Consider the following 144179-nt stretch of genomic DNA (forward strand, 5'->3'; position numbering starts at 1 on the left):
ATATATAAATTATATAGCATATAATTAAATTTATTATTCTAAATAATTTTTTGCAATTATCTGAAAGGGAAAGGAATTGCAATAGCAGGGAATCAAATCCTCCTAACCTTTGCTTATCCGGAATTTCCTTCTTTACCTGTTTTCTGAGAAGGAGGTTACCTCGTTCATGAAGTTTTGGTTTTCAGATTTTAGAATGGACTTCACTCTCTTTTTTGCTTCTATTGCTATTTGTAAGGTCAGCTACTACAGTCTCATAGCACTTTACTATATTTATCTATGTAAAATGTTGTCTTCCCCAGCCAGACCCAGATCTTCTCTAAGAAAGGACTGAGTCCATTTATCTTTTCCTTCTCAATGCCTAAGAGTGCCTGGTACATAATGGAGGTTTGTAAATAAACCTCCATGTTAAATGAAAAAATGAATGACTAAGTGAAAATGAATGAATAAATAAACACATTCCTAGACTCTGACTCTCTGTAGGCATCACTAAATTATGTTGCCTATCTGGCTCCTGGTGGCATTTGTGTTCTAGCCCCTGCTGTAGGTGATAATTAATTAAAATTAGGATCAGCTGGAGTGTTACGAAATCCTGAAATAGCAGTGGCTTAATAAGAATCAAAGTTTCTTTCTTTCTCATCGAAAGTCTGAAAGAAACAGCCAGGGTTTGCATGGTGTTCCATGGTTTGTTTCTATCTTGCTGTGCATGACCTCCACTGCTAAGGTCTTTTATGGTCCAAGATGATTACTCCAGCTCCAGCCATCACATCTGTATTCCATCCTGCAGAAAGGAAGAAAGAAGGTAAAGAGCACATTATCACTCTTTAAGGACACTGTTTAAAGTTGCACATTCCATTTCTATGTAAATCCCATTGATTGTAACAGGATGAAGTCACATGGTCACACCTTGCTCAGAAGAGGTTGGAAGATACAGTTTTTGTTGTTAATAGCCACCGAAAATGTGGGAGTTTTATTACTATTGAAGAATGGTGATTGAAGAACAATACACAATGTCTGCTATAGTAAGCACTTGTGGTTTTTTTCTCTGTTTTTTGGCAAGAGAGTGGACGGATGAAATCAATAGTATAGAAAGATCAATATGGTGGCTGGAAGGAATAAGACATTAGAGAAAGAAGATACTGGAGTCAAGCAGACCAGTAGGAGGCAGTTTCACAAAAGTCTAGATAGATGAGATGAAATAGGACAGTAGCAGATAGGATGGGAGGGTAGATGCAGATTGGTAAAGCAGTTTGGTAGTGAACTAGTCAATGCCATGTGAATATCACTGGGGTGAGGAAAAAGGAGGAGTCTAGAATTAGGCTCCCTTTGTGATTGGTGCCCTCTGAAATGGAGCTGTCACTGATTGATTTGGGGAATTATAGGAAGACCTCAGCAGGTGAGGTAGAGATGAGTACTGAGAGCAATGACTTTGATTTGGGAAGCTTAAAGAGCTGAGCACTGACTGATTCAGGTAATCCCTAGAGATCTAGGTAACTCCCTAGAGTTTCCCAGAGTACACCCCCAGAAGGAAACTCTAGGGGTTATTTGGATCAGTCAGTAAGAATGAACAGTTAGTCCAGTTGAAATGAGTATAGTGGAGTAGGGAACACAGTTGGAGGGTGAGGGTAGGGTCATCTTCCTGTCTTCTCTCTGGTACTCGTGGTCATTGCCCTGTTAGAAGGGCCCCCATTGTCGTAGGCGCTACCGACCAATTCTCAGAAGAGTTTGAAGACAGAAGTGATTTCAAATTCTCGCTAATTAAAATGGAGGCTATCAGCATGTGCCTGAAGTCCTGCTGCTGCTGCAGAGGAAGTAGGGAGGGGTTCTCAAATCCACAGCCAAGCCTCTAGGCATCATGCTGACTCCAGGAGGAGGTGCTGGGAAGCTGGGGAGGGGCAGCCACGTGCCAGCTAGCTGTGCCAAGTGAGGGAGCCACACGCCTGGGGTTCTGCCATGTGTTTGTTTATTTGGTTTGGCTGATATAAAACATACACACACAGACTCACAGCCTTAGGGCCTGTGTGCAGAGCCCATGTTTAATCCTCAACTAAAATCAGGAACAGTGCAGGAAAAAAGAAGGAAGCCAAAATAGCAGAATACAACCAGGTAGCAGAGTTTGTTCATTCATTCATTCATTTATTCATTCACTCATTTAGCAAACGGATACCAGGCAGTATGCAAGGCACTGGGGCAATAACATGAATACAACATTTCCCCAAGGAGCTCCAAGACAGGGTCTGGGAACAGAGACAAGGGAGGAGGTCATTTTAGTACAAAGTGAAAGGTGCATGATACAGATTTATAGCACAGCTCTAATCTGGTCATTTCCTGGCTCAAAATCCGACAGGGCTCCCCTCATATCTAAGAGGCTTTCATAGGCACGATAATGACACCCTTAAGCCTTCACCTATGCTCCAAGTTCAGGGGAATTCAAGCAGCTCCAGGATCATGCTGCCTCTCACATCTCCTGACCTGCTCACGCTCTGTTTCTCCTGCTTGTTAGGGCCTTCTTTCTTCTGATCTTTGTTGCTTCCCACTCAGCCTTGAAGGTCAAGTGTCATCATCTCCTAGTGACCATCCTCTGAGTCCTCACTACATGCCCTGCGGCCTTTATTGCTGGCACTGCTCAACTGCTACTTTTACCTGCCCATCTCCCCTGTGGCCTGTGAGCAGCTCCAGCAGAGATGGATCTTGTCCACGTGTGTATCCTGGCAGCTAATCGATGCCTGGCACAGAAACACTCTTAATAAATGCCTGTCCAAATGAACGGACATAATTTAGTGCCACTATGGATAGCCTCAATGTGCCATAATTAAAATACACTTGGATTCTGGAGTCAAACCCTGAGCTCTGTCACCTCCACCTTATCGTTCCTTTCTCTGAGCCTCAGTTTTCTTATTCTTCAGCTTAAGCTGATAATATTTCTGAGTATGTCTTATATGAAAATGCTTTCTTCGGTGTGTGTTCACCTTTCTTTCTTTAATGGGATAAACATGGAGCATTTATTTATTACTTTTATGATTATCCTCCTAAGAAAAAGACAAGGCCCTGCTCTGAGGAGTGAAGACACAATCCAGCAGGCAGGAGGGATGGCTAAGTTCAGTCTTGAGAATTGCCCCTCATGTACACCCCAGGGTGCCCATCTCCAGGTTACCACCAGGTAATATGGCCTTTCAGGTCATTACAAAGATGCATTTGATAATATGAAAGAGTGAAAACATTCTATTCATCAAGTTTGCTTTCTTGACATGTAACATTTAAATATTTAGATGTATGGTGCTTGAGTCTCTAGTTAGCTTGGGCTGCGTTTTAGTAAGTTTTGGCTGCCACAACAAAATATCATAGATGGAGTAATTTATAAACAATATAAATTTATTCCTCATGGTTCTGGAGACTATGAAAAAGTTTAAGATCAAGGTGCTGGCTAATTTGGTTTTTGGCGAGAGCTCTCCTTGCTGTGGCCACACTTTTGCAGTGTCCTCACATGGCAGGGGGCAAGAGGGGAGTCTCTTTTTACAAGGATGCTAATCCCAACATGAGGGATGCATCCTCATAACCTAATTACCTCTCAAAAGCCCTGCTTCCAAATACCATCACATTAGGGGTTAAGGACTAAACATATGACTTCTGGGGAACACAGCTTAGTCTGCAGCAGCCTTCCTTGGTATCCTTGCTCTAGGTGCCATAAACGTTAGGGATGGGCCTTGGATGATGGAAGTGCAGGGGAGTTAGCTTCCCATGGGGGGGATTCCTCGGACCAGTGAGAAAAGGGAAAGGGAAAAAGAAGGAGCCAAATGCATAAATACCCAGTTAAAAGAAAAAACTTTAGACAAATTAAACTTTACACAGTTTAATTGGGCAAAGAACGATTTGCGAATCGGCCAGCCCCCAGAACCAGAATAGGTTCAGAGCTACTCCACATGGTCGAATATTTATGGACAGAAAAAGGAAAGTGACCTAGCAAAACCAGAAGTGAGGTACAGAAACAGCTGGATTGGTTACAGCTGGGCCTTTGCCTTATTTGAACCTGCTTTGAACAGTCAGCTGCCTGCGGTTGGCTGAGACTCTGGTACTTGTTACAAGAGTAGGTTACAGTCTGTTTACACATTAAGTTAGTTTATGGTTCACTGTGTATGGAGAAACCTTTAGGCCAAACTTATAATATGTATGGAGGCAGCTGTAAGCAAACTTAGTTCAGCAACTCCTTCCCTTCTCTCTCCTTCCCTTCTCCATTACCCTTAGAGGTGGTTTCTCCTTGAAAATGATCTAGAGGAATTCCAAGTGCTGCAACTTACCTACCCAGCAAGCTGCTGTATCTCAGAGAGGATCATGGGGAGGTGGTGGCCAGCTGCTGTGCATCACATTGCATCTTTTCTTGCCTCATTTCCCTTTTCAACTCATTCTCACCCTGGGCCTTACCCTCAAGGCCCTGGTTTTGCTTCTCCTAAATGTCAACACCTTAACCTTGGACTTTGCTTTCTAGAGGACTGAGAGTGAAGAAACTGCCTCTGTCACTCACTTGCTAGTTATGACTTTAAAGCAGGTTACTTGACCTCTTGTGCCTCAGTTTTCCCCTCTGTAAAACAGTGATAAATGATAATATCTCCCATAGAGAGTTTCTGTGAAGAGAAGACTAAATGAGTTATTAATATGTCAATTTACTGCCCCATAACTGTCAGGTTTTGTAATTCTTCTTTCTTCAAGGATATTGTATTAGTTTGCTCAAGGCTGCCATAACAAACTACAGACTGGGTGGCTTAAACAATAGGAATTTATTTTCGCATAATTTTGGAGACTGGAAGTCCAAGGTCAAGGTGTTGACAGGGTTTGTTTCTTCTGAGGCCTCGCTCCTTGGCTTGCAGCTGGCTGTCTTCTCGCCATGTCTTCACATGGTCTTTTCTCAGTGTGTCCCCATTCCTGGTCCCTCTTTTCCTCTTCAAATTTCCTCTTCCTGTAAGGACACCAGTCAGATTGGAATAGAGCCCACCCTGAGGGCCTCCTTTTAACTTAATCACCTCTTTCAAAGCCCCATCTTTGAATACAGTCACATTCTAAAGTACTGGGGCTTCAACATATGAGTTTTGGAGGGATACCATTATAGCCCAGGACAGACACTCGTTAAGTGCTACCTCTGTGTAGGGTGACCAACTCAACCTCAACCAGGTTTGCCTTGGATTTTCTTGGTTTTAGTACAGAAATTCCGGCATCCCAAGGAATCCCTCACTCCTGGGTAAGCCAGGAAGATTGGTCAGTCTAACCTCTTCCAGAAGCTTTACCCGAGTCTTTTGCAATATGTAAGGACTAGAGGAACTCAATATGTATCTAGAACTCCATCCTTCCCAGTGGACTTTGACAGCCATAACTTGCTTAATCCTCACTTCAGCCTCGTGAGGTAGGTGGGGAAAGAAACAATATTCCAGTTACATAAAGGAAGAAATAGGCTCAGAAAGATTCATCTTGGCTCCCTTGGTCCTGTTTATCTTTCTCTGGGTTCTTTCATTACTAGGTGCTTCCAAGACCAAGATAACCAGGCAATCATAGTAGATGCATCAGTACATCTTTGCCCAAGGGCCTAGACAAGAGGTAAGTAACCATGATGTATCAGTGAGTGAGTCCTGAAATTTCTCTTGTGCAATTTGAATTAAACAAATTACACAGATAATCAAACCTGTACTACTTGGGTAGCGGTGATAGGTGGGCCACAGCCTGGGCCTTAGAGCAAATGCCTCTGGCTGGAAAACTGAAGAGTGGGAGGGAAGCAGGGAGAGATGCAGGCTATGTTTGAGGATCTGCTCTGAAAGGCAGGGAGGGAAGCCATTGATTAGTGAGCTTTGTTTGATCTGCTCAAGGATCAAAGGGACAAATACCATGTGGGAAGATAAAAGTTGACCTGGAAACCCTGTGTCCCAGCCTGCTGGGATCCAGTCTGCCTTAGGCCCATGGCTCAGGCTGGAAGACTCTCATAGGAACCACGGGCAAGACTGCAAGCTCACTTTTTCCTCAATCTGACCCCTGACCCCACCCTTACCCATTGCCTTTAAGAAGAGCTTTCTCCTATCTCTTGGGCACTCTCTGGGGTAAGGGGTGCTCAAGGGTAAAAGGGGGCCCAGAGATCAAGCATTATTTCTGGCCTTTGAAGAATATGGAGAAGTCACCAGATGATATGTGATGAATGCTGTGATTAAGCTGGGCTTGGAATACTGAAGGTATACCACTGAGAAATCCCTAAACCTACCCTGTGGGGCACAGAGGAAGGCAGCCCAGCATATGTCTCAGGGAATAAATTGATAGAGGAGATGGTTTCTGGTTTTCCTTTGGGAGGAGGGAGAGGAGGAGCACATACACAAAGCTAAGGAGGTGATTAACAACATGATACAGTAAGGACCAGCCAATATTAACTGAATTTCTAATCTGTGCCAGGACCTCCATCATCTCATGGAATCCCAATGGCATTAAATGAAGCAGCCTTGGGATTCTTCCATTTCATAATGGAATGAGAGAAATGAGGCTCACAGAGGTTTGATAACTTGCCTGAGGTCATACAATTGACATACAGCAGAGCCAGAATGTGAACACAGATCTGCCTACTTGAAAACCTGGCTTCTCACCCATAAAGGTGTGGTTATATCCATGTTTTCGAAAGTTCCCTCTGGTTGCTGGGGGTAGACTGCAGGAGCTAGAAGTAGTGTCTGAGGAACCAGTTAGGACTGTATTGCAATAGTTTCAGATAGCTGGTATAGTTTCCTAACCCACAAGATCAGGTGTGCAAAGCTGAAGTGAATTTTATATAAACTTGAACCCAAGTCCAGTGTTGACAGATATTTAATCTTAGTTCAGGGATTTCTCCATCTCTTCCTTCTCCTTGTAGTAGCATCTAAGGTCCACATGAGGAAGGGATTGTATAGCATCAAGCCATGGAATGAGGATGAATGAGAGTTACAGTTGGGGGTTGGCAAGGGCTATCATCTATTCACACTTTGACATCCAGGGCATTCCTGGTCACTTTTTCACTAAGATCATCATGTGACCTTTTCATTTTCTAGACAGGGAGATCTAGACACTACTTTTTTGAGGACTCTCCAGCTATGCTTTGTGGGGAATACAATGGGTCTGAATTAGATCCTAAACCTAGATGTCTGAAGCAACTACACCTAACCTTACTGTTCTGTTCCCTGATAGCTAACAGTAGAATTCTGGAGGTTGCCATCTTTCCAGGCAGAAGATGGGCAGGGGAGCACAGGCTCTCTTTGTCCTCAGATCCTTGAAATAAAAGGGAGAACTATTTTCTGCTTCCCACCCTTGGGCTCAGATTAGGCATGCAGGACACAGAGACCCCTCTCAGGGGTCCAAACAGGTATTCACTTGATTAATCTTCTGACTATCTGCCAATTCTACCAGCTCTTTAAACGTTATGCTTTCTGTAAGTATTCTTTCTAGTCTATTGTTCAGGCTAGGATTTTGGCTGCTGCATCCGTAATTAATTTGTTCTTTGTATTTCTGTTATAGCTACCTTTCTCTGAGGCAATGGATGCTCAGGCTTTATGTTCTAGTTTTAATGGAGGAAAGACCATGGATGTGTAGAAATAATAATGGGAACAAAAGCACTGGAGTTAATGTTTCAAATTACTATTCTGTTATACATACAGGATATCTGAAGGTCTGGATCATGGCAGTGGCAGTAGGGGAGGCAATGAGGGAGTAGATTAGAGAGAGCTTTGAGGATCAGAATTCAAATGTTTTGGTGATTGGTGAAGTCTGGAGGATAAAGAAGAGAGATGTTTTCTGTATCTCTTTCAGGTGTTGTTTAGCTTCACATGAATTTTATCACCTTGCCTAGAATCAGCCACCATCTAACAAGGTAGGCTGTGGCTGGGCCATATCATGTAGAACCGAATCAAGGGTACCAAATTATTGTGGACTTACCCGATATCTGGCCTCCTTTTGTTATTTACTTAGGCCCCTGACTTTTTCTGAAATTACTAGACACTAAAGCCTGCTGGGGAATTTCATGTAAATCAAGATGACTCAACCCAGAGTCCATTTCAAGGCTAGGATGCTAGAGGACCCCAACAATGGAGTAGGGAAGTGAAACACATCAGCTCACATCCAAGTCCTTGCATGATCAATCCTGTAGTAGGACTGCTGCTCAATTGGAACTCGTGACAGCCTGGAAGAGGAAAAGACAGCTCTAAGTATAGCAAGGAAACTGTTATGGAAAAGACCCAAATGTTAAAATGGTGGACATAGTAAAGTGTTTGTTCTACTTAGGGGAATCTAGATCCCCACATTTGGACCTCCACTGGAATCTCAGAAGAACAAGTGCCTGGGGGGCTTGTCACAGAGGCCAAGGTGGTGAATATCAGGCATATCACAGTCCCCAAGATGGGGAGAAGACTGAGACGCAGAGTAACAACTGAAATCCATTCACGGGAGCCATGTTTATCTTAAATCATTGACAGTGAGATGAGGATCATGTCATCCTTCATACCTTTGATGATGATCCCAGGCTGCAACAGTGACACATAGAACTGGATTCAGTAACTAACTACAAATTCCATCAACCAGGGCTAGTAAAGTGAAAGGCAGAAATTGGGAGGAGGGGCTTCTTTCTTGCTTATAAAACTTTATTTGGTTGTGTTGAGTATGTGCATATATGTATGAAATTCCATAAAGCAGTCTTCTTAGGAACAAGCCAGCATGCCACAAAGTAGGAGATCTTTGGAGCACTGGCCTAAATGGGCAGAGAGCTCAAGGTACTCTGCTTTGTACATGGCATGATTTGTACCACCACCACTATCTCTACTTCAGAGCACTGTTGAATTGTTCCAAGCCTGGATTTCTATGTCAGTTACTTGTCTATAGGGCTTGACTAATAAAAGCTAGTTTCCGAAATCTGCTTTGGTTCTGGAATTTATTAGAGGGCTTTTTCTTCTCATTTTATTACTTGTTTTTATTGTCATTGGTATATTCTCTCTTATAGTGAAAACATTCACAGGCTGATTGAAGAGAAGATCTGAAATTATTAGGCAGCAAGCATACAAAGCCGTTGCTTTATAAAGATAGTATCTTAAAGGCCTAATGTCTATAGTTCAACGTAGCCTGGAGATGTTGGCTAAATCTTCCATCATGGAGTCCTCATGGGATCTGGAAGTCCTGTTTGAATTACTGATTTATCTTCCTTCAGGCCCAGTAAGTTGGTTTTCCACAGCTATAGGTTCCACAACCAACCCTGGATCTAAAACATTTGAAAAAATAATAATATAACAATAAATAATAATACACATAAAAAGACAATACAATTATTTACATAGCATTTACATTGTATTAGGTATTATAAGTAATCTAGAAGTGATTTAAAGTATATGAGAGAATGTGTGGGAGTTATATGCAAATACTATACCATTTTATATAAGGAACTTGAGTATGAACAAATTTCAGTGTCTGCAAGGGGGCCTGGAACCAATTTGCCATGGATGCCATTACACAAAGACTAATTAGGAACTTTTGCATGGATATGGCACCCTTGGCTATTTAGAAGTGCCTTTGAGGTTGGTAGAGTACATTATTAACTTTTAACAAAAACCTCTTGAGGTAGATAGGGTGTATGGTAGTATCATTTTTATTTAACATAGAACAGTGAGGTCAAAGAGGACCAATGTTGCTTGCTGCAGGCCACGTCATTAGTCTCATCCATTTGTTCATTCATTTATCTCAAATATTATTGCTTGCCTAGCCTACCATGTTCTAGGCTCTGGGCTTGGTACTTACTATGATGAAAGAAACAAGATCCAGTACTGAGCTCAGCTGCTCACAGTCCAGTGAAGGATACAGACACACAAAAGAACATTATAAACCAATTAATTTATTCAACAAATATTTATTGAGATCTTACTCGATGTCTGGTACTGGGAACATAGCAACAAGTAGGTCAAAGTCCGTGCTCTCCTTTTTGGGAGACACAGATAATAAATGATTATGTAATATGTTAGGTGGTGGTAAGTCCTATGAAGAAATGTCAGGTAGGAAAGGGGACAGAGTGTGGCAGGTGTGGAACTGTGGCATTTTAGATAAGCCAGAGAAGGCCTCTCAGATAAGGTGGCATTTGGGAGAGAATCAAGTGCAAAGATCCTGAGGCAGGAGCGGGCCTTGTGTGTTGAAGGAACAGCAGGAAAGGCAGAGGGCCTGGAGGGGAACGAATGAAGGAGGACAAAGGAGCAGATGAAGGCATAGAAGGAGAAGAGGGCCAGGTCATGGAGAGTGGAGGTCCAGCAGGCATGGTAAGGACTTTGGATATTTTTCAAAAAAGATAGGAAGCCACAAAAAGATTTTGAGCAAAGAATTGACATGACTAAATGATGTTTTGACAGGGTTACCCTGTAACTGTGCTGTGAATAGACTGTGAAGGTCAGGAGCAGAAGTAGAGCAGCCAGTTTGGAGATTGTTGCAAATGGGCCAGGGGAGAGGTCATGGTGCCTGGTACCAGAGCGGTAGCCAAGGAGGCAATGAGAGATGAGATTAGGGATATTTCTGTGACACATTTACTGACGTTTGGGTATTGGCTGTGAGAAAAGGAGAGGAATACACAAAACCATGGGCACACTGAGGAAAGACGCTGCTGTTGGTCAAGTTAGGTAGGAGACAGTTTCTAAGTCTTTTAAGCTTTGGGTGCAGGAGGTTTATTGGGGTACATTCTCAGAAACAACACCTTTGAAGGAGCGAATGCAGTCCAGAGAGGAAGAAGTTGTGCTGTGATGCAGTCACAACAGAGGCTGCGGCTGATCCTACAGGAAGCTTGGGAACTGGGACAACCCTTTCTTATTGTCTCATTTAAGCAAAAGGGCCAGAACTTTGTAGCCCCACATCAACCAGTCACTATTAACGGCACACTGCCCCAGGGATGGGGCATAACCATGGGTGAGGTGGCTTCTTTTTGCTGAGAGCGAGTGCTGGAGAGAGATTCTCCTGTGACTTCTTAGCACCCAATCCTATCAGCAGCCCAGGGAGTGAGAGCCTATGTCCTGAAAGGTGCCTGGGTGCCACAGCTGACACACACACTGTCAACTGCAAATGCCCACTCCAGTCTAGGCAGGGAAGAGTCAGGGAGGACTTCCTGGAGGAGATGATACCTAGGCTGGTTTCAAAGCACCCCATGCTACTTTTCTTAGTTATGTGATTTTATTATGAGCAAGAAGGTGCTTAAACACTATCCTAACTCAAATACCCTAATTATGCTCATTTGTTAAATCTTCAATGAAACTGAACTCTGATGTTAATTGCCTTTTAAACTAAAGCATTTTCAGCTCCCCAAATTATAATAAATCCCTCTGATTTACAGCTAGGCCATTATATTTTTTTAAAAATGTATTGATTCAAAACATATAACTATTTTTAAAATCTATTAATTCAGAGCATACAACTGAGGCAAAATTGATATTCCAATTGTTCAAATTTCTGGCAACCAAATATTCCTCAATAAACAGAATTCTAACATGCTGATATTTTTATTAGCTCTTATTGGCAGGAAATCCCTTCCAAGAGCTAACATAAATCCTGTTTGGTACAATTTGGGACATTTCCTCTAGATTTTTCTGCAGAGGAGTTGGAGAATGGCTAGCAGCCGGATCTATGCGATACGCTATTCCTGCACTTAAAGTCTTTTTATTTGGATGATTCTCATCGTTTTGAGAGAAAAATGTTAGAGTTAGACCCTGGCAACTGGCAGAATATATTATAAAATATATGCCCCATGAATGAGCAGGCATGTATATGTGTGTGGCTACATATTTGCATCTGTAAGTATGTATAGTGCTGTGTGTATATATGCATACACGTGTATGTAGGCAAGTATGATGAGTATTAGGAGAATGTGTATATGAATATTTTTGCTTGTGTTTGTGTGAGAATCTTCATGGGTAGGGATACGTTTATAATGTATGTATGTCTGGGCAAGTGATTCAGGTGTGTGTATATATTGAGGTTTGTGCATGTGTGTGCATGAGAATAAAAACATGTGGGCATGTCAACAGTTCTTCCCAGACACATGAAGTAATCAGATCTCATGGTTCCATGGCAAGAATGTAAATGCCACAGTCAGGTTTCTTGCCTGTATCAACTTTACTCTAGTGATCTCGTTCCAAACATTTTCCTTAGGGGCCTCTCTAGTTCCTCCCTCTCTTCCCACCAGGGGTGCAGGCCCAGAGGGTCTCAGACAGCTTCCCAGCCTTTGGAGTTGTGCTCTGATGTCTGCCCCAGGAGCCTTCGCTGTGGCAGTCTTGTCATGTTGGACTCTGCTGTCACTGCCAAAGTGACAATTGATGATCAGAACTGGAGCTGCCCAGAAACCCAACTTCTGTGTGGGGCCCTTTGATCTGCCCAGGCTTGGAATGGAGCAGAGTCTGGCACAGGTGCCTTTGATGAGGCCAGGCCAATGAGGGGGCTGTAGGCTGATCCCACCCAGTCCCCACAGCCTTTGATGCCCACCTGCCCTGCAAGGATCAGGCTACAGAAGCAGGCTAGTTGGAGTAGGAGCCAGCCGCACTACACTCTGCTCCTCAGCTTCGTGGAAAATCACCATCTGGGTGTTTGGCCTGGAGATGCTTGGATCTTGGGGCTGCAGAAGCCAATTCTTAGAAATATTGTTCTTGCAACCACCCATCTATCAATTCAGCTAGTATTTATGGAAAACTTACAGAGTCAGCAGAGCTGACAAGTTATTACATACACAGCCTTTCGAGTCAGAATGCTTGGATTAAATTTGGCCACTTATTAGTTGTTCCAACTTGGGCGAGTTAAATAACTTGCATGTGCCCCTCTGTGTCTCCATTTTCTCATCTGTTATGAGGTTGTTATGAAGACCAAATTAGATAGTGCAAATAAGGCGCCTGATACCTATTAAGACTTCACAAATGTTATCTATTATTATTTCAGGGGGCCTGCATATTTGAGTGGAGAAGTCTTATCAGTTCTGAAGCCCTGACTTGGGTTCAAATCCCAGCTCCAGGTCCTGGCCCAATCGTTTTCCAGTTAACTTATCTCATGGGGTTATTATGAGGAGTAAATGAGCAAATATATAGAAAGTACTTAGAATAGTGTCTGGCACTGAGTAAGTGCTTCATCAAAGTTAGTTTTTAATAATGATAATGACTTGATACGAGGCCAACCTGGGCCAGAAGGTATGAAGTTCTTCGACTATCTCCGGAATAAATCTTCAATCTTTGACTGATTGATTTATTTATCTGAAAGATCAGATCTACTCCTATAATTTTGACTGCTATTCTCTGATTCCCAAATCCCAAATTCAATCACGCCACTTTCCTGCTTAAATTCCTCTAGTGGATTCCACTTTCCAGAGAATATTCCAAACCACTTAACGTAGCATTTGAGACTCTCTGCCATCTGTCCTCTGCTGATCTCCTCAGTGTTGTAACTCATAACCCTTCCTGTTCCTACCTCCCATATCCACTGCCAAGCATACTGAGAATGCAGGCTCCATGCACCTTTATGTGCTTGTGCCCTCTACCTAGAATGCCCTTTCCTCCATTGTCTGGCTGTGAACTCCTTCTGTTCCTTCAAGACTCAGATCTCATGTCCTTCCCACATAACGCCTAAAGCCTTCTTTTTTCTTTTATCTTTTTTTTTTTTTTAACGATTCCCTGCACAGTAGAGTTAGGTATTACTTATTTTATGCTTCTGTCTTAGACCCAGGACATGCCTTGGCTTCTATGACATGGCAGGACACTTGCTGGTCCACTTTCCTTATAGATTATGAGCTCCCAGAGTGGGATCTTGAACCATCCCACTCTAAATCAACAGCATTAAGCACAGGACTTGGCACCTAGTAAACGCTCCATGATCATCTGCTGAGCAGATTAACTCAAGCTATCTCTCCCGCTTCTCAGATCCGCTGATCTCCCAGACAGCTTCCCCTTGGAATGTCATGGCTCCTCAAGTTCAACTGATACATGCCATTCCAATATCACTCTCCCTCATGCTGTTCCTTCTTAATTCAAGAATGCCACCATCCATCCATCCAATCTCCAGATATGGAGACTGGAGGGTCACTGGTAAAGTCCTTGCTCATAGTCATTACACACCCATCCCAAGCCATTTTGATGTCTTGGGACACCAAAAGCCCCAAGATATTTTTATTTGACCCCTTAAATGTTTCTTCTGTTTTTCCTTCTTCTCCATTTGCATCCCCATTTCCACTCTGGATGATGCCTATTGAAATCTTCTCACATTCCTCCAGGACTTGAAAAGTTTCCCATCATTTCCAGGATACCATCCAAGCTCCCTGGAGTCACTTGTATGGTCCTCCAGGATCTTACCCCGGCTTTATTCTCCACAGTTACATCTCCTCATTGCATCCAGTGCTCTTGTTATGCCAAACTCATCCTTCCAGAATATGCCAACTTTTACCCGCCACTAGCTCACTGGACAGTTGTTCCCTGGACTCCTTGGAATGCTGTTCTCCCACTTCCTCCCCTAGAATATGCTTCCTCTCCCTAGAAACTCAGCAAAAATGCCTCCCCTGGACACCTTTCCAGACTCTTCTATATCCTCCTGCCATCTCCTGCTATGGCCACGCTGAGACCATTGTTTCCTCCTGGGTGCTCTCACAGCTCTTAATGATCAGCTGACCATGCTGTACTGTATCTACTTATTTTAAAGAATGTGTTTATCCCCTGTCTAGACTATGAGCCCTTTGAGAACAATTGTGTGAACTTAAGTTAATAATTCTGTCTGACTCTCAGGTTCTTAATCTATCAAATGGGGATAATGTTAGCCATACCTTCTTGACAGGACATTGTAAGGGTAAAATGACACAATGTGTGACAAGGGTCTGGGCTCATAAGAGGCACTCAGTAAACAAGCATATCTGTATGATCTTGCTGGCAGGAACAATACCTGTCATGAGAGAGTTCCAGAGATGAGAGCCCAGAGAGTACCCAATCGCCCCAGCTGAGTTTTCAGCAGCTTAATGGTGCTTTCAAGTAGACTTAGTGAAATGGCTCCATCAATTTCTTCAACTCTCTACAACTGAGTGACTTTGCACTTATTATCTTGCCTCTTTGTATCTCAGCTTCCTTGTTTGAAATACGGAGATAGTAATACTATATTTACCTCACAAGGAAGTTTGTCATGAGAATTTAATAAGATGCATGTAGATATTTGTGTTAGCTATTGTTATTATTATTAATGAGTGAACATCGTGGAGCAGATGGATCTATGCTTGAATAATGCTTCATAAATAAATTATTAGCATCTTAAAGGGGCTACTTAAAGATACAGGTATTTGAAGAGATGGAAACTGAGAGATTCAAAGCCAGTGGCAGCAATGGTTGCAAGGAGTTTTAAAGGTGAACCATGAAATCCCAGTTCACAATGGAGAATTCCTACCCTGCTTGCAGGCTTGAAAACAGAGGGGTGAAATATGTAGCCATCAAGTAGCTCAAACCTAGAGAAGGTTAGGAAGACTTTTTTTAGTAATGCTAAAATGATGCTACCCTCCTCCCTAATCCTGAAATTAGGGGTCAGACCTCACTTCTACTTCCTATTCTTAACCCCTCCCCTACCACAACAGCCTGTGATGAACAAGGGCCTCTGGGTGTTGGACCGTGCTCAAAATTCTGGCTGATGCTAGTCTTGCCTAGCCCTCACCTCACCTAGCCAGCATCATGGTTAAATTCTGGGCATGGACGTGTCAGTCTGCATGGATCACATTAACAGCTATAAGGCTAAGACCTGGGGTAAGTGGGGGGAGTTACTTGGCCTTTTTCAATCTCTGTTTCCTTGCCTGTAAAATAGAGATATTATAAGGATCAACCTCATAAGGTTGCTATGAGGATTACATTATATAATGCATATAAAGATCACTGTTTGATATATAATAACTGTTCAATAAATGCTAGCTCTTTTGATTAGTTGCCTGCCAGCTGCCACACACTTTCTCCTGGAACCAACGAAAAACCTGCTGGTTCATATGTCAAAATACTTTCCCCCACTTCCTGTTAAGTGGGCCATAGTGTATCCTGAAGGCTATATCACTTCTAGCACCTTAATAGACCATGTCTCAAAGAAGAACAATGCCCAGGATCCACTTTCTGGCACCCAAGAGTTCCCAACACAGTCCTCACCTCCAGCTGTATCTTCAGTGACCTTCATTGCCACACCTGACGCCTCATCCCAACTGGGCTTTTCCCAGTGATCCTAGCCAGCCCTGCCCTTTCTTGTCCCTGGGCTCTCCTCACCTCACTTCGCTTTTCTCAAATCCACCTCTTCTATGAAGCCCCTGTTGATTTTTCTTTTTCACTTTCTTTCTTTTCTTTCTTTCTTTTTTTTTTTTTTGACAGAGACTCGCTCTGTCACCCAGGCTGGAGGACAATGGTGCGACCTTGGCTCACTGCAACCTCCACCTCCCAGTTCAAGCAATTCTCCTGCCTCAGCCTCCCAACTAGCTGGCACTACAGGCACCCACCACCACACCCAGCTAATTTTTGTATTTTTAGTGGAGACAGGGTTTCACCATGTTGGCCAGGCTGGTCTTAAACTCCTGACCTCAGATGATCCACCCACCTCGGCCTCCCAGAGTGCTGGGATTACAGGTGTGAGTTACCATGCCTGGCTCCCCCGTTGATTTTTCTAATGAGAGGGAACCATTCTTTCCTTGGTCTCTTCCCACTTCACCTTTCAATGTGTATCTGATTCCTACTTCTTTTTTTTTTTTTTTTTTTTTTTTGAGAGGGAGTCTCGCTCTGTCGCCCAGGCTGGAGTGCAGTGGCCGGATCTCAGCTCACTGCAAGCTCCGCCTCCCGAGTTTACGCCATTCTCCTGCCTCAGCCTCCCGAGTAGCTGGGACTACAGGCGCCCGCCACCTAGCCTGGCTAGTTTTTTTTTTGTATTTTTTAGTAGAGATGGGGTTTCACCGTGTTAGCCAGGATGGTCTCGATCTCCTGACCTCATGATCTGCCCGTCTCGGCCTCCCAAAGTGCTGGGATTACAGGCTTGAGCCACCGCGCCCGGCCTGATTCCTACTTCTTACCCTGGCCATCCACACTTACTGAATGCAAGCTTCCTCTGGGAAAAGATTTCAGCTTACTCATTGCTGTATCCCTGACATAGGTTCTAGCACACAGTAGGTTTTGACATATGACATTTTCCTTTTCATTATGTACCCATCAAAGAGAATTTGTGAACTGCCCACTTCCCCCAAAGTTCTCTGCTTTGAGAAAGATAAAGCTGTAGGGGACAGCAACAGCCACCTAGCTAATGTGGTACCTGGATATCTGGTCTCTCCCCAAGCAGAGCCTGAGAGAAGAACTTAGTTATAAGGAGATAATCCCAGTAAGCAGAGATTGGGGAGGAAAAGTCAATATAAAGGTATATTATTGAAGTTGCTGCTTTGGGCCTCAGGGGCTATATTCTGCTGCAGGCTTCTGAGTGGTGTCTAGACCACATCCCAGGATGACTCATCTGAGGGACAGGAAGCTGGATGATTTACCTCTCAGTTCCCATACCCCCTCAGTTTAGGTTTGCTCACTTGAGGTCAATAGTTCATCTGCATTTCCAGGCTTTGCATATGTAAAGACCAAGTGGCTTCTCACGGAGCAGATGAGGGCCCTAGATCCTCATGAAAGTGAATAGATATGCAGCCCATGGTTGAGGTGGGGTCTGGTCAGTGTGAGGTAAGTCTGAGCTTGCATGGTGGTATTTGCTGAAGCTGTCCCTAAACTCAAAGGTGAGCTCAGAGGAGGTGATGTGGAGCCCTGTTTTAGGTCAAGGTTCCTGGAAACGGACTGTAGGTGATATTGGACAGCGTTGTGAAGAATAACTCAGAGGATAAGGGAAGCAGAGTTGGACAGAGGCAGAAATTAAATGGTAATGCACTTGCAACAGGGGATCTGCCAATTCCAGAAGGATCCCTGGAGCTGGGATGGTCTTTCAGAGATGTTCCAAGTCAAGACAGGGTACCTTCACTTTGGTACCCTCACACCAACCAGTCATTGAATGTGTCTTGCTGTAGGGAGGGGGCATAAATTAGATTTTCCCTTCTACAAAAAGCAATTCCAAGGAAAGAAGCTCAGCAGAAACCATCAGCATGTGACACTCTCAGCAGCTGGAGAAATAAGAGCTTTAGTCATGAAGCAGGGACCCAGTTGGTGCCCACAGAATCCACTGCAGACACCAAAGGCATCTCCAGACTCAATACAGGAGGCTTGGTTGAATAAACTCCTTGGGGATTTTTAAATAACTGTGATCATCTCTCTCTTCTTCCACCCATTTTAGATTTTCCTCACCTTTGGTAAACACTTCAGGTTGTTTGCCCTGAGTGATCTAGACAGTGATTTTGGTGATCTAGACTTTCATCTCAGAGGAGTCTGAGTCTTAGTGGTCTTGCTCTGGTTAGGCCTTGAATGCTGCCATTGCTGATTCACGATTTCCCCTAGTTGTAGAAGAACCAAAAGACTCCCTTTGAACTTTCTGAGTTCTGGTCACATTCATCCTTGCCCTCACTTTATAGCAGTAACCTGAGTGCCTCCAGCAGGTCCCATTCCTTTACTTCCTGTTCTACCTGATGAGGAGCCCAAAGTGACCTGGTAGGAATCACAGTTTCAACTTTAGTGGAATACTTATTGTGTCCCCTGGTGAAAATGCTCTTTCCCTGGGAAACAGAGCTATTAATCCAGCAGAAATTAAGGTTAGGGGAATGGGAAACACAAATACTGCAGGTGGGTCATGAGAGTGAGAGAGGATAATTCTACTTTCACATTTGGTTCCTGGACTACAGGAACCAATAGTGGGCTCAGTCATGGCCCTAAAAGATATCAAGTTTTCATCTCTGGAATCAGAAAATGTAATCTTATATGGAAAAAGTGTCTTTGTAGATGTGGATTAAATTAAGGATTTTGAGATGGAGAGATTACCCTGGATTATCTGAATGGATTCTAAATGTAATCAAACCATCCTTAGAGAGGCAGAGATGCAGACAGAAGAGAAGGCAATGAGAAGCTCATGGCAAATGTGCAGGAACCAGGAAGATGAGAGAGGCAGGAAATGGATTTGCTTCTAGAGCTTCTAGGAGAGGCGTGGTCTTGCCAACACCTTGACTTTGACTCAGTGATACTGATTTCAGACTTCTGGCCTCCAGAACTGTGAGAGAATAAATTTCTAAGTCACCAAGTTTATGGCAAGTTTTTACAGCAGCTGCGGGAAACTAATACAGAAACACAGCACAATATATTGCTGTTTGATTTATGCTGATACCACATACTAGAAAACAACAACCTTGCCCTTCAAGGTTTTACTCCAAACTGGTGCCTAGTTGAGTGTTTAATGGGCTCTTCCATTATTCCAGTAGACCTGTATTCACTGATTCATCACCAATATTTGTGAGAAAATACATCTTTATAGACATTTTGGCAACAACATTTCTGAGCCCACCAGATCTGAGGCTATGAGGACTAATATGAACTTATATAAGATGCCTCTCCCCCAAGGTTCAGAATGACCTTGCTAGGCTACAGGTAGACAAAGGGCAAATGAGACCTTGGGCCAGAATCTGTCTTCTACTTGGTTCACTTTCTCTGTAGAATGCTCAGATCAAGTGGGTTTCTGATTTTTTAGCTATAGAAACATGCCTGATGATAGCTGTTTCAGTTTTAGAAGTTTACACTTTGCATATGTTCTATTTTAAACTCAGATACCATGCTGAATTAAGAAGTAAAACATCTGAACCTCAGCAAGACCCTTTGTTTTCTCTTTTCCTTTCTTCCCTGCTACCCATCCCCCCCACCTCCCCACCATGTGGAAGGATCTTTATAGCTTAAACTTTCCTCTGCAAAGCAAAATGAGTCCATTTATTCTACCAGCCGACAAAGCCTGGGCCTGCCTTCCTCTGTAGCACAGAGTGCATGTCCTCCTTGGCAAGGAGAGAAAGAAAGGATATTGAATACTTTTATTCCCCGTCTGTTTGATAAAAAAGCATGTTTGTTTTTGTTCATAGATTTAAAGCCCAAAATGGGCCAGTACTGTAAATAAAACATGCAATCTCATTTGAAAAATTTATTATAAGGAATTTTGTTTATGATTTCATGTTCTCCAGTAATAATTAATTGGAGGTCTTCTGTGGTCCCCGCAGACCAACAATCATTCAGCCTTTTCGTACAGAAAGGCGAGGATCCAACACAGCCTCTCTCCTGTCTCTAATCCATGGCCAAAGGAACCATCTCTGGTTTTGCTACCACTTTAGCCTACATCAAGGAAGTTAAATCCATAATATGACTTGCCTATTACAGTTTTTGGGGCATGTTCACTGTCTGTGTGTGATGCTGATGTCAGAACACCCTCATAGAAATCCCTCAGGTCAGGAAACTCTACCTTTAAACTGTACTAAGAGTTTGGATTATGGCTCACCTGACTTCTCAAGTGGTGAGAATGGAAGGTTGTTGAAACAGTTTGATCTAACAAAGGAAACACTCTTATATACACACATCCCTACCCACACAAATACAGCTGCCTCTCAAACAGTGAAGGAGTTGGGAGTGCTGACCCCCATACAGTCAAAAAATCTGTGTATAACTTTTGATTCCCCAGAACCTTAATACTAATAATCTACTGTTGACTGGAAGCCTTACTGATAAGATAAATATTTGATTAAGACGTATTTTGTATGTTAAATTGTGTTCTTACAATAAGGCAAGCTAAAGAAAGAGAAACGTCATTAAGAAGATCATAAGGAAGAGAAAATCTGTTTACTATTAATTAACTGGAAGTAGGTCTTCATAAAAATCTTAATCCTTGTCATCTTCATGTTGAATAGGCTGAGGAGGAGAAGGACGAGAAGAAATTGGTCTTGCTGTCTCAGGGTGGCAGAGGTGGAAGAAAATCCACCTATGAGAGGACCTGGGCAGTTCAAACCCATGTTGTTCAAGGGTGAACTATAATGATAAAAATAGTCCCAGTCATACAAATGATAATAACTAATGTTTATTGAGTATTTTTGATGGATTGGATAATGTACTAAGAGCTTTTCATATGAATTATCTCAGTCCTTACAACAGTTGTTTTAGTCAGTACAGGCTGGGTTAGGCTGTGTTAACAAACAATTTCAACATATGGTTTACCATGACAAGACTAATTTCTCTCTTTGTTCCCTGTTCATGGTGGATTGGTGAGGTCTGTGTTCCAAAGTTCTCAATCTGGGACTCAGGCAGCCAGTATCTGGAACATGGATGGCCTTAGTGGCAGAAGAAAGGAAAGTTCTAGAGGACCTCACATCAGCAGGTAAGTGGCACAGATGACTTCTGCTCACAACTTATTGGCCAGAAATAATCGCATGACCCTTCCTGCTCACAAAGGGGTCACCCCCTCCTTAACATAGTAGGTATAATCCTACTATGTTATAAACCTTATAAGGTAGGTACTTTTAAAAACATTGCTAATAGATTTACAGATGAGGAAACTGAGGAACAGAGAGGATATGTAACTTGTCCTAAACCATGCATCTAGTAAGTGCTGGAGCCAAGATTGAGACTCAGGCAGTTTGATATTTTCCTGCCATGTGCACTCACACATGTGCATTCATATATACACACATTTAAACACATGCACTCACATGCACACTCATATCCCAGGGTACTGTGTAAGCGGCCAGATGCTGTTGGGTCAATGCATTCTGTATATGCATCCAGGAGTGAAAATAGAGTGGTGAATGTGAGCCAAAGTCCCTAGAGAGAATTGAAGGTCAAACAGGGAAACTATGTTTAGCCACTAAATCCAAAAGGAAGGATCAAGGCCAAGAAGGAAAAAAACAAAAAACAAAAAAACAACTAAAAAGCAAGGGTCAAGAATAGGACAAACTGAAAGCGGAACATGGTTGGCAGCAAAGAGGAGCTGGTCAATGCTGGACACTGACCACAAAGAAGCCTTTGGGTTGCTGTAGCGTGGGTGGGCTTGGCTGAAAGGTCCAAGGAGGAAGCAGCGCATGACACATTCTCCCAAGGCTGCCTCTGCCAATCCGCATTTTCACTGGGGTTTGCATCCTTCCCAACATGCAGGAGGTGGGAAAGACCTCAAAGATGGAGTTGGAATCTTCTTTGGGAATCGGACTTGGCAGTGTTGTTACTCAAAGAGGTTCTCTGGCCCTGCCCCTTCATGTGAAACTGGCCTGACCCCTTTTCATAATGGATTTAGAGGCAGAAGCATCACTATGCCACGATTTCTTTTCTTTCTGGCTCTAATTCCTTGATCTCTTATTATTGATGCTAGTCCAATAATTTTTTGAGCTGTGTCTGGCAGGGTTTTTCCTGTCTAAGAATGATTGAAAGAATTTAACGAAGGGACTATTTACAGTGGAGTGAGCAGGGTTGAGGCAACTCACAAGAGATGATAAGCACCCTGAGGCTGGCAGCTGTGGGATCCTGCCACTACCCGTAGGTCTGAAGGGGTAAAGGACAGGTGCACTTACCAGTCCTGGGCTGAGCTATGGCTGTAGGAGAGCATTTACTGATAGGGGTGAGGGCATCAGTAAAGAAACATGGCAAGGAGGGAGCTGGAAGAGTAAGTATTCAAACTTCTCCCTTTCCACCTCTGATCTGCTGATGAAGCACCCCACTGGCTGAACTCAACCAGAAGCCAAAGGAAAAAGTAATCTGAATAACGCCTCTATAAAGCCCATCTTTTCAGAATGTAGAGCAGGGTAGAAAAGGGTGGAGAGGGGCAAAACTACCCGTGATATATGCTGTTCTTGAATCTTATGGTGCTTGGTTTCTAGTCTTGATGCTTCTGAGGAACCTTCTCCCATCAACTCACACTATTACCAGAATCTCCTGGGGTTACCCACTTCTTTAACAGTAGCTGTGGTTCTTTGGCTGCTACTTTAGGGATTGTTGCTTACTCATCCATTTAGTCATTTGTTCAAAAAAATTTAGCGCCAAGTGAGCCAGGCCCTATTTTAGATTCTTGGGATCCAGCAGTGAATAGAACCAAGTGCCTGCTCTCATGGTGCTTACGTTCTGGTGAGGAAAACTGACGATGAACAAATTTACAAAGAGTGACATTAGAGAATGCCAGCTAGGAAAATGGGGCAGGACAAGAAGGCAAAGAGTAACGGAAGCTGCTATGTTAGATGGGATTATCAGGAAAGTCCTCTCTGAAGAGGTGGCATGCTGAGTCACCACATACATGCACATAGGACTGCAGTAGCATGTGGTGCATACACTGTCTCTGTCATTTGGAAATTTCAATACTTTTGGGAACAAGGTATTACATTTTTAAAAAATGAAAAGACAAAGGATAATTAACAATTCAAGACCCAGTGCAGTGGCTCATGCCTGTAATCTGAATACTTCAGGAGGCTGAGGCGGGTGGATCATGAGGTGAGGAGTTCGAAACTAGCCTGCCCAGCAGGGTGAAACCCCATCTCTACTAAACATACAAAAATAAGCCAGGCATGGTGGTGCATGTCTGTAGTCCCAGCTACTCGGTAGGCTGAGGCAGGAGACTCGCTTGACCCTGGAAGGTTGCAGTGAGCCAAGATCATGCCACTGGACTCCAGCCTGGGCAACAGAGCAAGACTACGTCTCAAAAAAAAAAAAAAAAAAAAAAAAATCAATTTAAAGGGGATTTTCCACAAGTTGAGAGAATGAGTCAGGCATTCTTTAAGAACTTAGAGCTCAAAGGAGAAGTAATTACCTTAGACAGATCAGGGAAAGCTTCCTGGAGGAGACAATGCTTTGTAGTTCAGTGGATGGACAAGGTCATTGATGAGACAGAAAGGAGTAGGATAGTTTGGATGTTTGTCCCCTCCAGATCTCATGTTGAAATGTGATCCCCAGTGTTGGAGGTGGAACCTAGTGGGAGGTGTTTTGGTCATGGGGACAAATCCCTCATAAATAGCGTATTAACCTGCTTGTGGTAATGCGAGTGTTCTCACTCTATTAGTTACCTTGAGATCCGATTGTTTAAAAGGGCCTGGCCTCTCTTTTGCCTCCTCTCTCACTGTTTGACACATCTGCTCCCCTTTCCTTTAGTCATGAATAGAAGCTTCCTGAGGCCTCATTAAAAGCCTCAGATGCTGGTGCCATGCTTGTATAACCTGCAGAACTGTGAGCCAAATAACTTCTTTATAAATTACCCAGTCTCGGGTATTTCTCTGTAGCAATGCAAAACAGGCTAACAAAAATAGGGGGGACATTGGTGGTAGTAGGAGGAGCATGGCAGAGGGAGGCAGTTTGGTGGTTGGGAAGCCAGTGTGAGCAAAGTTGTAGAGATGACAGGGAGTTAGTGACAATGGGGTAGCATGTGGGAGAAAGTTAATGAATTTTGCAGGTTGCAGGCAAGAATTCTACAGATGCTTTGAATTACTCTTCAGCCAACTGGCAGCAAAATATTCTAGGATAACAGCTGATTTGGTAGCAGGACCAGGCCTAGGTTGAAATTTTCTTGCTGCCTGAAACTTTCATGTAAGTTTCTCAACTTCCTTGAACTTCAGTTTATTGATCACTAAAGTTAGAAGAAAAACCTAATTGAGATGATACTGCCATGATTAGATGTGGAATATTTGGCACACTACTTAGCACACACTAAGCACTAAATGAATATTCTTCTTCTGCTTGGCCTAATCAATGAACATTAAAAGACAAGTTGCTTATCTGGAAAAAAAAAGAGCAATTAATTTTCAGGTAGGAAGCTGACTTTCATGGCAGTTATAAAACACAGGCAATCTGCATTCAAAACTGGGTTTCTCCATTTTCCAGAGTGAACTGGGGTAAAATGGTAAGTAACCTCTTGGGGCTCCAGCCTTTTTTTAATTCATAAAATATGATGTTTGTAGGAGTTATTATAGCTTGTGAGGAGTCAATAAAACACTGAAGAGATAAGCAAGGTCCCCAGTACAGAGTAAATGTAGTTGGAGTGTCTTCATTGGATTAACTGTCACTTTTCACTCAGAATCATCTTAGTAGTGCTCTGATTCCCATCTGCACAGGGAGAGGGCTTGTATGCTGAGGCTGGGAAATGGTGGTTGGGGAGAGGATGTCAGATTGTCTAGCTGTCATTCCTAAGATGTGAAAGGGAGATGTGTAGGTGTATTAGTCTGTTCTCACACTGCTGTAAAGAACTGCCTGAGACTGGGTGATTTATAAAGGAAAGAGGTTTAATTGACTTACAGTTCTTCAGGGGTGGAGAGGCCTCAGGAAACTTATAATCATGGTGGAAAGGGAAGCCAACATGTCCTTCTTCACATGGCAGCAGGAGAGAGAAACGAGTGCCCAGCATAGGGGGAAGCCCCTTTTGAAACCATCAGATCTCATGAGAACTAACTCACTATCACAAGAACAGGATGAGGGAAACCACCCCTATGATTCAATTATCTCCACCTGGTCCCTCCCACAACATGCGGGTGTTATGGGAACTACAATTCAAGATGAGATTTGGGTAGGGACACAGCCAAACCATATCAGTAGGAGAGAAGAGTGTATGTGTGCAAGGGTGTGTAAGCATAGCCCCATCCACTGCCTGAGCATTCCCATTCCTACCTCAGCCCTTACCCAGCCAACAAATTGCAGAGTTGGAAGCACCCTTGGGAAACCACTTGCTCACATTACAAAAATAGGATTCAGCAGAATTCCAGTGCACTGAGTTTGAGTACGTAGAGGCATACAAGGTAAACACACCAATGTGCATTGGGGGTGTGTGTGTGTGTGTGTGTGTTCACTTTAAAACACTACATGCTCCTTCACCCCAGGGTGCTTCTGCAGCCTGGCATGAGAATCTGACAGATCAAGAAAAGGGCAGTCTTGTCCAACTCAAAAATAGTATGTTTGCTGGACACAGCCCTACCCAGTAGCAACATTGCTTGGGTGAAGATCAATCACATTCCATTTTCAGAATGTATAAGCTTTAATTATTCAGGGAAGTTGCAAAAGCAAGAATAGTTCAAGCATTTCACATTAGTTTTGAAGCACAGTCAGAAATAGATTTATCTCTAAGTACATATATATTTATCTCAGAATCTATGCCTCATCAGCATTTTTTAAATTAAAAAAGTATTTTATGAGGTGTAATTTATGTAATAAATTATAAATTATTTACAATAAAATATACAGGTCTAAGTATTGAGTTTGACAAGTTTTGGCAATTGTGTACTCGTTAGTAACCACTACCCAAAGCAAAATGTAGAACATTAGATCATCTCAGTAAGTTTCTTCATGGTTCTTTCCAGGCAATTCTTGCCTCCACTAGAGACAACTGCTGCTTTGACTTCTATCACTATAGATTAGTTTTGTTTATTCTTAGATGTCTTATCAGGGGAATACTACAATATGTATTTTTAACATTTGGCTTATTTCACACAACATATTTTTGAGAGTCATTTATGTTGTGCATATCAGTAGAGACTGTAAAACAATGATCCAATGTGGTACCATGTTATACTCCAACAAAGTATGAGAACTCCAGATGCTCCACACCCTCAGCAGGGCTTGGCATATTCAGTCTTTTAAATTTTATTCATTCTAATGAGTATGTAGTGAAATCACATTATGGTTTGCCTTGTCAATTTTATTTGTTGAGTATCTTTTTGTATGTTTATTTGCCATCCATATTGATCTTTTGTAAAGGTATGTTCAAATATTTTGCCATATTTTTACTGGTTTATTTATTTTTTATTATTTGCATTGTAGGAGTTCTTTATACATCCTGGATATCTATTCCTTTGTTAGATATATGTATTAGAAATGTTTTCTCCTAGTCTCTGGCTTGCCTTTTCATTTTCTTCATAGTGTTTTTTAAATAACAGACATTTAATATTGATGAAGTCTGGGTTATATTTTCCTTCTGAAGTTCATACACTTTGTGTCTCATCTAAGAAATGTTGTTACCCCCAAGGTTTTAAATATTTTTCTCCTAAATTTTCTTCTAAAATGTTTATAATTTTCACTTTTAAATTTAGGTTACTGATTAATTTAGAGTTAGTCTTTGTGTATGGATTGAAGTGGGAGTTGAGATTCATTTTTTTCAATATTGATATCTAGTTGTTCCAGCATCATTTGTAAACAGACAAAAAGACACTTTTCTTTCCGCCATTGAATTTACTTGGTAGTTCAGTTGAAAATTGATTGACAATATAAATATGGGTTTATTTCTTAACTATATATTTTGTTTCATTGGCCTATTTGCTGAAATAAATTATTATTTTGCCCAGGCCATACTGTCTTAACTACTGTAGGGTTACCATAAGTCTAAAAATCAGCTACTCTAAGTCCCCCAATTTTGTTTTTCCTTTTAAAAGCTTTTTTTGGCTATTTTAGAGCCTTTGAATTTCCATATGAATGCTAAGTCTCCTCGTTAATTCCTTTAAAAAGACTGCTCATACTTCAAATGAGATTACATTGAATCGAAAGATCAATATGAGGACTTTAAGCTTCTTAACAATATTGTGTCTTTCAATCTATGAACATGGTATACATCTGTATTTATTCAGATTTTTATGATTTTATTGCCAAATATCTGTCCAAAATAATTTGTGGTTTTTAGTGTCGAGGTCTTGTATGCCTTTTGTTGAATTTTTTCTATAAGTTTGATGTCTTGCCATGCTACAGTAAACCTCAAAAATTATATTTCATTTTGTTTACTTCTTATACATAGAAATAAAATTGATTTTTGTATATTAACTTTTTATCCTATAATTCTGCTAAATAGGTTTATTAGTTCCAGTAGTTTTGTTTGTAGATTTCATGTTTTCTATGTATACAATTATTGCACATGCAAATAAAAACAAGTTTACTTTTTTATTTTTAAACTTTACACTTTTTATTTTACTTCTTGCCTTATTACATCAGTTAGGCTTCCAGGATAAAATTAATTGAAGTAGTGAGAGCAGACATATATCATTGCTCTAATTCTGATATTAGGGCGAAAGTGGGCAATGCTTCACCATTAGATGCTATTCATAGGTGTTTTACAGACTCATTTTATCATTGAAGACGTTGTCTTCTGTTTCTAATTTGCTGGGAATTTTTTCATGAATGTGTGTTGGATTTTGTCAAATGCTTTTTCTGTGTCTATTGAGACAACATATGGTTTTTCTTCTTTAGTTTGTTTATGTGGTGAATTATATTAATTTATTTTTGAATTTTACCTCTACTTTGAATTCCTAGGATAAATCCCACTTGATCACAGTGTAGTGTGCCTTTCACATATTGCTGGATTGGATTTGTAGTATTTTATTTAAAATGTTTGTGTTTATGTTTATGAGGAACATTTTTTAAAATTTTCTTGTAATATCTTTGTTTGGTTTGGGTCTCTATGTAATACTGGCCTCATAAAAGAAGCTGATAATGTTCACTTCTCTGGAAGAATTTTTGCAAAATAGTTTTTCTGCATTCCTTAAATGTTTCATAGAATTCACCAGTAAAACCCTCTGGAATTTATGTTTACTTTGTGAAAAGTATTTTTGTTTTGCTTTGTTTTTTGGTTTTTGTTTTGTGTTTTTGTTTTGTGAAAGCAATTACTTTGATAGATACAGGGCAATTTATATTTTTCTATTTCATCTTGTGTCCATTTCTGTTTGTGTTATTTTGAATTTACTGGCATAAGGTTTTTCAGAACCTTCCTTTATTATCCTTTAAGATCTCTAGGATTTGTAGGGATATCTCCCCACTCATTGATGAAATTGATTGTGATTTTTTTCACCTTTTCTTTAGTAGTCTTGTTAAGGAATGATCAATTATATCAAAGAACCAGAGTTTGTTGATTTTTCTGCTGTTTGAACGTTATCTATCTTATCAATTTATTCTATTGTTTTACTTCTTTTCTTCTATTTATTTTGGGTTTAATTTGCTCTTCTTTATCTAGATACTCGAGGAGGAATCTTAGATCATTATTTTTACATCTTTCTTTATTCTTAAGAGAGAATTTAATTTTTTTCTTTTAAAATTAACATATAGTAAAATTGAACATGCTTTTGCTGTACATTTCTATGAGTTTTAATACACGCACAGATTTGTATAACCACCACACCACCAGACACTAAACAGTCCCATCACACATCCCCAAAATTCCTTCATGCTTCCTTTTTGTAGTCACCCTCCTATGACTTCCAACTTCTGACAACCATTGCTCTGTACTCCATCACTATACTTTTGTATTTTAGAGACTATCATGCGAATGAAATAATGCAGTCTGTAACCTGCTAAAACTGACTTCTTTTACTCAACATAATAATTTTAAGATTTATCTCAGTTTTTTTTGTGTATCAATAATTCATTTCTTTATATTGTTGAGTGATGTACCACAATTTGCTTATCCAGTCAAATCTTGAAGGATATTTGGATTGTTTTTAGATTTGGTGATTATAAATAGAGCTTCTATAAACACGAACGTATAGATTTGTGTGTAAATATAATTTTTTGCATGGTAAATAACTAGGAGTGGGACTCGTGGATCATAAGGTAAGTGCATGTTTAACTTTATAAGAAACTGCCAAACCTTGCCAGTGTGGCTATGCCATTTTGGATTCCCACCAACAATATATGACAATTCCAGTTGCACTGAATCTTCACAAACACTTTGCATTGACAGAATTTTTTATTTTAGCTATTCTATTAAGTTTACTAGTGGTAACTCATTATGATTTTAATTTTACATTTTCCTGATAATGATATTGAACATTTTTCATGTCATTTGTAATCCTCTTTCAAGAAGTGCCTGTGTAGATTTATTGTCCATTTTAGAGTTAATGTTTTTTGTTTTGTTTATCATTTGTTTTTCACCTTTTGTTTTCTTTATATTTTGTTTTTCATCTTTTGTTTTATTTTCTGTTAAGTTTCAAATATTCTTTATAAAATCGACTTACAATGCCTTTGTCATATATGTGAACTGCAAATATTTTTTCCTAGTCTGTGGTTTTACAGGATCTTTAACAGAGAAAAAGTATTTAAATTGGTGAAATTCTATTAACAATCTTTATTTTATATAATGAATGTTTGGGGTTATATCTAAAAATTCATCACCAAAATCACACAGATTTTCCTTGACATTTTCTTCTAAACTTGTATAGTTTTATTTTTTTCATTTAGATCTGTGATCCAATTTTAGGTAATTTTTCTGTAAGATGTGAGGTTTAAGTGTAAGTTTATTTGCAAATGGACTTGAAGTTGTTTCAATGCAATTTGTTGAAAAACTATCTTTTTTCCATTGTACCTTTTGCAACTTTGTCAAAAATAAGTTACCCATATTTATGTGGGTCTATCTCTAGACTCTCTATGCAACTTAATTATCTTTGTGTCAGTTCCTATACTACATTGTCTTAATTACTGTAGCTTCATAGTAAATCTTAAAAAGAGATAGTGTGATTTCTCTAACACTTTTCTGTTTCAAAATTGTTCTGGCAGTTCTAGGTCTTTTGCATCCTGTATACATTTTAGTCTTAGCTTGCTTATAGTTACAAAAAATCCTGTTGGAATTTTTATTGGAATTGCATTAAATCTATTTATCCATTTTGAGACAATTGACATCTTACTATGTTGAGTTCTCCCAATTCATGACCTTGGTGTGCCTTCCTACTTATTTATGTTTTCTTCTATTTCTGTCATCAGTGTTCAGTAATTTTAAACACACAGATACTATATACATTGCTCAATTTATACCTAATTTTTCTTTTTTTGAGTTATTGAAAATGTTATTATCCTTATCACTTTGATTTATAATTGTTCATTGCTTATTGCCAGTGTATAAAAATTTGATTGATTTTTTGTTTGCCTTGTATATTGTGGATTGTTAAAGTCTTATATTAGTTCTTGAGTTCCAGAAGATCTTTTTCTTTTACTTTCTTTCTTCCCTTTTGGGGGAGATATGCTTATGTATCTTCAACATAGATGATAATATCACCTGTGGATAAGGATAGCTTTATTTCTTCCTTTCCAAACTGTGTGCCTTTTATTTATTTTTATTGCCTTGTTTCACTGGTTAAGCCTTCCAAAGTGATACTGAATAAGAGTGGTGACAGTATACATCCCTCCTCTGTTCTCGATCATTGAGGAAAAGTGTTTAGTCTTTCACTATCTAGCATGATGGTAGCTGTAGGTTCTTTGTAAATGTCCTTTATATTGTTGAAGGAGTTTTCTTTTATTCTTAGTTAGTTGAGAGATTTTATCATAACTTGATGTTGAATGTTGTCAAATGTATAGATCATATAGGTTTTTTATTTAGAATATTAATATGGTGAATTATGTTATTTGAGGTTTAGATATTGGGCCAGTGCTGAATTCCCAGGATAAGTCCTCATTGGTCATGTTTAATAATTTATTTGAATTCAGTTTGATAATTTTATGTTGAAAATTTTTGCATTTTTGTTCATGAGAGGTTTTTGAGTTTTGAGTTTCTTTTCTTGTAATGTCTTTGGTTTTGGTGTCAGGGTAATATGGGCCTCACAAAATGAGTTGTAAATCTACCCTCCTCTTCTATTTTTGAGGAAAAAAGCATGTAGAATTGGTACTATTTTTTCTTTAATTATTTGCTAGATGTGTTATTGAAATCATACATGCCTGAAGATTTCTTTTTTCAAAGATATTAGTGTAAATTCATATTTTTTAATAGTTATAGGACTACTTAAGTGATCCATTTCATCTTGGGTGAGCTTTGGTAATTTATGGTTTTCAAGAAATTGTTCTATTTTATCTAGGTTGTCAAATTTATATGGGTAGAGTAGTTGCTTTTAGAATACACTTACTAGCCTTTCAAAGTCTGTAGAGTCCGTTGTGATACCCTCTCTTTTACTTCTAATGTTAATAACTTGTAGTCTTTTAACGTTTTTTGTCAATATTAGTAGAGGTGTATTAATTTTATTGCTCTTTCCAAAGAATAAGGTTTTTATTTCAAATCCCCTGTTGTTTTTCTAGTGTGAATTTTATTTATTTATGTTCTTATCTTTTATTTTGTTCTTCTTCTTGTCTTGGGGATTTTTTTTTCTTTCTTTTGCTCTTTTAGTAGCTTCTTAAAGTGGAAGCTTAAATTATTGACTTAAGATCTTTCTTCTTTGCTAATATAAGCATCCAATGCTCTAGACAACCCTCTAAGCAATGCTTTAGCTGTATCTCACAAATTTTGATATGTTGTATTTTCATTTTCAACCAGCTCAAAATATTTTTCATTTGTTCGTGAGACTGCCTTTTTGACCCATGGATTTCTTTTAGAAGTGTATTATTTAATTTCCGAGTGTTTAGAGACTCTCTTGTTATCTTTCCATTATTAATTTCAAGTTTAATTCAATTTTGGTCAGAAAATATACTTTGTATGATTTTAGTGCTTTTAAATTTGTGAAAGTTTGCTTTATGACACAGAAAATGGTCTATCTTGGTAAGAGATCCTTGTGCACTTGTGCTGTGGGGTGTAATGTTCTCTAAATGTCAGTTAGATCAAGCTAGTCTATGGTGTTATTTAGCACTTACATACCCTTGCTGATTTTCCATCTACTTGCTCTATCAATTATTGAAAGAAAAGTATTGATGTCTCTAACCACAATTGTGAATTTGTCTATAATTTCAGTTTAGTTCATTGTTTCTTCATATATTTTAAAGCTCTGTTGTCAGGTTTGTACACTTTGGGGATTATCATAACTTCTCAGTGAAATGACTCTTTTATCATAGCATAATATCTTTCCGTATCTCTTAATATTTTCTTTTCTTTGAAATCTATTTCTTCTGATACTGTTTAGCCATTCCAGCTTCCTTTTGACAAGTATTTATATGGTATATCTTTTCCTATCTTTTTACATTTAACCTTTCTATATTACTATATTTGAAGAGCTCTTTCATAAAAGTAGATTTTTGAAAAATCCATTCTGATGATCCCTGATTTTTAATTGGTGTGTTTAGAAAATTTGCATTTGATATAATTATTGATATGTTTGGATTTAGGCCTAACATATTATTATTTGTTTTCTATTTGTTTCTTCTGATTTATTTCCTCCTTTTCTCCTTCTTTTGAATCATTTGAAACATGCTCTCATTATTCCAATTTAACTCATTTCTTGTGTTTTTGACTATATAAGTTTGTCTATTTTTATTTAGTAGTTATTAAGGAATTTAAATATGCATACTTACCTTTCCATAGACTACTTTGAATGTTTTCTACTTCAAACGAAATGTAGAAACCTTGACACCATATAAGTTCCTTACCCTTTTCACTTATGTTGTACTTGTTCTGTATTATATCCACATGCATTGAAAGCCCCATCAGACAATTTTATGATCTTTGTTTTCAACCATCATATATTTTAAATAATTCAAGAGGAAGACAATTTATTTACCATTACTGTTGCTCTTTGTTTGGGATATTCCAAGTTTCCTACTGGTATCATTATACTCTGTCCAAAGAACTATTTATATCAATTATTTTAGGGCAAGTCAAATGGCAACAAATTCTCTCAACTTTCGTTCATCTAAAGATGTCTTTATTCCTCCTTTATTCCTAATGGACATTCTCACTAGATGTAGAACTCTATGTTTACAGTTCCTTTCTCTCAGCAACTTATAAGTGTTGTACTACTTCCTTCGGCTATGATACACATGTCAGAACCTTTGTTTTTAATCTTACATGTCCCTAGGGATCTATTTATTTTAATTAATTCATTCTTTTTTAGCTCTGTTTTTCAAGTTGGGTAATTTTTCAAGCTCACTGACTTTTTTCTTTGTGCTATTGATGCCATCTAGTGAGTTTTTAAATTTTGTTTAGCACATTTTCAGTTCTGAAACTTCCAGTTCTTCTTTGTGACTTCTATTTCTTTTCTGAGAATTTTTGTCTTTCTACTTGGTTCAAGAGTACTCACCCTTAATTCTTGGAATATTTTTGTAATGGCTGCTTTATAGACTTTGATTATTTCAACATCCATGTTATCTCAGCAAGGGATTGTTTATCTATTCCCCTGTGACTTTAGATTTTCCTAGTTATTCATACATTGAACGTTTTGGATTGTATCCTGCTCATTTTGAATATTATGTTATGAGACTCTAGGTCTTGAATAACACTATGGAGAAAGTGTTTATTTTAGGTTTATCAATCACCTTGGTTGGGTTCAAGCCACAAGTTCCAAACAGGATTTTATGAGTTTTTGTATTAATATGAGTTCTTTTTTTAAAGATCTTGCAATGATATTTGGATCTGTCCCGTGTGTGCAGCACCACCCAGTAACCTATCCGGATCTGGATGGTGGGCTATCCTATAGTTCAGTTCTTAAAGTCTTTGGTATTCTGTTTAGGGTCAGATGAACTGCCTCAAGGAGAATTCTGATTGATGGAGTCCACTTCCAGGATGACTGTGGAGGATGCCTGTATGGTCTGCATTGGAAAATTGTAAACCATTTGTGAGTCTATAGTGGTATTGCCCAGGTGGCATGTGGGACCTGGCTAATGTGGTACTGATTCCAAGTTTACTTTTTCTTAGCTGTCTAATTCAGACTCCCTCCTCAGCTTTTACACTTTGAAAATGCAGATATTATTTATCTAATAGGCATGTGGAACATATTAAATGGGATACATGATGTAAAGTGCCTAGTCTAGTGTGTGACACATTGGAAGATCTCAGTTACTGTTGAGAATTCATCTGACCTAGTGAAGAAGAGCTGGTATGTCAGTAGGCAGAAGTTAAGAACTAGTTCTGAATTGCTCCAATGCATTTCCTCTGCTTTTCTGTGGATATTGTTAGAATGGTAAAAGGGTCCTAGTCTTTCTATTCCCACTCCTTGCATCAGTCTGAATCACAACCACTGCACAGCTGCTGCTTCATAGAGTTGCAGTGGGAGCCACATTGTGCAAAAGACATACCAGGCAGCTTTTGAACTCTTTGGGTAACCACGGGCTGGAGCCCTAACGCACAGCTCTGGGGAGTCCTTCAAGGCATCTTTCCTTTTGAGATAAAGATGATGAACTCAGCCCTGTAAGTAAAGTCTTAATGGGAATCATGAGGGTCACAACACCAAAAAGTATTATCAATGACCCCAAGGTATTTTATGGCTGAATAAGAGCCAAAGGGATAGGATGAGGAGGAGAAACAGGTGTATGCGTGGTCCCTGTCTTGACTAATAAGTTAACTGGACTATAGAAAAGTAACTTGATGAAGACTGAGCACTATTCCTCTAGTTTCTGAATAATGATATACACTTAGAGATTATTGGAAACTGAATGGTCAGAAACATCCTTATTCTGGGCTTAAGTCAGATACTATTAACCAAACATGGCACTCTTCCCTTTTGAGCCTATTCATAGCCTCAGAACACTCCTCAACAGAACCATCAGAGATGAAGCTGAGAAGAAAGTTGTCATCCTGGGTCCAGACCAATACTTTAGCAAGAGAGAGGCAAAATTGGGATGAGAATCTAAATCTTGTAATCCCTAGTTATTTGCTCTTTTACTTGCATCACATTGTCTTTCTCTTTCTAAAACTCATAAATGATGGTACTAATCCTACATGTTGGTAGGCACTTTACAGCTTCCAAAGGAATTCAGGACTGTTTCCATCTATTTTTTTTATCAGAGATGTGCAGGGAAGACAAGGAAGCTCTAATCCAAATGATGAAAACACTTACGATTACTTTTGGTCTCAGGAAGACGTTCAGAAGCATTGAAGAAGATACAAACCCTCTTCAATGAGAGATACGTTTCATGTGCTTATATAACTTTCACCATCCATACTGGACTTAATTTTTTTATGCGTCAGTGCATACTTAGAAATGTAAGTGCATGTGTGTGCCCATGAGCATGCATGGCTTTGTATGTATGTCAGATCTGTGATTCTTGCTCAGTGTGACATGTGCAGGTATCACGTCAACATGCATATTTTACATGGCGATCTATGTGAATACCACCAGCAGCATATGAGAGCACATATGCTGGTGTCTACACACATATGCATGTGAGAATATGTGGATTTGACCCACAGTGCTTGTCTCCGAAGCTATGGGTATAGGAAGTGTTGTGGCAGATGCCACCACATTGCTTCTTGGCTGATTCCCCAGCCCTCATTAACACCCACAATTGCTGTACATTCTTCCTATCACTAGGCTGTCCCAGTATCTGGACGCCTGCCAATTAGAAGCTGAAACTCCTGACAGTATCCTGGGGATCCACATATCTGTCCCTGTCAGCCACTTAGAGAGCCAGGAATCCTCCCAGGGTCAGCAGGAGGGAATTCACAGAGTTTAGTCACTCCGCATCTTAAGTGCCTCTTCAGCTGGGCCCTTTATTTGGCACCTTAAGCATCAGACTCCTGCGCCTATCTCAGCCCTACAGTGAGCCTGTACTAAGGAGAGGCTGAGCCATGGATGTCAGGCCAGCATTTACCAGACTTGTCCTGGAGCCTGAACCTCATTGCAGACAGAGATGTGACCCTGGTGATAGGCATGCCTTGCATGGGAGCAGCTAAGGAGGAATTTCTTCATCCAAAGGGCCTTTCCTCCCACTATTATTTCCAGTGCCTAATACATAGCTCTCAATATATATGTCATAAATTACTCAGTGACTTACTGAAAATATATAGATAACATAAGCTGAGATAAAAGATGTGGCAACATTTAGGAACAGGGGTTGTTCTCTCTCTGATGTGCATGTTCTACTTGAGGCTGATAGAGTTGGATTTAAATGTGACCTGCTGTTTCATTCAGTTTAGCCTTGATTAAGCACCTTCTATGTGTCAAACACTGTGCCAGATACTCAAGAAGGGGTCCTTCCACCTCAAAGAATGTCACAGTGTTTGGGGTTGGAGTGATGCCTAGTGAAGCACTCCAGAGTGAGTGGCTTACACAACAGAAATGTATTTTCTCACAGTTCTTGAGGCTGGAAAGTTGAGATTAAGGTGACAGCAGGATTGGTTTATACTGAGGGCCCTGAGGAAAGTGTCTGCTCCAGCCCTCTCTCCTTGGTTTGAAGATGGGTCTTCCCCCTGTGACTCAACAGCATCCTCTGTCCCTGTCTGTGTTTAAGTTTCCTCTTCTTATAAAAAACATCTGTCAGATTGGATTAGGACCGAGCCTAATAACCTCATTTTAACTTAATTATCTCTTAAAGACAGTGTCTCCAAGTCTGGAGACTTCAACATAGGAATTTGGGAGGGGACACAATTCAGCCCGTAACATAGCCCAGGTCTATATTGTGAAAGATACATTTCATGTGCTCATGTCTTTACTAAATATCACTTTCCCCATGAAGACTTTTGAGCTTTCTTGGATGGAATTTGATATACTCTCCTTGGAGCTACTGCTTGGACAACTGCTTTTCTGAATTTGTAGTAGTAGTTATGTGTTTAGACAAGTATCTTCCTTATTAGTCCAAGAACTTCCAAGGAGGCTGCAGGAGCTCAATACTCTATTTCTAATACCTGGGGTAAACTTGGCATCTAGGAGTAAAGGAGAGCTCTGTTGTATGGATGCATAGATAGATGGACGGAACTGATAAAAGTTGAAAAAGGAAAGACAATACCCAGGGAACACATCTGGAGGATTTCATGGCACCAGTGATGAGAATAAGGGGCCAACAGAGAGGACAGTTTGGCAGACCATCTCAGAGAGATCCCCTGCACCAGAATTGATCCGCAAAGTTAATCCTGATGTGCAAAGCAGTCAGTAAGAAAAAAGTGTCCCCAAACCAGAGGTAACTCCTCCAATTAAGGGTGCATTGTTCTGGACTTCTCTAGCTTCAACAGGAGGATTGGTCTGATCGGCCGATGACTGCTGAGATCACCTGGCAGAACATCTCTCATCCTGTCCCAGGCCTAGCCTGCCTGTTGCCACGTTCCTTTCCTGGAACCAGTATGGGGGCAGTCCAACAAGGGTTTTTACATTTTAAAAACCAGAATAGAGGTTGAAAATAGTCACTGATGCTCTTCCCCTTGGAATGAAGCCCTAAATGTGTGAAGATTGTTACTGAGTGGTAGCCGCCTTTCCACATCCCTCGTCCAGAACACTTCTCTGGTACAGCCAGGCTACCCAGTGGACCCAGTGGCTCTACTCCCCTACATTTCTGGGGTTGCTGTCTTCACTTTGCCTCCTCCTCGGAAGGTCTCAGGATCTAGGACAGGAGAAGTCCTGTCTGCACCCCACCACATCATGGGGCTAGTTTCCTCAGACTCTTGCCAGCCTTATCACACAAGACCTGGACTTCTTTCATGCCTGTTGCCTTCCTTCTGGCTGAAATTCCCAGAAACACCAGGCTTGGTACCCAATGCCATTCAATGCTCTCTACTCTACCCTTCTGAAGCTGCACCCTCATCCCTCATCCTGGTGGCTTCCTGCTGGGATGCCTGGCCCCAAATAGAATTGGAGCTGCTTCTTTCTGGTTAGGACACCTCCTGTGATTGCTTACTCCCTGAAAAGGTCCTGCTCCAGTTCTTCCTGCACACCTTCCCCTTGACCTGGGGCTCTCTGGGCCTGCTGAAGCCTGGGTTCAGGGGAAGGAGTGGACTGACAGTCGTGGAGTGTGACTTCAGGTGGCCCTGAAGTGTAGTGGCTCCAGGAGCACCCTGGCACTGCTCTCAGTCCTGCCTAGGGACCTCCCTAGCAAATTCAACACTGGGTCAGACAAAAGTCATTAGAAATCATGATGACATCCATACCTTGCCATGTCCCTGGCATAAAGGGCCTGGCTAAATACCTTTGCAAAGCTTGTATTGTGCTGTATCCTGCGCCGCCTTCCCAAACATCCCTGCACTATCAAATCTTTCTAGGGCGCTTTGTTGTGAAACCAAATATAGCACTACATTGTCTGGCCTTCCACCCATTCTGGCTGGATAAAGAGGCCCGGTCCCCAGACTGGGGGCACATGGCTTCAGGCGGCCTCTCAATGCTATCTCACCACCACAGCCCACGCCAGGAGCCTGCGGCTCCCCCACCCACCCTCTCTGCTCCCGGGCCGGCGGCTGCTTCATTGATATGGTGTGTATTCTTTTCCATAGGTTCCCACGAGCATGTCACTAACCATTTCCTGGGCCTTATCACTGGGAGGAAAAAAAGGAGCGCCTTTGAAAAGTGGAAACAAAACATCAAGCCCCATTGTTGTGTGACTTCCCTGGCCACAATCTGGGCTCTCCATCGCTCGACACGCAGAGACTACAAACACAGCCTAATACAGATACTCCAATCGGCAATTTGAAGAGGACATTTATTGTTCTGTATCTGCAATCTCTGCTCTGCGTGTTTGTGTCTTTTAAATCATCCTTTTCATTTCTCTCTGTTGACTCAGAGCAAGTCAAAAGCCTCTAACGGCCGTAGTCACTGGGAAAGGCAACTGAGTCAATTTGCAAACTTTGATGTGCCTTCTTGTTCCTTGGGAACTCACAGTGGATACAGCCTTGTTCACCAAGTTCACTTTGTCCTTTTTCACCCCTCTTCTCTTCCTCACATTTTTTTTTTAACTTTTCTCTTTCTTCCATTCTGTCTCAGTCTTTCCCTCTCTGATCCATTTGTTAACTCTCACTCCTTACCTAAATGATCAAGTAGAAGAGGGCACTTCTGGTTAATCTCTCAGAATGAATGAAAGGGGAGAGAAGACTTTATTCATATTGCCCTAAGGAGACTACACTGAGGGAGGTTTCCCAGGGGCAGCACCTGAAGGCGCAAAACTTTCCCAAGCCAGTATCATTGCCTCTCTTGGGCTGGGCCTGTCAGTGAATTTCTATATCCTTCCAGCATAGTGATCTTATCAAACATAAGATACACATGATTCTGGACTATTATATATGAGAAACTTCAGAGGTGAACTAGTCAAAGCCCTTATTTTTATGGAGGAAGAGTCAGCAGACGCTCTGAGAGTAAAGTGACTGGTTCAACACCAAAGTGACTTGGCGATTGCCAGGACTAGAAACCAGGTCTACTCAGCTGCCTGACCATTGCCAGGAAACGCTGTGCCCTAGCTGTCTCTCGGGATCTCTCTGAGAGTCTTCGTGATACATTCCCATTTTAGATGTCTATCTGAGATGGGGACTTAAAAGTCATCCATTGGTCCCACCTTAGGGATCACTAAGGAGCATTTCCTAGCATAGCACAAAGTGGCTAAGAGCACAGACATTGCACACAGAAAACCCAGCCTAGAATCTTGGCTCTGCCATTTACTAGCTGTGCGAACCTGGGTAAGTCACTAAACCCCGCTGTGTCCCACATTCTTTATTTGCACAACTAGAACTTGCCTCTTAGAGTCTTTGAGAATTAAGTGCATTCAATTATATATAGTGCCTGGTACATAGCACACACTGTACACACTTTTTAAATTTATTTTATTTTATTTTATTTATTTTATTTTTTTGAGATGGAGTTTCATTCTTGTTGCCCAGGCTGGAGTGCATTGGTGTCATCTCAGCTCACTGCAACCTGCGCCTCCCAGTTCAAGTGATTCTCTTGCCTCGGCTTCCCAGATAGCTGGGATTACAGGCATGCGCCATCACGCCCGGCTAATTTTGTATTTTTAGTAGAGACAGGGTTTCTCCATGTTGGCCAGGCTGGTCTTAAACTCCCGACCTCAGGTGATAGGCCTGCCTTGGCCTCCCAAAGTGCTGGGATTACAGGTGTGAGCCACTGGGCCAGGCCACACTGTATAAATTTTAACTATTGATGAGTTCCCAGGAGAAAATCTTGTGTTAAAATCCATTTTTATATCAACCATACATCCATCTTGTTATCTTATAAATACTGACTTCTCAGAACTTTTCATACAGTAGAGTTCTTGTATATGCACACTCTAGTTGATTCCAAAGCTAGGACTCCTGCTCACCCTTGCAACATAGGCGCTTTGCCGATAAACATGTATTTATCCGTTCAATGGTATATGTGGAACACGTACTCTGTACTAGTCACTGTGCATACTCCTTGCCCCTGTGGTCAGGTGCAAGAGATAACATTAAACAAATAACCACACTAATAAATATGCAAGTACAAACTGTGACATGAAGGAAAAGTAGAGAGTGTGATTAGAAGTTACATTAGGGGACCAAGTCTAAGTTGAGAGTTTAGGGAAGGCATCCCTGAGAGAGTGAAATTTAAGTTTAGGTTTAGAAGAATGACAGAAGGTAGCCAAGTCAGTAGCCAGAGAGCACCCAGGCAGAGGCAGGATGGGACCACCTGAAGACCTGACCAGGGATGAAAGGAAGGCTGGCATAAGGGGAGCACAGAGAGAAGAGGAAGGCTGAGAAGTTCACCGAGGGTACACTGATCACTCAAGGCTGCAACTGATTTTGGAATTTCCCCTTTTAAAGTCAGTACAAATACTTTAATAGTTTCTGAGTAGACTGTGGCTGGTGAGTTAGCCAATGGATAGAGCAAGGCAATTAGGAGTGCAAGAAAGAAGCTCTAGATCTAGTCCAGGTTAGAGAGAAGAGGAGCTTGGACTGGCATGATGGATGTGGAAATAGAGACAAAAACTCCAGGGATATTTTGAGTAGAATCTATAAAACTTGGTGATGATTAGACTATGGTGGGGAAGAGAGAGGTTTGAGTTAAGGATGCTTCTGAGATGACCATCTGGACTCATGGAGCCTCCACCTACTGAAAAGGGGAAGCCTAGAGGGAGATTTGGGGATCAAGGGCTCTAGCTGTGTTTGAGATGCCAAGTAGGCAGTGGAATTCTTGAATCTGGAGCTCGGAGTAGCAGTCCAGGCTGGAGACATACATTTGGGTATTAATTACATTTTATGCACTGTGAATGAAAGACTGAATGAACAAAGTGATCATGCTAAGATCTGAACTCAGATTTGCCTGGCTTAAAAGTTAATATTTTATGCACTATTCAAACACCTTCCAGTCAACTGAATTCAATTAAAATTTTGGTTTTTCCAGTATCCAGAGACTGTCAAGTCCAGGGGGAAATGTGATGAATGCCAAGTCCAGAGAGAAGGCTAGATTCTTAGAAGAATTCTTGAGAACAGGCAGAATCTGAGAGTGCCAAGGGCCAGGGGTTCTGGCATAACTTCTGGAGATGCATAGGAAGAAGCTAAGTCTTGGGGGATGTAGGGATCCTTCACACCCTCAAACTTCACTAGGCCAAAACTCTCCTAGAGTAGACATTCATAAGATTGTTTTGAGATAATTTACTGGAAAGAACCTAATACAGTGCTGGGCACATAGAAGATGCTCAGTTGTCAGGCTGGACTAAACTAGATGGGAAGAACAAACAATTCCAAAATCTCAGTGACTTCATAGAGTCCATATGAGTCAGGCAGTGTTCGGGAAGGCACTTTTCCAACAGTGACTCAGGGATCAGGGCTATTTTCATCTTTCAACTCTGATTATCTCAACTGTCTTCACTTCTCCCACTGGCAAGAAACTGGAGAATTTACACCTGTTCTTACCAGCTTTGAACTGGAGGCAACACAAATGACTTCTACTCCCAGCCTGCTGATCTGGCAAGCATTCCAACATAGCTGCAAAGGAGGCCAGGCAAAGGGCTAGGGGAGCATGTAGAGATTTTGTGAGGCTTCATTGTCTGTGCCTACTCAGCAAATGCTCATGCTCTGTCCTTCTTCTGGTGAAAGGATGAAGCAAGGAAGACCACTGGAAGATCCAAGTGGGAGATGAGGTGGTCAAGGCTGAGGATGATGGGGTTGGAGCAGGAACCCTAGACCCTAGTCAGATCTTTGACTCTAAGAGCTAGGATCAGAAATCTGTGCCTAGAACTTAGTCCGTTTCTAAGCATAAAAAATGTGTTTTCTCCTATTCTCTATGTTTGTCTCTCTCAACATTCTCATTGGAAAATACTGGAAAATAAAGGGGAGGTTAATTTAATTTACTGTCACAGTCTGAGGTCTGTGCCCTCCAGTGACTTTTGCCACCCATGATTCATAAAGAAAGGAAGTCTGAGAGATTGGGACAAGACCATTCCCTGACAGCCGGATCCTAAGGAGCCTACATCCAGGCAACTGCCCGGGGGCATCACCTGAAGGAGCAAAATCTTCCCAAGCCGGTATCATTGTCTCTCTCTTGGGCTGGGCCTGGCGATGAGTTTCCATATCCTTCCAGCATAGTGATCTTATCAAAGCAGATTAAAAATAAGAATGGGCCCATAAAACGTGCATTATGGGTTCTCGTAACCTCATAAAACCAGATAAATGCTCTGTTCCAGAGAACCTTAGATCGAGTTTACACTTCTTTCCCTCCCCATAATGGAATCATCAACAGCAGATAATTGAAGTTAAAAAACAAATCAGTAACTTGTAAAGTTCAACTCAGTGGATTGATTGTTTGGCCTCATGAGTTGCCTGGAGAAAAAGCAGATTATGCCAGAGACACCTGACTTTCCTTGAGCCCAAAGAGCTGCTCCATGTTTTCCATGAGGTTTGGATAAAAGGTACAGAAAGAAATCTGGGTTATTCGCTCTTTCCTGGTGGTCTGTCTACTCTGCCCGTCTGCCCACTGACACCTGAGTCCCCAGCCCCAAGCTGAAGTGTTTCGATTCAGTTAGATATCAGGCTTGCTATGAATCTACCTCCGCGATTTGGACACTTTCCTGGGACTTGTCTTTGACTGAAAGAAGGGAGAGCTGACAATCATACAGCAGGTTCTCTGTCCCTGTCCCACCCATTTCAGCTCATCCTTCCCTTTCTGTTCTCAGGTAGGGAGGATTGAAGGTGCTGGTTTTGAACAACGGGCCTCATTATTTCTGTGCCCCAAGCTTGACAAGTGGTTATGCTCCAGCTGCACTCAAGTCATTGAATAAAAACTGTGCCCTCTGAGAATGGAGACTGTCCCTGGGATGGGAATCCTGCCTGGGCTTAACCAGTCCAGCTACTGGGACTTCCACCCAAACCCTACTTTCCTGTGAAAGCTCACTTTGCAGAAGACAGTTGCTTATTCCTGATGTTTGTTTGTTTGTCTGTTTGTTTTTGAGACAGAGTCTTACCCTGTCACCCAGGCTGGAGTGCAGTGACGTGATCTCGGCTCACTGCAGCCTCCACCTCCTGGGTTCAAGTGATTCTTGTGCCTTAGCCTCCCAAGTAGCTAGGACTACAAGCATGCACCACAACATCTGGCTAATTCTTGTATTTTTAGTAGAGACAGAGTTTTGCCATGTTGTCCTCAAGCCCCTGGCCTCAGGTGATCCACCTGCCTCAGCCTCCCAAAGTGCTGGGATTGTGAACCACCACTCCCGGTCTATTCCTGATGTTTGAATAAATCCTTCCATCAACCATCCTCTCTATGCTTATCCTAAGCCCTGACCCGAACTAGTTTGGTGCCCCTCACCCTACAGAACTCTGAGCCCCTATTATGGGCAGAGACAGTGAGGAAGGAAGATAACTCCTGTGAGGATTTTGGGTCTAGTTTCATGGCTTTCCTTTGGGCTGAGTGTGGCAGTTCAGCCAACATAGATGTCAGCCCAAGTTCCCCCACCAGGCTAGAGGAAGACACATTCTTCCCAAGCATAGTGTTTGTGCCCTCTGTACCCACTGTCCTGACTGTGGAGATGGGCAGGCCTCTCTTCTCACAAGAGCCTCTGTTCTCTCTCAGACCTAAAGCTTAGATAGCAACTGGAGGAAATATCCTCCATACCCGGCCATCCAACTGCAACCACAATCTCCAGATTGGTCCCTAGTCCTATAGCACTGCATGAAGACCACTGACTTAACTCCAGTTATACTTTATTGTCATTATTTGCTTGTACATCTGCTTCCTGACTAAACCATACAGGAATGTGAAGAGCAAAGGCCAGCTTTGGCTTATCTTTGTTATCTCCAGTGCCTTGCACAATGCCTGACACATAGTACGTGCTCAATAAATATTTGTGGCATGAGTAACAATACTTACTTGTGTCTGCTTAGTTCAATTCTAAGCAGGCAAGAACTTTTGCAATGTGTTGTGATTGTTTTCCTGTAAACGGCACAGGGAGGCACTCTGACTCTGTGACCTCCTCAATGGGTTCTACAGTACAACTGAGACAGAATAAATGTCTGACTGCTCTGTTTTGACTGGTGACAAGAGTTGCAAGCTGATTAATACATTTAAAGTGGTGATCAATTTGTCTTATTCATATCCTCTTATCCTGATTGTAATGAGTAGATCTTTTAACATAATGAAAACTGCATATTTCACTCAAATTCACAGTTTTGCATTCCAGAGGAGTTGAAATGCTGTTCTTTATTTAATGTTAAAATGAAGTATAAGCTCTTGTCTTGGGAGGCCAGGAAAGGTGACAAGCTGTCTCTCCTCTTGAAGGCCAAATGTGTGGAATCAACTGAAACCTTTGAATTTGACTATGAAAATAGATTTCAGAACTGTGAAATGGGAAGGCACATCTATCTCTTGCCTGGTTTATGGGTACATCGGCCCTGAGTGGAGACCATCTAGTTTTGGCTTGAATACTCTCTGATGATAGAGGGCTCACCACTGCTCATTTTATTTTTCAAAGCCTCCAAGTGAAAAAATAATTCTTATATTGGTTCAGCATTGACCCCCCTGTTGTTTCCATTTGTTTCTGTTTCTGTGGACTTACCTGCTTCTCTTCCTTCTTCTCACCCTCCCTCCTTTTTTTTTTCCTTTTTAAACTTCTTATAGTTTTCCCTTAAAATGTCTAATATCATAATAACCTCTTATACTTTGCAAAAGCTTCGAACTTTACTTGTGCTTTTCACATAGCTTTGCAGTGGTTTTCTGTTGATTCTGTGGCATTGCTGCTTCTCTTGGAACAGCCTCTAAGAGTGGCCTCTCTGATCCACACACCTTTCTCCCTCACTCACTGCCATATATCTAGCACCCAGAACCTTGCCTGACACACAGTGAGCTCTCAGTCAATGGTCCTTCAATGAATGAATGAATGAATACATAAATTCATGGTGGTGCCTAGAAAGCATTTTATTGACTGTGACCCTGAAACCCTGTCCATGGTTGCTTGGTATCCCTCCACTAAACAGTCAGCATCACACAGGGGCAACATGGAAATGGAGACAAGTATATTCCCACTGTCTTCTATGGTTGAACCTGTGTCAGAAAAGCTCAGGAGTTTTGAGGAGGCTGTGATTTTGCCAGGGGACCAAAGAAGTAGGGGAAATCTGAAAACAGAGGAAAAGAACAGCAGGTGCACAGAGAGGAGTGGAGATGAGAAGCAGAGAAGGTGCAGAGGGCTTAGCAGCCCTGGCTTCCAGGGGTGCCTGAGGCCTAGCGCTGTCCCTGTCAGGGCTCTAGAAGATGACCTGGCCTCCTTCCCCAAATTCCCCTTTATTGCTCAAGCCAACTCAGAATAGTTTATTTACTTGCAACCAGGCATGCCCAACTAAATACAGGTAGACACGAAGACGTCTGCTTCTTAGCCTTAGAAAGGAGGCTCTGAAGGGTAAGAAACTCTCCCAAGGCCACAGGAACAGGAGTGGCAGAATCAGGTCCACAGCCAGTTTTCCAATTGAATCGTAACCCGATGCCCTCCCACTGTGCTTTGTTCTATGCAGTCACTGAAGCGCGTCCCTGGCCCTGGCTTGTGCTCTGCCCCTGCGTCTTGCTTCTAACAAAAGAAAGAGTCACTTCTGGAGCAGCCAGATGTAGCAGAGCAGTGGGAACCCAAACCAAGAGGAATTCACTCTCCATAAATTATACTTTAATAGATGTCAATTATTAATTCCTAAATAAATATTTGTTAATATTCAAAAGAGTTTGCCTACCAAGAAAAACTCAGGCTACACAGAATAATTAGTGCTTCTTACTGTGCGATGGATGCAGCCCATAATGATTTTTTTTCCTGTTCTGCATCTTTATTTTTTCTGAAGTGTGAATGCCTGAGTGTGCTGGGTTTCCTGCGGGGGTTGGCTGGCCCTCCTCTGAGCAGTCTTGGTTTGAGGTATGTGCACAGAAAGGATGCAAGGAGCTGAATGTTTCCACAGAAGCTGCCATACTGGCCAGTGGTTCCTTCTCTTTCTTCTTTGTAAAGGGAGATTTTAAGAAGAACTGAAGCTGAAACATGTCTAATGCGAGAAAGTTGTAGATTTAGCCAAAAATTGGCATGTGGGGAAGCCATTCAATTGAAAAAAAATCTCATGTCATGTATCACAGTTTTGAGCACTGTGCTTAGGGCTGGGTCAGCAGGCAAGGGTGGGAGTGGCCACAGAACAGAATAGACGTGTCTCCAGGGTTCAAGGAGTATGCAAGACTAATAGGAGAGAGTATCGTGCTAAGTTCTTTGCTCAGGGGAGAATGAAATTAGTCCACAAAAAGTTCAACAAAATGCCAGGGGTGGCTTGGAGAAGCTAGAAAACACATTAAACTGGGGACAAGGGAAAGGAGTGATTCATGAAAGGAAGTCAAATTTGAGTCAGAGCTTGAAGAATGGATACATTTTGATGGGACAAAGATGGCTTTGGCATTTGAGTTTTGAGCAGGCATTCATTTGTATTTTCATCCATTTAAGATACATTTATTTGGTGCAACTGGTAGGTGCCAGCCAGCCTGGTCTAGATGCTGGAGATTTACTTTTTAATTCAAAAAATCCTGTGTCTGTGAACTTAGAGTTTACAGTTCAGTGATATATATTAATAACAATGACACATATAATGTTACCTAATAATTTCACATAGAATATAAAAAATAATTGCAATGCAGTGAGACATGGATCTAATAGAATGACCACCTCCACTGGTGACATCAGAGAATTCTTCAAGTGGTGGAGACGCTTGATATAAATCCCAAAGGAGTCATTTATCCAATTACTCATTCACAGCAAATATTTACTGAGTACCTACACATACCAGACACACTTTGTGTATCCGGATAGTACGATAAACAAAACAAAGTCTTTTTCTCATGGTGTTTATATCCTAAAAGTTTAGCAAATGAGGGGAGGGAAAGCCATTCCTCTCAGAGAGAGTAGAACATGCAAGTCATAGAACCGTGATGTCCTGGGGTGAAGCTACAGTTAAAGTTGCACAAGGAAGGGGGTTGTCAGGAGGTGAGACTGGAGAAGGAATTAGGGGCCACATTTCAAAGGACCTTACAACTGGGCTAAACATTTAGAATTTTATCTACAGCTGATAAAAAAGGTTTGGTTAAAACAAAGTTCGAAGAAAGTGATGTTGAAGGCTCTGTGGAAGCTGGATTGGAGGAATATGAGGCTGGGGGCATAGACACCAGTTAGGAAGTGATTGCAATAGCCCAAAACACTCATGACAAGGGCCTGGATCAGTGTGGGGATAGAGCAAGGACGTGTTTAAATTGGAAGAATGGCTCTTAACTTTGTGTGTCTATGTGTGTGTCCAAGCTTTTTGAGAATAAAATGGAAGCTTCTGCACCCAGGAAAATGCTCATACTCGCCTACACATATTATCTTGCAAGCAACTTCAAAGGGCATGAATTCCAGATTAAGAATCCCTGAGTTATAGGAAATAGTTGGGGTGAGTGGGGGTCAGGACGTGTACACATAAAATAAGAGGCTACAGCAATGGTTTGGACATGAATCCAGTGCTATTCTAGTTCCCCTTTCAGAATCCACCTTCTTGGGTCCTTTTAACTGTCCACATCCCATGACTTGGGTGGCTCCTGGTCGACAGAAACTTTCAGCTACCCATGAACTTGCCTGTCCCTCATTCCTTCTAGACCAAGCTTGTGCCTGTCTCCGTCACTCAGATGCCCACCAGAGTCAGAGGCCAAGGAGACAAGTTCCTTCTGGTCTTTTCAGTCCTGGGGGAAAGTTAGAGTATTCCTCAGTGGTGTCAGTACCTCATGGTCCAGATCAAAGAGCACCTCCTTATAAGATGCCAGAGCACTAGAGGTGGGAGGACCCTCAGACATCAACAAATCTCGTTCCCTCATTGCACACATGAGAAAGTTAAGGGACAGAGAGGGGAAGAAATTTTTCCAGAGCCACGCAGAGTAAATGGGTGAGCTGGAACTAGAGCTCTCACCTGCTAATACAATGTCTTCTGCCCCTCACAGAAGGTAATGGCTCCCTTCATTCTTCTAGAAAAGCAGCATGTGCCTTATTAATGGTACTGATTGCAGCCATGACCTGAACCCATATCAGTAGATAGCAAGCTCTGTCTATGAGTGTGTCCACACTCAAGAGTATTGAATGCAAACCATGACAGAGGAGAGATTGGATGCCTTTAGGTGCTCACCAGTTTTCTCTGCCTACATCACCATTCCATGTAGGGAAAACAGCAGCCCATGCATTTATTTTTCCTGGGCTCCCAGATGCCTTTGCAGTACCACAAGGATGATGATACCCAATTCCCAGGGGTGTTGCATACACGAAAGGGGAAGAACACGTGAACAGACTCCCACTGCCCTCTCAGAAAACACTCTTTTCTGCTTTTCTTCTTGGTACTTCTTCCCACAGTCACCTTAAACAGTGCTGTGGGAAGAGCTGGGGCTGGGGAAGGTCAAGTTAGTGGTCAGAGAAGAAGGCAGAGGCTGAGTTTTGCCTTTGTTGTGGCCTAGGGCTGCATCATTTTCCATATATTCTATCTCCACATAAACCCACACAGATGCCTTTACAGGGTCATTCAGAACTGAAGTCAGAAAGAGCAGTAAGCACAAGAAGATAGAACTGGGATGTCCCTGGCAGATGCCACAGGGATGGCAAGGCCCAAGCAGGCTGGCTGGGCCTGGACTTATCAGGGAACACAGAGAAAATCATGTTTTTGCCAGACTGAGTGAACAACTTGTAGTCACTGAGAGCCCTGGCCCTCACCAAGAGTTTTCCCAGGTTCATGGGTAGCCATGCTGGTGGGCAGGGACAAGAACTGGAACCTTCTTCCAGAGAAGTACAAATGCTGTCTACAGATGGGCAGGATCCAGAGAGGTGGGATCTGCATCCAAATCATAGGAAGTTGTGACTTCTGGGTGTCCCACATGGTCCCAGTTACTTTGAGTCTGGATCATGGACCTGCACAGTGAGAGCTTGGGAGAGACACTGTTCAGGAGTCAGGTGGTGGCTTCTCACACAATGGCTGTGTGCATTGGGGAGAGTTAGACTCTCAAAGCCTCTGTTTCCCTAGTTTCTCCATCCACTGGATATGAACAATAATAGGTTCCACCTTGATGTTGGACTGAGGAGTAAGTGAGATTAAGGAGAGCCTGTATTAGTGAGCAATCAAAAAGTCCACGACAAAAATTGGAGGGCAGGAGGGTAGACCCTCCTGAAGCCACCTGCTGTTGTCTTTGCCTGAACAATTGCCTGCATTCTTCTGCAGCCTTCTTCTTTTTTTAAGTAAACTTTTTAAGAAAGGAAAATATACATATAGAAAAGTGTGCAAATCATAAGTTATAGTTTGATGAGTTTTCTAAAGTGAACACACCCATAAAACTGGCTCTCAGACCAAGAAAATGCCCCTCATGGGACTTTTAGGGCCATACCTATTCCCCTTCCTCACTCCTAGCATCATGGATTAGTACTGTTTGCTCTTGGAAATTTACATAAATGGGATCATACAATATATATCCTTTTGTGTTTGGCTTCTTTCAATTAACGTTGTGTTTGTGAGATCCAGCCAAGTTGTTATATGGAGTTGTAATTTCTTTATTTTCATTGCATGTACTATTCTATTATAGGAACAAACCACAATTTATTTATGCATTTTATGGTTGACGGCCTTTTGGGTAGTGTCCAGCTTTTGACTATTATAAATAGTGCTGCTAGACCGTTCTTATACATGACTTTTGATGAGCATATGTATGTTTTTCTGTTGGCTATAGATTAAATTGAATCAAATTAAGTTGACATTTTTGTAGATCAAAAAGTCAAACACTGACAACTTAATATGGCTCAATCTAATACTTTGGAGTAAAAATGTTGGGCCATTAGGCATGTATAACATATGCAACTTTCATAGATACTGACAGTTTCCCAAAGTGATTGTAACAATGGACACTCCTACCAGTAGTGTGTAAGAGTTTCAATTTCTACAGTCTTTGAAACAAGGGGTATTCAGGTTCCTCTGCAGAGTCTTATGTACCCACTTCCTCTGTTCCGAAGGGTCATTTTGCAGCATGAATTTGCAGTATTCTCTGCATTTGCTTTCCCCTTGGGAAGGTCTTTTTGACAGTTCTAATCCTAACTGAGCCATGTTTTAGTGTATGAAGAATGTGGTTCCACATAGAACACGTGTAATGCTGGCAGAAGGAATAAAACTGTGAGAACAAAGAACAAAGCTCATTCCCCTACAGTGATAACCTTGAAGCACCTGAGTTTGAATGGTATTAAGAAGGGTGACTTCTCCTTATACCAAGGGTTTTCAATCTGTCCCCAGACAGGCTATGGAAAGTAAGAGGACAGGAGCTAAGCCTCTTCTCTCTTGCCCAGATCCGAGGAAGCTAGATATTTCCAGGGTGTTGGTGTTGATCAGAATCCATCTGCCAAATGGAGGCAGAATGGGAGGCTCTTTCTCCTTGGGTCTGGCATGGCTGCTCTATCCATTAGTTACAGTAGACTGAGTGCCTAGGGCTGCAAACATTTAGGGGGCCTACAAAAATGTTTTAATTCTCTTAAAAATCAGAGAATTTTAGGACATTGTAGGTCAAAGAAAATGCTTAAATTTATAATATTAGTATTTTCTTCTTTAGATTAATGTAGTCATAAAATATAATTTGTTTATTTACTTATGTAAATGGAAGAAAGAACCCATGAAAATAAGAGTACCTAGTACCCACTAAGGTCATACCGTGACCCTGGGGCCTAAGCCACCTGCAGAGTGGATAATTCGAATTCATGGCACTTTCTGAGTTTAGTTCCCCTTCAGAATATCTTTTTGATAGTTCTATCCCTGTTTCAGCCATGACTCGAGGTATAAAGAATCCTGTCTACATTTGAACCAGAGAGTAAAAGGAGAACACTAGGAAGTTCTTCATTTCACCTCGTTCCCAAAAGTAGGGTAAAGTCTAAGGGTTCCTTAGACCTCCCTTCGGAGTCAGTGTGAAATCTGAATCTTTAGACAACATAGACATAACTCCCTTGGGGTGCAGGGCAAGGGGTCTGCTGAGGACAGGATTGTGTTCTCTAGCTCCCAAGAAGATCCCAATATGGGTATCTGGACCCTGGTCATGGCTAGACCTCAAGCCTGCTTTAGTTCCTGTTTGTTTACTCCTTTGTTCTTCCTCCTCCCGATATGCACATACCCAGAGTCTAATTTAGGGGCTGGAGACTGAGACATCAAGATCTTATTTCTTCCAAACATGTCTCTGTTGGGCTGGCCTTCAAGGAACTATCGAATGATGAATAGCTGTTTGCTAGCTGGAGGAATTTAGAAAGGACAAGCTATTTAAAGCTCTGTGAAGAGCAAACAGGTTGGGAATATATGTTTTATTAAATGGGGGGGGGGAAGAATAATTTTGCAAAATGCTAATGATGTAAAATATGAACAGCATGAATCTGATTGATTTTATTTACATCTTTATGTTTGAATTAGAGAGAGAAATGGACAAGGAAAGAAGATAAAAGCAGATGGTCGGATGCAGAATCAAGAAGAGAGGGTTCTACCAGTAGCTGTGCCACAAATTTGCTCCATGACCCATAAAAAAGCACCCAGCCTCTCAGAATCTCAGTTCCTGTATCTGCAAAAGTAATGACTAGATTATCCTGAAGGTCTTTTTTAGCCTTCAAATTTTAACACACAGTAGGGGCTCCATCAGTAACTGCTGAGGTAGTGAGGGAATGCAGGATCGTGACCAGATCAATATTACACACGTGTGAAATCCAGCAACAGAGATGGTGAGCTCATCAACAATAGCAAGGAGGCTGGGAGGCAGAGCCCATCTGTAGACAGCATTTGTACTGCCATAAAAATAGCATAACAAGATTATATTGAAATATCCCACTATTTAACTTAATAATTTAAATGTTTGCCTAATGAGGTGGACTTGATTGGATTAGGGCATTCACAATTAATTTTGATAGATCACTTTACACATTAGAGGTGCATTCTTCTGAACCAGGAGGTGGAACGGAAGTGCAAAATGTTTACGTTCAAACGAGCATGTGATTTTGCAGAAAACATTAATCCCAGATCATGCACACTAAGTCAATTTCAGAAATGGCTTCTAGATATATTATTAGAAATTGCTCTTCAAATATAAAAAGCTTGTAATAGAGTTCTGTCCATTTTTCCTTTGGCTGATGGAAGTTGTTTTATAAATATGCCTATGATAGGATGTTTTCTTCATCCAAGCCTTTTGGTACTAATTGCAACTTTTTAAACACTGTAAGTAGTAGCTGTCATGAACACTTTGAATCCTATTACAAATATGTATTTCTGAACAATTTCACATTTAGGGGTGCATTCTTTCAACTATTTTTTGCTACTTTTTCCCCCTGTTTTTTAAAAAAGAGTTTGAATTGGAAACTGTGGATCCCCCTTTTTTGTTAAGGAAATAACTTTATTATGCAATACAAAAATGGCATCAGCCCCCTCCTACATTCTCTCAAAAATTAAACATCCAGGAGTGTTCACATCTGCCCCAGGAGTCAGGAATGAGCAGAGGCTAATGGCCTCTGGAAAGGTAAATTGGAATCAGGCCATAAAATCCATCCCAGAGTTCCAGGAAAAACACATTCCTCGATGCCATTGCTGTCAGATCAAAACTGCATCTCTGTTTTCTATCAGAAAATTATCTCATGTAGAGTGTCCATGGGCAAGGTGCTTCTTGAAGAATTCTTTGGGTCTCAAGCTACCCTTCTGAAAGATGGAGCTAAATCACCCACATCTCAAACCTGAGAAATGGAGGTCCTACATGTGGCAATGTTTAGTGAGAGAGCATGCAGTCATAAAAGCACTGGTTTGGGACCGAGTGACCATAGCTCAAATCCTGACTTTGCTCTTATTAGCTGGTTAACTTGGAGAAGGCACTAACCCTTTCTGAGACTCAAACTCATCATTTAGTAAATGGGGACAATCACACCTGATGGCGAGTGTTGTGAGAATCGAATGCTACATCCCCTAATGCATGATAGCAGCTCTACAAGTCTTAATTCCTGCCACCCCACACTCAGTCTCCTTCTCTGGTAGGGAAGCAGTCCAAAATTCAAGGCACCATTGCCATCTTGGTTTCCGCAAGTGCTCCTGACAAGTCTATGACACTTAGGACATGGGGGCCCTCTTCTTCCTGGTCTTGGGAAACATGAGGTCTGCTCTGAAGGCTCCAAGCCACCTTTGTTAGCAGAAGCACCTGAATCTTCCTCCCTTCTCCTCCTCTGAGGTCCGAGCTCTATAATGAGACTTCACTAAACTCACCCAATGTGAGGTTTCAGTGACCTTCATAATGAAATCCAAGTACTTTGCAAGGTGCTCCGATTTGAATACATCCCCCAAAAGTTCGTGTGTTGGAACCTTAATTCTTAATGCAGCAGTGCTGCAATGTGGGGCCTTTAGATGGTCATTGGGTCATGAGGGTGGAGCCCTCCTGAATGGATTCTTGCCATTACCATGGGAGTGAAGTACAGATTGCTGTAAAAAGGGAGCTCTGGAGCATCGCGATGTCTTCCGCACCTGCTTGCTTTGCCCGTCTGCCTTTCCGCAATGGGATGACGCAGCAGCTTTCCACAGTTCAGTTACCCGTGGTAAACTGCGGTCCGAAAATATTAAATGGAAAATTCCAGAGATAAATAATTCACAAGTTTTAAATTGCATGCCGTTCTGAGCAGCATGATGAAATCTTGGCCCTGCCCAGGTCATGAACCATCCTTTGTGCAGTGCATACCCTACCTGCCCGACAGTCACTTAGTAGCCCTCTGGGTTATCAGACCGACTGTCACAGTGCTTGTGTTGAAATAACCCTTGTTTTACTTACAGTGCAATGCAATAAGATATTTTGAGAAAGAGTGATGACATTCACCTAATTTTTATTATATTGTTATAATTGTTCTATTTTATTATTAGTTGTTGCTAAACTCTTACTGTGTCTAATATATAAATTAAACTTTATCATAGGGATATGTATAGGAAAAATGTCTTTTATACAGGGTTTCGTACTATCCATGGATTCAGGCATTCTTGACGGAGAAGGGAGCACTACTGCATTCTGAACGCATGAACTCTCTCCAACCCGGGTGCTTTGCTTATTTTTGCTGAGGGCTCACTCATCCTGGGATGCCCTTTCCTCTATTCTGCAACTAGGAAAGTTCTTATATTTCAATATCTAGCTCAAATGCCTCCTCCTCCCTTGTGGGTATAGCCACCATGGCTTTTTCTGGTCCTCTTTGAGTTTGTAATGTGTCCTGACACAGATATTATTCTGATATTAAGGCATTACAGGCTCCCTCAGAAAACCTCCATGCCTTTCCATCTCTGTGTCCCTGGGATCCTCAGAAACCAGGCTGATTATAAAGCTCTTAAAATCCTCCCAAGAATCCTACTGAGTTAGGCACTATTATTGAAGAAATCAAGGTTCAGAGACACTAAGTAGCTTGTCTATAGTCACACAGCCAGTGGGTATAGAACAAGGATTTGAACCTTGAGAACGTCACCTCCAAGTCTGTGCTCTTTCCACTGCTCTATAAGCCTCTCCATGATCTCCTTAAATCTTCCACCAACCCAGAAGGCAGGCAGGAAAGGCCTCTTTATAGAAGAGGGAACGGAGGCTGATGGAAATGGTCACTTCCGAAGGCTTCCTGACTCATTCTGGGAACTGACTAAAGTTCTGGGTTTCTGATTCCAAAACTGGGCCCCTGCACAGCCGCAGGCTCCTGTCAGTGACCTGCTGAGTCACCCGCTCCAGAAAGCCACCTGCAGCAGGGTAGGTGGAGCCTGGGCTATGGCAATGCCTGACAAATTCATGTGCCTCTCAGGGCCCTTCTAAGCCCCCTCACCACAGAGGTGACAAGTAAATGACAAGGGGCATCTCTGCTCCCAAGGGATTCCAGTCACGCGAACTCCGCCAATTAAGGCTGGAACGATGTCATCTCCTGAAATAGCATTTTAATGAGTGATGGTTCTGGGATAAATTGTTATCTTGTGATCCCTCATTAGAGAGCTTAATTAGATCCATCATAAAACATATTGATCAATGGCACTGAGCAGGTCCACAGGACATTCACCGACTGCTGGAACATTCCTGCTCACCCTTTGGCAGAGCCTGGTGGGACAAGTCCCTAGGTCCTGAGAGCTGCTTGGGTGCAAGTTCTTTTTGAGTACCTGGGCACCATTATCCTGGTTCTTTCCTTCCTCCCTTATTTTCTTTCACAAATATTTATTTTAGCACCGTCCATGTGCCAGGCACTGTGCTGGCTGCTTATGCTTTAACTTAGTTTATCCTCATGAATATCTGTTATTTCCTTATTCTGAAAATGGTGAAACAAAGGCTTGAAGCCCCAAGCTGTCAACTGGGTGTAGCCCCAACAAACTGAGTTATATTTCAGGTAACTTCTGGGGAGTGGCTAATGCAAGATGGATAAAAGTAAAACTGAAGGGAAGAGTAGACTTGATTAAACTCCTAGTCCCTGCAGAGACTCTCTGCTGGGCAGTATATATATGTCACATTTAACCTTCATATCAATGGTGAGAATTTTCATCTTCATTTTATAGTTAAGAGAACCGAGTCTCAGAAATGTTACTTGCTCAAAGTAATACAGCCAGTGAATATCAGAGCTGGAATTAGAACATGGCTCTAGGAACCTCAAATCCAGACAGGTGTGGGTTCAAACTCCAGTGCTATTATAGATGCGCTATATAATTGTGTAATTTCTCAAGTTACATAAACCTTCTGAATATCAAACTCTGCATCTATAATACTGAGGGTAATAACTGGACCCATCTCATACAGTTTTTTTGAGGATTCAATGAAATAATGCCTGTCAAGCGTTTAAATAGTATCTGACCCACCCTAAGTGTTCAGTAAAGATTTTTCACTGAACATCCCAGTTGTTTCCCCTTGGAAAGAAGTGACCTGTTTCCTTATCTATAAAGTGAGTGTAGTAACCCTTGCCCTGAAACAATTCATAGGAGAGCACTTTAAAAAAGGTAAAGTATTCAAACTGGTTGGTCACCTTCTGTATACCTGTGTGCTGGCAAAAACTGGAGTCAGCATCTATTTTATTGAAGTGTGTGTGTGTGTGTGTGTGTTTTTTTTTTTTAATCTCAGCTTACTGCAAACTCTGCTTCCTGGGCTCAAGCCATCCTCCCACCTCAGCCTCCCGAGTAGCTGGGACCACAGGCACACGCCACCAAATCTGACTAATCTTTTGTATTTTTGGTAGAGATGGAGTTTCACCATGTTGCCCAGGCTGTTCTTAAACTCCTGAGCTCAAGCAATGCACCTGCCTCAGCTTCCCAAAGTGCTGGAATAACAGGCATGAGCCACTGCACCCAGCCTGAAAGAATTTTAAATTATTATTTTTATTATTAAAATAATGCACTAGCACAATGGTGGTGGGGATGGGAAGATGGATCAAGAGAAAAAGGTGGGGGTGGGTAATAAAATCAGAATATTGAGACTTCAGTGGAAGGTTGAGGTTACTTTGGTGGCCCAGGAAGTGGCCTGGGGAGTCTAACCAATGGGGCATGACTGCATTGATTCAAGGATCTGGGCTCCACAGGGCGTGTGTGCAGTGGTGGTATGTGCACATATCTGCACTGTGCATGTGTGTGTGTGTGTGTATGTGTGTTGAACATAATGCACATAGGATTGTAGAACTTTTCTATACAAAAGAAAGGACTCTGGAGACTCATCCATGGGTTGTGCAAGCAGGTGTTTGTGTGTGTGTGTGTGTTTCTCCTTTTGTGTATTGAGGCCGGTTTCCATGAGACGGTGACTTTTTTCACCTGTGTACACTTGGAGTTTTTTTCCTTTTTTATTATAGTAAATGTAGCTTGAAAGCTGGGGATAGCATAGCTTTTCCCTGAACACAGATCACATCACATAATTTTTCTTTCAGAGAAAAGTGCTGCAAAATAACCTGCAGATGGTGAGTCTCTTTCTCTTTCTGTCCTGCTCTTGCGTGCTCTCTCTGTCTGTCTGACTTTGTTTTTCTCCGTCTGTCTCCATGTCTCTCTGTATCTCTGTCTCTGAGGCCCTATTTAGAGCTTAAAATGCTTTCATATTTTAACACTTGGCATGTAAAATGCCCCTGTATTACACAACATAGCATGCATTCAGGTTTGTAATTAGATCGTTGTTTCATCCCAAGTTCCACACATAATGATGCTGGACCTTGTTCCTTATTCCCTAGTACTACCTGCAAATACTGCCAGGTCTGGGTATCCTGCCCTAACCCCTTTCCCAGTTTTGTTTTTACCAACTCCCAATGACAATCCTGCAACCTCACTGCTCCCTGCTCCCTTGCTGATCCTCTCCTGCAGCCTTCGCGATGGGTTCAGTGTTCCTCAGCGGCGGCTCAGAGCAGCCCCTACCTCCTCTCCCTCTCTCTCTCTCTCTCTCCCTCTCTCTCTCTCTCTCTCTCTGGCATAGCCTGAACAATCGCTTCACTCTGTTAGCAAGGCCATCAGAATTTCTGAACACAGTCACAAAATTTACATCCCTCCAACTGCCCCGATATAAACACTACCCAGAGGAAAGGGAGGAAAGGTCTCTTTTCTCTAAAAGAAGAAGATGCAATTTAAAAAAAAAAAAAAAAAAAAGAAAGCGGGGAGGAATCAATATTCATTTTTAACCAATCTGGACATGTGTTAGAGAATATTGCTGAGAACAATTAGGGATGTATGAGTGAGAGGTTTATTTCTCACTTGCTTGTCAGGTCAGAAGACAATCTGTTTATTTTCCTGCTACAATTTTATTCGATAAACTGAAAGGATGGGAGCTAGGAAAAAGGGTATGAACAGGATGTGTGCTATCAATTTGTCAAATAAATAATCGTGCTTGGAAACAACAGATTTTATTAATTAGACAGGATGGTGTATTATTACCATTAAAGTGTTATATTGCATTAATTTTTATATTTTACTCGGCTACTAATTACTGTAAAAGATTTCGGGAATGAAGCAAAATAAAATCATGCCGCATTATACATAATGTAAAGATAGCGTGAATTAATTTGTCGGCCGCTCCCCGCCTGCCTCTAGGAGACGAAGAGGCATGGAAGGGCCTCCGCTGCTCGGCTTGCCGGCCGCTCCAGAGCTCCGCACCAGCGATGCTCCCGCCTTGTCGCAGGAGGCAGCTGTGAAGACCTGAGGTTCAAGACCTGGCTCAGCGGCGAACTTGCTTGGTACCCTTTGGCAAATCACTTCTCTGAGGCCTCGGTTTCCTCTTCTGTAAATGTAAACATCCCTTCTTTTTTTTTTTTTTTTTTTTTTTTTTTTGCCTTACGGGGTGGTTGTAAAGATCTAACGAATTCCCGAGAGTAAAAATGCTTTCAAATGTCAGAGGTGGGGAGACGGGTTGAGATCTAGTACAGTAAGAAGAGGCAGACAGAGGTGGGGGGCATCCAGTGTTCAGACCCTGCAGGGGCAGCTCTGGTCAGACTTAATGGTCAGAGACTGCCAGAGTCGGGGGCCCGGATAGTTAGGGCTTGGGGAGGGAATTAGGGCTCTCCAAGGCCATCCAGCGGTCGTCTTAGTCACCCCCTCACTGGACAGTGCCTGGGAGTGGGGGCCCATGGCCACACCCTGGCTGAGCCGAGTTCCTCACTGTAAATGCAGACTAGAATACACCTCCGTTGCCCCAGGTGCTCACACCAGGGAATCCCTCACTGGGTATTGGCACAGTGGAAAAAAGCACGATTCTCGTCAGACAGGACCTGGTTTTAATCCCTGCACAGCCACGAAAGAGCCATGTGGCCACAGCCAAGTCCCTTAACCTCTCTGAAGGGCAGTTTCTTCTTCAGTTTAAAAAAAAAAAAAAAAAAAACTTGTTTGCTCAGGAATAAAATTCCCACGCTGGGCACAAGTTCTGGCTAAGGAGGCGGCGGCTGGGCCCTCACGAGGGTGCCAGGGTCCCCAGGGCTCCCCATGACAGCATAGCCGCATGAGGACTAGGAGCCCCAGCAGAGCCCTCCCCGTCCAGCTCCATCCAGGCGCTGCCTCCCGGGTCCTCGCTGACCTCCGCTCGGGCAGAAGCCACCAAGTCCCAGGGCGGCCCCCAAGCCCCACCCCGGGGGCGCGGTTCTCCCTCGCTCGGCGGCCGAAGCCCAGCCACGTTTTTCTCCAGGCTGGGTCTCCGCAGCCAGGGCCGGACGAGGGCCATTTCTCACGACCCACTGCCACCTACTGTCCGCAGCGGAGAACTGCAGACCGAGCGCGGCAGGCCTCTGGGAAGCTGCCACCGGGAGGGGCCAGAGCCCCAGGCGGCGCTCAGGCCCCTTGGCCTGGAGCCCCAGTTCCCAATGTGTTAGGGATACGTGTTGCAGCCCTGTGGGAACAACTCAGCTGGCCACCTGAAGCCCTGATGCTCTGGCTTGCACTGTTACTGGGGTAACTGGACCCCTGGGGACACAGGAGCACTAGGGCAAGGGCCTCCCTCCCCATTCGGCTATAGTCCGCTTTAGAGGCCTGAAAATCCTGCCCCTGGATTTGGAGGGCTGTCTCTGGCTGCTTGAACTGGACCTGATGTAGGGCTTCCAGAGACAATTGTCCCTGTTTCCAGTTTCCAGATTAGAACTTCGTCCGTCCTGCAAGTCTGACCTGAGTCTGAACTGGGCCTGCCTTCAGCTTTCTCCCTATTCTCTGGATGCCTTATGTGACCCTCTCTTGGGGCATGGATCAGGCAGCCCTGCATAAAAGCATGGTCCCAAATCTTGACTTCTCCACTCACAAGCTGGCTGATCTGAGGTAAGTGACTCAGCCTTCTTGTGCCTAGTTTTCCTCATCTTTAAACCAGCAATATCAATAGTAACTTCCATATAGGGTTGTCATGAGGATAAAATGAGTGGATACACACACACACACACACACACACACACACACACACACACAGGAATTAGAACCTGGCACACAGTAAATGCCTTATACGTACATAGTAGTGCATTATCCAAGCATTAGGGATTATCTATGTCAGTGTTATCTGTGTGCCTGTCGCAAGACTTCCATTTGATTGTGAGCTCCGTAAGTGCAGAAATCATCTCTGATTCAGCCATGAATCCTCAGCTACTTGCACACAGAAGTTTGCAGTACCAGTTATCCATGCATTCATTTATTCATTTAATAAATATTTATTCTACTAAGTGCCAAGCACTCTGTCCTGGGTTTACAAATATTAAGAAAGACAAAGACCCTTCCCTCATGGAGCTTATGTTGTTTGGAGAAGACAGAAAGAGAGCAAACAAGTAAGTTGATAAAATGGGTACATCTTGTAAAAAGTGCTAGGAAGAGAACAGCCAGACTCTTTGGAAGAGGGTGATGGAAGAGGAGCGTGGAAGAGAGCTTTTGGATGGTCAGGGAAGGCATTGCTTCTAAAGGCCTCTAAAGAGGTGATAATTAAGCTGAAATTTAAATGAAAAGGAAGAAGCTGGTGGATGCCTGGGGTATAGGCAAAAGATGGACTGCAAAGGAGGAAACTTCCTAAGGTGATGGAAATGTAACAGTGGTTACCTAAGTATATTTATATAGTTGTCAAAACTCATCAAACTGAACCCTGAAAAAGAGTGAATTTTATTCATAAAAATTATGCTTCAGGATGGGCACAGTGGCTCATGCCTATAATCCCAGCACTTTGGGCCGACGTGGGTGGATCACCTGATGTCAGGCGTTCAAGACCAGCCTGATTAACATGGTGAAACTTAGTCTGTACTGAAAATACAAAAAGTAGCCAGGCCTGGTGGTGTGCGCCTGTAATCCCAGCTACTTGGGAGACTGAGGCAGGAGAATCGCTTGAACCCGACAGGCAGAGGTTACAGTGAGCTGAGATCATGCCATTACACTCCAGCCTGGGCAATAAGAGTGAAACTCCATCTCAAAAATAATAATAATAATGCCTCAATAAAGCTGATTTAAAAATAAAAGATGGTAGCCACGTAAAAAATCAAGGAAGAACATTCCAGACATTGCAAAGAAGAGCTGATGCTTAGCCTCTGAAGCAGGGAAAATCTTTTTGCATCCTGGGAAGGCCTGTGTGGATGAAGGAAGCATGGTAAAGAAGAGGGAAGGTAGCAAGAGATGAGGCAAAACCATGACATGCTGGACCTGGTGAGGTTAGGATTTTATTCTGTGTGAACAGAAAAAGCCCTTGATTTGCTATCAAAAGTCCTAAACCCTGGTCTGGACTTTCTAGCTGTGTTGTCTTGGATGAATAATTGAACTATTGTGAACATTTTTTAAATGTGTAAAATAGGAGTACAAATGATATGCAGGGATCCCATCAAAGGGGGCTGCAGCCAGGGCTGACTGTGAAGGCAGGCTGACTGACACCTGACACCTGGGGATATACACACATACTTTTATTGGGCACTCAAAAGATTGCTCATTGAATTAAAATAGTACATGCCTGTATGGAGCAGAGACCTATGACCTTTCAAATAGCAGTTGGTGAGTGGTGGGGTGGAAGAATGGGAATTATTCCCATAATTAGGGCATTAACTAATTAGGGCATTGAGTCCTTCAGTGCGTCCTCACCTACCCAATACTGTTTTTCTCTCTTATAGGCAGTTCTTCTTTTCCTTGGTCTCATAGCATGTGTCACAGTTTATTATTATGCATTTAAATTCTGTACATCTTTGTTCAGTGTCTGACTTTCTGTGGACTGCAAGTTCCATGAGGACCAGGACTGTGTCTGTTCTCTAAACCACTGTACCCCAGTATCTAACACTGCCATTGGTACATAGGAGGCACTCAGTAAATACTAATTGAATGAATGAATGAATGAATAGAACCATTTATCCAAAGACAATTAACTATCCACAGGGCCCTTTCTGGTTCTTCCCAAATAATCCACCTTCTTCCCGTTACCCACTGGAAGCTCATCGCTTAAGCCTTCCTTTTTGGGTTTTCTCCATCATCCTCATTCTAAATTCAGCACTGACCAACCCCACGGAGTTTCTTTCTATTTTAATAAACATCTACACAAAATTAAGGAGATAAAGACTGGTGGTTGCGTTTGATTTCACACTGGTTTTGGCCTTGGATATTGTAAACTACCTTCACTTTAATTTGGTTTTCTGAAGTAGATAGGGTTGAATCGACTATAATGCCCATTTTCCACATGAGGAGCCACACAGTTGACGAGATGGATTGACGCATCCCATGGCATCACTAGGGAGTGGCAGGGACACAGATAAACCCCGGGTCCCATGGCTCTAAATTCCATGATCCTTTTCCCTCCAGGTTCCTCTGCTTGATGGTTCTATGTGCAATACATTTCTCCCTTCATACCTTAGGCACTGATGGTGCATGACAAACCGTGGTGGTGGTTCTCCACTGAGAAAAGATGATAAAGTCTCTCAGAAGCAATACTGTTCTTACCGTAAGTATCTAATCCACTTCCAGTGGCCATCAGAGCAAATGGAGGACATTATAACACGATTACATGCATAGATCCCAAGTAAGGCCTCTAGAGCCAGATCTGCCAGGTTTGCATATTGGCCTTGCCACCTTCCAGCCCTCCAACCTTGGGTGATTTACTTCAGGTCTCTGTGCTACAGGCTCCTCATCCTAAATTGGAGATAAGAATAGTGACTACCATATAGGGTTTCTGGGTGAATTAAATGAGTTAATACATGTAAAATGCTTGGAAAAGTGCTTATCCAATAGAAAGTGGCCAGTTGATGTTGTCCTTCCTTCCTTCCCTCCCTCTCTTCATCCCTCCCTCCTTTCCTCCCTCCCTTCCTCTCCTTCCTTCCTCTCTTCCTTCCTTCTACCTTCCTTCCCTCCTCCCTCCCTCCTACCTTCCTTCCCTCCTTCCTTCCTTCTCTCCCTTCTTCCTTCCTTCCCTCCTTCCTTCCTTCCCTCCTTCCTTCCTTTCTTCCTTCTCTTTCTGTATTTCTCTCTCCACTTCTTTCTCTGTTACTTTTTTGTTCTTCTCTTTTCTTTTTTCTCTCTTGCTCTATATTATTCTTCCTAAATTCCTGTCTCTTCTCTGAATGTAACTTCACAATAGTGCATTGATAAATATTTGCTGAACCAATACATAAATGAGTAAAGAAAAAGGAAAGGGAAGGAGGGAGCTGATGCCTGGCACAAGATGTGAAGAAGTGAGGATAGAACAAAACAAGATAATCTTGTGTTTTTATATGTTTGTTTTTATCTTAATGTATGAGCTATAACAGGTAAGACACTCTCATCCTGTTTTACCATGGGAAAGTCAACCAACCTCTCTGCGCCTCCATTTCTGCATCTGTATGGGAGCAGCATTGAACTAAATAGTCCTTATGTTTTCTGTCTCTGAGTCTACAATTCCATCTATATGAAATGTGATGTTAACTTTTCCTAGCATTTGAAATGAGATGGGGAGGGGATGAAATAAGCCAAATGTACATTTCCAAATGAAACCTGTTTCACCTGTGGCACCCATACAAGACTTCGCAGGTGAGTACTTGCTTTGATCTCACCCTGGTGTTGACTTCTATCTCCTACTCTGCCTCTTAATAGCAATGGGACTTTGAGCAAGGCACTCAACATCTCCAAGCTTCCCTTTCCTCATCTTATTTTGAGACTAAATGAGATAATGCATTGTAAGATGCTTAGCACAGTGATCAACATGTAGTAAATGTTCATTAAATTACCACTGATGTACGTTGTTAAAGTGTATATATGACCTCAAGCCTTGACAAAACCCATTCTAAGGCCAAATGATGAGTTTCCTATTAGCTGGTATTTTGGGCATTTTATGATTAAGCATTCATTGAAAATCCACTATCTGTTAGAAATTGAACCTCATGATAGCATAGGGAAGTCAAGGTTCAAAGGATTACATGCATTTTTTCAGGTCCCAATATATTTCTCATACTTTGCTATATTATGCCCTTTAGTCCTGCTAACAACCCTGTAGGTAGGTTTTGTTGGGGTTGCAGGAATGAATTGAACTCAGGAAGTTGCAGAAGTAGAGCCTGCAGGGAGCAGGTGTGATGGGAATTCACAGGACTCAACCTGGACCACACCCAGCTCCTTCCCCTCTGTAAGCCACAGTTAGCAAATATCCTGATTACACAGTGCCAAGGATGGGAGCGCTGTTGAGACTCTCATCAACCCTGCAGAGTGGGAAAAAATATGAGTACCTCCCTCATGAATTCTCAGTCCTTTCTTCTGGCTTCCTGTCCCTTCCCTTCTTTGACTTCTTCCACGCAAGGCTTGGGCATAAATAATGTACCTGAGCATGAATAAACACTGTGACTGGCTTCCCTCTCCCAGGGGATGTATTGCTTTTGCAGCTGGATCTCTCATATCTTCTGGACCCAAACTCCAAGCCTCCACATTCTTACTTAATTAGAATCCAAAGGCCTTAACCCAGCACGTGGGCTCTTCCCCAGCCTCCCTCCCTCTCTCCCTCCCACCTGAGTCAACTTGGCTGTGGTTGTCTTCTCTGATTCCAGCCCAAAGACCCTGGTCTATTCGACCCCTCCTCATACTCCCCATCTCCAGGATTCTACTGATGCTGCTTGCTGCTTCTGCTGGAATACTTCACATACCCAAATACTGCCTCTACTTTAGGTCTCAGTTCAGAGATCACCTCCTCCAAGAAGGCCTCTGCGATTTTACAGCTGGAAATAGTTTTTCTCTCAGAGAAATCATTACAGCAGTGGTTCACAACTTTGAATATGAATTTTTGCACATGAATCAGCCCAGATATTTTGTTAAAATGCAGATTCACAGAGAGTAGGTCGAGGATGGGGTCTGAGATTCTGCATTTCCGACTTGCCCACCCGTGATGTTTGCTGATGCTTCTGGTCTGTGAATTACCCATTGAGTAGCAAGTCATTGACCAATCTGGCTGTGTATCAGAATCACTTGACAAGCTTATTGAAACTGTGGATCCTGGGGCCAGAGGTTGATCCAGGTTTTGTGGGGCCTGAATTTATTCCATCTAGAGAGTCCTTTTAAAAGTATATATATAAAGTTATGAATAAGAAATTGCCACCTATTGTCCCAGCTGCTTGGGAAACTGAGATGGGAGGATCACTTGAACCTGGGAGGTAGAGGTTGCAGTGAGCTGAGATCGCGCCACCGCCCTCCAGGCTGGGCAAGAGAGCAAGAGCCTGTCTAAAAAAAAAAAGGAATTGCTGGATCTTCTCCCAAGTCCCTGGAAGGAGCTGTGCAAGTGAAGGGTCTTGACGTATAAACTTCACTAGCTGCAAGGTAAATCCATTTTTGCCTGGGGCCCACACAACAGCAGAATCTTGGAAGGCAGGAACTATATGTGTGTTTTGTTTTTAGAATTTCTCCAGGTTATTCATAGTGACCAATCCTAGACCTACCCCCACGCCCCCTCTAGGAATAGAGCACTTGAACTCCTGTCCATCCACTTACCTCCTTCTATTCCTTCCATCTCCAAAGCGGCTGTGCCAGGCACTGGGATAGACCCCACAGAAACAAGGATCAAGGACAGGCAGGCTCCTGCCCTCAGCAAGCTCATGGTCTACTGGAAAACTGGTCACAGCTTCACAAAATGAACTCCTGTCAGCTGTTCGTCCAAGTGCTGCAGGGATCAGAGGAGAGAACAAAACTCAGTCCTGATAAAAAGACAAGACTGGGAGGTCTCCCAGAGGGGCTGACATCGAGCGAGCTCTTACCAAATTACTGGGGCTTCTCCAAGCAGAGGGAACACTCTGTGCAAAGGCAGGGAGGCCTGAGAGAATATGTTCTCTTCAAGAACTAGCCAATCAAATCCATGTGTGGCAGAAGAGCAGGGCATATTTTGGGGGTTGGGGGAAGGCGGCAGGGCTGTGAGAAATGGGTATGGAGAGGTGTCTAGGCTTTCAGGAGTTGGGGCTCTTTGGGAGTGGATGGTGGGCAGTGGATGGTTTTCGGGCAGGGGACTAGCATGATCAGGTCTTTTTTTTACACGTGCATGATTACTTTCAACTTCCAACAATAACTAGTTCTTTCCATGACATCACATTATTAGATCCAGAGACCTTTATTTCTTTTTTAAAAACATCTTTAGTTCTTTAATGACTATTTCTTTTAAAGTAATTGTTGAATGTCAGATAGCCTGCAAAGTATTTTGATCTTATTTATTCCTCCTACAAACTCTGGGAGGCATAACGGATGATGTCTATTTAACAGATATATGAACTGAGGACAGGAAAGTTTAAGGGACTTGCCCAAGGTAACAGAAATAGAAAATCTGAAAAGTCTTAAGACCCATAGACGAGCGTGGTGCCAGGCACACAGCAAGGACCAAAAATGTTTGGTGAATTAAGAGATGAATGCTGAGGTTAAAGAGCTTCACTTGTTAAGGCAATTTAGGGAAGCACATGCCAGTAAATTTGAGGGATGTGAGGCCTCCTTTCTGTTTCCCTGGAAATCCCAGGTTCTTGCTCCTGGGGGAGAAAAATTCTTCCTAATATCCATGCGTGTGCCCTCCCACCATTCCCTTCCAGAAGCTGTCTCCCTCATGCACTCTGCCTCAGTCAGAGAAAAGATACAGCAGAAGCACAGACTGTGGAACATAGTGAAGAAAGTTGTTTTGGTGATTTTATGTGATTGGGTGGCAGGTGGATTTTAATAGGTCTTTTCGAAACCATTGCATTCAATACAATTCAATTCCATTATTCCAATTAGGACAAATGAACTTGACTTTAAAAATATTTAGTGAGTGCCTAATATTGCTACTGGCAAGTGATAGTGAGTGAGAATCCCCAGGATGCTGGAGGCCTCTGGAAACAGGAGTTGAACTTGAATAGATCCTTGATTTTAGTTTTCCCTCTGGAATACATTTTAATCTATAGCAAAATGTGGCTCCTCGTTCATGGCTGGGACCTTCAGTCATTTCCTCCAGTGAGTTCAGCCTCATTTCCCTGCTCTCCTTGCCAAAAACGATGATGGTCATGACGTTTCATAAGGCATGTGACAGTATTTTCTGGACTTGACAATAGTACAGGAGAAAAGAAAAGTTAGATCATTATAATTCTTCTCCTACAGAAGTTCAGAGAAGTTCAAAAACCTGCACAGTTAGGAAGTTGTGGCACTGGGGCCAGAACCCGATTTTCTAATGCCTGGTGGGGACAATTTCAATATGACATTATTGCTAGGTCACCAATCTGGCAGTTAATTAACATCTTTGTGATGATATGTTCACATGTTATTCTCTCATCTGCTCACACTTGTCAGTTTTTTCTTTCCAAATAAGCTGTAAACAAGTTATAGGAAGGAAGCTATGATTTCACTCCTATTCTCTTATATGCCAAACACTGTGAGGTATTATTATGGGGGGTACTAGGGTTACAATTACGAACAAAATAAACATACTTCCTGTCCTCTGATGTTGTATCATCTAACTGAATAACATTTTATGACTTTTTGAATTTTTACTATGTCTTAAGTATTGCGTTCTCCACTTTACAGATGAGTGCATTGAGATCCAGAAAGTAACCAGGAACTTGTCTAGAAGGGGAGAGCTGGGATTCCCACAGATTCCTGGATTTCTGCTTCCCAGAAGCTGGCCCAGGGCTGAGCCAACACAGTATGCTATGGCAGTTTAAACACATGGCTTTTGAAGTCAGACAGATTCAAATCTCAGCCCAGCTAATTACTTGTGTGATCTTAGACAGGATATTTCCCTTTAAACCTCAGTTTCTACATCTGTAAAGTAGGGGTCATGACAACCGGCTCCCAGTTATTTTGTTACATGGGTCAGTTAAAAATATGAAGAATGTGAGACTCTTAAATGAATACCTGGTGCAGTGCAAGGGCTCAATAAACAGTAGCTATTCTCGCTGTTACTATTAATCATTGGCAGACACAGCACCACTCTGCCTGCAGTTATGTGCATGGTGCTTTAACAGTTTCTTTTTCCCCTGAGTTGTTGAGAGTAAAATACTCTGTCCTCCCCACTTCAGCTCCCCACATTCCAGAAACAGAGACCACTTACACAAGCAGCAACAGGGTCCATTTCTGTGACCAGTGGAGCCAATGGCCCGCTCGTTGGAAACACCAGCAAGCAAAGTGTCAGGACTCAGAAGCCGCCAACAGGCTTCAGGACCCTGCCAAGCCCTCGTGCCCACTCGAGCAGCCAGGGGGAGGGGGCGACTATGGCATAAACACACGTTTGCTTTCATTTGGCTTAGCTGACTGTGTGTTTTGTTAAACAAATTTAGGTTTGGAAAAGATTATTTTTGGTACACTGCTGCATAATTAGATGAATTTTCATGAGTTTATTCTTGAAATAAACTTTGAAATTGTCCGTGTTTTACTGTTTTTTAATCATCTGCAGATACTGTTTTTTGAGACTTAGCATGAAAAAAAAACCTTGTTACATATCAGTTTAATTTAGATTCAAATAAAATAATTTTTTGAATTTGCAGCAACAACAAGTCTGCGAAAGTGGTTGTAACTGGTGCTGAGTTGTTTGAGGATCAAGATAATTACAGTATAAAGGATAAGAGAGAATATAATATCCTGGCATCCAGTGCCTATTCAGCTAATCCCCAGCCCTTGACAGATGTTCAAACACAGTATTTTTAAAAGCTGACTTTTAAAAAAACAGGGCAATTCACTTATTAGATATAAACAACATGATAAGAAATTCAAAGTCTGACATCCATTACGAACCGTCCGTGTTGAGAAGCGTGAGAGACAAGGCAGAAAGTCAAATGCGCTGTGCTCATTGCTGTAATGGGTGTCCAAGCAGGGCTGGGATTGCAGAAAGACCAGGCCCCCACTTTGCCAGGGGCACAAGTTTCATCTGTACCAGCCCTCGAGAAGCAGAGCCCCAAAGGCAGCTTCGATGATGCTGTAAGCCTACGCAGCAGCCTTTCTGGCGGCTGCTTGAAGCCGAGGCTGCCAGCAGCCAGCACCAGGATAGTTTGTCCAGCTTTAAACAATAGCCACGTAGTGATAGGTAGTCCATAAAGATGGTCAGGCAGATGGAGGGTTAATGAGTGGGGAGTCTGTTGGCTCAAAGATCACTCTTGTCGCTGGCCTCTGACACTCCTCCACTCCCATTCATCAAACATACTACTGAGCCTGAGTATCTGTTGGGAATCAAGGCTGACTGCTGGCCTCTGGGTTCAGAGATGAATAAGACCTCATTCATGCCCTGCCTCCAAAATCCCACAGTGCAGCAAAGGAGATAAATTATATCCATTGACAACAACTACAATTATTATTATTATCATTATCATTATTAAACTTTGTTTATATGCTAAGCTTAATTCTAAGCGCTCTTCCTAATTCCCACAATAATCTTATGGAATAGGTGTTATTATTATGCCCATCTTACAGATGAGAAAGCTATGGCACCGAATGAATAAGTATGTGATGAAGTTATTTCTGACTGTGGCTGGTAGCAGTGGTGGAGGAGGAACCACAGAAGGCTTTATGGAAAGGGTAGGGTTTGGATTGAGTCTGTATGGACAGTGGGGTTTGAAACGTGGAGATCCAGGAAAAGGACATTCAAGGCAGAGAGAACAATGGAGAGAGAAGAGCAAAAATATTATCTGGTGAAGTAAGACACCAAGCTGCACTGAGGATGGCATGAAATTGTCTTTTTTTGCCTTCCTATTGGAAAGAAATTCTTTATAAAAAGCCCTTGGCACCCTGGGAAGCACAGGCTCAACTGTGGATGCTGATGCTTCTTCCCTTTCTGTCAAATATTTTTTCTGGGGTCCTTAAAACTGCCTCTGTAATAGCAGTGGTTCCAAGGTGGCCAAGTGCAGAGGTTCAGGGGAAACTCCAGCAGATGCTTCTCTCCTGGCCTGGGCCTGAACATATAAGTCCAGGCCCAGGAAGAGCCAGGCTTCAGCATCAGAGGGTGCCAGTGCCAGTACTGTGGATTATTCCAAGTGCAAGCATGTTCAAAAGGCAGACCACCTGTTCCACTTGTCTCTTGGTTTTCATTGCATGCTTCAATGATACATATCATTTCACTACCGCTAATCTATTTTTAGTATTGTGTTAAGAATTACCTTATCTGCATAGTACTTTAATTAACTAATTTATTTATCTTTAGACACAGAGTCTCGATCTTTCACCCAGGCTGGAGTGCAATGTTGTGATCATGGCTCACTGCAGCCTGGAACTCCTGGACTTAAGTGATCCTCCTGCCTCAGCCTCCCAAGTAGCAGAGACTATAGGCACATACCACCATGCTCAGCTAAGTTTCCTTCCTTCCTTTCTTCCTTCCTTCCTTCCTTCCTTCCTTCCTTCCTTCCTTTTTCTTTTTCTTTTTTTTTTTTTTTTTGAAACAGTGTCTCGCTATGTTGCCCAGGCTGGTCTCAAACTCTTAACCTCAAACAATCTTCCTGCTCCCAAAGTGCTGGGACTACAGACGTAAGCCACCATGCCTGGCTCAACTTTAAAACAATTGCTGAAAAGGATCTTCTTTCAGAAAATATTCCATTTTCTCCCACCCCACCCATCCCTGACGTGCTCACAGAGCACATCTTTCCATGAGGACATGCATGCAAGGCAAGGGAGAGGGGTCTGAAGATCATGCGAAGAGCCTGCTCTCCGTCCCCTGCTGTAGGGTGGCTAGGGCTGACACACTTAGAATTCAAATGGGCCCACCCTAGACTGGCTAGCTGTCATGGCCTCATAGCCAAGGAGAAAGTGGTCAGCTGCTGGGTGTGACCTGTACTCCAGGAGTTTGCCAGACTAGTATTACTTGAGTATTTTCTAGAGACCAGATGTCAGCCACTCATGAGAGACAGTCTGTGTTGGGCTGTTTTAGCTCTTGCCCAAGAGGGCCATCAGGAGTGGGTGTGGGAGCACAAAGCAGGAAGAAAGGATTAACTTCTCTATCTCATGCTTACCCTGGGCTCCACCTCAAGGAAGCATGGGTCCCCACTCTGGTTTCAGCCACACACTGTCTTGGCAGCCTTCAGAAATGTACAAGGCTTCCAAAGAGCAGCCTCTTTCAAGGAATTTCTCAGCCCTGGCTTAGTTCTAGGGGAGGAGGTGAGCCTGGGCAGGGTGTGCCAGGGCCGTTCTCCTGCTCCTTCAGCTCCCCTGAGGTGGCCTCTGCTCAGGATGTCCTCATGCTCCTCGGGGTTCGTGAAACAACCACAGGATTCAAGGATGTGGGGCTGTGGTCATTGCCCTCTCACTCTACATGTTTCTTTATGACCAGACATCTCAGATTGTCTGAACTCAGGCTCAATTTCAAAAGCTTCATGCCTTTTCTCCCAATATAATAATATTAACTAGCCTTCATGGAGTGTTTTTCAGGTACCTGATGCTGCTCTAAGAATTTTACCTATATTATCTAATTTAATTCTCACCCAATCTTAAGGTCTGTAAGATGAGATGCACACATGTCCTGGGGCTAGTACATACCTATCCTTCCCCACATTTAACAGAGATTTCATTAAGGATGAAGATCAAATGACAGACAGACTGAACAAATGAATGAATGATGGGAGGAAAGAAAGAAGGTCGCCAAGAACATGAAAAGAACCACTGAGCTGAAAGTGAAAGAAACACTCAGCCACTTACTAGTTGGGAGTGACTTTGAGCAAAATCTGTAAGCCTTAGTTTTCCCTTTGTAAAAAGGAGTTACTGGCACTAGAGTAAAAGAAGGTATAAGTTGTGAAAGTACTTTAATTTGTTTATAGTAAGTGCTCACTTGTTGTTAAATGCATATATATATATATGCATTTAATAAAAAAAAAATATATATATATATATATATTTTTTTTACCTAATACAGGGACAGATTCCACTTTTCTGTATGGCCTGTCTTGGGGAGGGCATCAGAATTCTTGGAAGCAATATAAACATTCTGATGTCTCCTTACACAAATAGAATTAGAACCACAGTTTTTGATTATTTTTTAAAATGTCTGTCCAGTCTGTGCTTGATCACCTTCAGTAACAGGGAAGTCACTACTTCTTGAGACATTTTAATCCATGGTTATGTCACACGGTCTTCATGGTTGACCATTTGCTCTTTGCATTGGGCTGAAATTTCCTGACTGCCTCACTGGACAAGAAACAGAGCTTTCTTGCCCTGGGCTTCAGCTCTTCTCAAATTGGAATGGAAAAGTATAGATTCATAGAATGTCAAAGTTTAAAGAGACTTAGAAACCCCCTATTCTGGGTCTTTAATTCACAGGAAATCAGGAAATCTCTATGCGAGAGACAGCATTTCAATTGGTTGGTAAGTGGAAAATTCTTTATTCAGCCTTTGTCCAGAGTGTTGTACTGAATAATTTCTCCTTGGAATATATTAAGAGGAAAGGCACTTTGGCTTCTTATGTATGTACAAGATGCCTATTTCAGAAATGAATTATTTCTCCTAAAACACGTTCTATGGTGATTGTGGTAGATTGTTGCAGTAATGGATTTGAATTGTTCACATCATCCTATACACCCTTGGGAAGTGCCCTTTATACTATTCTGGTGGCTACGTGACTTGCTTCGGCCATCGTGATACAAAAGGAAACTTGAGATGTGTTTGTGCATTGAGACATCCTTTCTTACTTCTCCCATAACCCCATGACTGCCTGCTCTAGCTTGATGAATGTTGCTCCATGGCCCCACCAATAGCCAGCTAATCCCCAGAAAGAGAGCCACCTCACTGACTGGCAGTTAACTGCAGACACTTGAGTGAACTCATTTGAGACTAGCAGAAGAACTGCCCAGCTGAGCCCAAACCAAATTAGCAACCCTCAGAGTCATCAGCTAAATAAATGGTTATTGGTTTAAGCTAAATAAATGGTTCTTGGTTTAAGCCACTAAAGTTTGGGATGGCTTTTTATGCAGTCCTCCTCCAAATAAAAGCATATGAACCATTTCTCTAACTAGCCTGTCAGCTCAAAACAACCTTGTAATTGACAAAACCACTGGTCACAAAGTTTAAAGCTAAACAAGGAAGAGTTCTTTTACTTGAGCTTTTACTTGAGCTTTTACTCTTCAGTTAGTACAAATTTAACAACCATGTTAAATGCATCATTTAACAACAAGGATATATTCCAAGAAATGCATCAGTAGGTGATTTTGTCATGGTAGGAATATCATAGAATGTACTTAGACAAACCTAAATGGTATAGCCTACTACACACCTAGGCTATACGGTATGGCCTATGCTCCTGGGCTACAAACCTGTAGAGCCTGTTACCATACTGAATACTATAAGCAATTGTAACACAATGGTAAGTTTTGTGTACCTAAATATATCTAAACATAGAAAAGGTATAGTAAAAAATACAGTACTCTAATCTTATGGGACCACCATTGTATATGTGGTCCATCATTGACCAAATTGCAGTTATTCAATACATGACAGTACATGTCTATTCTGAGGTCCTGAGATCTTGCTGAAGGTCACAGAGCCAGCTGGTCATCAGAGAAATCAGAATTTAAACCCAAATAGGCCTGGTTCCAAAGTTTACACTCTAATCTTTTAAGGGAAGCCTACCAGATCTTTCTTCAGGGCCTTTATCTCCATAGAGCCTATGGGCTGTGCTCCTGACTTCCTTATGAAGCCTACTTTGCTACCACCACACAGGACTGGGACCCACTGTGATGGAGCTGTCACAGAAGGAAGGGGAAGAAGGAAATTATGCCATACTCTGCACTAATAATTATAATCACTAACACTGACCTCTAATTATTAACCACTAACTATGTGCTAGACATTCTTCTAGCCCCCTACGTGTATTATCTGATTGAACCCTCACCGCAGTCAACTATAGGTATTACTAACCCCATTTTACAAATATTTAACTAAAATGGCCCAGTAAATAAAGAGCAAGAATTTAAACCCAGGTCAACTGGCATTGGAGCCAAGATGTTCACTTCTGTGCTGTGCTGCCTCTTGACAGTGATCCTGGGGTTAGGAGATTTACTTAGGTGGGCTTCTGAAAACCAGGTAGTCAGAAAATCTGCAAGGTTATTTGCAGATACTGGAGCCAATGCTTCCTGCTCTGTGCCTGGGTTGCTTAGGGCAATGGAGAGTTTATTGCTTTTTTCTGTTCATTGTTTTTTAAATGGTCTCTGTATGTTCTAAAGACTGTTCCCCAAAGGCCGGAAGAGAAAACACAGTGGCCAGTCCTTGGTCCTCAGAGCCCCATAAAAGAATACAAGCATATCTCAACATATTTTTATCACTGTGGCAGTCACTGTGCTAGGTCATCCCCGTATGGTGTATTAGTTAGCATGTTCCTTGCCACTACCTTGAGACATCAGTGTGATATCCCCATTTTACAGATCAAATTAATAATATACCTCAATTGATAGAACTCTGGATAAACCGTATTTTCCTGTAATTGGTACTTTTCCAGGGTTGCAAAATAATTTAGCTCAGTAAACATTTTTCCAAAAATGTTGTTTGCTTCATTCATTTACTTAGCAAACCCTCTTCCACAGAGGTAAAATCCCATTAATAGAAAACTCTAGGGATATCCAAATTGTTTTCTTGACAGAAATTCTGATAAGATGAGCAAGTGACTGCAATTCTTATTACCAGCCTGTGAGATCCTGTAATGTAAACAGGTGAAATGTCTTGGTCACAGAGTTCCACCGCCAGTTGAGTGAGTGGACCCTTTAACATCTGTGATTTACCATATGGATTCTCTAACCCCACCCCCAGAGTGTCTTCATTTTCTTGTTGCCCTTCAAGTTCTGTTGGTTTTGTTCAGATGTTTTTAATGAGTTTGTCCTGCGGCAGCCAGGGAATGGCTAACAAGTCTTCTGGGCCCTTAAAAACCCATTAGAATGTTATTTCTTACAAAGTGAAAAACTAACCTCATGCCAGATGCAAATAGGGCTCAAGCCATCAGAAATAAAGTTTGATTCTGAAGGAAAATTCCACTGAGACATGAAAGTTCTTCAGCTTGGGGAAAATAGTCTTTGATGTCTAGTCTGACTCGGCAGTCTAATATGATTATTAAGAGCATGCGTGTTGCAGAAGTTGGAATGGGTTCAAACCCAGTCTCTTTTATATACTAGCTCAGTGATCTAGGGCATGTTGCTTAACCTCTCTGTGTTTCAATGATCTCACCTGAAAAGCCTAGGAATAAAAATAATACCACATAAAACTATTGTAGGATTAAATAAGAAATTATAGGTGTAGCAATTAAGATTATATTCAAGTATAATTACAAAAGCAACAGAAAAGTAACTTAAATTAGTAGAGGCTTATTCCTCCCTCATTTAAAATAATTTTAAAGATTGGCAATCCAGTATTGACAAGGCAGTTCCACAGTTGTCAGGAGTCTAAGGCTACCTCTACTTTTCTACTGCACCATTTTTAGCACTGGCTTTCATTCCTAAGGTCGCCTTATGCACCTAATGGTTCAAAATGGCTGCCAGGTACCAACTCTCAGCCCACATTCTAGACCAGAAGCAGAAAGAAAGGTAGAGGGACAGAGGACATGAAGTCATATCTCTCACATGGTTATTTCAGGACATTTCCTGGTAGTTCCAACCAACACTTCCTTAGATCTTTTGGGTCCTCAACTGCCAAGGAAATTGGGAAATGCTGATCTGTGGTTAGACATTCGCTACTCACAGTTAAAACTTGGGATTTTGTTTGTAAAGAAGGGGAGAATGAAAGTGGATAGTTAACTAGCAGTCTTAGCTGTACCACTCAAAGTACTTAAAACAGTGCCTGTTACATACTTAGCTGTAAATTTGTGCCTGAAATAGGAGGTAGCCTCTGTATTGAATTGAACACAGCCTTTGGAGTTCAGCAGACTTGAATTAAACCCTACCTCCATCCCTAACTGGGGATGACATCGTAAGCAACTTATTGAATTTACCGATGAGCCTCAGCATTCTTGGTTATCAAATGTAGTTGTATATATCGGCCTTTTAGGATTTCTGGGAAAATAAAGTGAGAATGAGTATTTAAAGGGCCTGGCACATAGTAGATGTTTAGTAAATGTAAGTTCCCCTCTCTATGTCACCCCATTAAGACTTAGACCCTTCAGTGCAAAACAAGGATCAGAAGAATAATCCCCACCCTGACCTGGGAAGTGGTCAGAAACCTCCCAGAAAATAAAGCCATGCTTTGCCTCTCAGCTGCCTGCTCTCTGCCCACAAAGTGCTAAAGTCAGTGAAGCCAACCCTGTAATCAAACAATACCAGATACTTTAATTATAGTTTTTTTGCCATGATCTGAATCACTGTTTTCATGTGCATTGCTGTGAATTAATCTCATAACAGTGTAACAGTGGTGTTAATTCCTTGATGCATAAAGAAGTGTTTTAGCTATGGAGATATTCCACAGAGAAGGGAATGGCATTCACATTTAATTAGCTCCTACTCTCTGCCAGGCACTGAGCTGAGTGCTTTGTAAACCTTATGTCATTTTTTTTCCACAATAACTCTGTTTGATAGCTATTACCCTCCCATTTTATAAGCGAAAGCATAGAGACTCAGAAATGTTAAGCAACCTGGCCAATGGCACAGTTTGTGCAAATCCCAGAACTGAGATTTGAACCCATGTTTGTCTAATTCCAAACTCATGCTCTTGTCATCATATCCTGCTATTTTGCTGCCTTCTCAGACCCCAGACCAACCAGTCTTTAGGACTGGACTATTGTGGCTGGGCACGGTGGCTCACACCAGTAATCCTAGCACTTTGTGAGGCTGTGGTGGGCGGATCACCTAAGGTCAGGAGTTTGAGACCAGCCATGCTGGCCAACATGGCGAAACCCCGTCTCTACTAAAAATACCAAAATTAACTAGGCATGGTGGTGTGTGCCTGTAGTCCCAGCTACTTGAGAGGCTGAGGCAGGAGAATCACTTGAACCCAGGAGGCGGAGGTTGCAGTGAGCCAAGATCATGTCTGTGCACTCCAGCCCGGGCAACAGAGTGAGACTCTGTCTCAAAAAAAAGAAAAAAAAGAAAAGAAAAGAATTGGACTATGGAGCTAGCTGGTAGAAGAAAGAAAAGAAGACTGGGCTGCAATTTGGCTCAGTTCTTCTGAGTCCTGGTTCTGATCTCACAGCTCAGAGACCTCTGGTGAGATATTGTCTCTGGGGCTTCATTTTCCTTGTCTGTAAAATAGTTGCCATTGGGATTGAATGGGATGGTCTGTGATCTCCCTTGAACCTCTGAGAGTCAACAATTATAGAGTGAAGGTATCCACCCTCATATCTGTACGTTCCAGTAAATATTCTCAACTATACCTGACTTGTTGAAAATAAAGAAAAAATAAGATGTAGTCTCTATCTTAGGAAAGCTAAAGTGAAGTTAGGAGAAAGAGCAGCAGATTTTATGTAAATATATGAAAATACTTGGAGGTGCTTTCTAGAAAATAAATCCATCCTAAGGTCTATGTCAGAGGGTAGTAGGCTTCTTGTCCCTGTCAGAGATCCTATACATATGGCTGGATCGCTGTATAATAATGGTGCTATTACAATATTGAGCTTTTAGGCAAAAGGATATCTGAGACCAAACACCCAGCTAAAACATGGTCATTAGAATAGAATGAGAAGATACAGACATAGCCAAATTGAAAGTCCCCATTCTGTCTTTCCCCCAATTCCAGTCCCTAGGGGCAACAAATATAGTGGACTTCTCTCCAAATCCCTTTTCAAGATACTGTCCTACTAATCACATGTCCTGAAATTTCTATTCAGCATGAGCATCTTTCCATGGTGACTCCTGAATGACTGACTTCATTCCTTTTACCAGCGACACGGTGTTCCACAAATGAAAGGGACAAAGTTCATTACTACAGATATATTTTATGCATCCTGTTCTTTGCTCATTCCTTATCTGCTAAAGATACTTTTAAAATTATTGGTTCAGATTAATTTTTAAGCTTATTTATGGTGCTGTTTTCTTAAACATCCACATACAGCTTTAAAAATAGACACGGTCACTTTTGTCAGCATTTTCTCTTCTGACTTTGAACTTTGATAACTTGTTTCAGAAAATATCCTTCTGTCTTCTATATGTCTGTGGATTGAGTTTTAGCTGATACACTTGGGCTTGGCTGGGCTTTGCTTTAAGCTGTAGCTTGGGATCAGTTCTGCTCCAGGTGGCCCTTGTCCTCCTGGGATCAGTGAACTAGCTGGGCATGTTATCGTCATCGTGACTGTTGATGCACAAAATGCTTTATGTATTTGCTCATGTTGTGCCTACTAACATTCTACTGGAAAGCAAGTAGTAGGGCCAACCCCAGAGACCTGGGGTAGAGGATATTTAGATCCCACTGGGAAAAGTGGGAAATAAATATCACATGCCTATGATTTTTAAACAATAATTTCATATTCTTTAGTTGTTTTATAGTTTTGTTTTGTATAGATCTTTATCTGCATTGATTTATACATGCAAGTGTATGTGTATATGTGCACATTAGAGATCTAATGTTAAACAAGGGAGTGAGCATAAGATATGGTGTCAGGATGTGGGAAGTGAGCCACAGCTTCCTCTGCTAATGATGGAGAATGATGAAACCACTAGATCACTACTTTCCAAACTGGAAGGCTGGTGCTCCATGGGGAGGGGTTTATTTGGAATTTACAGTTCATTGATCATAGAATATATGATGTGGGTTTAGGTATGGGAGAGCTTATCAAATTAAGAGGCCTATATTAGATTAGTTTTAGGGCTTTGGTTAATGGTGGACAGTCTTACCCAGGTTTTAACCCTGACAAAACAAGCACTTTTTTTTTTATAGAAAACCTGCAGGAAGGCAGTGGTAATAGACAAGGAATAATTTCAGGTTCAAATATAGGATATAAAAAAGCAAAAAAGAGACAATCAGATATGCTGAGGTACAGTTTTCTTCATTGTGTCTGTCCTGGGAAGAATGACAATGCACCTTCCCTTCCCTTCTACTCCAGGCTTCAGGTGTGAGGAGGCTGCTGAATGTCTGTGAGTAGGACAGAACAAAGTATGGGGCTTTCCTTCAAGCCTACAGACTTGAAATATTCATTCAACACTTACTTACTAGGGAAGCTAATCACTACAGGGTAAACAGTGAAGAGTGAAGACTACCAGGGGTGGGGCTCTGCTTCTCCTCTACCACACTGAACTATTCCGCCTAGCCGCAAATGTGCATACCTCCCTTAGCAAAATGAAGCCCCCCAGCTAACCAAACCCATTATTCTCAGGATGCTATTCAGCACAGGTCTTTGGGAAAGGTCCTACACTTTACTGAGAGGCTTATCAAATATTTTGTTTTGGAGGTATCCTAAGGTATATCTGTCTCACTGCTGCCCCCTGCAGATTGCTATCCAATTCAACAGCTCTCTAGAGTACAACACAGCCACTGACCTATTGCCCTAGAAAGATGGAAGCCTCAGAAGTCTGAGAAATCAGCTACAGTTGCCTTCTAACTTGGGCTAATGCTAGGGCTTACCTGTTAAACAACACAGTGGCTGTCTGTGGCAGGAGCCTAACAAAATGGTAATAGAATATATGGGTGTTTCCTCCAGCTTAGAGACCCGGTTTATTTACTTTTCCTGTGTGATTCTATGTGCCCCATCCCTGTTCAGTGCCTCCATGCAAAGTCAAAGCCAGCAGGAAATCTTCCTGGGAATGTTACCATTTATTTCTCTTTTTTATATAGCTTATCTTTGGGGAAATGCAGAAAGATTGCAGAAATAAAGCATCTTGTCATGGGGGATTTTGTGGAGCAGGGCTTCTCAGTCTTGAAGTCTTAAAGAGTTTAGGCATGCACTTCCAAGAGTGTGTGCCAGGCCTCATATCTTCTCTGTATAGCTTTATGCCTTTCAATCATACATAGTATTCTCTTTGAGAGGACTTCTCTCCAATACAATTTTCTTGATTTCCCTCCATTTCTCAAAACCTTTTAGCATTCCGTTTGGTACCCCTTGAAGACTGGCATCTTGGGCAACTTCCTACTGATCTATTTCTCCATTGCTTGAGGTGGAACCATACAGGGTTGTCAGGGCCTCTGTAGCCAAAGTTTCTACCCTTTCAGCATCCTTGTGAAGGCTCAAAAGGAGCCCTGTGATTAGAATTGGGGTGGACAGGGAAATCATAGAGGTCTCAGCATTCAACCATTTTTGCTGAGTTCTCTCAGTATCCCGGCTGGGAGAGGAGCCCCTCAGGACCGAAAGCTTGGCATACGCAGTGTCCCGTGGTAAGTGCAGTCCATCACAAATTTGTTCCCTTTATTGAGAAGAGTAAGTGATCTAATACTTTTCATGTGGCTGTGGAAGTGCTTAACTGTGACACTTGGTAAACAGACTAACTGGCTGAAATAAGAGAAGCAAAGGATTCCTTCTAGTTTAGCAAGCGGCTATATTTGGAATTATGGATTTATTGATAAAGGCACTGCCTTAATATTCTGTCTTCTGGATTCCATTTAAATCATCTTTTCTTGACCCACAATTATTTGCTTTGATCAAGTATTGGTCAGGATACTCTTAGTTGCAAATGACAGAAACCTAACCCCTGCCAACTTGAGCAGAGAAGTGAATTTAAGTGGGGCTAGACTCAGAGACTCCAGGGTCTCCCACAACACCATCAGCACTTTTCCTACCATTCCCTGCCATGCCTTCCCTCACCCTTTGAATTGGCTCAGCTCCTCTGTGAGTTGGTCCTATTCTTTCCTCCTACAGCTTGGCTTCCTCCGTGTAGCCAGGAATGGTGGTGGTGTCGGCTGACATGGCTGAAGACAGCTGGAGGCTTACAGCACCTCGGCCAACACCAGAAAGAAAAGAAAATTTTTCTTTCTAAAGTTTGCATACCAAATCCCAAAGAAGGTTTCTAAGTTGCCCTGCTTGAGATGGACTCTCATCTTCAAAGGGTTGCTTCAGAGCCTTAGGTGAATGTTTATCTGGATGCTTTAAAAAGTGCCAATACCTGAGCACTGTGCCCAGAGATTCTGATTCAATTGGTCTATGTGGAGCTTGGCTTTGTGTAAATGATTCTAATGGGTAGTCAAGAGCAAGAACCACTGCTTTAGACTCATTTGTTCACTTATTCCTCAAAAAATCCCACACATTTTTGAACTCCACCCCTGTGCTAGGCAGTATACTAGGTACTGATAGAGCAGTCGAGAGAGATAAAAGCATTCTCCTGAAGTTCACACACTACAGGGGAATACAGGCAATGTGCTCATTAATAAATAAATAGTGCTAGCAAATAAATAAGTGTCATCCAGAGAATTAAAACAGGACCAATGTTTGCATGATGGGATGGAGCCAGTCCTGAGCAACCTGGAGGGAAGAGTATTCTGGGCAGAGGGAACAGCTATTGCAAAGGCTGAGAGGCACAAACAGGCTTAACCTATCCCAGGAATGGAAAAAGGCCAACGTGGCTGAAATAGGATGAATGAAAGAAAGAGTGACATGGGATGAGGTCAGAGAGACCGAGAGCAGCCAGCTGTCATGGGGCTTAGTAAGCCAGGCTGAGGGATGTGGATTTCATTCTATAGGCAATGGATTATTAGCAGATATGAAGGACTGATGGAATTTGATTTATATTTTTAAAGTTTTATTCTGGCTGCTGTGTGGAAAAAGGACTAGAAGGGTAAGAGTGGAAGCAGGTGGACCAAGTAGGAGACAAATGCAAATGTCCAGATGAAAAATGCTGTTTGCTTGTACTAGGTTGGTTTTGGGAAGAAGTGAATGGATCCTGGCTAAGTTTTTGCAGTTGAGTTGACAGGACACTAGAATGTAAGTCCCTTTGTTATTCTTTTGATATCCCCAATATTTAGGGTGGGGATAAGGGGGTAATGTATATGAGCCAGTAAGTGCTCCAGAAATCCTTGTTAAATTAATAAAACCAGAGTCCAGAGGCATGAGGATGGAGGAGAAGGAATGGAAATAAAACTCTGAGCCTGCATAGCCAAAGAACAGACTCCTCTGATGGATGCCTGTGCCCAGCACGGTGCTAACACATAGAAAAGAGGAGTGGAGGGGGACACAAGTGCTAGCTGGAGGAAAGTGTATTTAGTGCCTCTGAAGCTTGTCTAGGAAGCAAAAATATACAGGAGAGAGATCCAGAAAAGGCTTTCAGCTCTGCTCCCAGGCAAGAGGTTTGACAGAAGGAGACACCGCATAACCATCACAGTAATGAGATTTAACAACTCTACTAGTCCAAGTATAACTAGTACAACCAGTCAAGAGAGCTTAGTAAAACTAAGTAGGGATATATTCTGTGATCCAGTATCCTAGTCTTTACCCTGTTACCCAGAAATCCTAGCCTTAGTTCATTTTTTAGAAAAATTCTTATGTGGGTCTAACTGGGACCCTGAACAAGGATATCTGTCATGATAAAGCTCAGAGTAGAGTGAAGACAATACAAGAGTCCATCAGTGGAAAACTGGATACATAAAATGAAGTAGATGTTATGAAATAATATGCAGTTGTTAGGAGCATCAAACTCTGTATGTACAGAACAGCATGGGAGACTAAAAACATAGCATTGAAAGAAAAACATATGAGAACACCATAGATTAAACATAGAATAATACCAATATGTCGATTAAAAACATATACACTAATGGCATATTTACAAAGAAACGTGCATATTTCAGGGCATATGTCAAGCAAATTAGAGTAGATGTCAATGAGGATAGGGAATAGGTATAGAATTAGGGATTATGGTAGGAAGAATAACAACCTTCCTCCAAAGATGTCCACGTCTTAATTCCCAGAACCTGTGAATCTGTTTTGTTACATGACAAATGGGAATTAAGGTTACAGATGAGATTAAAGTTGCTAATCAGCAGACAGAGAGCATATCCTGGGTTATCCAGTTGAGTTCAATGTAATCACAAAGGTCCTTAAAAATGGAAGAGGGAAACAGGAGTCAAAGGAAGATATGACTAAGAGAAGGTAGTGTAAGTGGGACTAGGCCCGAAGTTACTGGCTTTGAAGTTGGAGGAAGGAGCCATGAGCTAAAGAAAGTGGGAAGTTTCTAGAATCTGGAAAAGGCAAAGAAACAGATCGTCTCCTACAGCCTCCACAGAAGGAATGCACACTGCCAATACTGTCACCTTACCCCAGATCATCTCCTAGAGCCTCCACAGAGGAGTGCACCCTGCCAATACCTTCATCTTATCCCAGTGAGATTTGAGTTGGACTTCCCATCTATAAAACTGTAAAGTAATATGTTTGTGTTGCTTTGAGCCACTCAGTTTGTTGTAATTTGTTACAGAAGCAATGGGAAACTCATACAAGGGTAGAGGGAGTCACATGGACTGATGGGGTAACAAACATGCCATGAACCGAGGAGTCTGAATAACTCAGCTCTCCTCATCTAAGGTTCAAAACAGCAGCAGCAGCAGCAACAACAACAACAATGTTCAAATTGAAGGGAGAGAACAAGAAAAGAAACACTCTCAAAATATAAAACCAGATTCCGTGGAAAACCACGTACATGAAACTAAGCATTCATTGTGTTCTAAAGACCAAAGTAAGAGCCTTATAAGCATGATCTCTTTGTTGGTTCTTGGAGGATGGGGTACTGGGACTGGCTTTGTGGTGCCGGGGAATGATTGATAATAATGATGATAATCCCACGAAGCCTGTGCCTCCCCCTCCAGTGAACATCATTGTCCACATCTTTAAACCTGCAGAGAGAGCCCTTCCTACTTCTCTTCTCTACCCCTTGTCTCTAGCCTCAACCCTTGTTTCTGACTCACTCACAGTACCAAGCACAGCACCTGGGGCACAGTGAATCGAGATCTCGTGTAGAGCTGAGCCCATTTTGATGCTTAGGAAAGCTTCCGACTATCCTGTTGCCCAACACATCCCAGAGATTCTGTATCAGCGAGTCCATTCATAAAAGAACCCTGGGACTTTCATGAGCTATTTCTTCTAAACAACTTAGAACAACCCTCAGGGCCCCAGTGTGATGTTTGTGTGTCTAATTTCCGTGAGCTATTGATAAGAGCCCACTCCAGCCAGGCAGTTGTCAGCCTCTACTCCAAGGGCCTGGAAAATGTACTATTTGCAATTACTTGAAAAGAAACTAATTAGCTCTAAGGAGGAAACCATAGGTAGAAATGACTAAAATCAGCTGTTCAACTGCGCTTGGCAAAAAATTAAAAGGAGTAGGTAATCATACCTCACATTTGTTTTATCTGAAAGAAAAGTAGGAAGAAGGGGGACCTAGGTAGAAGGGGTTTCTGTGGCATTTTCCCTGTAGGGACAGGCCTCTGAGCACAAGCAGTGTCAGCCTACCCGTCAGGAGGATGAGGGTTGCGACGTGTCCTTGAATGCTACGTTTGAACTTCGTTCAGTGTCAGGCAAAGGAAGGTATTTGAAAGGAGGAGTGATGGTCAGCTCAGGACTCTCTAAGTGTGTGTTGTTCTTCAGTGTAAGTGTTGGACTTCTGCATTTGGTAAATAAGTTATGTGTTCTCTTTTAGAAGTAGCCATCGTGAATCATTTTTCAAAACAAATTTAAAAAACACAATATTACCATTTCTTAAAGCCTGGCACTTGCCTGGTATACAGCAAGCCAATGGTAGCAGTGAAATAAGGGGTCAGCACCCTAGCCATGGTGCGGAAGCCACCTCGGATGAGAGAGGATTGCAACAATCTGGAGGAGAGATGAAGAGGCAACAGCAAGAGAGCAGAGAAAAAATGCTTCCGACATGAGTCAGAGCAGTAACAATTCAATAATAATAACACCGGAACTGGACATTTATCAAGTGTTTGCCATATGCCATGCTTTACATGCATTCTCTACTGTTATTTCCATTTTACTCTTAAGAAAGCTGAAATTTAAGTACTTGTCCAAGGTCATATGGCTCCTAAGTGGTAAGGCGACTGTTCTGAGTGCAGAAGAAGACTCTGAGTAAAGGATCTGGGTGTCAATTCATTTGAGGTGACTCCACGAAATAACCAGTAAAGATGAGAAACATGAAATACAGAATGGAAAGAAGATAAACGTTGAGTTATCCAGCTACTTACCATGATGAGCAACTGGGGCTCTGTCTTGCTGGGGAACTCTCTGAGACAGAGCAAAACACTCTTAAGAGTTACTATTCCATCCTAGAGGCAAGAACACTACGGTGTTAATCTATAGATCCCTTATCTGCCACTGGTTGATGCTGCTTCAGGGACATTAACCCTCCACCCTTCCTGCTTATCCTGTGCTCAGGCTGCTCATGCTCCACAGGTGCTTGCTATAAGCAGATCTCAGCACCAGATAACCAAGGTCACCATCAGTATCTGCTACAATGATCCCACATCCAGTTTGCCTGGACAGTCTCAGTTTATGTCTATTGTCTGGGAATAATTATTAATTTCCCTTTTACTCTCAGAAGTGTCCTGCTTTGGATCATGATTTATATGGCCACTCGTGTAAGAAAAGGAACAGATTTTCAAATCCTGCTTCATGTGGTGCCAGAATCTCTGCTTTTTGCCTCTTTCTCATCCTCTGTGAGTGCAATTGTGGCTTTCCTCATCAGTTGTTCAGCAGTAGCCCTGGGTGAGGTAGGAGGATGTGGGTCCTGGACGATACACGACTGCTCTCCAGAACCTAGAGCACTTCTCCAGGTAAGTCCTGGGTCACCATATCAGCATTGCATGTGGTGCTGATTAACACACAGCTTCCTGGGTCATTTCCTTAACCTACTGAATCCAAATCTCTGGGGCTTAGGCCAGGTGATCTGCATTTTTAGCAATCTCTCTGGCTAATTCTTCTGCACAGTAAAGTTTGAAAACTACAGGGCTAGCAAAGGGAGACAATGAGTGTTAGCATTTTTTTTTTTTTTTTTTTTTTTTTTAAAGCAGCCAAGTGGGGGTGGTTTATAGCAGGGCCTCTGAGCTGGCTTGCCTTGTTCAAATCCCAGCTCTGTCTCTTACAGCTAAGTGATCTTGTGCAAGTTACTGAACGTATGTGTTCCTCACTGAAAAAACAGGGATAATAATAGCATCTACTGTAACAGGGCTGTTATGAGGATTAGAGAAGTTAATCTATACAAAGCCCTTAGAACAGTGCTGGGCACGTAGCAAACACTTGAAAATGTTAGTTAGTGTTATTACCTACTTTTAGCATTATGCCAGTGATCTTACCTAGGCTGTGGTATTAATCCTCAGAACAGCCACACAAGGAAGGCATTATAAAGGATTTGGGGTAAATAACTGATGTCAGCTGCAGGGTTAAAACACAGATTGGGGGGTGGGGGTGAGGGGTGGGCTGAGACATGATCTCAAACCTGTTACCTCTACCTCCGAAGTCCCGGCTGTCTCTGTGATATCAAGCTGCCCTTGGCAGTCTCATTCCCTGTATCCACTGTGGCATCCAGTTTTTTGCCCCAATCCTTGGACCCACCAGGGACTTCTGGGCATGGGGAGGAGGGAAGCAGCATATTGGTAGCATTTACCTGCTGCATCCAGTCCGCCTTGGCTGGGCTGGAGCTGCTCTCTGGGATCTGGTTAGCAGCTAATGATCAGCGGGCTCTGGCTATAATGATCGGATTAGCTGCGCTTTAATCACTGTCTATTGTTTCAGCAGGGAGAGAATTTCACAGCTCATTGACTGCTCTGACTCCTAATCTACACGGAGGAAACAATGTTGCAGCTCATCAAATGCAATCAGCTGCTAATTGAAAGGAAATGGAATTTTACAATTACAGGCCACCTTTCAGTGCTCAGGATTTCTAAGCACTTCTCCCCACCCTCCTTTGCCAGCTCAGCACTGGCAGGGGCACTTGACAACCTGCTAGAGACTTCCCTAAAAGCTGCATTTAGGACCTGGCCCATTTCTCCCCAGCTCCAGAGCAGCAGCAAAGGGAAGCAGCGTCCTCGCCAATTCCTGGGCTGTCCTTCAAAGCTCAGTGCGAGGAAAAACACCCGGGTTGGACACCAGGCGAGCTGAGTGCTGGTTCTTGTTCACCTTCCTCCACGCCTTGTGGCAGTGTGACCTTGGCATGCCCCCCTTTCCCTCTGTGCCCCACTCTCCTTCTCGCTAAAATCAAGAAGCTGAATTTGATGACCTCTTGGTTCTTATCAGCTCTGATGATTCTGTTTGTCCTGTTCTTGCCACTATCTCATCCAATGGAAGACATCTAAATTGACACCCTCTTTCTTGCCCAGTTATCTGCTGTTCCAAATGCTTCCAGGGTGACTGTCTTAGGTCTCCCAAAAGATTTATCCTGATGAGATTTTAATGGGCCAGAAAGCAAATTTGGGAAACATCCTACTCAGTCTTCTGATCAGACATCTCTCTCCCCGTCCTGGATCCATTCACTTCCTTGGACAAATATCAATCATGATTAAATCTAAAGACAGTCACATAGATGTTTCTGGGTTCTGTCTTTTTCCCAGTGAGATCCTGTGGAGACAAGGCTGGGATGAGGGCTGCCAGCCAGAAAGAGCATTGCTGCTTTTGACCCTGTCTCAAAGCTCCATTTCCAGCCAGCTTTTCCTCTGAGAACAGGACTAACTAGCATCTGCTTTGAGGTCTGGTCTGTGTCATCCCACAATAACACTTGTTCTGTCCAGGAACACATCCGAGGCTCATGTAACCCTGCAGTGCCATTTTCTCTTGGTTCCCATGATCTGTGGGCTGGTCTAATGTGCTTATCGGATACTGGAATATCACCACTTTCCTTTAGGCTGATGAGTTATGGCGTATATAAAAAAAAATTTAAGCACAGTCAAAAATATTTTTTGTTTGGCCAAGGTTCAGTCTCAGTCCCATTTCCCTCGATCAGAGGAACACTCCATCAGGGTCTTAGTCTGACCTGTTGCCTAGAGAAATGGGCTACAAATGAGGAAAAGAAAAGCAGTGATGGATCTCCCCTCTAACAACACTGCAATCAGCATGCTGGGTCCAGGAAGCTCCTGATGCTTTTCTGGAACTCTGTCTTTAGGGAAGGCTGGGGAGAGAGAGGACAAAGGCGGGGTCTGCATCAGGATGGGAGGGGAGGAGAGTGTGAAGGAAGCTCTGGAGCTGTGGGTTTGCACTGTAATGTAAATAGGACAGGAGCTGGAAGTGGGTGCAGGTTGGAGGCAGGAAGAGGACCACTTGGGCAGATCCCACCTATAGGTCTATTGGCCAAAGGGTCAGAGTTCAGACAGCCAGTGTGAAGGGAAGAGTGATTACCAAAGGTAAGAGTGATGTCCTAAAAAGGGAGGTTAAGAGCCTGAGAGATGTCAGAGGGCAGTAAAAACCTGCTGTGTTCGAAGGGCCAGGCGACATGGCCTCATGTTGATACCAGTCACTGGTCAAAGCCCTGCCCATCCTGGAAGAAAAGTGCTGGTTGTTATGAGAGCTGGGATTGGTCTGTACACTGTAGGTAGAGTGGAAACCAGCAGAAATTCCACTGGTGGGCAAAATGTGGCATCCAGAAAGTATGAAAATAGGCACTCTATGGTATTTCAGAGATGTAGTTGACACTTGGAGTCCTAACCCAGACCCTAGAAAGTTCTGATGTGTAAATGGAACACGATGAAGGAGATTAAGACAGATTTTGATCAGGGAGGCAGCCCTGAGATGTCTAATGCTGTCCACATAAAAGTTGTTATTAAAAAAAGAAAGTAAGCAAAACAATTTACGTTTGTAGGTTTTTAAAAATCTTTTTCTTTTTCTTTTTTGCCTTGATCATCATTCTGTTATGTATTATATGAAACTTCACATTAAAATATTGGCATTTTGACCAAGATTGGGATGCACTGAATTTAGAAGAGCCTGAGCAGTGTAGGTCAAGATACTTTCTTTTTTAGAAAATCATGTTTTAAATATAACTGGAATATTTTGTGGGGCTACCAAATTTTGAGATACTATAGATAAGTCTCATGGATAAAATTTTCACATGTCTGCTTTCAGATTTGGGGTATCTTCATTCATTCAACAAACATTGATCAAGTACCTATTACCTGTTGGCTACACGTCAGTGAATGATACAGGCCAAATAATTCCCTGACTTCTGGAGCTTACCCGCTGGTGCTAATGCAGCATTTGTTTAAATTAGTCAATCTTCATTTCATTTTAAATACACTGTTTAACATTTTCTATCTTTTATTAATAAATAAGTACTTTTAAACATGTGATATAGAAATGGTCAGGTAGGTACATAGTTGTCAAAATATTTTAGGGCATACATAAACGAAAAACTTTGAAGTTTACTGTGATAGTCTCTCTGCCATGTAGAGCAAAAATGTCCTCTATAATGTGCAATTGCCAAGTTGTTGCCTAATTTTTGCATGGTCTGTCATGATACTGAACCGTCATATTCTTTTCCACACAATTCTGAACAGGTGGAAAGTTCTTTAGCTAGGACTCCTGTACTTTAGCGTCCTCCAAAGGGCTCTCTTTCTTTCCTCAGGAACTACTTACAGCCTAGCTGCACAAAGTGTGGTCCTCAGACCAGCATATCGCATCACCTGGAGGCTTGTTAGAAATAAGAAATCTCAGGGCCCATCCCATTTCCCCTCAATTAGAATCTGAATTTCAATAAGATTTGCAGGTGATTTGTGTGCCCATTTAAGTTTCAGAAGTACTTATGGATTGTATGTCTGCTCTTCATTTCATAAAGAGCAGCTTTTCAGTTATTTGAATAGCTACTCAGCTTTTTGAGGTTAATCTTTTCTTCTCCAGGCCAATTTGGTGATGAGGTGGAACCTCCAGGTAGAAAACAATGTCTACATATTGGAGGAGTTCTGCATAAGTGAGGCTTGGGCCCAGCACTTGGAGAAGCTGGTTTTATAGACTGGGCAGTAGTTCTGTCTCTACCAATATTTGATCCCTGCTGCTGCTGCTGTGGGCCTTACTCTGGGCCAAAGCCAGTGGGCTTCATTCTTGACCAACATTGGTTAGTTCTGAGGTCCAACTGTTGAATAGAAAGGGCTTTGGCCTTTAAATCCTATGTGCACTATTGATTGAATAATGTACTTTGTATTTTAAATTAGACCATCCCAAATAGACCCTCTAGATTTAGCAGAAAAACATTCTGTTGTTTTGGTATAATAAACAATGCAATAAGTGTGAAAACCAGAAAGTTGTTCGAGATCCAAGATGGTTCTAGAGACTGTCCCTCAGAGACCAGAGTTGATTGCTTCTACCCTCTTGCTGCTGTCATCTAATCACCCTATTTACACTCCATGCAAATTTCATCTTTGTCTTGCTCATTTCTGTTTACTCAGAACTTGTAATGTCTCATGGTGACCAAGTGGCCTTCTCCTTGTGTCTTTTACCTCCTGCTATTAACTGACTTTCCGTATCTCAAGTTCAGATATTTGTTTGCTCATGACTAACATGTTAGTGAACTCTGTTTATCAAAATTCTCCTCATATGCAGTTCACGAGGTGCAATCCAGCTTCCAGAATAGCTGTCTTGGGTCTGTGCCCTCCCTAGATTCAATTAGATCCAAGGCTGATGACTTACGAGGAAGGAGCCCATAGAAAGAGCTCTGTGTATGGCAGTCCAGTTCAGTACATTCCTCATCTCATTTATTTGTTCTTCAAATATTTATTGAGCATATATTTATGCCAAGCACAGTACCTAGAATAAATACAAAGATGTATACACAAGACATAATCTCTTGTATTACAAGGTTCACAGTCTAGTGAGGGAGGGAAACAAGCAAATAAATACCTTTTACACAGGATAAATGCTATAATAGATATCTGTATAGTGTGCTACAGGGATGAAAGAGAAGAGATCAATTCTACTTGAAGGTGATAAAGGAAGATTTCACAGCGGTGAAAATAAATGCACTAAGGAGTAAGGTTGAGTAGAAGATTTCAGGCTGGTAAGTTGCTCAGAGTGTGCTGGGGAGAAAGCTGGCTATGCCTTCCTGGTATGGTTAGAGGGTAAGGTTTGGGCTTCCAGGCCAGAGATGATTTAGCAGGGTAGGGATCAAGTTACTATGGGCTTTACTGGCTTTGCTGAGGAGTTCGGCTACATTCTGTGGAACAAGGAGAAAATCCCTGAGTGATTTCAGTAGGGGAATATCATGGTCAGATTTATGTTTCGGAAGGAGACCACTTAAGTGGCAGAAGTAAGAATGGATTGAAATGTGTGACAATGGAAGATGAAGACCAACTAGGAGGCTGTTATCTGGAATGGGAAAATGAGGGTCCAGGTGAAAAATGGCAAAACAAATGCACACATGCTGCTATTTCTTGAACCAAGTCCATGGTAGATATTGTTAATTGATCATGGCACTGCCCCACCGGATCATGGATCCATCTGGATCCAGGTGAAATCTCACCATCCTATTCAACTTAGCATATGAGACAGACATTTCCAAAAGATCAATAGATGAAGCCCCTTTGCAGCCTAGGTCTCGTCCAAGTCACTGATAGAGACGGAATAGGAGAAAGAGGCTGGATATGTTTATGTTCCCCCAAACCATCCAGCGTTCTTTCTTTGAGTTGTCTCTCTTACTGCTAGACAGATGTGTGATCACATCCTACATTGCATTCACTTAAAACTGGGTAGTGCTTTAAAGATTACAATAAAAATCTCATATTTTAATTCTCACTCTAACCCTGCAAGCAAGGCTGGGAAAGAAAGCCCCACTTTTCTTTACATTCAGCCTAAACAATTGAAGCTTAGAGCAGTTGGACATCTTTAGCACTTTGGGTTCTTAGGGCACTTTCATCCATTCAGCAAGCAATGTCTAAGAGACTATTATCTTCAACGTGTCATGCACTAAGGATATAGCTAAATATGACTTGGTCTTAGTAATTTTTTTATTACCCATACTGGATTTATCTGAGTATATTTGTTTTATACCTTCTTCCAGATTGTCAGTTCCCTGAGGGCAAAATATCTGGAAAATTTTTGGTGTTCCTAATCACAGCCTGGTCACCGCACATGAGAACGCCCCACAGAAACCAGGCGTGCGGCCTGGATTTGCCTAACCTTGGCTGAAACATCAGAGCTCAGGGATCTAGTTGCAAAACAACCTAGAAGTCTGTTTCTGATCAGCCTGGCAGCCATCTTTAATGCCTGCTAGTCATTTAGACTGGCAGAGAGTAAAGGCCTATCCCCCAAATAGAGTGTAAAACCACAACCACAACCCATAAGACGTTGAGACGTGCAAATCCAGCAATTACACAATGGCAAGTATGGGTTTGCTGGAGGGCTCTCTCTTACAGAACCTCTACATCCAGATTCACTTGGATCACCCTTCACTGAACGGAGATGGACACCCATGGGATGATTGACCCTTCAGCTCCACTAACCCTGACAATCTCAGAATCCTGAGGATAATTTTGAACCTGAATGCTTTGTAGGTTTCATATTATCAAATCACTTGGGGGATTTGGCAAGAAAGAGGAGCAGTGGGATTGGCTGGCAGTGATGTAACAGCCATGCCAGCACCGCCTGTAAGTGGTTGTCGGCCTCTTTGACTAGCCCTCACCCCATCTTGATTTATACATGATATTTTATAATAGCCAAAGCAACACTCAAAGAAATTTCCTTAGCCTCAGCCTCCCACCACCACCCCAGGCATGTAATAATGTCCCAGAAATACACAGGCTGTCATGTCTTATTACTTAAATATAGGCCTGAGAAGCTTCTCTACATGACAGCGTGATGTGAGTGCTACCCAGGAATGGCCCCGGGGAAGAGGGAGACAGAACACTATCATCTCAGCTTTCTTAAGCGGAGTTATCTCCCAGCATCATTCCAATTAAAGCTGGAAAACATGGAACCATGGTGCCCAACTCTCCTTTCTGGCATGTCGGTGTAGAAACACAGCAAAGAACGTGGGCCCAGAAGTCTGCTTTGTTCCCCATGTCTGCCCCTCATTGCCTGAGTGTTTTGGGAGAGTCGCGCTTTCTGAGTGGCAGTTTCCTCCTCTGTAGAATGAGGCATAATGACACAACTTGCCGGGCAGGTTTTGGACAGGATCAAGTGAAAACACTTTGTAAAGCAGAGCTGTGCAAAAGCAAATATTATTTAATGATAACGATAATCATCAATTTACATTCCTGTTAGCCTCTGTAAAACAGCTATTTCATACTGAATGGTATTATCAACATTAAGTGCATATTTTACAGTTTTGCAGAGGACTTCAATAGCCATCCTCTCATATTTATTATTTCCCATCTATAAAGAAGGAAGGTGTTTCTTGGACAGTTTTAGTGAATTACCCAAGTCACACGAGCAGTGAAGGAGCAGAGAGGGGCCTTAACTCCCATCCTCTGAGCCTAAATCTCATGCTCTTCTTCATGCACACTCCACAAGTAACAGTGGAAGCAATGGTTGGTGCCACCGTGTGTGGGGGTGCAGAAGGCAGAAGGGAAAAGGCTGGCCAGTCTCCACCCCAGCCACGTGGGGCTCTGTTACTCTATGCCAAGCAAACCCCAGGCCTTGGTCCATCTACACGGAAGCAACTGCAGTCTATACCTGAAGCTTCTATCTTAAGTAATTGTGTTCATTGGTCTTATTGTGCCCAGGCCCCTAGTCCTCTGTGCTATGGTAACTGTCATCTGTATGAATTTTACTAAAGTAATCCTGTCCACTGGTTCTTTGGCACTGAAAAAATAATGTGTCAAGCACACACTTTGTGCTGAGATAGCTCTGCCCCCTGGTTAGTCTGTGCTTGGGCAACTGGGTCACCTCGTCCTTCTGCATGAAGGCATCCCTGGCTTCGTTCCCTTTGTTCTCAGGAATTCGTGTGCTCTGGTTCTCCAAGTCAATGTTGCTGGGCCTGGAATGTTTCTGTGCCCCTTGCTTCTGGATGTGGGCAATTCCTGAGTTTCCCTGGAAACAAGAGTCTGAAGCAAATGTAATTGCATGTAGATATTTTATTTAGGAATGGAGGACACTTGAAAGAGAGGTGATAGAGTAGAATAGAGAGGTGACAGAAAGAGAGGTGACAGAGTAGAATAGCATAGGAGAGAAGGCTAGTGCAAGTATATGGTGGGGAATTGGCTGCTGCTGCGAGCAACTGATGCTCATCTCACAGGGCCTTTGGAGAAGCTGCATGAAATGTGTCTTGAAACTGTCAACTAGGAGTATGAAGGGAGAACATATCTATCTATCACTTCCTTTGGTCAAGGGTAGCCCTTGGGTAATTTACTTGCCTGCATTTACAGTTGCACATGCATATGGGTAAGCAGGGCCCATGGTTACTTCTCCCCTTCAATCAGAGAAGCCCCAAGGCAGGAGAGGGAGTACACGATGTGTACCCAGGTGAAGAAAGCTCTGTCAGGTAACCCTGGGGAGAATCTGGTCAAGTTCCAAGCAGAACTGGTAGAGGTGGGAGGGGCTGGAATAGAATAAGAAGTGGGATTGAGCGGATAAGCAGCAGTGCACAGGAGATGTCCCGGACCATAAGAGAATCATCTGGTCCATCTGGAGCTCATGACTTCAAGGTAAATGTTCACCAGAGCCTGCCTCCCTGTGGGCATCTGAACTGACTAATGTAAGGCCATCAGAGGCACTATCCCTTAGGCTGCACATGCTCAAAGCTGTGGCCTAAAAGGACTATGCCTGGATGAATCCAGTCATGGAGTGAGTGTTTGATTCCAAGGTGACCAGTTCTCTCTGTGACCCGAATCAAACACCAGGAGCGGCACAAGCCATTAAAGGTTTAATAACATGATTATGACAAGGTGACATAGTGTGGGAAACAGAGAGGCACTCAGCAGCCTCAACAGCATGCTCCAGGCCTCACTGAGGGCCACTCCTTGAAATGAAGGGAGGTATTGAAAATGCAGAGCAGAAAGATTGATAATTATTTGAAACAAGCTTAAACATTTGGATTGCTCCAACCGCCTTAAATCACTCTGCCATATTTATACTTGACTAGTGTTCTACATAACAACTTCGAAATCAAAGACTTTTGAAAATTTTCAATCACTGTGTTTTGAAGTGATTGAGAGCTCAGGGCGTGAGCAGTGTAGAAATAAGGCATATTAACATTATTAGCGCAACAAATTTCCTGAAGTAGTTACATTAAGAAATGATCAAGGCCTTAGCCCCTATAAAGAAGAGAGAGCAGTATGTGGCTCAGGCATCTGGTTTTGAAAGAATCTTAACTCTTTTGATGCTGAAAGGAGATCAGTGGTCTGAAAATTGATGATTCCAAATGGATTCTGTTTTCAGGAAGAGCTCTTCTGTCATATTAGTGCAGTGGAAGAGAAGAAACTAGAGAGAGAGAGAAGGAGGAAGGAAAGAAATCATAAAAATAGCTATTACAACAGAACTTACTATGTGTCAGGTGCTATTCTAAGTGCTTTACATATATTAATAACTTGTACTTATTCATCCAATTTATCTTATGGGGGTTAGCCAACCCCACGAAGTAAGTACTATTGTTATCGTGTTTTACGAAGTGGAAGGGGATTTAAGATTCTATATTTAGATAGTCAAGAACTTGGGATATAAACCAGACTCACTCCAGAGTGTCTGCTTTTGACAATGGGAAGGATAAGATGTATTTCTAGTCCCATAATGTGCCAGAAACATTTTCTCATTTAAACCTTTGAAGAACCTTCTGAAATTTTGCATCTCATTCAGCAGATAAAACAGAAGCCCAAATAGACTGGCCAAGGTTACATGGCTTGTGAGTGGCAACTACAGGATTTTAATTCAGACCTATCTTTCTGGACCTCTAGTTCCTCTCTGGGATGTTTGTTAAGGGGTGGGTTACACTTGATATGCAGAAAGAACTAAATAACATTAACATGTGGAAGTCAAAGACTTCTTTCTATCTACTGATATCAGGCAACCAGCAAAGCCTACTGCCATGAAAACAACACTGTTGCCAACAATAATAATTGTAAGAATTCCAGGCTATCATACAAAACCATCTCACTAGTAGTTATGGCTCTACCCCCCGGAGGAAGTTAAAGTGAAATGTAAACTGTTAACAGATAGGATCTTAAGAGGTTCTTGCCATGGGACTCAGATAAAGTGCCAGTTTAAACTTGACTCAGAAGGCAAAGTTTTCATAAACTGAGCATTCTGGCCCCCTCCCATCTGTTCTGTCTCTTTCTGAATAGACTCCTGAGGTGTCCTCTTCCTATTAGGGTGGGCAGGGAAAGATGGAATAGATACCCAGTGGCCTGCACCTTAGTTCTGAGACATCTAGCCCTTCATCACCTGGTGCAAAAGGAAAGGTTTCCCTATCTCTGACATCTTTAGATATTCTAAAAGGATTCTGGCAAGACTTCTGAACACATTTAGGCTGTCCACTCTAAATAATCTGGAGTTTCAGAATACTTGATAGAACAAATGCAATTTATTTGTTTTCCTTCTCTTGTTCAAGCAGGCTGAAACCTTAAACAAGGCTTAAAACATAACAGAGCTATTAATACTTTACCTATAGTGTCTAATTTAAACCTCACACTCATTCTCAAGGGTCAGAATTATTATCCTTGTTTCATGGGTGAGAAAACTACTGGACAATTATACCTCATCTATATATTAAGAATGATTTGATTTAAGCAGATAATAATAGTTGCTCAATATTATTTTTAGAATGATCTGATGATTGATTATCAGATAAATTTCAAGCTGTGCCTGTGTTGCAAAGACCACTTCCTTCAGATGTTGGATCACTATTGCTTTCTATGAATCACCCTGCAGCTACCCTGGGTTTGAGAGACTTGGGGGCCCTTGCTGGGCTGAGAAGCCTCACTATGAAAGGATAAAATCTCAGTCTTTGTCAGAGGCAATCACGTGTTATAAACATTAATAATGTGGTCAACTTCTATAGAATTGATGTCAAAAGCTTCTCCAGATCAGTGGATTTTGTTAGCTATCCATAACGTGAATATACCCCCCTGAAATTGTTGGTTGCAGCAGTTACCAGTAACTTCCTCCGATAGCATTTGGGAAATCTGGATCACAACAACATCCCCCAGGACTGTAATTGCATGTTTCATGTCTGTCTTCCTTGATGAATTCTAAACCTCTTGAGGGAAAGGACTCTGTTTTATTACCCATAAGTATTAGTTCTATCAACTCACTTGATCATGGGTGAACTGTAGCCTACCACACTTAACAGCTCTAGGATCCACTGGGTTCTGCTAGTTTCTCTTCTCCAGATTGCGGCATCCTTTACTGGGTGACCCTGCAGTGAACTATAGCACAGTGTGAATTTATGAAGCTTTTCTCAGATTTTTTGTTTTTTTCCCCAAAAGACTGACTTGCTTATCCTTTGGTACCCAGTGTCCTTTGGGCTAGGTTGAATAAGAAGACAATAACACTGAAGTACAGGGTAGTGAGGTTGTGGTTGATGTTAGGAGTTCAGGGTTCTAAAGGCACATCTTGGCTGGATGAGGGGGAATATTTTGCGGGGAGGAAGGAAAGGGGGAATCAGTTGCAGCAGGTGGTCACGGCATTTGAAAGCTAGGTGAGCTGAAGGGTGTGGTTCAAGACCAAGCCTGTGAGTAGAGATTATGTCCTAAGGTACAGCTTTTACATAGTATCTGCTCCATGCCACGAGTCAAGGTAAGGTGGTAATAGTCTGGGCACTCAGAAAATTATGAGGGGTGCTGCTCTATCTGCTAAGCCTTCTGCCAAATATCAGTGTAATGGGCTATATTCCAGTGACTGTAATGAGATTTTGCGTTTGTAGTAGTTGCAAGTGACTACACTTGTCAGATTTGCTGGACTTTGGTCAAGTTGTCCTGTGCATCACTTATGCCCAGGATTCTTGGAGAGAAAATGGGATGAGGAAGCAGCTAGCAATCAGTCCTGCATCCCAGACCACACAAACCCCACCTCGGGACAAATGAATTAATGAATGTAACAGTGCTTTGTAACACTCTGTAACAAGGTGTTACACAGATGTGAGGGCCTTTATGGCGAATATCACACAGGATCTGAACAGAAGTGCTGGCAAGACCCTTGGTACACAGTTCTATTTGAACAGTAAGTTCCCCTGCTGGGCTGAGATTGTGTGAATCTTTAGCCCAGAAAAACCAAGACCGAACCCTTGAACTTTTAGGCGAGTATAGAAATGCAGATGATTATTCAGCTTCATCTTTGTTTTGGGTTCTGTAAGAAAGGTTGCATACGGGAGGAGATGAACAGAAGGAGTTTTCCAATGAAGACAACCCAAGGACGTCTGCAGCCTTCACTCCCTCTCCCTCGTTTGTCATAGTTTCAGCCGTCTTCTTCATCAAGCTTTTTTCTTGGCAAGCTTCCTGGGATGACTTCTGTCGAAGTTGGATGATTATTGTAATATTGGATTCCTATAGCTCTGGACAGAGCCCAGAGCCCACACTGCTGTTCCTGTTTGATCTCCCATTCCACTTTCAGGAAGAAGTTGACTGAACTGAGGATCAAAGATTTCTCCACTTGCTTCTCTTTCTCCCTTATGACAGCCTCGGTGCTAGCAGTTTAGCACAACAGCAAATTAACTCCTTGACTGATCATTTGCTCAGAATTTTTCAGATCCTTTTAGAAAAGGCAGCTGAAATGAACCTTAGATTGCATAGGAGGAGATTTTTATATCAGCTTGAATGTACCTTGAGGTAAACACATAGTTCAGTTTTCATACACTCCGATGGGACCTCTCAGGGGAGCTTGCTCATTCTGGCGAAGTGATTTTGTTTGATGAACAAAACTCCTTGTAAAAAATTGTCCTATAAACACAAATGACTTAGATGGTTCTGTGGAACCTCTTGAATTCTGAAATGCTCAGACTGGAAACTTAAGAATTTTCAATGATGACTTGGGCTTTCCAGAAAAGAGGCATATTCTTGTACAAAGAACACATGTATGATCAGAGAATCTTATTTTCTGTTAATAAGATTTAACTAATACTCTAGTAATTAATTACATCATCTTTTCTCCCTCTGGGCCTCAGTTTTTTAAGTCAAGCCATCATTCAGGAAAAAAATCAATTCTTAACTTTCTATGATGTGTCTGGCAATGTGCTGGTTGGTGCTCTACAAGCTTGAGCTCCAGAGCACGGCTCCTCAGTCCTGAAAATGTTTACTAATCATCTGAGGATCTTGTGAAAATACAGACTCCGATTCAATATGTCAAGAGTGGGACTTGAGATTCTGCATTTTTAACTGGGTCCTGCATGGTGCTGATGCTGTCGGTCTGGAGAATGCACTTTGAGTAGAAAAGTGTTGGAGTGGCTAGTGTTCTTGTGTAGACCAGGAGAATTTACAGCAGATTTTAGCATCAGTTTAAAGGGAAGTCTCACATGTAACAGATAGAAATTGAATTGTTTTGGTTGAAGGAGGGGAGTGTGGTAGAACCTTGAATCTATCCAGCTCAGCCCTCTTCCCTCGCCCCTGCCTCTAGCCTCATTCACTGATAAGGGAACTCACAAGGCACTTCCATGGTGCCACAGAAGGTGCAGGTTGAAACTCAGAGCAGTGAGTGATCTCTGGACATGCTTCTCCCATTCTATGGCTGAAGATGAAAATGTAGAGAAATGTCAATAGCATTTTAAGGGAAGGAAGGAACATGGACCCAGAGATAGCTAATCTTATGTGTGGACTTGGCTAGGCCACAATACCCAGATATTTGATCAAACACAAGTCTGCATGTTCTTGTGAAGGTATTTTAAAGATGAGATTAACATCGAATCAATGGACTTTGAGTAAAGTAGATTACCCTCTATGATATGGGTGGGCCTTGTTCAATCAGTTGAAGGCATTAAGAGAAAACAAACTGAGGTCCCCTGAGGAAAAAGGAATTATGTATCCAGACTGCTTGGACTCAAGACTGCAATGTCAACTCTTCCCTAGATTTCCAGCTTGCTGGTCTACCCTGAACATTTTGCACTTGCCAGCCCCTACAATCTCATAAGCCAATTCCTTAACTCATTTTCTCTTTCTGCTTTCACATCCTATTGCCTCTGTTTCTTTGGAGAATCCTGACTAATACAGCTCCTTCAAGCATAAAGGAGTTGACTAAAATAAAACCCTCTCTTCTAGCTTAAAGCACCCATGACCATTTGATTCTGCAAATGTGTGGTTTGTGATCTGTGATCCCAGGTGTAGTCCCTGTGGCATGAATCTGTGGAAAGCCCACGCTGGCCCTGTTACCACACCTTCCTTTGTTGTAGTGAAACATGGAATCTGGCCTATGTCTGAACTCAGCACAACTGGGTTGTTGTCTCTGCTATTAACATCCTGGGACTTGGGAGCAAGCTGCTCTCCCTGACTGGGACTTGGTGTCTTCCTTTATAAAATAATATGACAATCTATCTCATCTTTTAAAATAATTTTCTGAAGAATATTAGGATCCTATGGAAAAAGATCTGTCACCAAGTAAGTTTGGAAAATGCTGCCTGCATCATCCTCTCCTTTGAGAGTCGCAATGAACATCCATTTTAAAGGCCCTGAGAAAACTTGCAGCAAAGAAGCCTGCTTAATTCTTGTCCTCAAGCTTAGTTGATGCCCAAATGCTAACACCTAGCAAATCTAGCAGACATATTTTGGGAAATGTAATACTAGGTGGTTGTTGTGGCTTACTTCAGCTGTCAGATGATTTATTCTTTTCATATGATTCACAGATTCAAAGACAGAAGCTAAGAGAAAAATTGTTCAAAATCTTTTCCATAATACTTGAAAGGGGGTCCTGCTTTTTACATCCCTAAAATAGGAATGTTAATAGAACTTACCACACTAGGTTGTTGTAGTGATTAAGTTAAATAATGCATGTAAAGCCCTTAGCATAGAGCCTAGCACCTACTAGGCAGCCAGTAACTTTGTTTAACCTTGAGCCAAAAATGGTCATATTTGAAAAGTTCAGTTCTAAGAGGAACTCAGGCATTCAATCCTTCAAACCAAACCCAAACCATTTTATGCTTGGATTATTTCACCCTGGGTGAGGGGCAACTTCCAGGCATTTGAAAGCTCTGACATCCTGCTGGCAACCCAGGAGCATTCTGAAGCCAAGATACTAATGATTTAAGCATTAATAAATCCAGAGATAGGTCATTCAATTTTCTTTTAAATCCAGATCATAAAAGAGGGAGGAATATTTGGGTAAAGATGTACTGAACTTTTTCCTGAATCTGAAGGCTTTGGAACATTTTGTAAGCCATGACTAGGGCTCCACTGCATTTTCTCTACTCCGGTGTTCGGAGGGGGGATATGTGAACCTTGAGCAACAGCCTACTTCGTTTCTGACCCTGAACATACTCAAAAAGTTATGTTATGCTTGCATCGCGTTTTCAGCCTATGCAAGGATTTCCACATCTATATTTTCTCTTCAACCTCTCAAAATCCACCGACTTAAGAAAGGCTGGCAGAATTGCCTATTTAACAGATGAGGAAACTGAGGTCCAGAAAGTTACATGATTTGTTCAAAGTCCCAAAGTGAGTTGGCTGAGAGGCTGGACTAGAAATGCCACTCCCTGACCTCCAGTCCTGGGCTCTTGTCTACTGGACCTCACCGCTACACAGGTGATCCACTATAGCAGCAGCACAGCCCTGGGATCTGAGCAGCTCGCAAGCGGGATGTAGCAGATTGGTATGCAAGCTTAGTGGGCTCTGGCTAATCTTGCAGGGAACCCTTCAATCTGAATAACAATCAACAAGATTTTAAAGAAATTTGGGCCAATTTCCTGGAAGTCTATGATTAATCTAATTGCTGGGTTTTCCTCTGTTTTTGTCTCCCACTGTTAATTTCATTTATTTTTTTTCTTTCTTCCCCGACACAGACTGCCTTGTCTCTGTGCGCGGTTTTGTCACTGTTGTTATTTGTCCATACATAGTTTATCATTGGCAATGCATTCAATGGGATTGTTGTACTCTATGTTTGGGGAAAGAGAATCTTTCAATAGAGACAACATCACACAGCAGGAAGAAAGAGCACTGGGCTGAATTTCAGAGACACTATTTCAAAGCTTCACTTTGTGGATACCTGCTATGCCTCCCTGGCTCCTCAGATACTCCAGGTTAAGGAGACCTCCTGCTTTTCCTGGCCTATTCCCCCATTACATAATATCTGGAGTGTATGAGAAGCTTTAGGGGCTGCACTATGCTGCCAGTTATTGCAAATAAAGATTCAAAAATAGATTTTAGTCAAATATAATAGAAAATGTTCCCTTTTAATAAGGGGGTTTGGTTCTCTAGAGGGCACGTCAAAGGGATGGGATGGTGATAATATTTTTATAACCAGATGGACAAAGGTATTCCAGCACTTGGATGAAGACAGAGGTGAAGGAATGAGTAGAGGAGAGATGGGGAGAGTAAGGTGTCAGCAATAGCCATGGCTGTATGTGTTAGAAGAGTCAGAGGTGATCGAAGAGGTCTGGACAGAGATAGAGCCAAACTAGTATATTCATCGGGTGAATGACGAGTGCAGCCAACTTTTCTGTTGCCTGTGTCTGTTACCTTGCATGTGCCTAGCTTGGAAGCATAACTAGTCACTGGTTGGGACATGGGAGACCACTGATGAGCAACTGGTCTGACCAAATCAGACCAGCATTAGAAATGTTAAACTCTTTGGGATAGCAGAGAGGCATTGCTACTGGGGATTGGGTCACTAACGAGAGGAGAAGGTGAACTTGACTGTAGGGCAACAGGTCACCCCTGGTCACCTCTCTGCAGTCTACTACATGTAGATCCTACTTCACACCCCATGGGCTTTCTGGAAAAATGTGCCAGGAAGCCATCCAAGCTCTTGATTCTTTATTCAGTCTAAGTCTTATTCAAGCATTATAGGGGCCTCCTTTTTTTTTTTTTTTTTTTTTTTTTTTTTTTTTTTTTTTGAGATGGAGTCTTGCTCTGTCGCCCAGGCTGGAGTGTAGTGGTGTGATCTCGGCTCACTGCAAGCTCCGGCTCCCGGGTTCACACCATTCTCCTGCCTCAGCCTCCCGAGTAGCTGGGATTACAGGTGCCCGCCACCATGCCTGGCTAATTTTTTGTATTTTTAGTAGAGACAGGGTTTCACCGTGTTAGCCAGGATGGTCTCGATATCCTGACCTCGTGATCTACCCGCCTCGGCCTCCCAAAGTGCTGGGATTACAGGCGTGAGCCACCGCGCCCAGCCTGGGGCCTTATTTTTGACTGTCATGGAAGACTAGAGCTGTCCTTTCTAACCAACTGGCTGCTGGAATGCTGGGAAGGCGTCTAGTTCTTGGTAGGTAACCCAGGAGGCAATAATAATAATGTCCCTTAATGTCAGACCCTCAATGTGTGCCAAGTACAGACCTGCCTTATCTCACTGTTCCTCACCCTGAGTATATGTTCTGGTAATAAATATTTATTTGGTATTTGATAATAAGAACCAGCTACTTAATTTGCAAGGTCCAGTGCAAAATGAAAATACAGAGCTACTTAAAAAAAAAATTGGGAATTTCAAGACGATAAGAGCAGAGTGTTAAACCAAGTTCAGGGACTTTATGAGAATGGGGCCCTGGAGGAACACACAGGTCACATGCCCATGAAACAGGCTCTGCTTATACTTTTAACTGAGATGTAGAGATACGAAATAATTTCCCCAAGATGACAAAGTTAATAAGCTGAGGGTCTGGCTGCAAAACCTGAACTCTTAACCACTCTGCAGAATTGTCTCAAGCTAGATAGCTGGATAATGGGTGGATCCTCCAGCCCGGCCAACATTCCCCTGAATAGGCAACTCTGGGAGGAGCAAAGTTGATCCCCCTTGAGGAGCCTTGGCCTGGTTGAGCTCTGTCCACCACTCAGGAGACTCAGTGAATAGCCTGGGCTCCAGCCCCTGGTGCTCAGCACCCACGCCTGCACCCTTTGACTCTAGAGGCTGCAACTTCTGCTGAACCACAGTTGCTTCATCTAAAAACAACAATAGCTACAAAAGCAACAACAGTATCTACAAAAGCAACAGCAACAGCAATGAACAAACCTGCATATTTGGAAATGGCTTGCTCAGTTGGACCACAGCTCTCCCCCAGAACTGATGAAAAGGAGACCTATGTACTTACACACACACACACACTCACATACTCACTCACTCTAGGCTATGTTCCTAGCTGGGGTCATTGGTCCCAATTGCTCTGCCTTTGCCCCTACAGCAGTGACAGAGATTGTATAGGGGTCTTCTATCATTTCTCTTGGACTTCTTGTCCTGGGGTCCCAATTTCTCTTTTACATTTTCTTCCAGGATCCCAGAGCTTCCTATGCCTCCATATCTCAGGGTTGTTGAGAGGTGGAAGCAGGCTAGGCTGCTGGCTCTTTCTTCACCTCTCACAATGTGGGAATGTGCATCTTCACTCTCCAAAATGCAAAGGGGAAGGCTGCCACCAGAATCTCTCCTAACTAGACTCTGTGACACTTGTATGACACTCAGTGATACTTGGCACAGTTACAAATGGGACTAGGTTGTGAAGTCAGGAGGCTTGTCTGGCCTTTTGCCTAGAAGGGGAGGAACACTGCCATGGTGTGAGGTTGTTGAGAGGGCTGGCCCTGCACTCTGCTAGGCATGGAAGATGCAGCAATGAGTAAGGCAGATGTGGCTCTCCCCTCCTGGAGCTTGTAGTCTAGCAGGCAAAATAGATAGCAAACAAATAAGTTTTACAAACAATCACTTAATTAGAATTGTGAAAAGTAATGGGGAAATGCAAAATGAATAGAGAGTGTACACATAGATGGCTTGATCTAGGGTCAGGCATGGTCTGAAGAAGTGACATTTAAGCAGAAACCTCAGCAAAGAATAGGAGTTAGCCAGAAAGTGGGTGGAGGGGGATGGCTGGAGAGGATTCCTACAAAGAAAACAGTGACCCTAAGCCAGTCATGTGACTGGCTCTGACCTCAGTGGCACCAGGGAGGGTCACTAGGAGAAATACTGCTATAAAGAGTGACCACTTGGTTGAAAAAGGAATATAGAAGAGTAGGGCAGATGGAGAGAGGAAAGAACAACTGGAAGAGGGACCAAAGAGAGCAGGGCTGGAGGAGAGGGCAGAGTGAGGGAGATGGGGATGACCCCGTAGAGAGGAATGAGACAATTACCAATCCCATTTCCAAGTCAAATTCCAGGAACCAACCCTCAATCCTCAACTGCAGGAGAAGCAGCCCCAGGCAGAATTCGAAGCTTCCTGCTCCCTCCCACCAAAGGCACTGCTAGGCTGCAGCCTTCAACGCGAAGCACATTCAATCCCTCCTCTGCGGGGAATTATAACTTTCAGCACTTCTCACCTTGCGTGAAGGTAATCGTGATTGCCCAGGTGTGGTGTGAGGATTGAGAGACAGAATGCTTACAGAGCACTGAGCATAGTTCTTAGCATGTGGGAACACCCCAGAGTGTCCGCCGCTTCTAACATTTCAGAATGGAAAAAAATATGTAAGCTTTGGTGTCAAAATAAACCTAAGTTTGAAACCTAACTGTCCCATTCGTTTTGTGATCTTGAGCTAATTACTTCACTTCTCTTAGTCCCAGTTTCATCATCTATAAAACAAAGACCATAAGGTTTACTAATGCAAAGATCTGTGGCACGCAGTTAATAACCATTCCTTCCTCTTCGTTTGCTCTTAATTTCTTAATCTGTTTGTAAATTCAGCCTCTTTCAACATTTGAGGGAATCAGGGTCTTCATGCAAGCAGGATGCAATCCGCTCACTGTCTCTTCCAAAGGACCTTGGATCCTGTCTGGAAGATGAAGAGTTCTCACATCTACTGCCCCCAGTTTGTAAAGCCCATTTATATGCATCATCTCAGAATCATCTCAGAAAGGGGCCTGGAGGTAGGAGTTATCATCTGCATTTCCTGGAGAAGAAAACAGAAGTTCAGAAAGGTCTATTTACTCCTCCAAATCATCGAATCTATAACCCATCTACTCTTCATCTCTACACAGGAGAACACACCAATTTACCAGCTACAGAAAAAAAAAAAGAAAAAAAGAAAAAAAGCTGGGGTTTACATTCAGAAAAAAAGTTAAGTGAGTTTCCTTGAAAGGATTCTTCAATGGGAACCAGTTTGGGGTAGATGTGGATTGGTAGAGGTGACAGAGAGTGGGGCAAGGGAGGTGTGCCAGATCTAACCCGCTCATTATATTCAGGAAAAACTGAATCCACCAAAGGCTAGAAAGGGCTAAGAGTGTCTGTGGGGGCAGGCAGATTCCAGAGTTTTCTGCCACAAGAAGTAAACTCAGACGCCACTCCTGGCCCCTTCCTCCCTCCCCTGCAAGAAGAGCCTTCCTTCCCACTAACCCCTGGGGCTCTGCTCACCCTCCCACCTGGGCTCCATCCAATCCTGCTCTGCTCTTGCCAGGGGCTGGAGTGCTGGTGGCCGGCTCCTCCAGCTTGCCTCCATTGGCCTGAGTGCGTCCTAGCCCACTCTGGATATTAGAGCATTCTCTCATTTGAAAGGCTCCTTTATTTTTAGTGCTAAATCAACAAAGCTGTTACTGTCATTTTCCATCAGACCGTCATCTTCCACGGATTCAAAATTACACTCAGCTGCAAACTATTGACACTCCTCTTAACAAAAAAATGGTTTTAATAAATCTTTACATTAGCCTATGAGATAAAAAAAATCTTTACCATGAAATATACAAGTGTATAAGTGTTTTATGAAAGTTTTATTAACTTTACAAAAGAAAAATTGGCAGTGGACCATGAACATCCTGTACTCCTAACACGTGGTTATAAATTACATGTTCTTTCCAATAACATCTGAAAAAGAGACTGTAATTTAAATTTCAAAACCACTTGGCATACCTACTATATAGTGCTGACATGAAGTAAAAGGAGGAACTAGAGAGGCCCAGACAAAGAAGGGAAATATAAAGACGTCCTTAGCTAAAAAGCTGCTGATGGGTACAATCCCCCCTCCAGCTGGACAGGGATCAAGTACTTGCTTGTCATATCATTCAATGCACTGTTCAATCTGGGATTCTTCCTTTCAACAAAAAGAGAACTTAAGTGCTAGTAATCATCGCTTGCAGAACTTTATCTCCCAGATACCTTCTTTATGTCAGGATTTCTCAATGACCGCTGCTGCTGGCAGAGAGATCAAAGTTGTTATTAAACACAAATGCAAACCCCAGCCCATGCAGGAGGTGTGCGCCATGGCGCTCACTCCCTGGGATGTAAGCCTACCACTACCTTAGTGATTTTTCATTTTCTGTCTCTGCTTCTTAGGCTATTAAAGAAACTTCCTGTAGGGTCTGTCCAATACAGGGGTTGGGGTCCAGCTTTTCTTTGCAAGTGAGTGTTTCAGTGTCAATAATATTTTGGGACATTAAGGTCACCTGGTGGGATTTGAAGAAGACCCTCGTAAGTGAGCAGATGGCACAGATCTGGCAGTAGCCTGCAAAGTTCACCACTTTGGGGAAATCAGATATCTACCAGGATCTCAGCAGCACTAAGCCTGCCTTCCAGGTAGCAGCATTGCAGAAAGGCATAATATAAAGTCATGCAAACCTGGATTCAAAGTCCAATTTTGCTAGTTACTACCTATGTGATTCTGAGCAAGTTACTTAACCTCTCTCTTCTCTTTGATTCATATTGATAAGGTATCAAAATCTGAAGCAGTTTTCTTTGGCCTTTAAGCTCACCATTTACACAGCTTGAAAATGGGGCCTAGGGCCACCCCTCCCAGATCCAAAAATTTGGTATCTGTTAAAAGTGGTTAGTGAGAGGTGCGAAGAGTGTCGTGCACACCAAGATGGCCCTGCAAACATACCCTCCCAAGGCCTAAGATTTCGTGGTTCCATTTAAGTGGTGAAATTTCCAGTTTGCCACTGACAAAAAGCTGAGCCTCTAAGACGTGTACCCAGGTTGGGGTGCCATGTCAGACAGCCCAGGCTGGGAACTAGAAAACAATCCTGGGAGACCCTTTTAGTTGGGTGGCGGGTGACACTGCAAAGTTCAGCAGGGATTCTGCATATAGAGCCAGGCCCAAGTCTTAGAAGGAGTGTCTTGGAGTTTTCCCATAGTAGAAAAAACTGAATTTCCACTCAGATAAGGGGTATTTTAATGGTTCTTATAGAAACACCTGAGATGGGAGATTCCTGCTAACATACCTTCCTCTGCTTTCACTTGGCATGGTTAATTTTTGAATGCATTTCCTTAGTTGTTGGATTCATTGATTGATTGAAATCAAATGAAGAAGAAACCCCTGTGCTGGAATGACTTCGGAGATTAGACTATGTGGGATCTAAAAGGCCCCATTTCCCATTACAAAAGGGGAATATGTGCCCTTAATGGAAAAGCACAACAACTTTTGACCAAATAAATTATTTTCTTCCAGTTCAAAATAAGTGACGGTCCTTACAAAGCAGAACTTGCCCTCCTTCCAAATGTGTTGAAGGAAAGTGACATGTGTCTTGGATGCAGAATTACAAGGACATCATGCTAATCTGTTGGGGTCACATCACCCCAGATAAGAAGGCAGCCAGATGATGGGGAGTGGGAGACTTGAAGCTCAGTGCCTGAGAACAGCTGTGACTGCATGGAGGTCACAGTCAGGGACTAGGCAGGAGCCGGCAATGGCCAGCCAGCACCGCATTATGTAGAAAAAATGCACCCAGTAGCAAGATGCCGAAGATCTGAGAATCGGTGAGAAAAGTTCATTTGGACTGAAGGGAACTCGATTAATTTTAAGCCTGGTGTGTTGCTACCGCCTCCCTGACTTAGTCTTCAGAATATTAATGAGTGGTTTGAGGAAAAGAAACAGCACGGAAGATGTACCTGAGGATGCAGCCCACTCTTCTTAATGACAATAGCAGCAACAACAGCAATAATGACAACAGCTATAGTCACATGGAAAAAGGCTCAGGTTTATTGAGGGCTCATCATGTACCAGGCCCTGAGGTTGATATGCATTATCCTATTTATTCTTCACAACAGTCCTCTGAGGTAGCTATTATGTGTTCTTATCTCCAATTTGTAAATGAAAACTCTTTGGCACAGAGAGATAAAATGAGTTGTCCAAAGGCACATAGCCTGAGGTTTGCACCACATGTGATCTTTCATTTTCCATGGCCTCGTCAAATCTGAACACCCACCATGTGTGCTCACCTGCAGGCTGGGCCTTCACTGGAAATGATCTCCAGGGCTGACTGCCTTCTCCCAGCCCATCTCAGGATTTGGCTAGGCATGTCCAGATGCTCCCTGGCAGGCAGAAAGGGATTGGACTCTGACCTGGAGCTGTCTGAAGGACTGGGCATATGTCAGGGCATCTGACCCAGGGATAGGAGCTAACATGAGGGGCTCCCGATATCAGGTAAAGCCTGGCACGTGAGGATGTCAGCCTCTTCCACCCATAATGGGAAGGCTGATGTAGTAAGTGGGTGGGACATAGAAGTGGGGAAACTAGGCTGATAGTTGTAATCCAAGAAGCCCTGATAGGCAGGAGGCAGGCCCTGTCACCAGCCAGGGAAGCAGGTGAGAGGGAGAGGACAGGAGCTAGGGAGAAGAATGGAGTTCCTTGGCCTGGAACAAGCTGGCCAGGGTAAGAGAGGGCCCACATCCTGGATGGGGGCTGAAGGCAGGGCAGAGCCCTGTCACAGAGACTTGGAGCCAAGCTCTAAGCCCAAATTCCAGCATTAGACACAGATTACGTGGTACAGGGATAAGATGCTAGGGCATAGGGCTATTGACCCCCATGGAGGCACAAAGTCAGCAGTGGGAGAACTGCAAGGATGAATTATTCTTAAGTCATGGACTCTGAAGCTGGGACCAAACAAAACCCTGAACTCATTCAGTGATGCTCTTTCGATCTCCCTTGCTCTCTCCCTTCATTCATTCATTAATGCATTCATTCCATAAGTATTATCTGAGCAATTATTCTCTGACAGACATGGGTATAAAGATAAATGAGATACATGAGAGCTCCCAGTCTATCTACTAGGAGACAGTCCTATAATCAAATGTATATACCAGAGAAAAAAGGTCATAGTTGTGGTTTAGATGCAGGGCTATGAAAGCCTAGAGGAGGGAACACCTGATTCTGCCTGGGGTCATCTAGGAAGGCTTTCTGAAGGAGGTGAAGGATGATTGAGTAGAATCTTAGGGCTTAATTCTTAACCAGGTTAACACAGGGCAATGAGGGAGGTGATTGAGGAAGAGGGGACAGCTTGGGCAAAGGTACAGAGGACAGAGAGCATATGGCCCATCTGGAATTGGCCCTGAAACCTGAGTGCAGACATATGAGGTAAGAAGGGAAGGGACTCACCTCATTTTCAGAGGAGGAAATGGGTTCATGCACCATGAACCAATGGTGAGCCAGTGCTAGAATCCAGGTCTCTCCACTCTCAGTGCCCAGTCAGACCACTTCAGAGAACAGTTAATATTGCAGAAGAGTCTTTGGTTGTAGACAGATCTGATGGGATCTCATACTTCAGCTATGCCCCCAACAAGGTGAGGAGTTGAAATTGCTTATTTATTTGAGCCTGAGATTATCATTACAAGGGGGAGGGAGAGCTATTAACACAGACCTTACAGATTGGTCTGAAATGAAAATGGAGAATTAAATCAGATAATGCTGGAACTGAATAGCTTGTTGTTAGTGGAGCTTTGCCATTTGTCTTGCTTCGTTCATTTGTTTAGGGGAAGATTAGGGTGACTGCACATGCCAGGGAGACAGTAACAGGGCTCTGGGACAGGGGACCCCACTAGGGGGGCTGAGTTAGTAACCCAAGCATGAGGTGATCAGGATGGCAGTTGCTGCAAATATGCTGTGCAGAAGGAGGGAAGCTTGTGGAGAAGATAGCACTTATTAAACACCTATTGTGTGCCAGGAGTTGCATTAGGAATTTGATTTACATCATTTCATTCAATCTTTACCACAACCCAGTGTCTCAATGTATGGTCTGGAAAATATGGTAGCTGGATGGAGAAGGAGGACTGATGTTTATTCAGTGACAGCTAGCAGGCACCAATTGTTTTTCATTCAATATCTCACATATGCTTTTTACAGACACGTGATATGCACTCATATTAATCCTGTGACAGCAATACTATTCCCATTCTGTAGACGAGGAAATAAGACTGGAAGGAGTTAATGGTTTGTTCAAGATCACATAGTTACACAGTGGGCAGGCTTAGAATTTGAACTCAGCTTTCTTGGCTCCAAAGTCAACGTGTTCTCCATCTCACTGGGTGTCAGGTAGGAAGAGGAGCATCTCAGAAGATTTCTTTCCTTCCCACAGTCATTCATTTTCAATACTTTTCTCTGCCCTCATTTTGTCATTTTAGGCCCCAAATAACCTTGCTTTCTAGCCCACATCAGCCAAGACTTCACAGCCAGGTTGAGACAGAAATGGTCCATTTAAAGACTGGAAGCCCAAGTACGTTGTAGCTTCTCCAGGCCCTTGTTAACTGGTTTTCCTACTTATGACTGGTCTGCATGTGGGGGTGGGGCAGTGAGCAGGTAGGAAGGAGCTGGGCTTTTGTCATTAAGGAGACCAGGAGTGGCTGGGCGTGGTGGCTCACACCGGTAATCCCAGCACCTTGAGAGGCCGAGGTGGGCAGATCACAAGGTCAGGAGTTCAAGATCAGCCTGACCAACACGGTGAAACCCCATCTCTACTGAAAATACAAAAATTAGTTGAGCATGGTGGCACGTGCCTGTAATCTCAGCTACTCAGGAGGCTGAGGCAGGAGAATTGCTTGAACCCGGGAGGTGGAGTTTGCAGTGAGCCAAGAAGGTGCCACTGTACTCCAGCCTAGGCGACAGAGCAAGACTCCTTCTCAAAAAAAAAAAAAAAAAAAAAAAAAAAAAGACCAGGAGGGAAGAGGCATAATGGAGAAAGCAACCTGGTTTGCAATGCAAAGATCATACATTAAACTTTCTATTACTCTCCAGCAGAGGTTTGCAATTTTCTATTTTCAACACTCAATTTCATTCTTAAAATGAAATTCTACTTGAAAGCCCAACATATAAAAGATATAAAAGAAATTCTGCTTTTGTTGAATTGGGAGGAGGTGGCCTGAGGGCCTGACCACTGACATCCATCACCCTTGAACCGCCCCACAGGACCTCAGTGCTTCTTCGAACCCAGTTTGAGAGCTGTGGATCTGCTCTGTGACTCTGGATCCAGAATGTACAATATATAGTTAATTACTGCACAGGGAAATAAAATCCCTAATTTTGTAGGGATGTTTAGGTCGTGATGGAGTGAGATTAACCTTGGACACAACAGGTACAGCTCTTCAAAGGATAAAGGAAAGTAAACTCACATCTATTGCGCACCTAGTAAATACCAGGTATTTTGTGTATCTAGTAAGTGCCAAAACATCGCTCCAGTTATTTTGTACAAAGGTGATGTGAGGTACGACTTCTCCAACCTTATGCCCCTATTTCTCAGATGACTTAAAGTCTAAAGGGTTAGGTAACTTGGCTCAAGGTCACACAAGTCTGGAGTGGTCAGCACAGGAATTCAAGCCACACTTCTTTATGGAAAGAAGTACATTCAATCTCAGTTCTGTGTTAAGTGACATTTTACGTTAAGGAGGATGCAGAAGGTACCCAGGATCTGGAGGACCTTAAGGTACTTCCTTACAGCACCAGAGATATGAAAGGCACAAGATATGTATAACATAGTGTCACTCACAGAGCCCTGCAGTGGGAACCAAGAAATTGAGATTCTGGTCCCCCTGGCTCTGTCCTTGACTTACCAGGCAAGGGACCTTCCTGCTCAAGTTGCAGGGCTGGGCTGAGGAATGGGTAGATGGGATAGCACTTTGAAGACTTGTAGTTTCTGTGAACAGATGAGGGAATTTTGTAGGGTTGACTGTAGATGAGACCCATTGCTAAATCAGTTTCTAATAATTTTACATCATTCTAACCAACTCAAAAACTGCACAGTATGCCACAAATAAACTCCATGAATGTGCAGCTCCTATGGGCTACAGAAGCCAGCAGCAGGGAAAGAGCCAGGGAGTTGGAGCCAAAAATATTGGGATGGATTTCTGACCTCAGCACTTGGTAGCTGTGTGACCTTGAGTAAATTGTTCAGCTTACCCTTTTTGATCCTAAGTTTCCTCCCTGTGAAAACCCCATCTGAGAGGGTTATCATGAGAATTAAATGTGCAAATGTGCAAAGTGTCGAATGCAGCCTGGCAAATAGCATGTAGTACATACAAGCACCCTTCTTCTTTCTTTTCTCCACTCTCTAAATAGAAAAAGAAATCATCAAAAGTAGGTGGTAGTTCCTAAAAACTCCTGTTCATCCTTCAAAACCTAGATTTATTGATACTTCTTTCAGCAAATCTTCCTTGAGCCTCCACAACAGAGCTGATAGCACCTCCAAGTTATCTGGGGACTTTGTATTTGATTCTATTACCTCTTGTTAAAATATTACTTACATGTTGTCATTTCCTGTTTTTATGTCCATTCTACCCAGGAGACTGTGAGCTCCCTAGTTGGAGCCTGGCACATATGAGTTTGCTAGACTCATCTGGGGAGTTGTCAATAACCCCTGAGTAACCCCCACATCAACCCAGCCAGCATTCCACTGATGATTGGGAAAGTCAGACAGGCCTCCACCCAAAACTGGACAAGTCATTTAATCTGCTCTCCAGAAGAGCCCTGTGCTGTTAGCCCTCTTTTGTGAAAAGCAATTCTGCAGGATCCTCAGGAAAAAACACTAACACGGTGTGTGTGCGTGTTTATGGAAAAACTCCACAGTCATTTTTTTGGCACTGAAATTCTTGGGTTTTTAAGGAGGAAGATTTTTGCTCTTCTTGATGCCTGCATCCAATATGATTGAAACATAGTGAAATGTCAAGCACTGCTCCAGTGTTTTCTTTTTATTTTTTTCTTTTTAATTCCTGCTTTACTGGAGTAAGAAACTGGCCCTTGTCAAGACTAATCTGCAGAGAATGCTGGCAACCAATCATACAGTGTCAGGTTGAGCTTGAATCTGGGCCCTGGGGCAAGCTTGTTTATCTGTAAAATGGGATCCTGGGTACTCACCTTGCAGGTTTGCCATCGGGATAAGGGAGGTTGTGGGTGCTGCATGCTTAGCAGAGTGCCAGCACGTTGCAGATCCTTTTCCTATTCCCAGGTTACCTCATTACATTCTCACAATGCTCTATTGTATATACAGAGCCATCTCTAAGTTCTAGGTAGCTTGCGTTAAATTTAACTAAACTTGGCCTGAAGATGCCTCTGTACCTTGAGTATTTACATAACAAACTGCACCTAACTTAGTATATAAACGAATGAAAGCCTAATTTAGGAGTATGCACTTTTTGTGACAAGTAGCTGTGTCTCAGCCAATAACAGACGCTGAGGCTCAGCCAATCACGGGCAGTCAACTCATCACACCACATCCAAATAAGGCCAAGGCTGAGCTGTAACCAGTGAAGCTGTTGCTGTACCTCACTTCCGTTTCTTGGTTCTGAGGGGGCTCAATTTGCGAATTGTTCTTGGCTCAACTAAACTTTGTTATATTTAATTTGCTGAAAAAATTTTTTTCACACCTGGAAGTGTGTGTAAAGTGCCTCTGTAGGTAGGCAGCAGAGCTAAGCCTGGAAGTCAGGATTGCTGGACTCCACAGCCCATGGGAAATGTGTCCCTCCTTCATAGAGAAGCCTGAGACTTCTCGTTGAGATTGTTCTCTTTAGCTGTGTAATGGGCTTGCCACAGTTCTCTTAACTCATGCCCAGGTGCCACCTTTTGGCTCTCCAGTAACTGCCCCTGTTCCCTGGCTGAGTTAGACAGGAAACTCCCTTGGACCAGATGTAGAAGGATCGAAGAAGTGGAAAAATAAAGTAAGCAACAGTGACTTCTGATGGATGTGAAGAATGCAGCTGCAAAGCTGCAGAGATAGCCATGCTGGGGCTGGTAGGAAGCTCGGGCTCCTCAAGGAACTCACTGGTCAGTCTCAGGAGCAGCCTCAGCCAGGCAGCCTCCTCCCCAGCAATTTCTTTCCAGGACCCCCTGTGGAGTCAGTGAAATGAATGCCAATACAACTGCTTCCCAGGCACAAGCAGGTCTCCAGGGGGCTGGGGCCCCAGGATGTGGTGGACGCCATGGTGTGCTGCCCACTTCCCCTGGAGGACCAAGGCACTGTCTCCCCTAGTTGACAGGCTGCTGCATCCCTCCCTGGGGGTTGCTCTCATCTGCAGGGTACTGCCCCACCCAACATCATGTCTTCTTGCTGGAGGCACAAAGCGTCGGCCCGTATATTCATTTGGGACAACCTTCAAGAACGCTCTCAGCTCCAGAGCTCCCCATGAGCTCTGCTGAGGCCGCTGTCCCTCTGCTCTGTCCTGCTTTCTTTCCTCAAGTACTCCTCAGTGAACCCTTGCATGCTAATCCTGCAGTCTTGGCCAGCTTCCCAGGAGCTGCACCTAAGACCAGGGAGAATTCTGACCTAGAAACTGAAAAACTTTGTTCTACACCCTGTTTTGTTACTAACTTGTTTTGTGACCTTAGGCAAGTCCCAGCTTCTCTCTGGGCCTTCAACTGCAAAATGAGGCGATTCTACCTGAAAGTTCCTTTCAACTGAGACTGTCCTTGAGTTGGGCTGAAACAGGAGCTCAGGGCAAGTCCACAAGATCTGGTTTCTCATGAGTAGGGACCATGAATTGCTGCTTGCCTGTGACGATCTCAGGTAATTCAGTGTAATTGTTGTTAATGTCCCTTTCGTTCTCAGAACTGTCTTGGTTTGGAAGATTCATTTTTTGTTTGGTTATCCTATTGAAGATACCTGGGAGATGAGGAGGGAGATACAGCTAGGAGGAGAAAGCAGAGAGTGAAATCAGAGGATCCAGAGTGCTGTCCTTGTGTCTTCTGCACCCTCTCCCTGGCCCTGTGGCACCAGATAAGCTCCAGGCCTGCAGATTAAGCAGCTCTGCCTGACTCCTCTGTGGCCCTTTTGTTCCCCGGGATCTGCAGACGGAGGGCACACAGTACAGCCAGCCTTTATGGGGGCAGCAAAGAGTTAAAGCAGCTCCCTGAGCGCCAGACAACAGCCTCATCAGCAGGCCCTGATTCTGATTAAACAGCTGTGCAGAGAGGTATAGAATATATGTGTGAGTGAGCCAGTGTGTGAGGGTGAGTGGGGTGGGGGAGACTGTGTGTAACGAAGCGTGTCTGAGAATCCATGTGACATGTGTGAGTATGGCTGAGCGAGTTCACACAGGCACATAGGTGCCACTGTGTGCGTTTGTATAAATGTGGGAACATGTGCACATAAAAGCATGTGTTTGAAAAGTAAGTATATATGTATGTGTAGGACTGGGAATGCAAGGATGTGTATCTGCAGGTGAGTATATGGCCTATGTGAGTATGTGAAGCATTTTGAAAATCATCAAGTATTTAAAAATAATAGTCATGATTAAAATATGTAGTATGGACACAAGAGGGTGCCTGTGCCTACATGTGCAAAAGTCTTTGTGGATGAGAAGAGCTGGGAGGGGTGGTCATGTATGTGGGCATCCAGGGCAACTATTTCATTCTCCAGGTAAGGAAACTGGGGTTCATAGAAGTGACCCGAGGTCACAAGATTACCTGTGAGACGGAGTGGATTATTCTCAGTTCCTCACTCCTTCCTGCCATGTGACTTGCAGAAGAGGAGTATGAACAGTCTGTTTTCCTGCCCCATCACTGTTGGCCTTGACTATGAGACTTATTTTGACCAATGGGATGTGAGTTAAGTGAAGGGTTGCCAGCTAAAATCTAAGATCTTAAGGGGCACTTGCACTTCTATCAACACCTTGAAAATTCGTTGCAGGGAAAGATTTTGCTCCCAGAAATATGAGAGATCTGTAGAATTCCCTCAGTGCAATGTCTAGAATGCAATGTCTAGAGTCAGCCTAGAGTCAAACCCAGCTGACCCTGAAGCCGGAAGCAGAACTGCCACCAGCATTTACCTGCCAAATCACAGTTGATCTGCATTTCTGTGAGCATGGTAATAAATATGTTTTTGTAAGCCACCAAGAATTTGAAGTGGTCTGCGATGGAAACACCTAGCTAATACATCTGGTATGGCTGGAGCTTAGGATGTAGGCCCTATACTTGAGTTTCTAGTTTGGGGTCACCTGAGCAATTAGGTCCCATCTCAGAAATGGTGATTTAATTGGTCTGGGTGCTGGGCTGTGCTTTAGACATTCTAAAAGATCTCCAGGTGAATTTGAATGTGCAGACCAAGTTTTTGGACCCCTGACCTACACTGTAGAGATGGGATGAGAGAGGTATAAGCACAGGCTTGATGAAGCTTTAAACACCAAGCCAAACAGCTTGGACTTCATTCTGAGAGTGACGTGGAACCAGCAAAGGGTTTTAAGGAGGATGAGGACATGTTTATATTCATGTTTTAAAAGGATCGCCCAGGCAGTTCCAGGGCATTCTGGAAGCCAGGCCTTTATCTGGCTGGGCTGCAGGGTTTCCTACTAACTTCTGCCTGACAAGGTATGGGATGTAGACTTATACCTGGGCACTCTTTCTGGCTCAGGACCTGTGTCCCAAGTGCTCAGTACACAGTCAGGTGGCCCCACAGCTGCTAATAACTGTCTTAAAAGAGGAGCAAGAAAACAATCTGCAACTTTTTCCAGAAATCCCATGGTTGCTACTAGAATTCAGGCCTCACCACCTCCTACTTGGAATATTACATCCCCTCTACTGGCCCTGTCTGCTCCCCTTCCACCTCTCCTTCCTCTGTGTGAAGCCCAGCTGGTCCTGTTTCTGCCCTACTGGAGAGGCAGCCCTGGCTCTTATTCCTATAGGATAGATCCACACCCTTTCCCAGGGAGTCATGGCCCCTCCTACTGCAGCCCTGATCTGTCTTTCTAGCTTCATCTTCCATTGTAACCTTCCGGAGCCTTTGCATGAACTGAAACACATCTGCAATTGTCTTCCTCCATGTTTTTGAACACACCAGTGTGTACCAGGAATGCTCTCCTCTGACTCCTCCACCTGTCAAAGTCATGGTTGACTTTACGGCCTACTTAGGGGCCTCGTTCTCTAGGAAATAAATATTCCTTGACTCCCACAACCTCAAACAGAATGACTGCCTCCTTCCTCAGAGCACTAAAGCCTGTCCTTTGTCCCCTCTCATTTTCCACACAGGCAATTGATATCCACATCCTCCTCTACCTTTCTAAGTTCCCGCAACCTGGGATCCCTGCCCTCCCATCTCCTCCAGCACTCTGCCCCTAGCAGTGCCAGGCAGGAAAGAGCTTCCAGGTACATGTTTGCTGAGTTGGCCTGAATTTCTTGCTCCATATCTGGGCTGAAGGGTTAGCAAGGGCAATGGGGCTGGCTCCACGCCCTGGAGAGATCCTCCCACCAGCCTCCCCCGTCCTCTCTCCCTGCCAGATTCTCTGGGATGCTCAGCCTTTGAGGGCTTGAGACAAATGCATCTCCTGGAATGTTCCTGCCCTCCCTTATCAGAGCAAGGGCTGGGCCATTGACAGTTCTCTGGTCCACAGACCAAAGTGTCCTAGAAGGTCACAGGCTTTATCTTGTTTATGTCTGTGACTTTTCCTGAGGCTCCTCACTTCTTGACAGTGTCACGGAGCAGGCCTGCTGCCTGGGATGTGTCTGGAAAGTGGCCCACTCCTTCAGGGCCAGGGAAGAGGACCTAGTCATTGATACTGGTAGGGCATTCCAGGACAGCCTGTGGAAGAACACAGTTTCTTCTTTAACAGCTTGTGATGACTAGCTCCTGAATTTTTTAAATATTTGGTGGGGGTAGGAAGGGAAGGGAACAATAGGAAAAGAAAGGGCACCAAGAACTAAGAATCCCTGTTCTGTGCCCAACAGTAAAGAAAAATAGCAAGTGCAAAGGCCCTGAGGTAGAAATATGCTTAGTGGGTTCTAGGAATGCAAGATGGCCAGTGTGGCTGGAATGGGTAGGGCAAGAGGAAGAGTGCTAGGAATGAGGTTAAAAAGGAAGAGGAAGACAGTTCATGTAAAGCCATAGTAGAGACTGTGGCTTTTACTTTGAGTGGGCAATTCCATGACTCCATTGAGTTTCCTAAAGGATCATCCTGGCTGCTTTGGGAATCACAGTTCCCCGCTTCCTCCACAGTGGAGTCCTTTCTTCTGTCTTGTTTCCACTAGTTATCTAGCATCTAGGATGGTGCCTCTCACAGAGTTGGCACTCAATAATTATTTCCTGAATGTGTTGGCCAGAATTCTGTTTCAAGCTTTTTCTTAGGCTCATGACGAGTGTTGAAGTCATTATGACTCTCACCCAGAGGTATACCATGTCTAGGAGCTTCTTCTCATGTGGGCCCCATTCTCCAGATGTCTGATGGGTAAGAAATTGGCATACAGTATCTTGCAGCTGGCAAAAGCACAGCTGGATGCAATGCTGTGCACATCTGCTACCCACATGTCTAACCATGGACTTGACAGTCGGCCAGATATCTATGAACATACTGTATACCAGCAGGATAAATGGGAAGTCCTAAGTACTAGCAACAGATGGTAACTACAGGTGGCCTTCAGGATAGCTGTGGCCATTTTCCAGAGTGACCTTGGTCAACAGGCAGGGTTTCAAGCCCATGGCACCTCAATTCCCCCAAACTCAAACTCAAGTTTATCTAGTTAGGAGGATCCTGGGTGACTCCTTTCCTCGGCCTCAATTTCCTCATCTGTAAAATAGGAGATACCTGAGCTGGAACAATTAAAATCAGTGGGCTGGAGGGCCTCATAGGACAATTGGGTATATTTATGGTCTTGGAAGGGTCTTTTTTTTTTTCTCTGTGCTTCAGTTCTACACAAAATAAGAATAATTGCAATAAGATCTCTTCCTCTCCCTAGGCAAAAAGGGGGACGGTATCCCTCCCTCAGAAACTCTGCCTGGGAACAGACTGTGCCTTGCACTTCAGTGGTTTGGGGAAAAAAAAAAGAAAAAACTGACTTATTTTTGGTTTTCTTTTTTGTATCTTTCTCACTTTACTTATGAGAAGGCCACTTTCTTAAATGAAAATGGAGACTCAGGCGCAATTAATATGTACCATAATTTTAAAATGCAACATTATTGAAGCTATTTTTCTCTCAAACTGCTGTTCAATTATAGGCATGGGTGAATTTGCAGGGACCTATTTTAAGCCTTGGAGTCTCCAGTACATTTTAGGGATGTTCTTTAAAAGACATGGCAACATGCAAAAATCCCAGCTGTTTGCTCAATGCTCTGTCTTTGAGCTGAGTGGGGAAAGAAAATGTCAATCAGGTCTGTTTGGGGAAGAGAAATTTAGGTTGGAATGCCTCACATAGCTCTATATCAACAGTCCCAGAAAGAAAGGTGTTTCCTTTCTGGGAAAGGAGACTCTTGAAATCCAAAGATTCCTCAGGGAGGAGACCATCTGGGGAGTAAGAGGAAGGAATTGGAGGCTGGGAGGCATTTTACCTCAAATCCACCGTGACTGGCCTTTCCTTTAGTCATCTCACGTAATCCTCACATAAACCCTTGACAGGAGATGGTGTCATCCCCGCTTTGCAGATAAGGAAATTGAGACCCAAAGAGGACCCCCATGGAGGAAGTAATGAAGCTTGAATTTGGACCCAGGTGCATGTTCCTTTCACTTCCTGAGCCAGCCCAGGAAGTTTGCAGCATGCTCATGCCACATACCCTGGAGCTGGATACCTGGTCAATTGGCTTGAAGACCTTGGGTAAGCTACTTACCCTCTATGTTTCTCAGTTTCCTCCTCTAAACTGGGACTTGTAACTGTAGCTACCTCACAGGGCTGTTGCAAAGATTAAAAGACTTAACGCCCCTAGGGTATTAGGTAGGTGCATGCTTGGCACATGGTAGGAGCTGCACTAAATTGTCTCTTCTTTTGATAACCCTGACACAAGCTGGAGTCAACAGCTCTAGACTATGGAGAAGGGGCAGAATTATCCTCACCAACTTCTCTGTGCTCTTCTCATGGTTCCACCATCCAAGCTCCCTAAGTTCCTTCAAAGTCTTCTTTTAAGTGCCTTCAAAGTCGTCTTTTCTGCCGCACCTTTCTCGATTCCACTCCCCTCCTTTATGGCCTGGGGTGTATGACCTGCCTCCCTCCTCTTCACTTGTCCCCTGTATCATTCAAATATTGAGCATAAGCTTGGAACATCATCGTGGACTCAATCACCAAACTTGCCAGTTAACATCTATATATACTGTGAGCAAATTTCTCAAGATTTCAAAGACTTGATTTCTCCATCTGTAAAATGGAAATAATAGTATTATATCTTTTGTTTTGTTTTGTTTTGTTTGAGACGGAGTCTCACTCTGTCACCCAGGCTGGAGTGCAGTGGTACCATATTGGCTTATTGCAACCTTCGCCTCTTGTGTTCAAGCAATTCTCCTGCCTCAGCCTCCTGAGTAGCTCGGATTATAGGTGCGTGCCACCATGCCAGGCTAAGTTTTTTATTTTTAGTAGAGACAGGGTTTCACTGTTTTAGCCAGGATGGTCTTGATCTCCAGACCTTGTGATCTGCCCACCCCATCCTCCCAAAGTGCTAGGATTACAGGCGTCAGCCACTGTGCCTGGCCAATAGTATTATATCTTTTAGAGGACTGCTGTGGTAATTAAATGTTATTAGCATACACAAAAGTCTTAGATGATTGATTGTTCAATTTTAGTTGTTATTATTGTCTATCAATGCCTAAAATGCTAAATTTAATTTCCTTTTCTAATTTCTACCCATCATTTTAAGAGCCAGCTAAAATTCTACATTTCATTTCTATCCCTCATGCAACCTTCCCAGAATTTATCTTCTTTCTCCCATAAATTCCTTGTGGCAACACCTATCAGAGACTGCTGGGCCTTTTGGACTAGTATCTGTGCACCTTTCTACTTCTTGGGGGAGTACAGACAGACCCCCTTTTGTCCATTGGTAAGTTAAAGGCTGGCTTTTCCAGATGTGATTGCTTTGTATTTTATGGGTACAGTGGTCCTGGATCTTCAACCCCAAAGAGATGTAACTTTAGTAGAGAGGGATACTAGAGATGATTGAACCAATTTCTCCATTGTACTGAGGAGGCCATGGAGGTCCAGAAACAAAAACAATTTCCCCAAAATTACAAAAGCACAGGGAATCAGCATGATATGTCTTAGAGCAGAGGATTTGGACTCAGAGAAGAAATCCTCAAATTTAAGCTACCCTACTAACCAATTATGACTTTGGGCAAATCACTAAAGCTCTCTGGACCTTGGCTTCTACTTCTGTTGAATGAGTATAAGAATACATGTCTTGCAGACTGTTATATTTAATGAGCTGACATAGAGATTTTATGGCACAGAGCAGGATAATCATTGTTATTACTCCATAGGGTTGTGGTATACTAGATGAGATAATTTCCTTCCACTGTTCCAAGCTAACTTGCTTTTCCCTGAACAATTGGCTTCCATTAATGCCTTTGACGGGGCACTGAGAGTCAACCTCCACCCAGAGCCCTGGTGATCATCCAGCACTTGATACCCAAATCCCAGCATCAGCCCTGTGGGTTACAGCATGTGGTACAAAGACCATGCTGGCCCCTTCAGCAATGTTGTCTCTACACTCATCTGATTTGGGTATTGTCTTTTTCACAGAAAGGATGAGATGCTTCTGTCTAACATATTTAAAATTTTTAAAAACAAACAAAAAATGTTTCCCTGGATATTCTATTAGTGCTGATAACAGCCACCATACCACACCCACAGTGGAGGCCAGGGCAGATATTCTCTTGGAAGAGATATGTTTCCAAGCTCTTTTATGGTTAGTGCTTAGCTGGAAAATTAAGTGTGTCTGGCTTAAGGAAAATTTCTAGGCTCAGGTTCCTTTTCTTTTCCTGGATATGTATAGAGGTGAGTACCTCCTCACTCACCACTTTCCTTGTCACCAATACCCATGCTGGGGAAGAGGTGCTGATCACAGGCAGGTCTGTTTGAGCAGCCTGGCATCCTTCCCTTAGCAAAGGCAGAAGAGGCCATCTAAGTTGGCAGGGCCTAGGCACCCCAGAGTTGAAATGTCCACTCAAATATCTCTGGCAAGTTGCAGAACTTGTATTTCATTCCTCCTAATCTGGGAGATGCCAAGAGAGAAATTTGGATTTGCTTTCAAACCCTTGAGCTTCTATGATATTTGTGAAAAATAAGTATTTTCAGTGAACATTTCTGAGGGGCAGCCATAAGTGAGGATCTACTAGACATAATTCATTTATTCCACAAAAGGGCCAGACCCTCAGCTGAGTGTGTCTTCATGCTCAGAGATTAATTTGTGACTATGTCAGTGAGAAGTTTTTCACTGTGAGCAGCAAAATTAACTCTGGCTGATGTAAGTATAAGGGAATTTATTGGAAAGATAACAGGAGCTTAATGAATCACTGGAAGAGTTGGAGAACCAGGCTCAGAAGTGGGCTGGAACCAAATAATGCAGAATGAGGAGCTACAGGTATATTTTTATAGCAGGAATAGTCAGATCATGGAGCTGTGAGAATAAATGAACTCTGACCACCTCTTTGTATTATTCATCTTTGTATTATTTGCTCAGAAATCAGACTCCTCAGAGAGAGCACCAGCTGACCCCTGGTTCTGGCAGATAAGCCCTCCGTGACCCCTTTGGCTTCTACGGTGGGAGAGCAGGTATATGGATTTACCATTCCACCAAGATTGCAAATAACTGGGGAAAATTAATTTCTCCAAAAAAAATTGAGATCTGGTTGAAATGGAAAATAAAAGCTTTTCAGACAAAAAAAATCCTCTATCTATGTTTTCATAATTTAGAACAGATGTGTAAGTGTGTGTGTGTTTGAATACTCAATCATTCAACAAACATTTCTGAACATCTCTGTGACAGGCCTGTGCTAACTACTGGAGATACGATGGTTAAAAAAACTGTGTAGTGGGGCAGAGAGACTCCCCAGTAGAACTTCCAGTACATTATGACAATGTACTATGTACACAGTGCTATGGGGACACACCCCTCCTCTTCCTGATATGGTCCAGCAAGATTTCCCCAAGGAAGTAACAAAAGCCAAAATTTTAAGCTCTAAAAAAATGGAAATAGAAATAGATTGTTTGTAATGTTAAGTATTCATACATCTTTCCATTCATTCATAAATTCATTCAACAAACACTCATTAGCTACCCTAGAGTGTACAAAGCTTTGGGTTTAGTTGGGTTGAAAAAAATAACTACTAATACCATTGACATAAAAGACAATCATTAGGTGTGGTAGCTCATGCTGGTAATCCTAGCATTTTGGGAGGCTGAGGTGAGAGGATCATTTGAGTCCAGGAATTCGAGGCTATAATGAGCAATGTTTGTGTCACTGTACTCTGGCCTGGGCAACAGCAAGACCCTTTCTCTTAAAAAAAAAAAAAAAAAGAGAGAGCCATAAGTAAGAGGTGACAGAGGCTTTTCTTGAGACATTCCCTCCTGATTCATGTATTTCTCATTTGCTAAGGTCAGACTCCACTCCAACCATAGCTCCTGTTACCCACTCAGGAGCAAACAAACCAGCCCAGAAGTCACAGGTATTTCTTTTGTATCTTGTAACCAGCTGGACTTTGGAATACCTTGTCTTTCTATAAAACTGCCCCCTCCTCTCATCTTGCCCCAGGGCTGGAGTGAGGCCTTTTGAAGCACAGTGAGGTGATGGAGAAGAGGAATTGGGGCCCTGCGTTTCCCCATCTTCCTGTTTTCCTAGCTTCAGCACAAATGGCCTCAGCAGCGTGCTCCATTCGGGGCCTGCTGGATGAATTTGGAAGACCAGACCTCTCACCTAAGCTCTAGTTGTCATCACAGTGTGTGGCTCTGGAGGGGCCGCTCCCTCTCTAAGCCCTTCTTCCCCATCTGAGGAATGGAAGATCAGCCCCCCCACGGATTGCTATGTGCCTTCCAGTTCTTGGATCCCTTTGGCCCTGCCTTCTCCTCCCTCATGTTTTCCTGGGCTGAGTCTTTGTCTCAGATACCACTGTTCTCTCCACCTTCCTAGGGATCTGATCTAGGTCTCCCTGAGATCACTGAATCTCACATCTTAGCCTCAGAGTCTCAGCATTAGCAATGTCCTGTGAGGCCCAGGCTTCCCTACGCCTTCACTAAAGGAGCAGAATCAGGGAACGGCATCTCCCAGCCCCGCCTCACCCTACACAAATGTGTCTTTTCTCCACCAGCAGCAAAAACTTTTAGAAAACTTCTAAAGAGGTAGCTTCAAGGATAGGAAGAAGTGATGCAAGGTAGAGGAAGGTCTGCAGAGACGGAGCCTCATTCTCTGCTCCCTGGCCCTGTGAAAACTCCTAAGAGCATTGGGCCCTGTGGGGGATTTCTGAAAGGACCCGGAGCAACCCCACCTTGGCAGAAACCCTCCCCTCTCTGTGCTCTCTTCCTGTGTTGTGACAGATGCTGCTCTGATATCCTTGCTACTCAGCTCCCAAAGAAGAAAACAGATCACCCATCACTGGGTAATTATAGAGCAACTGAAAGGCCATTTAGCTACTGTGTGATAAGCAATAGACTATTTTAATAATAACTAATTACCATACATTATAGTATATCATTTGGCATTTGATGATCTACTGGGGTCTCACCTGTTCCTTCCTTTATGGAGCATTTTGTGGCTGTTCACACTTTCCCCAACAGAAGTTGTGTCACTTTCTAATTGAAGCACTATTTTTAGGAAAGAGTTAAGAAAAGTTTGCAGAGGTGGTGCAAATTATATCATGCCAAGTAGAAGGATGCAGTCTGCCAAGTGTCTTCTCTGTCAGCTCTGCCATTATACTGTGCTCAGCAGGATAGAGAGTGAGATTTGTTTCATGATCTGCATTAGCCTTTTGACATTAAGGGAGGTGTAAACCTGGAGACCTGCTGTCCAGGCAGACATGTGGGCAATCCAAACAGACACCCGCTCTCTACTGCTGACCATTCCTTCCTGGCTGAGCTGCATTCTCACTGCCTGTGAGCAGGAAGTCTTGAGGCCTAGCAGCCCACTCCAAGGTCTGCCGTGGATGCCAGAGCAGGCCCTGTCCAAGCCACAGAGGTTCTTCAAGGGGCCAGGGAAGATGATCTTCTAATCGCTAAGATCTGCTCAGCCCATTCCCCTAGACTGGGCTCCCCTCTTTACATTCACTCACTCAGCCACTTCTCTAGGGCACAAGCCTGCCGCCGAATAGATAGCCAGGTTGGTACTGGGTGCAGTGACCACCCTCACGCTTATGTATCCACTGTACTCTTTCCATGATCTCCCTCATCCAGAGGCTTAGCTCTGAATCCTTTCTTCCCAAGAAGATGGTTAGAGTCCTTATGAAAATTGTCAATCCTTTTCACACACACATACTTAAGTTCAACCTCCAGTGAAACCCCCTGTTATGAGATGCCAGATTTATAAAGCTGTAATGGTTTCTGTTTGAGACAGGCCTTTAGGATATCACAGTTTACTCTTCTGCCCTCATAAAGCAGAAATGGTTTAATCCATTAGATGCTGTCATCATTGCCAAGTCCATTCACTTTCCCCACATCCATGTCTACCATTCGGGCTCCCACCACCCCTCACCTGGATTACTGCAGTATTCCCTGCTCCTGCCTTGCTCCCAACAGTCAATTCTCCACACAGCAGCCAGACAGGTTTTGTTAAAAGTATACTCAGATTATGTCACTCTGCTGCTCAGACTGCCCTAATGACTTTCCATCTCATTCAAAATAAACAATAAATAGGTATCTTTTTAAAAACCCACAATAAAAAAACAAAGGCAAAACTTCCTAATTACAAAGCCCTATGTAATCTGTCCCTTCCCCAAGCCACCCACTTCCACAGTTACCTTGTTGTCCCTCTCCCTGAATCATCAATCGGTTCACCTTGCTTACTCCATCCAGTCCCACTGACCTATTTGCAACATGATTTGCAATGTCTTTGGACACAATGAGGCAATTTTATTTGAAAAAAAAAATCTTTAAATCATTTGTGATGCTTTTAATAAAGAAAACAAAGAAGCTTTATTTTTACTGTTATCATTATTTTCAAAAGTTACCTTAGAACTGAAGTAGAATTTAGAATAACCTTTTGAGTCCCTGAGATGTTTCAGATAGGGATCTCTTAGTTGTGGTAACAGATTCTCATTCAAACTAGGACCTAGCAGAAAAAGAAGGTCTTAAAATAAGAAGGCATTTCATGGACTATGAAGACACAAAGTGCATCCAAACCTATGGTGAACTGAACCCAGGAGCTGAGAGAAATCTAGACCAGAGCTGGGCATTTGGGTTGGGGATGAACAGGGAAAGCACAGGTTGTCTTTCTTGCCCCAATTAGGATGACCCTGGAAGGGGTAAAGATGGAGACACAGATAGAGACAAGAATAAACCTGAAAGAAAATATCCAGGGGGCTAAGGAGCTGGAGAAGATAGAAACTGGAGAAATGAAAGAATGACTGCAAGGTAGGGATTGCAGGGCTGATGACTTCTCCTCCTCTTGGGAAATGGTTCCACTCCAGATGAAGAGCAAAGACATGGTGCATGGTAACTGAGAAATGAAAGTAATACGCCTTGAAACCCCCTCAAAATTCCCTACTCAAGCTCAAATGACACTTGGTCCTTTGCCACAGCCACACTTTTGTTTTTAAAAAATCACAACCAGATACGTCTCCATTTTACCAAGCATTAGTTACCATGTTAAGCTCAGTGAAAGATCCAGAGAAGCATAAATTACTTTCTGTTAGCAGCTTACAATCCAATGAGAAAGGGAAAACATCTGTTGGTGGATTACTTAAATAATAGTGAGAGAGATAGCTTGGTGTATTGGAAAAAGTATGAGTTTGGGGTCAAGATCTAGATTTGGACCCTGGTTCCCTCGATTACAAAATGTCCCTTAGGTAAGTTTCTTAAACCCTCAAAGCCTCAGTTTCCTCATCTTTAAAAATGGGAATAGTAATTGCTATCACCCTGTGGCTGGCACACAGTAGGTGTTGAATAAATTTTTTTTTTTTTTTTTTTTTTGAGATGGAATCTCACTCTGTCACCCAGGCTGGAGTGCAGTGGCACAGTCTTGGCTCATTGCAACCTCTGCCTCCTGGGTTCAAGCGATTCTCCTGCCTCAGCCTCCAAAGCAGCTAGGACTATAGGTGTGTGCCACCATGCCCAGCTAAGTGTTGTATTTTTAGTTGAGACAGGGTTTTGCCATGTTGGCTAGGCTGGTCTCGAATGCCTGACCTCAGGTGATCCCCCCTCCTCAGCCTCCAAAAGTGCTGAGATTACAGGCATTAGCCACCATGCCCAGCCTTAATTGTTCTTCTTTTATAATGAAGATCATAATGCAACGGATTGGGAAAAAAAAAAAAATCAGGACAATCAGAAGTAATCCTCTAGTAGTTCCGAGAAAAAAAAAAAAGAGTTCAAGATCCCAGGCAGTGGAAGATGTGAGTGGTTCTCTCAGGAGGAGGGGTCCTTGAGCCACCTGTGATGGCTAATTGTATGTGTTAACTTGACTGGGCCATAGCATGCCCAGACGTCTGGTCAAACATTATTCTGGATGTTTCTGTGAAGGCGTTTTTGGGTGAGAATCACATTTGACTGAGGAAAGCTGACTGCCCTCCCTAATGTGGTTGGGCACCATCCAGTTAGTTGAAGGCTTGAATAGAACATAGAGGCTAACCCTCCGGGTGTAACAGAATTCCTCCCTCCTGACTGCCTTCAATGTGGGACGCTGACGTTTTCCTACATTAGGACTTGAATTGAAACATCAGCTCTTCCTGGGTCTCAAGTTTGCTGGCCTTTGGAATAGAACTAAACCATTGGCCCTCGTGGGTGTTCAGCCCGCCTGACTTACCCTGCAGATCTTGGGACTTGGCAGCCCTGTAATCATGTGAGTCACTTTCTTGTAAGGAATTAATTAATTAATTAATCCTATTGGTTCTGTTTCTCTGGAGAAGTTTGACTAATATACCACCTTTGAAGGATAGGTTAGGTTTGGATAGAGGTAGAGAGGAATTGGGGAGAAAAGGGCAAATGAAAATGAGTGAAATTCAATTGGGTGTGTTGACAAAAACTGGAGGATCCTAACTGACAATATTAGCCAATGTTTATCAAGCTCGTATTACGAGCCAGCCTCTGCTTTACCTGCACTGTCTCATGTAACCCTCCTAAGAGTCTGATGACAAACGCTATTCGCATTGGATACAAATACTACTCCCTTTTTAGAGATGAAGAAAGCTAGTCATGGAGAAGTCAAGAATATTTTCCAAGGTCCCGCGTCTAGCAAGTTGCAAGATCAGAGTTCAGACCCCACTAATCTGACTCCAGGGATTATGCTGTTATATTATGCAGATAAGCATTTACTGAGCTTTAGTGGATTAAACTGGATAAAGCTAGCACATACACAGCTAGGTTTTAGATGCTAGACTAAGTGGGAAGAGACCTTAGGCTCAACTTCTGCATTCTGTTGAGAAGGAAATTGAAGTTCATAGATGGGAAGTGACTTATCAGGCTCACACAGGCCAGAACTTGACCTTGGACCTTTGTTCAGCTGTATCAGCTCCTTGGACTTGCCTCAGTCAGAGTCCCTGCCCATTTTGGGGCCACACTGCAATGTGAACCTCTCCTAGGACTGGGCCTCTCTGGGGGAACTCTCCTGCTGAGGGTCCCTCCAGTCCAGCCTCAGCCTTAGAAAGCCAAGAGGAAGAGGGGCTCTTAATCTCCCACTAACTCAGGCTGTGAGAGGACATTTCAGTCTCTCCTTTCTCCAAATGCCCTCTGTTGCTCATGCACCTCTCCCTCTTGGGGACTCATTGCACACACTGCCTTTTCTCTGCTCCCATAGTCCCAGCTTTTCCACATGATACTAATTAGAGTCAGCTTCAAACAAGCCTCAAGGACCAGTCCTGTCCCCAGCTTGTGGTACTTTAAGTATTATTGGGGACACCAGGTGACTTGGCATGGCCAGCCTGGCTGCAACCTGACACTAACCTCAGGGCCCAGTACCCACTGGTTCCCATTCTCATGACCTGGGCCTGACTGACTGACCATTTCACTGAAGTCTTGGAACAGGTGCCGGTCCCACTGCATGATTTCCTAGGTTGTTTTCAGTCAAGTCAGATTCTACTTCTGTCTGCTCTGAGCCCATCTTGAGGGAGGCTCTTGAGTCCTAATGATAACCCAGATATAGAGTCCGAGTCACTCTGGAAAATAACTAGTCTCGGGACAAAAACAAGGAGGCCACTCAATCATTCAGCAATGTGAATTAACCACTTACTGTGTGTCAGGCATTGGTATACAATGATGAAAATGATAAAGTGCCTGCCCTTACGGGGCTGAGAGCAAAGGTCCATCATAGACCAAAATACCATCACAGTCCAGAGAACAAGTGCATGATACGGGAACTACCGGTTGCTAAGAGGAAATACAGCCAGGGCATTGAAACATGGCGTGGTCATTAGGATTGGGGTGGGGTTGGCTAAGAAGGGCTCTCAGCAGCACCGATATCTGAGCCAAAAAATGAATAATTCTCCAGGCAACAGGGCACAGGTGTAAATGTATGTAGTGCAGCTGTGGCCAGAGAGGTAGAGATAGTTTCCCAGCAAAGGGAATCACAGGTACCTGATAGAAGAGGATAAGAGGAAACCTACTGTGATGTGGACTGACAGTTGTGTTGTTCTGATAAAACAAAGCTTACAGGAGGAGATGATGGATGATGCCAAAGGTGTCATCCAGGACTGGATTGTTGTGGGGGTCCTTGGAAATTATTTTTAGGTGTTTGGGATTTATCCTGTACCCTTACAGAGCCATTAAATTTTTTTTTAAGCTGAGGAATGACATGGTTAGCTTTGCAACTTAGACAAAGAAGTAAGTGTGACAACAGGGATGTGGTCAAATGCTAGGGAGCCAGAGAAGGGAGTGATTGATTCTGCCTGGTTTGAGAGCCACACCGGAAAGTCATCCTCAGGGCCCGAGGCCCTTCTTCTGAATATATTCCTGATTCTGGTCCCGAAATCGATGCCTCTCAAGCCTGCCCTCCAGCTCCTGGCTGAACTTTCCAGCAGCTTCCAGACCTATTATAGAACCTGGTCCCTGCCCTGATACCTCCCGCTGCTGACAAGGGGCTTGGATGTTGTTCTCTCCTGTTAAGTGAGATGTACTCTCCCTGCCAGCACCAGGCCAGCCCCCAACCCCAACCCCACCACAAAGCATGTCCAGGCTTCAGGCCCTTCTAAACCTGCTTCACTCCACAGCAATCTGTTCCTTAACTCCTGATACCATAGCTTAAACTGTAGGTGATTTAAGAAGATCAGACCATGGCTGGGCACAGTGGCTCATGCCTGTAATCCCAGCACTTTGGGAGGCCTAGGCAGGTGGATCATGAAGTCAGGAGATTGAGAGCATCGTGGCCAACATGGTGAAACCCCGTCTCTACTAAAGTACAAAGAAAAAAAAAATTAGCTGGGCATGGGTGCCTGTAGTCCCAGCTACTTGGGAAGCTGAGGCAAGAGAACTGCTTGAACCCCGGGAGGCGGAGGTTGTAGTGAGCCGAGATCGTGCCACTGCACTCCAGCCTGGTGACAGAAAAAAATAATAATAAAATAGGGTCAGACAACCAGAGGAGCACAGGAATGATGCCGTTAAAGAGATAATGCCTCTCACCTCACCCTTTAAGGATTTTAACTTAGCTGTGATGACCTTGGGCAAGTTTTTTTAGCCTCTCTGCCCTCAATTTCCTTATCTGTGAATGCTTATAGGAACAAGACCCACTGCATGGGTTTATTGTAAAGATTCAATGACTTAACACACGTAAAGCTTTAAAACGCCCTTGGCATATTGAAAAGTTAGACACTGTTGTTACTAAGAGCAGTCTCCTCTGCCCAGAATAAACAGAAACACCATCCTATGAGATAATGCAGAAAGCAGAAAAGGGGAGGGGTCAGTGAGTCAGGGAAGGGAAAAATTAGTGGTGTTCCCCTCCAACAAAACCACAAAATGTCTGCATAACTAAGTAACATTTTTAACAGAAACTGCTTCTGTAAGGTAGGCAGCTGCTCAGTTTATCCATGCCTATTGGCTTCTCAATTTTGCAGAATCCTTGGGCTTCCCTCACATTGAACAACTGGGGCAGAGGAAGAAGTTTGGCCTTTGGGTTTGGACCAAACTGAATTTAGAAAATGACACTGCCACACCCTGGCTGTGTGATCGTGGGAAGCTCACTCAAATTCCATGCACCTCAGATTCCTCCTCATCTGTAAAGTGGGCACAATCCCACCCGCCTGGAAATGCAGAGATGAGAGAGTCTTTCTAAATAGGCTGGCATGATGTAGTCAAGTCAAGGGAGTCTCCTTCCTCCTGGAACTCATACCCTGACATACTCAGGAGAAACACACTCCAAGCAAAAGGAAGACAGAGATACCCTGTGACATGAGCAGAGACGAGCTCTCAGGAAGTGAAATTTTAGACAGTGGTCACTGAGGATGCCTCCTGTACCCTCTTCCTTGAGGATTTGGGGCATTGTCATTCTCAGAGCCAAGTCTTTTCCAGGACTGTGAGGGTCAGAGGAACTCACAGGAGAAGCACAGACCTCCTTCAGTGTTCCACATCCTGCTGCCCCCAAACTGGGCTGTCAGCCCAGGAGTCATTAGCAGGTAGCAGGGCTGAGCGTGGGGCCATCAGTCAGAGGAGAATGTCTGCTGCCGTTCCTAAGATGCAATGGTGCCCTGAGGAGCCATTGGCAGTAATGATGATGGGTATTTAAGCAAATGAACTGTTAATGACCAGGCAGAGGTGAGCTGCCTCCCAGACCAGCTGGAGCCCAGAGTTGGCAAAGGAGGGTGAGGTAGGAATGAGGAGAGACTGGAGAGGAGAGACTTCATTTGCTTCTCAGAAATTGGTTCCCCTAGGGAGTCTTGGTTAACCATGGGGCAATGCCTGCTTTATGTGCTGTCCCCTACCCTGGGACTCCCCATCACTTCCATGAATTATTTTTTAAAAACTCCTGGCAGCCCTGCCCAGTTATACCCCACACCACCCCTATTCTTCTAGTTCAGTCCTTCCTGCCATATAGCAAAAATGAATCTTGCTGAAAGCCCATATCAGCTGGAAGAGAATAGCAGGGATGCTGGCTGGCTGGCTCAGGTCTGATAGATCCTGGGCGCTGAGGACAGAGTGGCTGAGGCAGATGAAAATGGTCATATTAACAATACACCATCTACTGATAATAATACTGCTACCACGGCTGTGTATGAAATGCCAAATGTGTGCCAGACATTGTTCTAAACCATTTTTTTGTTTTTGTTTTTGTTTTTGAGATAGAGTTTTGCTTTGTCACCCAGGCTGGAGTGCAGTGGCACAATCTCAGCTGACTGTAACCTCTGCCTCCTGGGTTCAAGCAATTCTCTCGCTTCAGCCTCCTGAATAACTGAGATTACAGGTGTGTGCCACCACGCCTGGCTAATTTTTGTATTTTTTGTAGAGATGGGGTTTCACCATGCTAGCCAGGCTGGTCTCTAACTCCTGAACTCAAGTGATCTGCCCTCCTTGGCTTCCCAAAGTGCTGGGATTACAGGTATGAGCCACCACGCCCAGCCTGTTATAAACTCTTAATCAACATTGTTTAATTTATTACTCACATAATCCTTGAAGTGAAGATTGATGCTCCCATTTAACAGAGGAGGAAACTGAGACTCAAACAGAAGAAATAACTTGCTCAGAAATTAGGGAGCCAGAAAGTTTGTCTATATAGTCAGCAGAGAGAGTGAAACTAGAGAATTTCAAAATTCCAACCTTTTATTACCCAAAGCACAACGTAGCTAGAGTAAAGAATACTCTGACTTGAAAAGTCTTTGAACTGAGAACAGAAGGTGGAGCCAAGATCAAGACATTGTTCCCTTCAGATTCACACAGATTCAGATGGACAGGAGGCAGGTGACCTCAACATTCTACAGGTTCATGTGCTTGTTCCAGCCTTCACACCTTTATACTCTCACTTTGTCCATTCCCTTTAAACCCATCCAAATCCACAATGGTAAAGAATGTGTTATCTGGCAAAAAGCATCAGCTCTGCCCTTAGACAGAACCTGCCACATCCTTGCTGTGTGGCCTTGAGTAAATTACTTAGCCACTCTGAACCTGTTTTGTAATATGTAAAGTGGGATAGTGATGCCACATCCTTGCTGTGTGGCCTTGAGTAAATTACTTAGCCACTCTGAACCTGTTTTGTAATACGTAAAGTGGGATAGTGATTATTTTGTAATTGTTAAGTAAATAAATAAACAGACAAAAACGATCTTGGCGTCAATGTGGTAGAGGAAGCAGATCACTTTTTATTTGTTGGCTCTGATTCCTGACAGCAGGGTGGATTGGGTAATTGTTTCGACCTTCTGTTTTCTAGTTTGCAAAATGGAATAATTTTTCATACCTGGTAGGATCATTGTACATTTTAGAGATGATGTAAATAAAATGTCTAATACATAATTGGTCACTAAAAATAGTAACTGCAGTTAGCCTTTTTATCGATTAGATGTATATTGTGCCTGACCCACGCCTGGGTTCCACAGTTAGAAGTTCCTTGTCCCTCATTCTTCTCTTCTACTCTATTATTTGAGAAACTTTCTTTGTACCTTCTCCAGGAAGGCTTCTTCTGTCACCTACAGCACTCTATCTCCTCTGAGCTCAAAAATTTCTTTCACAGTTAGTAATTAACCAAAGTGCTTCTTGTATTGTCCACTGATGCTTCATTTGTCCACTGGAACTTCCTAAGAAGCCTTTAGTTGGCCATGTGAATTTGGACACATAACTCTTTTCTCTGAAGTTGAGTTTCCTTATGAACAGATGGAGGCTTGGACAAGAACCTGGTCTTCTGTCTCCAAACCACAGGATTTTACAGGACCTCAGGCTGACCCTGAGCACAATCCACTCCTTCTCTCCCCCCAGCCTTTGCTCACAGAATCCATTCTTCCTTAAATGGACTTACCCCACCTCCATATTCCAGGATGCATCTTAAATGCCACTTCTTCCATGAAGCATCCTTAATCCCCTCCAGGCAGAAGTGATTTCCCCTTTGAAATTACAGAATCTTTAGACCCACTAGCCCGTGTAGATCTTCCTGACCTTCACCTAGAGCTGCCATTCCTCCTATAGGAACTAAAGTCTCTAATCACAGAAGTGTGAGTCAAGCATTCCCATATCTCCTATAGCCTGAGCACTCTAAGCCTTGCTCTATAAGTGTCCCTGAATTTTAGGGCCCTGTTCTGAGGACTACAAAGGGACCCAAAGATTTACTATACAAACCTTATTAAGGAGCTTATATATTCAAGTTACCATCTCTGCTAAAAGGGGACAAATCCTCATGGGATCCCCGGGTATCACTTTCACATAGATGCCTACCTTCCTGCACCCCATCTTTCTCTGTTCCCTGATGCCCTTTCTATAGCAAGATTATCTTCATTTCATTATATTGCTTTTGACACCTGTGCTAGGAGCTCCAGACCACAGCGAATTCCCTGACTCCAGACACTATTTTTCTTCTGCTGTAACTGGCATCTGTTCAGGCGGATGAGTGAATATTTATTAGATCTCAGCAGGTTTCGGTCACTTTAATTGTTTTCTAGTGAAACGTGCCCATTGCTGAAACCAGACCTTGTTGGCCATTTATCAGGTCAGCTAAGTGAAAGGGGAGCTGCGTGGAGACGGGAGTTCAGGCAGGTCCAGGAAATTTTGGCTGCAGAAAGAAGTCACGCCAAAGAAAAATGAGTCCCTGGATGGTGATCTGGAACTGATGGATTAAGAGATAAGTACCGGAGTTGTGATCTCAACACACAGAATCACTGGACCAGCCATTCTCATAATTAGATGCAAGTGGCAAGCATTTAGTGTATTTTTTTTTTTTTAACTTTAAAAAGTGCATGGAGCAAAAGCCATTGGAAATGGCAATTGCCATTTTTTGAAAAAGAGGTTGGGGGAAGGAAGTGAGCAGTATTTATTCAGAGCCTAATATATGCTATGCACTTAACATAAATTGGTGGTTTCCTTATTTGTTTATTTATTTGTTCAGAAAAACTTTTTTTCACATGATATTTCTCCAGAAGTCCAACATGTAAAAAAGAGAAGAGCTGCTCTTGTCGAAGCTTAGGTGAGACATCTGAAGCCCACCTATTCCTTTTGTCCCTTCCTTACTCAAGTTCCCATCCAGTTAGTCCTTGAAGCCCATGAGGCCCCTTTCACAAACATTGCCTGTCTCAGCCCTGGCAGCAGCTCTGTAATGATGATATTATTTACCGATGGGTTAACTGAGAATGAAAGCAGTATAGTCACATGGCTGGGAAGTGGAGAGGAATCAGGCTTAGAACTCAGCTATCCTGACTACAACAAGGTGAGTGCTCCTTTCCACACCATCAGGATATCACCTGGTTGGAAGAGGATAGACTGTGGTCTGGCTATGCCTGCGTATTAGTCCATTCTTGCACTGCTATAAAGAAGTACCTGAGGCTGGGTAATTTATAAAGAAAAGAGGTTTAATTGGCTCAAGGTTCTGTAGGCTGTACAGGAAGCATGACTGGGGAGGCCTCAGGAAACTTACACTCGTGGCAGAAGGCAGAGGAGGGAGGCACATCTTACATGGCCAGAGCAGGAACAAGACCATAAAGCAGGAGGTGCTACACATTTTTAAACAACCAGATGTCATGAAAACTCACTCACCATCACGAGAAAAGCAAGGGGGAAATCTGCCTCCATGATCCAATCACCTCCCACCAGGGCCCTCCTCCAACACTGGGGATTACAGTTCAACATGAGATGTGGGCAGGGACACAAATCCAAACCATATCACCCTGTAATCCATGTGAGAGGGGCAAGGGCTGAGAAAAAGAGAGACACTGGAAAAGACCAAGCAATAGATCTTTGGCCTGACCAGAAATGGAGTAGAAAGGGGAGGCAACAGAGATGAAAGCCGATTTTGCTTTTATCCAGATGATACCCCCATGACAGGGGTTCTGTGTTCTACTCTGCCTCCTCTAAAGTGAGAGGGATCCCCTCAAGTTTGCTGCTCTCCATCTTGTCTGACTGTCCCTGTCACCAGCACTGCCTTGTTTGGGTGATACAGCTAGTTGTTTGCTAAGATCCAGTCCTCAAAGTCAAAAGAGGGCTCTGAACCTTAGAGCCTCAACAAGAAAGAAGCTGTTGCAGCACCTGATGGACGGTAAAATCCAATGGTAAAGATGGTTTAATGTCCCCCAAATGCCAATTTGCTTGTGGACATGTTGAGTGTGACCAGACTGAGGGCTGTGATCCAGATGAAAGTGTCCAGCAACCCAGCCAGGGTAGGGTTTGGTGGGATATCTTTCTCCTGTCTAGTCAATAGTCGTCTCTTCCCTTACTCACCAGGTAGTGCTGATTTCCAGACCACTGAGGTCACCTCCATAAGCAAGCCTGACAACAAATAGTCATTTCCCAGGAAATGACCAGAAACTCAGCCTGCTTTTTGTCATTTCACCAGCCCCATAATCTTTCCTTTACTCTAGAGCTCCTGGCACATTTACATGAATCTCCTGAAAGAAGAGAAATGAGAACATTCATTCCATACTAATATAGTTGTGCCCTATGGAAAGGCTTTTTGCTGGCAGACATAGTAGATTGATCATTTCCCAGCTTCTTTTTCTTTGCCAACTTCCAGCCAGAGGTGTCCGTATGACACAGCTCTGGACAGGATAAGTGGAAGTCTGTTGTGGGATTTCTGAGAAAGCTTTTGATTTTCTGACAGAGGCATTTTTGCTTCCCCTTACCACTTCCTACTGGATTGCATATCTGATGGAAAGAGTTGCAGTAGCCATAATGCAACCATAAAGGAGAGGAGAAGAGAATTGCAAAGGCATCAACCCACATTGAATTGAACTGCTAAGTTAACACTAGCAGTTACTTGCCTCCAGATATTTTTGTGTGTGAGAATATTAAATCTGTATGTATCTAAATCAGTATGGGTGAATATTTCTGTCACTGAAGTCAAAAACATTCCTGAAACAGTGCATGATTCTATATGACCCTTACCACAGCCCTGGTAAATAGGTATTATTATCCTTCATTTAAACATGAGGAAATTAAAGTTGGGAGAAACTGACTATACAAAAGTCATTAATCGTATGAGTGGTAGAATCAGGATTTAATTTCAAGCTTTTCACGCGATACTCACAAACCCATACCAAATAAGCAAGAAGTTAATATATTATATATATTAAGATAGTATATATCATATCTGTATTATATTTAATTTCTTACATACATTTTATATATTTATATGTACTTTTACATACATATATTTATATATACTTATTCCTTATATGTATGTCTACACACACACACATACTTTTTAATCCTATTGCCTAATTTCCTTGGAGTCCATGGTAACAACATCCCCTTTATCTTGGGCCTGTGATGATTTCTCTCCAAGGCTAACATTACTCTCAGCCCACTAGATACAAGTAAAAATCATCCAGGAGAAAATACAGATGATTTGGAAGTGCCATGCTTCCTAAATATCAAGAAAGAAGAGAGTCTGAGTGTGGGAGGCAGCGTGTAGAGCATAAAGAGCAGAGAATCTGGAGCGGACAGATGTAAGTCATAGCCGAGCACTGTCTAACGCTAAGTTGCTGTGAATCCTTTGAAAAAGCACCTCCCCCTCCACGCAACTGGGTTTTCCCATCTATCAAATGGAATGAGTATCTGGTGGGGGGAATGGAATTTTTGTGTGTGTATTGGTGGGGGGCGGTGGTGGAATACAGGGAGTCGTTAGGTGACACTTAAAATCATTTTAATGTGAAAATGCCGTAACGGGGAGATATACACACATATATGTCTACTGGCCAGCAAACTCACCTCGACCAGAATTACAGATTCTTTCATAATTTGTTACCTGTGAAGAGGAGATGATGGTGTAGAGGATGGGAATGCACAAGAGACAGCAATCAGCAGAGGGCCAACACCTCCTAAGAGCCACCAGGGCCTAGCTTTGTCACCTTGAGGTCTCTGAGCTATGGCCAGAGACTTGGGTTGGCTCTTTGTTCCCACTGTAGACAGTTTGCTTTCAGAAACCACCTCTTTATGACCCCCACCCCATCAGGGCGTGGCAGGGAATGTATTCCTCCAGGATATCTTCACCATTTTCTTACATCAGCTTTTTCCTTTTCTTCTTTTTGCAATGAGTTCTAATGCCCACTACCCGTTTTGTGCTGCTATAAGAGAATACCTGAGACTGGATAATTTATAAAGACCAGAAATTTATTTCTCATAACCCTAGAGGCTGGGAAGTTCAAGGTCAGGGTGCCAGCATCTGGTGGTGGCCTGCTTGCTGCATCCTCACATGGCAGAAGAGCAGAAGAGAGCAAACCCACTTCCATAACCCTTTTTTATAGTGGCATTAATCTATTCATGAAGGGCTGTGCCCTCACAACCTAAATACCACCCATTAGGCCCTACCTCCCAACACAGTTGCATTTAGGATTAAACATCCAACACATGAATTTTGGAAGACACATTCCAACTATAGCAACCATGCTCTGAAATCGACAGAGGCAAAGCAGTCACTCTGTACCCCACCACTAGTAGGCTGGGGGTCCCATCCCCTGCACCGTAACATCATAATTTGGTGGATAGAATGGGCTTCTGCACATGATCATGCCTGTACTGGACAAACAGTTTCCTCCGCAGACCTTACTTCTATCCCCCGTATTACTGAGCCATGCCAAGAACAGGCGTCTCACAGAAGCTGCTTGTTCTTGGATTACACTTTCCTGACATCAAAATGTTTGCTGAGATTATGCAAAATAGACTGAGATTAACATGTGTTGTTCAACTGAATAGCCCCAGGCTCTTGGCTTTCTTACACCACTTGAGCTGCCAAAATAAATTCCCACCCACGGATATCCTGAGTTTGTCTGGCTTGCTTAGAGTAAAAGCATGGAGACAGAGGAGCTGTTACATAGCAGATTCTCCCACATTCGCAAAGGAAGCCTCAACGCAATTCCATACAAAGCAACCCTCGGGCCCTTCCCAGAGTGGAGTTTCTTTCCTTCCTGTCCTAACCAAAAGGACATTTTTGCCTAAAAACCAAAGTGTCATCACCTTCTTTTGTGGGGGACAGACTTCTAGGATCCCCACAGTTTTTACTTACATCACTCCTTTATTCTGCATTCGACAAATATTCAATAAGCAAGCATATTACTTAAACACTCATTATGCCGGGCATGGTGCTAGGCCACAGGGAGCCAATGGCAAAAGAGATCGTGTGGTCCTGGCCATCAGTTTACCCTGTACAGTTAACACTATAGTCTCGCTATCTTCCTCTAGAAGGTCATTGCTTTGTCTGCAAAGAAAGAATCATGAAGAAAAACGCTTGATTACTTAACCCACGAGGGTTTCAAATTTCAACTTATCTAATTTTTGGTGAAATTCTATGCGACAGACTCAGCTATAGGTAATTTCTCAAGTGTTTCATGTGCTCAGTAAATATCTGTGGAATTTGATTGTTTGTTAACATCATCACTGCTGTGACAGAAATGCCATTTGCCTCAGTTTTTGGGTAAGATGAGGTATAGAAACTTTTCCAAGATATGTAACTGGTGGAGCATTTCAATGTTCCTTCTATTACTACCATTACCACTGCTAACGCTATTATTACTACCATTACTACCAACACCACCATTACACCATATCCTATATTACCAGTGTCACTATTATTACTGCACTACCATTGCCACTGTGATTACTACATCATCATTACTACTGTCATACTACTGCTACTACTGCTACTTCTACGAGAAGCTAAAACTTAGTGGGCTCTAAGTGTCAAGCCCTCTACTAATATTTTAAACGCGTTAATTGATTTAAACATCACACTAGCCCTTTCAATTAGAGATTATTGTCTCCCATTTACAGACGAGACAATAAAGTGACAGTTAAACATCTAGAAGTGACAAAATTCGGCTCCAACCCCAGGCAGTCTGACTTCCAAGTCCATGACCCTAACCACTATCTTATACTTCCCCTCTAGATCCATGTCTAGCACCCACATGTGTGTGATTCCAAAGCCATGCTCCTAAACAAGGGATTAGTAAACACTCAGAAATCCAGCGAAGCAGGTTTTATGAGACATGCAGGTGTTGAGAGCTGACCCTTACCCTTGTATACCTTCAAGGCTTCAAGTATGGCTCTACGCCAAGCTTGTCCAACCTGCAGCCTGTGGGCCCAGGACATGCGGCCCAGGACAGCTTTGAATGTGGCCCGATACAAATTTGTAAACTTTCTTAATGCATTATGATATTTTTTTGCGATTATTTTTAGCTCATCAGTTATCGTTACTGTTAGTGTATTTTATGTGTGGCCCAAGACAATTTTTCTTCTTTCAGTGTGGTCCAAGGAAACCAAAAGATTGGAGATCCTTACTCTATACCTTTCAGCAGGAACATTCCCGAACAGGGACAAAGTGAACACAAAGGTTTGGTTGAGGAAGTAACAGCCTCTGACAAAAAAAGCAGGGCAAAGATTTCTGACAGAGAGCAGAGGCCCACTATGAACCTCAGATCACTGAGTTCTAGGAGGTGCCCAGAGTTCTAATGGCAGCAGCATCTGAGCTAAGGCACTGCTCTAGCCACATCAGAAGCCAGCAAGTTTTTGGCATCTCAGGCCAGGCGGGACTAATAACAGACATTCAGACCAGACTCCTGCCACATACCCACTTCATCTTCTTATGCCATGTCTCCCATCAAATGTCCATTCCAGCACTGCTACTCCTTAACATAATGCCACTGAGGGGTCCAACCTACATCAGTCCTCTCTCCAATCCTGTAACCCTCATTTTCTATTAACAATGGGCCCATGACAGGCCGGGCGCAGTGGCTCACACCTGTAATCCCAGCACTTTGTGAGGCCGAGGTAAGCGAATCACGAGGTGAGGAGATCCAGACCATCCTGGCTAACATGGTGAAATCCTGTCTCTACTAAAAATACAAAAGCCAGGCGTGGTGGCAGGTGCCTGTAGTCCCAGCTACTTGGGAGGCTGAGGCAGAAGAATGGCATGAAACTGGGAGGTGGAGCTTGCAGCGAGCCGAGATCACGCCACCGCACTCCAGCCTGGGCGACAGAGTGATACTCTGTCTCAAAAAACAAAACAAAACAAAACAATGGGCCCATGACAGGGTGAGACCAGTGACTCAAGCCAGGTCTGGATCCCTGTCTCCTTTTTTCCACCTACAAGCATTTTACACAACCTTCATGATCTACCTCCATATGCACCTCCCGTGAAGTCTTTGTCTATGCCAGGACCCAAGCACTTTGTACATCCCAATCATATGGCAACAATCAAGTTGTTTCTTCTATTTTTGGAGGCATATCTCTTTTGGACTAGGCTTGTTGAAGACCAGGAAGTTACCTTATTCATATTTACATGTCCCCCAGCGTCTAGTCCAATGCCTGTCTAATAGTAGGGGCTCTGTAAATGTGGAAGGAAGAAAGAAAGGGAGAAAGGGAGGAAGGAAGGAAAGAAAGAGAAGGAAAGGGAAGGAATGAGGGAGAAAGGAAAGGAAAAAATAAAGAAAGGGAGGAAGAAAAGAACGGAAGCTGGGCATTCAGTATGCCACACCTCTGAGTTTTCCTAAGTCCAGCCCCAAATCATGTAAACATGGGTTTCCAACACAGAGACCACAGGAATTTGGTCTTTGTCACGGGCTTAGTTCATTACCATAGACTTAGAGGCTGAAATAAGTAGATCTCTTAGGACCTCCTGCCAATCTGGGAGCTGATGGAAGTCACTGGAACAAAAAAGGAGACAGTGGTATGGGGAAGGGCATGGAATTTTACATTCGAGGATTTATTCCATCCCAGCAGGCTTTAGCTTTGGGTGTGTCTTCTGACAACCCTGCACCTCAGCTTCTCTCTCTATGAAACTGAACACTATCACCTCCTTCCAGAGAGTGTTGTGAGGATGTAACGAAAAACACAGAGCATGTGGAGGTGTTTTGTGGATGGCGGCGTGCCTTGTGGATGTTATTTCTTACCCAGATCAGGGTGTCTGTGTTGATGCTATTCTCCTTACTATTTGAGTTTTCCTCTTGCCCTGACCCTGACCTAGGGGTGTTGGTCGCTGCTCTCAGAGAGAGTCTGGCCCTGGGGCTCCACCAGGCCTCGCCACTGCCTGTTTCCTTGTGCGTCCCCATGGTGGCCTTCAATGAGGAAGCCAACCCAGGATGTGTTTTGTGTAGTGTTTGGAATTCACCTCAGCCTACCACTAAGGAGAAAGAGGGAAGGAGAAGAAAAAGGAGATGCAGCAGCCGCCACCACCAAAGCCTCCCAGGGAGAGAGCCACTCTAGAATAGTTCCTCCTGAGCTCTGCAGAGGCCTCACCACTGAGGAAAATGCCGGAAAAATGCCGGCTAATTTCAGAGACTCCACGTTGGTGGGCCAACATCCCAGGGAGAATGAGCAATTATGATTTCCATCTAAGCAACATATGCTGTTTGCTGGCCTCTTTCGAACAGCTGTAGGTTAGATGCTGTTAAGATTGGTCTCCTTCTCTCCTCCATATTTCAGAATTCAAATTAAACTAAAATAACAGCACCTGCTGAACAAAAACCCCATTGGAAATGTGTCCTCGTACACAATTACTGTAGGGAGGCTGGTCACCATTGTTACCC

General features: G+C 43.0%; 1 protein-coding gene across 1 annotated transcript; it reads right to left on the reverse strand.

The window, feature by feature from the left end:
- Window positions 1-4750: 4750 nt before the first annotated feature.
- LOC119624488 (uncharacterized) lies at window positions 4751-85921 on the reverse strand. Its single transcript, XM_037999647.2, has 4 exons — window positions 85768-85921; window positions 66280-66448; window positions 5666-5791; window positions 4751-4948 (listed from the first exon to the last, which is right to left on the reverse strand). Exons 2-4 carry the CDS (start codon window positions 66383-66385, stop codon window positions 4770-4772), a joined length of 411 nt encoding a protein of 136 aa, XP_037855575.1. The 5' UTR covers window positions 66386-66448; window positions 85768-85921; the 3' UTR covers window positions 4751-4769.
- Between the last annotated feature and the right edge of the window lie 58258 nt (window positions 85922-144179).

This window comes from Chlorocebus sabaeus, chromosome 1, assembly GCF_047675955.1.
Source record: "Chlorocebus sabaeus isolate Y175 chromosome 1, mChlSab1.0.hap1, whole genome shotgun sequence".
In the NCBI taxonomy this organism is placed as follows: Eukaryota; Metazoa; Chordata; class Mammalia; order Primates; family Cercopithecidae; genus Chlorocebus; species Chlorocebus sabaeus.

Coding starts and splice junctions, on each gene's coding strand:
- LOC119624488 (XM_037999647.2), bottom strand. CDS start 66,385: ATGAGCTTGCTGAGGGCAGGAGCCTGCCTGTCCTTGATCCTTGTTTCT. Junction 5,792..66,279: donor GATGGAAGGAATAGAAGGAG/GTAAGTGGATGG, acceptor CCTGCCTTTCAG/AGCAGATCCTCAAACATAGC. Junction 4,949..5,665: donor CCGCTACCCAAGTAGTACAG/GTTTGATTATCT, acceptor GTGTCCTTACAG/GAAGAGGAAATTTGAAGAGG.